The sequence below is a fragment of the Salmo trutta genome, chromosome 23, assembly GCF_901001165.1.
Source record: "Salmo trutta chromosome 23, fSalTru1.1, whole genome shotgun sequence".
In the NCBI taxonomy this organism is placed as follows: domain Eukaryota; kingdom Metazoa; phylum Chordata; class Actinopteri; order Salmoniformes; family Salmonidae; genus Salmo; species Salmo trutta.
The window spans coordinates 11,412,387-11,515,360 of record NC_042979.1 but is presented as its reverse complement, the minus strand read 5'-3'; the positions used below and the strand labels follow the sequence as shown (position 1 = coordinate 11,515,360).

General features: G+C 42.8%; 5 protein-coding genes and 3 non-coding genes across 11 annotated transcripts; all 8 read left to right on the top strand.

Moving 5' to 3' along the window:
- The first annotated feature begins 10,503 nt into the window (after window positions 1–10,503).
- On the top strand, window positions 10,504–14,675 carry LOC115159340 (protein phosphatase 1 regulatory subunit 3B). 3 transcript variants are annotated; one of them, XM_029708934.1, is made up of 2 exons: window positions 10,504–10,612; window positions 13,659–14,675. In XM_029708934.1, exon 2 carries the CDS (start codon window positions 13,690–13,692, stop codon window positions 14,551–14,553), a length of 864 nt encoding a protein of 287 aa, XP_029564794.1. In that variant the 5' UTR covers window positions 10,504–10,612; window positions 13,659–13,689; the 3' UTR covers window positions 14,554–14,675. The 3 variants fall into 3 exon arrangements, with proteins under 3 accessions (XP_029564794.1, XP_029564791.1, XP_029564790.1); XM_029708931.1 differs by lacking the exon at window positions 10,504–10,612 and adding an exon at window positions 11,563–11,709; XM_029708930.1 differs by lacking the exon at window positions 10,504–10,612 and adding an exon at window positions 11,723–11,985.
- Window positions 14,676–19,530: 4,855 nt separating this feature from the next.
- LOC115159339 (3'-5' exoribonuclease 1) lies at window positions 19,531–22,304 on the top strand. The gene is made up of 7 exons (XM_029708929.1): window positions 19,531–19,970; window positions 20,103–20,263; window positions 20,435–20,657; window positions 20,829–20,912; window positions 21,033–21,142; window positions 21,256–21,370; window positions 21,479–22,304. Exons 1-7 carry the CDS (start codon window positions 19,893–19,895, stop codon window positions 21,719–21,721), a joined length of 1,014 nt encoding a protein of 337 aa, XP_029564789.1. The 5' UTR covers window positions 19,531–19,892; the 3' UTR covers window positions 21,722–22,304.
- A 1,536-nt stretch (window positions 22,305–23,840) lies between these two features.
- LOC115159338 (malignant fibrous histiocytoma-amplified sequence 1 homolog) lies at window positions 23,841–56,931 on the top strand. The gene is made up of 3 exons (XM_029708928.1): window positions 23,841–27,379; window positions 55,203–55,543; window positions 55,742–56,931. The coding sequence occupies exons 1-2, from the start codon at window positions 24,424–24,426 to the stop codon at window positions 55,331–55,333; spliced, it is 3,087 nt and encodes a 1,028-aa protein (XP_029564788.1). The 5' UTR covers window positions 23,841–24,423; the 3' UTR covers window positions 55,334–55,543; window positions 55,742–56,931.
- Window positions 56,932–61,650: 4,719 nt separating this feature from the next.
- On the top strand, window positions 61,651–67,366 carry LOC115159336 (60S ribosomal protein L17). The gene is made up of 7 exons (XM_029708927.1): window positions 61,651–61,731; window positions 62,198–62,247; window positions 62,497–62,537; window positions 62,842–62,976; window positions 63,426–63,524; window positions 66,639–66,830; window positions 67,203–67,366. The coding sequence occupies exons 2-7, from the start codon at window positions 62,208–62,210 to the stop codon at window positions 67,248–67,250; spliced, it is 555 nt and encodes a 184-aa protein (XP_029564787.1). The 5' UTR covers window positions 61,651–61,731; window positions 62,198–62,207; the 3' UTR covers window positions 67,251–67,366.
- On the top strand, window positions 62,339–62,408 carry LOC115160316 (small nucleolar RNA SNORD58). Its single transcript, XR_003869071.1, has one exon. It is a non-coding gene; the product is annotated as a small nucleolar RNA SNORD58 (small nucleolar RNA).
- On the top strand, window positions 63,243–63,312 carry LOC115160315 (small nucleolar RNA SNORD58). Its single transcript, XR_003869070.1, has one exon. It is a non-coding gene; the product is annotated as a small nucleolar RNA SNORD58 (small nucleolar RNA).
- Window positions 67,044–67,113, top strand: LOC115160314 (small nucleolar RNA SNORD58). The gene has a single exon (XR_003869069.1). It is a non-coding gene; the product is annotated as a small nucleolar RNA SNORD58 (small nucleolar RNA).
- A 15,304-nt stretch (window positions 67,367–82,670) lies between the features above and the next one.
- nkx6.1 (NK6 homeobox 1) lies at window positions 82,671–85,523 on the top strand. Of its 2 annotated transcripts, none has more exons than XM_029708926.1 (3): window positions 82,671–83,695; window positions 84,054–84,226; window positions 85,023–85,523. In XM_029708926.1, the coding sequence occupies exons 1-3, from the start codon at window positions 83,143–83,145 to the stop codon at window positions 85,266–85,268; spliced, it is 972 nt and encodes a 323-aa protein (XP_029564786.1). In that variant the 5' UTR covers window positions 82,671–83,142; the 3' UTR covers window positions 85,269–85,523. The 2 variants fall into 2 exon arrangements, with proteins under 2 accessions (XP_029564786.1, XP_029564785.1); XM_029708925.1 differs by having other exon boundaries at window positions 84,030–84,226.
- Window positions 85,524–102,974: the final 17,451 nt, after the last annotated feature.

The window sequence follows — 102,974 nt, the reverse complement described above, 5'->3', positions numbered from 1 at the left end:
AACTAGCAAACAAGATGGTTGGGGTAAAGGGGAATGAGGGGACAACAAAAACACTGACCAACAATACCTGCCAAACTTAAGGGACGAGAAAGCTAGCAAGCCTCACCAGCAGGCCAGGCTAGGCTAACCAGCTGGCCGGCCAGCAAAAAGGTCCCTCAGTTGACGACACAAAACAACAAGAAACTGAAACAATGGGCAATTTGGGGGATAAACTAAGGGTACATGATGGGTGGGGTCAAAAGGGGATAACGAAAGACTATCAAACAATGCCTGCCACGCCTAAGGGGCCAGGAGGCTAGCAGGCCAAGCCAAGCTAAAGCTAGCAGGCCGGCATGCCAGAACGCCACCCCAGCTAGCAGACAACACAGAAATGAAGACAGTGGGAGTAGCTAAGGGAAGACTATAGGATACACAGGGGGAGGGGAGATGCAAAACAGGACAAGCAAAAGAAAAAACAAAAATGTAATTAATAAAGAAAAAGGAGGGCCTTAACTCACCCTACAGGTGCTAGGGTGAGTAGTCCACCACCAAAAACACCACCTAACCCAGGACAAAAAAAACAATGGTGAAACAGAACAAGAATAATACATTTAACAAAAATAACTTGGAACACAATTTCCCGGGCGCCCTCCGGCTTATGATCGCCTCTCCGATCAAATGCAGCAACTGTTAAAGAAACTACACTTGATCTTAGCCAAAAGGCTGAGAAGCTAACTTCCTTCATACTGGACACAGACTTCATCATTGGCAGTGTACAATATATCTTTTTTTAAACATTACACAACAGAACACTTAAACTGGAATAATACTCTCAGTAACGGTTGCACAAGAGGGAACTTGTGACCTTAGAACTACACCCATGTATCCCTGTCCTTTACTTTCATCAAGCCCACCAAAGCCAAAGGACATGCTACTGAGGGGCTATTTTAGGCTCACATTCTGACAAGTTCAGAGTCTACCTCGGGTGACTGCCAGTGCAAATGGCTTATCACAAACCTGGGCCTCTTTGAACTTCACCAGGCTGCTGATAAATTACTGGATCAATATTGACATGTGGCCCATCAGTCTGTCAAACACACTCTGCCTATTTCATCATGTTGTGTGACAGTAACCGGTTCAGAGGATGGTGCTAGTTGGTGAGAACCTCACCTGACTGGACCAGTGTAATGCCGAGAGGGAGGTGGCATGTTTGGGAGACAAAGAAATAAAGCAATTTGCTCTGAATAGAGCAATTCCCTACAGAGACATTCAATTATTTGAATCTGCTCTCTTGTGAAATGGGCCTTTGCTCATAGGCTCCACATTGGCCCCAAGGCTTTGGCCCAGTTTTACCCAATGTGGGCAGCCCAAAGGTGCTTCATTCTGTAGCTAGAGGATTCCTGATATCTCCAGGAGTGATTAGTATAATTTTTGTCTTTATCTGTTGTTGTCTAGTACTGTCTTATTGCTAGCTAGGGCCATTTACTTTAGGTGCTGCCTGTCTTCCCAGTAGACTAGTTCGTGTGTGAACTGCTGACTGCTATTAATTTGCAGATGATTGTTGACACATCAACCAGGATTAAGGGGCAGGGCAATTTGCGCTGTTGTTGTTTTGGTAATCAGAGGCTGTATTAGACTGGGGGTGGTGCTCTTCACCTTTGCAAAGCAATTTGCTATTATACTGAACAAAAATATAAAACGTAACATGCAACAATTTCTAAGATTTTACTGATTTAGAGTTCATATAAGGAAATCAGTCAATTGAAATAAATTAATTAGGCCCTAATCTATGGATTTCACGACTGGGAATACAGATATGCATGTGTTGGGCACAGATACACCCCCCCCCCCGCCCCCAATCAACTGACCAGTTGATTGTCGCACACATCGATCCAGAGCATCCCAAACATCCTCAATGAGTGACAGGCCATGGAAGAACTGAGACATTTTCAGCTTCCATGAGTACTGATCCTTGCGACATGGGGCCGTGCATTATCATGCTTTCAACATGAGGTGATGGCGGCGGATGAATGGCACGACAATGGGCCTCAGGATGTCGTCACAGTATCTCTGTGCATTGAAATTGCCATCGATAAAATGCAATCGCGTCCGTTTTCCGTAGCTTATGCCTGCCCATACCAAAACCCCACTGCCACCATGGGGCACTCTGTTCACAACGTTGACATTGGCAACTGCTCACCCACACAACGCCATACTGGTCTGCGGTTCTGAGGCTGGTTGGACATACTGCCAAATTGTCTAAAATGACGTTTGAGGAGGCTTATGGTAGAGAAATTAACATTAAATGATCTGGCAACAGCTCTGGTGGACATTCCTGCAGTCAGCATGTCAATTTCATTCTCCCTCAAAACTTGACACATCTGTGGCATTGTGTTGTGTGACAAAACTGCACATTTTAAAGTCGCCTTTTATTGTCCCCAGCACAAAGTGCAGCTGTGTAATGATTGTGATGTTTCATCAGCTTCTTGATATGCCACACCTGTCAGGTGGATGGATTATCTTGGCAAATGAGAAATGCTCACTAAAAGGGATGTAAACAAATTTGTGCAAAAGCTTTTTGTGCACATGGAAAATTTCAGGGATCTTTTATTTCAGCTCATGAAATATGGGACCAACACTTTACTTGTTGCGTTTATATTTTTGTTCAGTGTAGTATTAGTACTTCAGTCTCCCATTTTCTAAATGGCAGCCGTAAGTGGCGGTCTCAAAGCAAAACGAAGACCGTTGCTGAAACAAAGACGATTGTGCAGAGTTCTTCGAGGAAGGAAAGAGAGTAAGGCTCCACACCACTCTCTCACTTGAGCATCCACTACAAGACCATGGCACCTGCCTACGGAGCAACAAGAGGAACTGCCCATCCCTACCTTCAGGATGTGCTCAAACTCTGCACCCCAACCCAAGCACTCCATTCTGCCATCTCTGGTCTCTTGGCCCCTCCCACCCCTACGGGAAGGCAGCACAACAATGGTGGAATCAGCTTCCCCCTGAAGCTAGGACAGCCGAGTCCCTGCCCATCTTCTGAAAACATCTGAAACCCTACCTCTTCAAAGAGTCTTAAATAATCCCACAGCACCCACCCCCCCACAAAAAAAATACTTTTGTGAACTAACACTCGCACTTGACTTTGTTTTCCACCTTACTAGCTTTGACCTTGCTGATAGCTACTTTGAGGAAAAAATGTACTTACTATGACTGTGATATGTGTTTGTCCCATCTAGCTATTTTAAGATTAATCTACTAACTGTAAGTCACTCTGGATAGGAGCGCCTGCTAAATGTCTAAAATGTAAATGCGGTCCATATCTGGGGAGGGCAGCCCTCACTTTGCCAGAAATTAGCCCATCGTTTCCCACTAAACATACCAATATTGGTATGATGTGGGCTCAATGCGGGTTAAAACATTGGACCATGAAGGCTGCCCACATAGAGAGCAATAGTAATGGTGTCTTTTTGTAGGTACTAACTTCACCATGGGCAAAGCCTATGGGGAAAATGAATAGAGTTTTTCGATAAATGCCAAAAAAAAGGTCTGTGGTAAACACAGGCTTAGGAGATCTTACACGTTTTATTCTAATCAAATCAAATTGTATTGGTCACATACACATATTTAGCATATGTTATTGTGGGTGTAGCGAAATGCATGTGTTCCTAGCTCCAACAGTGCAGTAGTATCTAACAATTCACAACAATACACACAAATCTAAAAGTAAAATAATGGAATTAAGCATTAGGACGAGCAATGTCGGAGTGGCATTGACTAAAATACAGTAGAATAGAATAAGGTGTTTACATATGAGATGAGTAAAGCAGTATGAAAACATTATTAAAGGGACTAGTGTTCCATTATTAGAGTGGCCAGTGATTCCATGTCTATGTATATAGGGCAGGATTGAGTAACCGGGTGGTAGCCGGCGAGTGATAGTTATTTAACAGTCTGATGGCCTTGAGATAGAAGCTGTTTTTCAGTCTCTCGTTCCCAGCTTTGATGCACCTGTACTGACCTCGCCTTCTGGATGATAGCGGGGTGAACAGGCAATGGCTCGGGTGGTTGATGTCCTTGATGATCTTTTTGGCCTTCCTGTGATATCGGGTGCTGTAGGTGTCCTGGAGGGTAGGCGGTGTGCCCCCGGTGATGCGTTGGGCAGACCGCACCACCCTCTGCGGGCGGTGCAGTTGCCATACCAGGCGGTGATATAGCCCGACAGGATGCTCTCAATTGTGCATCTGTAAAAGTTTCTGAGGGTCTTAGGGGCCAAGCCGAATTTCTTCAGCCTCCTGAGGTTGAAGAGGCGCTGTTGCGCCTTCTTCACCGCACTGTGTGGGTGGACCATTTCAAATTGTCAGTGACGTGTACGCCGAGGAACTTGAAACTTTCCACCTTCTCCACTGCGGTCCCGTCCATGTGGATAGGGGCATGCTCCCTCTGCTGTTTCCTGAATTCCACTATCAGCTCCTTCGCTTTGTTGACGTTGAGGGATAGGTTATTTTCCTGGCATCACTCCGCCAGGGCCCTCACCTCCTCCTTGTAGGCTGCCTCGTCATTGTTGGTAATCAGGTCTACTACTGTTGTGCTGTCTGAAAATTTGATGATTGAGTTGGAGGCATGCGTGGCCACGCAGTCATGGGTGAACAGGGAGTACAGGAGGGGGCTGAGCACGCACCCTTGTGGGGCCCTTGTGTTGAGGATCAGCGAAGTGGAGGTATTGTTTCCTACCTTCACCACCTGGGGGTGGCCCGTCAGGAAATCCAGGACACAGTTGCACAGGGCGGGGTTCAGACCCAGGGCCCCGAGCATAATGATGACCTTGGAGGGTACTATGGTGTTGAAGACTGAGCTATAGTCAATGAACAGCATTCTGACGTAGGTATTCTTCTTGTCCAAATGGGACTGGGCAGTGTGCACTGTGATGGCGATTGCATCGTCTGTAGATCTATTGGGGCGGTAAGCAAATTGAAGGGTGTCGGGTAAGGTAGAGGTGAGCCTCTCAAAGCACTTCATGATGACAGAAGTGAGTGCTCCGGGGCGATGGTTCAGTTACCTTTGCTTTCTTGGGTACAGGAACAATGGTGGACATCTTGGAGCAAGTGGGGACAGCAGACTGGGATAGGGAGAGATTGAATATGTCCGTTAACACTTCAATGTGTCCGTAAACACTTAAATGTCTTACTCAAATGTCTTACCTGTGTCGGTGGCACTGTGTTATCCTCAAAACGGGCAAAGAAGGTGTTTAGCTTGAATGGGAACAAGACGTCGGTGTCCGCAACGTGGCTGGTTTTCCCTTAGTAATCCGTGATTGTCTGTGGACCCTGCCACATATGTCTCGTGTTTGAGCCATTGAATTGCGACTCCACTTTGTGTCTGTACTGACTTTTTGCCTGTTTGATTGCCTTACGGAGGGAATAACTACACTGTTTGTACTCGACCATATTCCAAGTCAACTTGTCATGGTTAAATGCAGTGGTTCGTGCTTTCAGTTTTGCGCAAATGCTGCCATCTATCCACAGTTTCTGGTTTGGGTAGGTTATAATAGTCACCGTGGGAACAACATCCCCTATACACTTCCTGATGAACTCAGTACCCATGTCCGTGTAAACGTCAATGTTATTCTCAGAGGCTACCCTGAACATATCGCAGTCCGTGTGATTAAAACAAACAATCTTGAAGCATGGATTCCGATTGGTCAGAGCAGCGTTGAATAGACCTTAGCACAGGTACTTCTTGTTTGAGTTTCTGCCTATAGGAAGTGAGGAGCAAAATTGAGTCGTGATCTGATTTGCTGAAGGGAGGGCGGGGGAGTGCCTTGTAGCAGTGGTCTTGTGTTTTTCCTAAGCCAGTACTACAGTCAATTTGTTGATAGAACTTCGGTAGCATTTTCCTCAAATTTGCTTTGTTAAAATCCCCAGCTACAATAAATGCGGCCTCAGGATATGTGGTTTCCAGTTTGCATAAAGTCCAGTGTAGTTCCTTGAGGGCAGTCGTGGTATCGGCTTGAGGGGGAATATACACGGCTGTAACTATAACCGAAGAGAATTCTCTTGGGAGGTAATACGGTTGGCAATTGATTGTGAGGTATTCTAGGTGGGGTGAACAAAAGGACTTGAGTTTTTGTATGTTATCACAATCACACCATGAGTAGTTAATCATGAAACATACACCCCCCGCCTTTCTTCTTCCCGGAGAGTTCTTAATTCCTGTCTGCACGAATAACTGAGAACCCAGCTGGCTGTATGGACGGGGACAGTATATCCAAAGAGAGCCATGATTCCGTGAAACAGAGTATGCTACAGTCCCTGATGTCTCTCTGGAAGGAGATCCTCGCCCTGAGCTTGTCTACTTTATTGTCCAGAGACTGAGTAATATACTCGGAAGCGGTGGATGGTGTGCCCGCCTCCTGAGTTGGACTAAATGTCCACTCCAAGTACCTCTTCTCCACCGGCGGCGTCTTGGAGCAAGCTCTGGGATAAGTTAACCTCTCTGGGGTATGTGGGACGGTAGCGTCCCACTTGCCAACAGCCAGTGAAATAGCAGAGCGCCAAATTCAAAACAAAAATCTCATAATTCAAATTTCTCACACATACAAGTATTATACACCATTTTAAAGATACACTTCTCGTTAATCCAACCACAGTGTCCGATTTAAAAAAGGCTTTACAGGGAAAGCATAGCATTAGATTATGTTAGGACAGCACCTAGACAACAAAAACCACACAGCCATTTTCAAAGCAAGGAGAGGCGTCACAAAAAAACAGAAATACAGCTGAAATGAATCACTAGCCTTTGATGATCTTCATCAGATGGCACTCATAGGACTTCATGTTACACAATACATGTATATTTTGCTCGATAAAGTTCCTATTTATATCCCAAAAAAACATTTTACATTGGCGTGTAATGTTCAGAAATGTTTTGCCTCCAAAACTGCCGGTGAATGAGCACATCAATTTACAGAAATACTCATCATAAACGTTGATAAAATATACAACTGTTATGCATAGAATTAAAGATATACTTCTCCTTAATGCAACCGCTGTGTCAGATTTCAAAAAAGCTTTACGGCGAAAGCACACTTTGCAATAATCTGAGTACAGCGCTCAGACACCAAAACAAGCCATACAGATACCCACCATGTTGTGGAGTAAACTGAAGTCAGAAATAGCATTATAAATATTCCCTTACCTTTGATCTTCATCAGAATGCACTCCCAGGAATCCCAGTTCCACAATAAATGTTTGTTTTGTTCGATAAAGTTCATCTTTATGCCCAAATACCTCCATTTTGTTCACGCGTTAGGTTCACTATTCCAAATGCAGAAGGCGCGTGCACTAAAGTCCAGACGAAAAGTCAAAAAAGTTGTATTACAGTTTGTAGAAACATGTCAAACGATGTATAGAATCAATCTTTAGGATGTTTTTATCATAAATCTTCAAAAATATTCCAACCGGACAATTCCTTTGTCTTCATAAAGGAAAGAGAACTGAGCTCGTGCTCATGGCCGCGCGTGTAACTAAAATAATGGCCGACTGCCAGACACCTGACTCAATCAGCTCGTATTCTCTCCCCATTCACAGTAGAAGCCTGAAACAATGTTCTAAAGACTGTTGACATCTAGTAGGAGCCTTAGGAAGTGCAATATAACCCCATAGACACTGTATAATGGATAGGCAATCACTTGAAAAACTACAAACCTCAGATTTCCACACTTCCTGGTTGGATTTTTCTCAGATCTTTGCCTGCCATATGAGTTCTGTTATACTCACAGACATCATTCAAACAGTTTTAGAAACTTCAGTGTTTTCTATCCAAATCTACTAATTACAGTGGGGGGGAAAGTATTTGATCCCCTGCTGATTTCGTACGTTTGCCCACTGACAAAGAAAGGATCAGTCTATAATTTTAATGGTAGGTTTATTTGAACAGTGAGAGACAGAATAACAACAAAAATATCCAGAAAAACGCATGTCAGAAATGTTATAAATTGATTTGCATTTTAATGAGGGAAATAAGTATTTGAAGAATGTATTTGGTATGTGAAGAATGTATTTGGGCTGCAATTTCTGAGGCTGGTAACTCTAATGAACTTATTGTCTGCAGCAGAGGTAACTCTGGGTCTTCAATTCCTGTGGCGGTCCTCATGAGAGCCAGTTTCATCATAGCGCTTGATGGTTTTTGCAACTGCACTTGAAGAAACTTTCAAAGTTCTTGAAATGTTCCACATTGACTGACCTTCATGTGTTAAAGTAATGATGGATTGCCGTTTCTCTTTGTTTATTTGAGCTGTTCCTGCCATAATATGGACTTGGTCTTTTACCAAATAGGGCTATCTTCTGAATACACCCCTACCTTGTCACAACACAACTGATTGGCTCAAACGCATTAAGAAGGAAAGAAATTCCACAAATTATCTTTTAAGAAGGCACACCTGTTAATTGAAATGCATTCCAGGTGGCTACCTCATGAAGCTGGTTAAGAGAATGCCAAGAGTGTGCAAAGCTGTCATTAAGGCAAAGGGTGGATATTTGAAGAATCTCAAATATAAAATATATTTTGATTTGTTTAACACTTTTTTGGTTACTACATGATTCCATATGTGTTATTTCATAGTTTTGATGTCTTCACTATTATTCTACAGTGTAGAAAATAGCAAAAATAAAGAAAAACCTTTGAATGAGTAGGTGTTCCAAAACTTTTGACCGGTAGTGTATATATACAGTGCATTTGAAAAGTATTCAGATCCTTTGAATTTTTCCACATTTTGTTACATTATTGTCTTATTCTAAAATGGATTAAAATCACTTTTTTCACATCAATCTACACATATTATCCCATAATGACAAAGCAAAAACAGGTTAAGACATTTTTGCAAATGTATAAAAAAGAAAAAAAAGGAAATTCTATGTTGACATAAGTATTCAGACCCTTTACTCAGCACCTTGTTGAAGCACCTTTGGCAGCGATTACAGCCTTGAGTTTTCTTGGGTATGACACTACAAGCATATAGTGTCATACCCAAGTGTCATATTTAGGGAGTTTCTCCCATTCTTCTCTGCAGATCCTCTCAAGCTCTGTCAGGTTGGATGGGGAGCGTCACTGCACAGCTATTTTCAGGTCTCTCCAGAGATGTTCGATCGGGTTCAAGTCCGGGCTCTGGCTGGGCCACTCAAGGACATTCAGAGAGTTGTCCCGAAGCCACTCCTGTGTTGTCTTGGCTGTGTGCTTAGGGTCGTTGTCCTGTTGGAAGGTGAACCATCACCCCAGTCTGAGGTCCTGAGCGCTCTGGAGCAGGTTTTCAACAAGGATCTCTCTGTACTTTGCAACGTTCATCTTTCCCTCGATCCTGACTAGTCTTCCAGTCCCTGCCGCTGAAAAAGATCCCCACAGCAGGATGCTGCCACTACCATGCTTCACCGAAGGGACGGTGCCAGGTTTCCTCCAGACATGACGGTTGGCATTCAGGCCAAAGAGTTCAACCCTGGTTTAATCAGACCAGAGAATGTTGTTTCCCATTGACTGAGAGTCCTTTAGGTGCCTATTGGAAAAACTCCAAGTGGGCTTTCATGTGCCTTTTACTGAGGAGTGCCATAAAGGCCTGATTGGTGGAGTGGTGGAGTGCTGGAGAGATGGTTGTGTTTCTGGAAGGTTCTCCCAACTCCACAGAGGAACTCTGGAGCTCTGTCAGAGTGACCATCGGGTTCTTGGTCACCTCCTTGCCCAAGGCCCTTCTCCCCCGAATGCACAGTTTGGCTGGGCGGCCAGCTCTAGGAAACTCTTGGTGGTTCCAAACTTCTTCCATTTAAGAATGATGGAGGCCACTGTGTTCTTGGGGACCTTCAATGCTGCAACAATTCCTTAGACCGCATGGCTTGGTTTCTGCTCTGACATGCACTGTCAACTGTGGGACCTTATATTTGTGCCTGTCCAAATCATGTCCAATCAAGTTGTAAAACATCTCAAAGATGATCAATGGAAACAGGATGCACCTGAGCTAAATTTTCGAGTCTCATAACAAATGGTCTGAATACTTATGTAAATAATGTATTTCTGTTTTTCATTTGTAACACATTTGCAAAAACGTTAAAGAACCTGTTTCGCTTTGTCATTTTGGGGTATTGTGTGTATATTTAATCAATTTTAGAATAAGGTTGTAATGTAACAAAATGTGAAAAAAGTCAAGTGGTCTGAATACTTTCCGAATGCACTGTATATACAGGTATCTCTAACCTAGCACTTAATCCCATTACATTACACATAAATCATTGAATAAAAATGTATTCTGTATGGCGATGAGATTTGTTAAGAGCCGTGACGCATGGTCTGAATATTAACACGCATCGCTTGTGGTATGGTTTTGGAAACATAAGGACCTTATCTTTAATACCAGAGAGAAATACTTTTCAAAAAACAAAAGGTTGTTGATACACACCTTTTAATAGGGCTAGGGTTCCCACAAGGCCATATTTCCATGTTACAGCGCTTGTTTACGGAAAACAGACAGAAGACCAAGACCTGTACAAGTTAGCCATCTTTGTCTCAGAACACCTGTGTGTAAACGGAAGACCGACGCCACAAACCTAGTCACTGAAAAATACTGTAGGCTGCAACTGTGTACAGTACAGTATGTGTGTATTTTGCATTTGTGAAATGATTGATGTGATATGAAAGTAGAGGTATTTATGTTGCTAGTACCATTCCGCAATTGAAAATCGATAAACCTTTAGATGGTGAATTTGGCTGTTTTGGCTTCCAGAGCCAATTCACCCTTTAAACAGAACATGTAAGGTCCTTGGACTAAGATGAGTAACGTTAGGCTACTTTATCCAATATTGGGTATACTTCATTGATCCACCATCTTTGATTTAGCTTTAGGACCTAGGCAGAAAGTAAGATGAGAAGCGAGAGGGTTTGCGCAGCCTAAAATCTGTCCACGATAATACGATTTTTTTTATGGAAGTCAATGAGTGTCGAATTTGGTAAACAAAAAATGTAATTCCCAATTTGCTACGTGAGGCTTATTTGATCGAATAGAAGTTGTGTGCATACCTCACAAGACATGCCACAAGAGGTCTCTTCACAGTCCCCAAGTCCAGAACAGACGATGGGAGGCACACAGTACTGCATAGAGCAATGACTACATGGAACCATATTCCACATCAAGTAACTCATGCCAGCAGTACAATTATATTTAAAAAACAGCTTAAAAAGTACCATATGGCACAGCGGGGACTGTGAAGCAACACAAACATTGGCACAGACACATACATACGCACTATACATACACATGGATTTAGTACCGTATATACTGTATATATGTGGTACTGGTGGAGTGCCTGAGGACACACAGTGTGTTGTGAAATCTGTGAATGTATTGTAATGTTTTTTAAATTGTATAAACTGCCTTCATTTAGCTAGACCCCAGGAAGATTAGCTGCTGCCGGGGATCCATAATAAATACAAATGGTTAGGTTGTTAAGACGCACGTGGCATTCCGACAATTTAACAAAAAAAACGACTATACTGGTGTTGTGCCAGTTGTTGACAAGCAAAACTGCCCTCTCATTTGCTAGAATGGTCCCGCCTGATCTTGCCTGCCTTCTATCTTTGAGGACATGTATTTCCATCGTTAGAGCGGTCATTCGACTATCTCTAGATATTCTTTCACCAAGTTGACGATTCACCGAGCGCTCCTTCACGGCCCACTGTGATTGGCTACAGGTAGGCCTACACGTTCACTTGAACCCAGTATGATGTTTGAAACGGTGGCATGACCGAAGCTGGATACAGTTTGTGAAGTTGCTAGTTACATTTTATTTGTAGCAATAGTAGAGTAGCATTACAGCTAAATTGATTATAGCCTACATGTAAACGACAAGGAAGAGGAGCTTTCACCGCTGAGAGGGCAATGGTGATTTCTGACTGGTAGAGTAGACGCAGCCTATCACGTCAATTCTACCTGAATTCATTGCAAATGTTTCAAACCAACTGCACAAGGTAAGCTTGTTTCATGACTAACGTTAGATAAATAAAAGTATCACCTTTGCAGGATTGTAATCTAATTCGCAGTAGTAGTCTATAACATTGAGTTAGTTCATAGCCAAGGAACTCAAACCTCAGCCTCTGAGGTCGAGAATACATAGTCACTGAATATGGACCATAGCAAAGCAGTCATGCAACATTCAACTAACCTTTACTTGCCGGTACTTTCTTCGTTCTTGAGTCGGAAAGCTGCGGTGTATTATACACAGCTGTTTCCAGTTGCAGGTGGAACGCCAAAAAAATTTACTAAAATATGCAGGACAATCTTAAATCCACTTTTTGTATTAAGTGAGATGTGTCTTGCATGTGTGTAGATCTTTGTTTGGGTCGCGTGGCCGCGGCGTTGTCACTTAAAACTGAATAGTTGATGGAAAGAATTTGGAAACGTGAAATCTGCTAACTAAAATGTCTCCTCACTCTGTGCAAAAAGTGCTTTTAATATCTTTCTGATGAATATTACCTCATTATTGGGGTTCTACCTGCAACTAGAACTGGAGTTTATAAGACAATGCGGACTTCCGAATCGAGATTTAATAAAGTATCGCCAAGTAGTCTGAAGGATTGACAAAACATTTGCTGATTAGGCAAATCCTTAAACAGCACCATCATATCAATGGCTATTCGCAAGCTTTAACGTAATGTTGGGTATAGTTTATTGGCTAGTTAGTGTACCATGTTTTTTGTTTCACAATGAACTTTCAGAAAAACTGAAACCAGAAAGAGACACAATTATGGGTCCTTTGTTGCTCAGTTGCAACACCAGGGTTGTGGGTTCGATTCCCACGGGGGACCAGTATGCAAATATATGCGCTCACTACTGTAAGTTGCACTGGATAAAATCGTCTGCTAAATTGCCCTTGTCTGGCATATTAGAAAATAAAGTGCAGCATGTGTGTAACACTGAGTAAGTAATGACCCTATCTGTAGCGTTTCAGTTCTGAAGTTCATGTTAGTAAAGTGGGACAAGTTTAGTGCAGTAAGAATGGGCTTTAAAGTGATACTTTGGGATTTTGACAATGAGGCCCTTTTATTTACTTCCCCAGAGTCAGATGAACTTGTGGGTACTAGAATATTTAAATACTTTCTTAACTCTATTTCTGTCAGATATCAGATGCGTGCCTATGCCTCACCTCTAAACAAGGCTATCCAATTAAATAGGTCAAGTACAAGAAATTTGGATATTATGGAGACCTCAAACTCAGCATTTCAGAAGAAAACTCCCCACAGCGTTTCAGGATAAGGCTATACATGATCACCTTCCCTTTTCCAAATGATTGCAAGATGGATTGTACAAATGCTAAAGCATACCCATGATTATACACATTGGGCAAGTAGGTTAGAGAAGACCTTTTGACAACTTAAACAGTGATATTATACGGAAGTCAACCAAATACATGTGATGGTTGGCTGAACATGAGTAACTTGGGGGTTGATCTATCAGCAGATGAAATTGATGCAATGTTTGCTCTGGCCATGCACTTAGCCTACGGTTGCTTAATGTTTCACATGCAAATTCAGCAATAAAGATACTATATACATTTCACAAGAGAATGTGTATTCTGTCAAACATTGTTTGAAGCAACTGGACGAATGACAACTTTCTGGTATCTTTGTTTTTTTCCCCTCAGTCTATTCAGCCTCTTTCCTCACAAGTCCACCATGCCGATTGAATTGGCCATGCCGCTCTACCTGTCAAACGACGACTTCTGCTACACGAGGTCCCCGAAATCACTGCAACCACTACGACCCTGTCTGAAGCCCTGCATGCAGTTCAAACCCTCTGCCCCTCCTATGCAGACTGAACCAGATTTGCTTCATGAGAAGAATGGGAAACCTAAAAGGCGAGTGTCCTTCGCCGACCACAAGGGCCTGGCCCTCACCAAGGTGAAGTTCTTTTCTCATTTTGACACTATTGACATCCCGCTCAACATCACAGAGCTGTTCAGCTCTTCGCTCAAGTTACCATATGAGGGGGACAGACTGGTAATGGGGTTCACCCAGCCCTCCTCTGATTACCTGCTGTTCCGTCAGCGTCTGGAGACTGAGCTTGTCTGCCTAGAGCACTGCATGCTGAAAGAGAAGGCACTGTCTGGAACCGTGAAGGTCAAAAACCTGTCCTTTGAGAAGTCTGTCAAGGTGCGTGTAACCTTTGACACTTGGAAAAGCTACACAGACTTGGAGTGCCAGTACTTGAAGGACACCTACACAGGCTCGGACTATGACACCTTTGCCTTCGAGGTTTCCCTTCCAGCTGAGCTGAGGCCGCACAAGCACATAGAGTTTGCCATCTGCTATGAAGTCAATGGCCAGACATACTGGGACGGTAACCAGGGCCAGAACTACAGGATCATCTGGTCTGCTCTGAAGATGGACGGCCAGGGCAGCTTCAGCAGTAACCAGCAGAGACACTCGTTTGATCTTGGAATTCAATTCGACTTCTATGGAAGTCCCAGATGCTCCCATGGGATGTTCCCGGAGTGGCCAAGTTATGCAGGATATGAGGATATTAGACCTTACTACTGAAAAGCCGTCATCCTTAGAGTAAAGTGTTTTTTGTTCAGAGAAAGGGCTGTTCCTGAAAATGAGTGATTTTTCAGGCCAGGTCAGTCTAGCCATGCTCGGGGGAACAAAAGCAATAAGAAAAAGAAATATGTTTTTGGATGGGGGTTGTATACTCTGTGGATTATCAGAATTAGAATATTCAGATGTGACATTTACTGATTGTATAGCAGGTTTAATTAACAGGCATATCTCGGTGTAGATGTTGTCTGAACCAAGAGAAAAACATAATTAATATCTAGCTTTTGTACTTAATCTACAGTGGGTTTTGGAATTATTGGATACCTTGATAAAGATTAGTAAAAAACGAAAAATTCTAACTGGTCTCTATTCTATGGTAAAAAAATGTAGAAATTATATTTTATACTAATACAATTGCTCAGGGCAAAGATTTTGTTTAACAAGTAATAAAAGAAAATCTCAAAGATGAGGTCAAAATGATTGGATCACATGTTTTCAATATGCCAGCACCCTTCCTTTGCGAGGATAATGACAATTGAGCCTTTTTCAAAAATGTTTTATTAGATTGGAGAACATGTTGGAAGGGATCTTAGTTATTGTCTTGCTGGAAGATTCACTTGTGGCCAAGTTTCAGCCTCCTGGCAGAGGCAACCAGGTTTTTGGCTAAAATGTCCTGGTCATGGGTAAATTGTATGATGCCATTGACCTTAACAAGGGCCCCAGGACCAAAATAGCCCCATAACATCAAAGATGCACCACTATATTTTACAGTAGGGATTAGGTATTTTCTGCATATGCGTTGTTCTTTTGAAGGCTAAACCCACCATTGGTGTGCGTGGTCAAAGAGCTCTATTTTCATGTCGTATGACCATAGCACCGCCTGAAGTTTGCTAAACGGCAATGGCACATGGATTGGAACCGGTGCTATTGTCATAAGACATGAAAATAGTGGTCTTTGGCCACGCACACCAATGGTGGGTTTAGCCTTCGAAAGAACGATGCGCATGCAGAAAATACCTCCTCCCTACTGTGAATTGTGTCGTTATCCTCAAAAAGGGAGGGTGCTGGACTATTGAAAACAGAGGATCCAATAATTTTGGCCCTTTATCTTTTTGAGATTGTTTAACAAGTTATATATATATATATATATATCTATATCTCTCTCTCTCTGAGCAATTGTATTAGTGTAAAATATACATCTCATGCAATATATCTCAGTATTTATTTTATACAATGTATTTTTCCCATCTTTGTAAAGGGATCCAGTAATTCTGGACCCCACTGTATGTGTTGGGATAAGCCATTGTTGACTCAACAGGAAATTACACTAACTGGTAAAACTATGTACACTGTTATGTGTGATGCAGGTCAAAATAATTGGAAGAGCAATGTTTATGAGGAAACTTTCAAGGATTTTTAACAAATAGATTTGCAATCAAAATGTCTGTATTTTCACATCACATTTCTTGTACTGAGTTCTTTAAGTTGATTTATGTTAAGTGATATGACTTCAGAATAGACATAGGTATTTTTAAGTCACTTCAGGATTTGCACCATGTTTGTACTGAGCTCATTCTGGTATGTGGGTGTTTGAGTTCAAATCCTTCAATTTTTAAAGGGGTGGAAATGGCAGGAATTTACTTGGGACTGGAACCTTAGCAATACACATTTCTGTCTGCTCCTGTTGATGATTTAAAATGTTTTACAGTGTTCACTATGCTGCTCTATGTAAATAAGAGTCATTGGATATGTTTTTAAAGGAACAAGTATGAAGAATGGATTTTTGTATGTCAGAATTAAATATGTTTTGCAAGAATATTAAATTTTTTGTTTATTTAAACTCCTCGTTGAAACCACCAGAGGTGGTATTATTACTGTGGGTGATATGAAACAAGCCTTCTGATGGCAATTTAGTGAATGATAGGAGAGCTAACCAAAGGTTTGTTTGACTTATCAATCCCATGACCTCGTCACTATGAACTATGATACTCAAACAGATGTCTATAGAAGTGACTGATGAAGCCTGTTCAACGCATAGCAACCTGTACAAAGGTCTGCCAGCTGAACTATATTCAGCAAGACCCTTAGACACCATTCACCAAGCCATACGTTAACAGATAAGACTGTTTACTGTAGAGTTCACTACTATATCAAACACACTAAAAACAAAAATGAACGGAGTGGGAGTGGGGGGGGAGAGAATAGTCTGACCTTTCTTGATCACTAAGAACAATTTGCTGCCTTTTATACAGGGTCTTATAAGCAGTGTTGATTTTAGCATGTAAATCTTGGTGGGGCACTTCTACTTTTGATACTTAAGTATATTTTAGCAATTACATTTACTTTTGATACTTAAGTATATTTGAAACCAAATACTTTTAGACTTTTACTCAAGTAGTATTTTGCTGGGTGACTTTTACTTGAGTAACTTTCTATTAAGGCATCTATACTTTTACTCAAGTATGACAGTTGTGTACTTTATCCACCACTGACAAACGGTTCCCACAAACTGTTAGGGCCTACATAAAGCTTTCCCAACTGCAGAGTCCCAACATCAGTCCCAATGCCTTACCACTGCTCCACCTGGCTATCAGCGGAGCCTTGTGTGGCAGCGAAACAGTTCATTCAGCCTCATTTACTGCCTTTAAAAGAAATCATAGCTGACATGGCTGACTTGCTTAAACAAATCTTTTCTACTGACAATTGAGATGTACAAACTATGGCATAAAGGGATGACAAGCGGAAAAGAGGCAAATACGTAATTTTGATTAAGACATTAATGAGCGAGCTAGGTTGGAGGTAGTCAATATAACTATTTGTTCACTACTTTTGAAATGTACAGCGACAAAATTCAGAACATGGGCCGTTCTTAGTGTTCTCCCTGTACACCAAGTCAGAACCGTAGGATAGATAAAGGGGGCATATAAGCAGACAACGAAAGCTCTTACAATATTCAATGATTACATTTCTCTAAAACTTGAACCCGATCGAACATGTCTGGAGAGACCTGAAAATAGTTGTGCTGCTACGCTCCCGATCCAACCTGACGGAGCTTGAGACGATCTGCAGAGAATAATGGGAGAAACTCCCCAAATACAGGTGTGCCAAGCTTGTAGCATCATACCCAAGAAGACTCGAGGCTGTAATCACGGCCAAAGGTGCTTAAACAAAGTACTGGATAAAGGTTCTGAATACTTACACTACCGTTCAAAAGTTTGCGGTCACTTAAAGATGTCCTTGTTTTTGTAAGAAAAGCTTTTTTTGTCCATTAAAATAGCATCAAATTGAACAGAAATACAGGGAAGACATTGTTAATGTACATTTCTATTGTAGCTGGGAATGGCTGATTTTTAATGGAATGTCTACATAGGTGTACAGAGGCCCATTATCAGCAACCATCACTCCTGTGTTCCAATGGCACGTTGTGTTAGCTAATCCAAGTTGATCATTTTAAAAGGCTAATCGATCATTAGAAAACCCTTTTGCAATTATGTTAGCACAGCTGAAAACTGTTGTCCTGATTAAAGAAGCAATAAAACTGTCCTTTAGACTAGTTGAGCATCTGGAACATCAGCATTTGTGGGTTCGATTACAGGCTCAAAATGACCAGAAACAAATACCTTTTTTCTGAAACTCGTCAGTCTATTCTTGTTCTGAGAAATGAAGGCTATTCCATGCGAGAAATTGCCAAGAAACTGAAGATCTCCTACAACGCTGTGTACTACTCCCTTCACAGAACAGAGCAAACTGGCTCTAACCAGAATAGAAAGAGGAGTGGGAGGCCCAGTGCACAACTGAGCAAGAGGACAAGTACATTAGAGTGTCTAGTTTGAGAAACAGACGCCTCACAAGTCCTCAATTAGCAGCTTTATTAAATAGTACCCTTAAAACACCAGTCTCAACGTCAACAGTGAAGAGGCGACTCCGGGATGCTGGCCTTCCAGGCAGAGTTGCAAAGAAAAAGACATATCTCAGACTGGCCAATAAAAAGAAAAGATTAAGATGGGCAAAAGAACCCAGACACTGGACAGAGGAACTCTGCCTAGAAGGCCAGCATTCCGGAGTCGCCTCTTCACTGTTGACGTTGCATTTCAATTAACAGTTGTGCCTTGTTAAAAGTTCATTTTTAATGCGTTTGAGCCAATCAGTTGTGTTGTGACAAGGTTGGGGTTTTCAGCTTCCAGAAAATGTGTACAGAACCTTGCGACATGGGGCCGTGCATTATCATGCTGAAACATGAGTTGATGACAGCAGATGAATGGCACAACAATGGGTCTCAGGATCTCGTCACGGTATCTCAGTACATTCAAATTGCCATCGGTAAAATTAAATTGTGCTCATTGTCTAGTTTATGCCTGCCTATACCATAATCCCACAACCACCATGGGGCACTTTGTTCACAACATTGACGTCTGCGGTTGTGAGGCCGGTTGGACGTACTGCCAAATTCTCAAAAATGATGTTGGGTATGGTATGGTAGAGAAATTAACATTCAATTCTCTGGTAACAGCTCTGGTGGACATTCCTGCAGTCAGGATGCAAATTGCTCATCCCTCAAAACTTGAGACATTGTGTTGTGTGACAAAACTGCACATTTTAGAGCTGCACCCGTGTAATGATCATCCTGTTTAATCAGCTTCTTGATTTGCCACACCTGTCAGGTGGATGGATTATTTTGTCAAAGGGATGTAAACAAATTTGTTTCAAACATTTGAGAGAAATACGTTTTTTGTGCTTGTGGAAAATGTCTAGGATATTTTATTTCAGCTCATTAAACATGGGACTAACACTTTATATTTTGCGTTTATATGTTTGTTTCGTAAATTAGATTGATTGCTTGTTACTTTCTAGTGCCTCCTTGCTTAGATTCAACTAAAAATAGGAGTCTGGTAGTCGATTTACTGGTGTAATGGTCTTCCCTGTCAGCATGTGTCGCTAATGTATTTTAGGCGTCAAGTTTAACCGGAACTGCAACCGGAGATTACGTTTGATTGTTTATATTTTTCCACAATATTACCTTTTAGCTTGCTTGCCAGCTAGCTATCCAAATGTATATATAAAGTGTGTATTGTCTGAATAAGGTTGGAAAGATATAAATAAAGCGAAGTGTCTAATATCATGTAACAGTAACGTTGTTCCGCGACAAACTTCGGATAAATATTTTTTTATTCGCTGACCACTGCCACAGACACGCGCGGGAAGAACGCGCGGAAACAGGACATGACAGGAGGATTGTTTGCTACAAGAGACGTCTACCAATTAGCTAGCAAGTAGCACGCAAACATTTTATTTCCAGTCAACATACTTGGATTAGTTGGTTGAGACAGTCCTATCCCTCAATAATGGAGGAATACAAGGAGAATATTCAAGACAAGGGTGACAATGTGAAATTGTCGTCTAAACCCGAGGGAGATGACAAGGTGAGTAACTTACTGTACAGCTAATGTTAACTCTGCTACAGTAGGAATAACAGCCAGGTGATGTTTTAAACGAGTTACCTACTTGTGAGACTAACGTTATATTTCTTTCTCTATTTCAATTCTTGCAACAAGGTGTGTAGTAACATTGGTGAACCTGTCCCTCAAGTATCTTCTACTCGTGGCGAGTTCAGTGATCCTGTTTACAAAGAGATTGCTCTTGCAAATGGACATATCAACCGCATGAACAAGGATGAACTTCGGTCTAAACTGGCTGAGTGTAAGCTTGACACACGGTATGTAGGAACACTTGTTTCAGCAGGAGATTGCTACAAACGTAATCCATTGGAGATCAGGATTTCTACGTTAGGAAATCTCAGAGCTGCTTGACATGTCACTGGAAAAAGATCTGTATCACTGAACATGATCCCAAGTGTCTCTGTCTCTCTCTCTCACTCTGTGTGTAGAGGTGTGAAGGATGTGATGAAGAAGCGGTTGAAGAACTACTACAAGAAGCAGAAGCTGTCGTTGATGCAGTCTGTGACAGAGGGTGGACCAACTGATGCCTACTACGACTTTATCTGTGTGGTGGACTTTGAGGCAACGTGTGAACAGGACAACCCCCTTGACTTCACGCATGAAATCATTGAGTTCCCAATGGTCCTGTTCAACACCCGCACTTTAGACATTGTGAGTAAGTGAGGAGGGGACGTTGTTAGTACACACAAGCCTTACAAAGTATTGATTCTATCAGATGTATGGCCCTTTTGAGTTCACATTAGTAGTTGATGCAAATAATACAACTTAAACACACACACACACATGTTTTGTTATCATGAATGACACTGGATTTCATTATAGGAGGACAGCTTTCAGGAATATGTCAGGCCAGAAGTCAACACACAGCTGTCAGAGTTCTGCATAAAGTTGACAGGGATAACACAGGTGAGACACCAGACAGATGTTGTCTAAACCAATTTTGAAGGATTAGAATACTATGATCCACAATACTTCACACATTGTAATGTTAATATAAGAGTTTTCTAACTGCTTTTTTTGGGCCAGAAAATGGTGGATGAAGCAGACACCTTCCCCAATGTTCTTAAGCGGGTGGTGCTTTGGCTTCAGGAGAAAGAGCTTGGCACAAAATACAAATACGCCATTCTTACAGATGGGTACGTACGTGTGGGCAGAGGGTACTAACACTGCTTTTGTGTATTAATGATAACTCTAGCGAGATATGATTATGTTCTCATTAGTACAACTATGTGCTTTGTTATTTCCACAGATCTTGGGACATGAGCAAGTTCATGAACACCCAGTGCCGTTTAAGTCGGCTCAGATATCCAAAGTTTGCAAAGAAGTGGATCAACATCAAAAAATTATATGGAAACTTCTATAAGGTTGTGATTATAAAATTATCCGAAATATTTCTCTAAATGTATAGACATGTTAGACACGATCTGTTGAGTAGAACAATAGAACTAGAATCCTCACTTTCTTTTTCACAGGTCCCTCGTACCCAGACCAAGCTGAGCAGCATGCTAGAGAAGCTGGGCCTTCAATACGAGGGCCGCCCTCACTCTGGCCTAGATGACTCGCGCAACATTGCTCGCATTGCGCTGCGCATGTTGCAGGACGGCTGCCAACTGCGCATCAACGAGCGCATGCACGAAGGTCAGCTGCGGACTGTGCCCAGCTCTGCCCCTGTGGAAGGAGCCCCACCCCCACATACTCCTTGCAGCAGAGACTAGCCCCCCCACCTCGACTTCAGCTCCACATCCCCTGGCTCTGTGACTTCCACATTGAGGCCTTCAAGCAGGCATCCCATGTCTGTTTTACTCCCATGACTTGAAAATAATTCATAGCATTTTTCCAACTCAATCTGTGTACTTTTTTGTCCCAAATTGTAGGACTCTGTGGGTAGTTTTTTAATTGTATTAGTAGTGCCACTTACCATAATAAAAATGTTGTTTCTGCCTTTTGACAACTAGTGTAAATTTCCACAGTAGCACTCAGACATTGTTTGCTATGAGTTTCTTTAAAGAATAATTGTTATTTCGCTGGGCTTTTGTCTTTCATATTGTCTGAAAACAAAACAACCTTGCTGACCCTCAAATGTACTTAACTGTGTCTGTTAGAGGCCTGGCTTCAGTATTTTATTTTACAGAGCAAGGCCTTTGTGCTTATTTAACTTGGTGTCCACTCTAAAATAGGTTCAAGAAAATTGAGGATATGTTTGGTGTAAGTAATGCACAAACTTGTGGGCTAAGAATGTATGAGCTATTGTCTTAAACCATTTCTCATTGAATACTAATAAATATTTCCTTAGTTTTAGCCTGCTTTCTTTACTTTCTGGGGGGGCAGTATATTTCAAAGAGCTTTGACATTCCTTAACATTTGTAAGGAAAAATACCCAATTTTCATACTTGAGTAAAAGTAAAGATACCTTTTTAATAGAAAATGACTCAAGTGAAAGTCACCCAGTAAAATACTACTTGAGTAAAAGTATTTCGTTTTAAATATACTTAAGCATCAAAAGTAAATGTAATTGCTAACATATACTTAAGTAGTTAAAGAATAAATCATTTCAAATGTCTTATATTAAGCAAACCAGACGGCACCATTTTATTTGTATTTTTTTATTTACGGAAAGTCGGGCACACCAACACTCAGACATCATTTAAAAACGAGCGTTTGTGTTTAATGAGTCCGCCAGATCAGAGTCAATAGGGATGACCAGGAATGTTATCTTGATAAGTGTGTGAATTGGACCATTTTCTTGTCCTGCCAAGCATTCAAAATGTAACGAATACATTTGGGTGTCAGGGAAAATGTATGGAGTAAAGAGTGCATAATTTTCTTTAGGAATGTAGTGAAGTAAAACTTGTCAAAAATATAAATAGTAAAGTACAGATACCCCAAAAAACTATTCAAGTAGTACTTTAAAGTATTTTTACTTAAGTACTTTACACCAAGGGTCCTTAACATGTATCGTCTATCTCGGTTTTTGTTTGTGCTGCGTTTTTTAATCAGTTTGAACTTCATTGGCTCAGAATGAAAAGTGGGACATTAAACATGACTGTTCAATGTACAGTTCCAATGCCAAAAGAGGGAGAAGGACAATTGCAATACAAACTAGCATTGCATTTGCATAAAATGTAATTTACAAATGGTACAACATCTAACATTCCTAACATTTCTGTGCTTCATGGTATCGGGTTCACGAGAAAAGCATTATGCCCTTTTTATGTTATGTAGAAATCCAATCAAATTTCAACTTTGGGCTCCCGAGTGGCGCAGCGGTCTAAGGCACAATTATGTGTTCTTAACTGACTTGCCTAGTTAAATAAAGGTAAAATAAAAATGTCTCATTTCAACACATAATCCAATGTGATATGGTGACGTAATGGTTTTACCAAACCCTGTGCATTCACATCATATCCGTTAGATGGAGACAAATCACATGTAACTCACGGTACACGCAGTTTCCCATCAAGGAATACCAAGAGAAAGTGGTACAGTATTTTGTATTTGCCCCCAATGAGACATCAAATCAAATGTTATTTATCACATGCGCCGAATACAACTGGTGTAGACTTTAAAGTGAAATGCTTGCTTACGAACCTTTCCTTACGATGCCTAGAACTCTACATCATGCAAGTTTCAATGTCTGCTACTAAAAAATACCTTTGGATAAATATGGTGCTTGATCAAAATAACATTCCAGAAACTTAATTCTGTACTATTTGGTCTGTATTTCTTATAAGCATGTTATATCCCATCTATGACCAGAATAATTATGGGGAAAATGAGCTCAATATAAAATCATTAATTACACTTTTTCAACTCATCAGTTGGTGTGGAATATATATATATAAAATATAATGGAAAACAGTTGTCTTCTCTGGATTAAACATACACATTCCTTTATTTATTATTATCAATTTTCTTGCCAAGCAATAATAATAGCTTTTCCTCATCATGGTCAATAGAATCAATAACTTAACCAAGAAGGTGTGCTCAAAGGCTGACGCAGTGTGTTCTAGGCGTTGTTGCTCTTTCCACACGTCCCTGAGCAGGAAGGACTGCAGTTCACGAGAGCACGGGCGGAGAGAGTAGCAACTAGCGAGACATAAGGAGTGACCGTTCCAGTTGTTTGATTTCATGCATTGTTTGTTTGAATAAGGGACGCGATTGGATGCTACGATACCAGATAATGCGCTGGAGGGGCCAGCCGAAACGCATGGGTTTTAAAATAGACTTGAAATTGCGGTAGGTGTCCCTTTTCATTGTGTGGTTCGCGGCCGTAGATAAAAGAAGATGCGTGAAGCGCTGTTGGCCAGGTCCAATCGTCTTGATAGGATTGAAAAGCATGTTTTCTTGCTCCTACTCGAAATGGAGTTACTGTCGTTTTCCCCGTTGTTTGTATTGTTGATGATAAGAACAATAAACGATGAAACAAGCACCTAGACCACCATGCGACCAGGATAACAAGGAGGGGTCGGTCTGCAAAGCCATGGAGGACAAGGAGAACAATCTCAAAACGGCTACGCTGTGGAGAGATGCTGCTGTCCGCTCTAGGAAGCTGCGAAGCAACCTGCGTCAGCTCACTATCTGCTCCAAAGACAGGGAAAGGATAATTCTACCTGAAAATATAAGCGAGATAGAGGTGCTCAATCTGGGCAATAACTCGCTGCACGAGCTACCAGAAGGATTGGGGGCTACCCTCACAAACCTGCGTATCCTTATCCTCCGCAGGAACAAATTTGTCACAGTGCCCTTTGTGGTGTTTGAACTAGGTCAACTTGTGGAGCTGGACATGAGCCACAACTGCTTGAGCCACTTCTCAGAGGATATAGGCCTGCTGAAGGGGCTGAAAAAGCTCTGCATCAGTCACAACAAGATCCAGTACCTGCCGTCACAGATTGGGGCACTGCAGTGCTTGGAGGAGCTGGACATAAGCTTCAATGACATACGCGATTTCCCCAGGTCCTTCTCACAGCTCAAGAGGCTCCGTACTCTGGATGCCGACCACAACAACCTGGACCTGTGTCCCCCGGAGATTCTTTCCCTCAGTGACCTGGAGGAGCTCGACTGCTCTGGGAATACGTTTGCGTGTCTACCAGGGGACATCATGAAGCTGCAGTTCATCAAGATCCTGTGGCTCAGCAGCATTCACGTCTCCTCGTTACCTGACACCTTCTGTCAGCTGCACAACCTGGAGAGCCTGATGCTGGACAGTAACAACCTCTCAGCTCTGCCTCGTTCCTTTGGCAACCTGCAGAGACTTAAAATGGTCAATCTTTCATCTAATGAGTTTGAGGAGTTTCCCCAGGTTATCCTAAACATCACAGGACTAGATGAGCTTTACCTGAGCAGAAATCAACTGTCTTTTGTCCCAGAAGAGATAGGCCAACTGCATAGGCTGGCAAACCTCTGGTTGGACAATAATAAGATTACTTATCTGCCTGACTCCATTGTGGAGCTAGAGAGATTGGAAGAGCTTGTTTTACAGGGTAATCAAATAGCCATACTTCCAGATAACTTTGGAAAACTCTCCAAGGTAAACATTTGGAAGGTGAAGGATAACCCCCTCATCCAGCCTCCCTATGAGGTCTGTATGAAGGGGATCCCCTACATCGCTGCCTATCAAAAGGAACTCGCACATTCCCAGCTGGCTGTGAAACCCAGGTTAAAACTGGTCCTGATGGGAATGAAAAACGCTGGGAAAACACGGCTCAGGCAGAGTGTAGTGAGTGAGCAGCAGGATGCCAACTCTGCTCAGGGGAACAAAGGGATTGATGTGACTAACTGGGTAGCGGACGCCGATCGCAGTCTTACGTTTTTAGTGTATGACCTGTCAGGGAAGCCAAATTATGACCTCATCAAACCTTTTTTTCTCTCACCCGGTGCTCTGTACATCCTTGTTGTGAATCTGAAAACGTACTCACCCAAGAGCTTTTACGCCCACGTGGGGTACTTCCTCCACCTCCTCAGTGCCAAAGTGCCCCACGCTGTGGTCTGCATGGTGGGCACACATACAGACTTGTGTGAAGACATGGAGGTGGAGGAGAAGAGCCTGGATATTCACAGACAGATTGCCCTGCAGGAGAAGTGGGACAGCCATTGCCTGCGCACCCTCGCCCAACAGGTGGACCAGGCCCTGGAACAGGGCTACAACGTCCGCACCTCCAGCCCTCACATCCTCTTCTACGGCGTCACAGACAAGAACCTGAGGCGGAAGAAAGCCCAGCTGCAGTACATGCTGAACCACAGGCTGCAGCTCCTGTCCCCTGTCCTGTGTGTCAGCTGCACGGAGAGCCAGAGGAACATCCAGAGGCTGAGGGAGAAGCTCATGTCAGTGGCAGACCACAGGGACATCTTCCCCAACCTCCACCGCGTGCTGCCCAAGTCCTGGCAGATGCTGGAGGAGCTGCACTTTAAGCCCCAGGACCTGTGGCTCTCGTGGTGGGACTCGGCCCGCTTGGGCCTCCAGGCAGGACTCACAGAGGACCGCCTGCAGAGTGCCCTGTCCTACCTGCACGAGAGCGGGAAGCTACTCTACTTCGAGGACAGTCTGACACTAAAAGAGTACGTCTTCCACAACCTGCCACGCTTCATCGCCATCCTCAATGTCTTCTTCCAGAGTGATGAGTCCACGCTGCTGGAGAGGCTACTGTCAGATGGGGAGAGGGGGGACAAAAGGAGGGCCAGTGTGGTTATGGAGGGGGAGAAGGAAGAGGACCTCCGGGCTACCCATCTACAGCACCATGTGGAGGGCTTCCTCAGCCACGGCCTCCTGCCTTCCAACGTCATCCGGCTGCTCCTGAGACCTCTCATCCAGACCCAACAGGACCTCCACCTCATCATGGAGCTGCTGGAGAAGATGGGGGTCTGCTACTGCATCAACAAGCCCCGCAGCAAGCCTCTGAACGGGGCCACCGTCTGGTACAAGTTCCCAAGCTATGTCAGCAATGAGGAGCCCCATGCCGAGGCCTGGGTGAACGGGAGCTCAGTGGCTGCTAGTCCGTTCTTCTCTGTGGAGCAGCTGAAAATTGAATACAGCTTCCCCTTTCTCTTCCCACCTGGACTGTTTGCACGCTACAGTGTGCAGATCAACAGCCATGTGGTTCAGAGGTCAGATGGGCGGCACCAGATATTTGCCTATCGTGGTAAAGTGCCTGTGGTAGTCAGCTACCGTCCGGCTCGGGGCAGGCTGCAGTCCGAGACACTGTCCATAGCCAGCCATGCCTCCCTGCCAAATATCTGGACTGCTTGGCAAGCGATAACACCACTGGTTGAGGAGCTGAATGTCCTACTGCAGGAGTGGCCCGGGCTCTATTACACTGTTCATGTTCTGTGTTCAAAGTGCCTCAAAAGAGGGTCACCCAACCCACACACCTTCCCAGGTAAATATGCTTTCCCCTCTCTCTCTGACTTTGATTCTCTGTCCCTCTCTTTCTCTGTCACGTCCCTCTCTTTCTCTATCGAGTCCCTTGTCAAGCCTCCCAGAAGTAGGCACGTTTTCATTGGCACACTTCTAATTTAGCAAAGCTGTGTAAAGGACTTTGTAGTTTACATTGCCCCACCCCAATTTTCATTATTTTAATGACAATATTGAGGGTTATATGTGGTGAGAGAAACTGGAAGTGTAAAATTATACTCAAGTATATCACTTACCAGTGGTTTAGAATCATCATGGCATTATGGAAATATCTCATGGAGGGGACATCTGATACAGGTGTTTTTCATGACATACTCCTCTCCTGGGATTCATTTGAATGGATGAAAGAGAATAACGAACTGCTAATAACAACAGATTTGTGTCAGCATCACGCTGTGGAATTACCCGACAGTGATATGTTCTGACCTATTATGAATGCCTCAAACAATCTTTGGAGGTTTGAGTGAGAAAGTGAAAGCCGTTCTGTACACTCATTCACTGCTCTTGTGCTATAGTCAAACAAAATAGGGGTTTATTGCTGTGTTTGTGTGAGGATGACTCATTAGGTTTAAGTCAGTCAGTGGGGGATGGAGGCTACACAAAGGCTACAGTGCCGCTGTAGGTGACATTAGCTCAGCTAAAAGAGGGAGGGAGGGAGGAAGAGCTCCGTGGGCTCAAGCCCCACCTCTGATACACAAATTGGCCTCGGAGTGGTCTATTCTTGGCCTCTGGCTGAGTTCCTGGACAAGTTCTGACATGGTGTTTGACTGACGGTTGCCGTGGCAACACACTGTGCCTTTATTGTCTTGGAATGTGTCTGTAGTAGATGGATCATACAGCACGAGCAAGCCCAATGTCGACACTCTTGTTACGATGCACAATGCCATCCAGACATCAGTAGACCAGTGTAAGCTCATATGGTGAAATCAGTAAAGGTCTCCCTATTCATGCATTTAGTGGGAAGAAGTGTAGGCCTACAGTACATTGTCTCGTTACTGCTGCTAGTATGAGATTGATTTTGTTGTGATGTCATTGCATTACCTCCTCGAGTGCACTCTTTTGTATGACAATAGAGCACCTACTCATTTTTTGATCCTATGAATGACAGAAAATCTGCAAGACTGATATCGTTCCCTTTTTTTTAAAATAGTGCTTTTAAATGAGCCTTTTCATACTGCAGATCTTGTTTGTGTCTTCTGCTGAAGCAGTCTGTAGTGCTGGAGCTATGCGCCAACCAGGATTGTTGATATCGTAATTTAGGTGTGGTCCTGAATTGAGCAGGCAGCTGGGTCTTGGCTGGATGGGTAGCTACCCCAATCCCTGGCCCTCCTACCCTCATTTTATTTCTCCCTCTTTTCTTCTCTCTGTGTTAGTTCCCCACACTCTTGTTTTCACGCTTCAATCCCCACCTCTCCCTCTCTGGCCCAGGGAGGGCTTTGGCGGTCTTTTGTGGATTAGTTCACGTCTGCGGCGTGGCTGGTTTGAATCATTAGACATGAGACCGTGCTTTTTCAGAGCTGTTTCACTGGCGTGTCGAGGCTTCCGGAGCAACCGTCTGTCTGACTGGCCCGGGAGCTGGGACACAGACCAGCCCCTACTATACTAATAGACTGGAGCTTAGCTAGGCACATAAACTGTCCGGTAGATGGAAGTAAGGCAATTCTCTGGCAGATAGACTAGATGTCATATACTGTAGTAGAGACCTAGGAGGAACATGCGCACGGTTGTCGTTTGCCACACTTCGCAAGGCACAACACGTAGGGATTAAGTTTAGCAAGGTGATTGTCCTGTAGACACCGACAATTTATTTAACTGAGTAGTAACTAGATGGTGACTGCTTCGTGCTTATGTAAATGTGTCATTTCATTGCAAGCGTCATTGTAATTTCTGCTGGATAGGAGTGAGTGAGTTACTCTACCACAAGCTAGTCTTTCTGCTTGGGTATTTATTGAAGCAAGGCTGGATGTGATATCATGCTTGGGAGACTTTGACAAATTGAATGGGGTGAGAGGGAAGGGAGGAGACGGTTTTGTTTGCGTGGGTGGGGGATGTAATGTGTTGCAGGTTAGTGATTTGGAATTCAATTAATGGAACTTTAGCCCTGTGCACTGTAGCCTTCTTCCGACCCACCCCAGCTGTGCGCTTCTTAATTTAGACTGGCAAATAGCTGAATTTGAACAACTCACTCAAGTAGTTACTTTGCAGGTGACTGGCTCTCAGCTGCACCTGCCTGTTTCCATGGGAATGTGCCCTCTTGTTGTGTTCACTGGAGCAACTCAATGGTTGCTATAGGTTTGCTCTCCTGTAAAAACGTTGGTGATTCAACTCCTATAGAATGTCCCTTCACCCCTGCTTTGTCTCTGTAGAAATGAAAATGTTTTACCTTTTCCACAACCTGTGTTCCTCCTCCATTTAGCTGCACAGCTTTTCATATGTCCTAATATGGCCATGTTTTTGGCTGCTGCAGCTTGTTGACTCAGTGTTGGGGCTCCTCTCTTTCCGGCAGACTAAACATGGAGGACTCTTGAATATAATCTTTCTTCTGTGGAATCTAAAGAGAAGACCTCCATCGCAATAATCTTTTCCTTGCATCTGTTTTGGCCTGACATCTCCGAATCGAACAAAGGCATGCACTCCCCCTTTTATTCATGACCTGATCTGCCTTTATATGGCTGGGAAAAACAATCTCAGCCATGCAGACCAATTTCCCCCCTAAACGATGCAACCCCACAAACCTTGTATTGTGTTTGTGTAAGTGAGAGTCTGTTTGTGCTTTTGCTTGTGTTGAATGTATGTGTAAAGTGACAGCGGGTGGTGAGTGAGTAATTAGTAATGTGCAGTTAATTGTCATTTCCTCTTCCACACACATCCAGATTCGTTTGTTGCCTTCTGCTGATCTGACAGATAATGACACTTGTCGTAAGCAGAAAGGATGTGATCCTTCTCGTTCCACAGGGATTAGTCACAAAGGTTATCCTTAAAATGGATGTCCACTCGTTCCTGACCACACAAATTGTGTTTTAAAATACTGTTCAAATAGCCCTCGTTTTGGTGGAACTCTTATTGACCTCTTGAGTTTTTTGCGGGGGTACAGTACATGATCCTGAAAATCGTCTCAAAGTGTGTTTGTGCAGACATCCAAGCTGCCGTCAGTCGACCCTGAGTGGAAGACGTGTGAGAAACCAGAGTATGATCTCTGGCTGGGCGCCCAGGGTCTGTCCTTCTCCTGTACTTTGCTGTACCTCGTGTAGCAACCTTCTCCCCTGCCCAGGGCTTCAGCCTACTCTGTGAATTGCAGTACAGTAACAGCACAACAAATAAACCTGCTGGCCCACTGGCCTATATATCTGGTTATCAACCTGTGAACTTTTAAACGTGCTTGGTGCAATTTACATTCCAATTTGCTAAGTACAGTAGATATATTTCAGGTGCCTACCAAGATGCCTTATCTCACAGATCATTCGTGCCCATCATACAAGTTCAAAGGAAGAGGATAGTATTTTGTCTACATCTGCTCTTTTCAAATCAAATTTGATTGGTCACATCCAAATATTTAGCGGATGTTATTGCGAATGTAGCGAAATGCTTGTCTTCCTAGCTCCAACAGTGCAGTAGTATATAACAATTCCCAACAATACATACATCTCAAGTAAAACAATGGAATTAAGAAATATATAAATATTAGGACGAGCAATGTTGGAGTGGCATTGCCTAGGATACAGTATATACATATGAAATGAGTAAAACAGTATGTAAACATTAAAGTGACCAGTGATTCCATGTCAATGTATGTAGGGCATCAGCCTCTAAGGTGCAGGGTTGAGTAACCGGGTGGTAGCCGGCTAGTGACAGTGACTAAGTTCAGGGCAGGATACTGGGTGGAGGCCGGTTAGTGATGGCTATTTAACAGTCTGATGGCCTTGAGATGGAAGCTGTTTTTCAGTCTCTCTGTCCCAGCTTTGATGCACCTGTACTGACCTCGCCTTCTGGATGCTAGGGGTTTGAACAGGCAGTGGCTCGGGTAATTGATGTCCTTGATGATCTTTTTGGCCTTCCTGTGACATCGGGTGCTGTAGGTGTTTTGGAGGGCAGGCAGTGTGACCCGGTGATGCGTTGGGCAGACCGCACCACCCTCAGGAGAGCCCTACGCTTGCGGGCCGTGCAGTTGCCGTACCAGGCGGTGATACAGCCTGACAGGATGCTCTCGATTGTGCATCTGTAAAAGTTTGTGAGGGTCTTAGGGGCCAAGCTGAATTTCTTCAGCCTCCTAATGTTGAAGAGGTGCTGTTGCGCCTTCACCACACTGTCTGTGTGGGTGGACCATTTTCAGATTGTCAGTGAAGTGTACATGAGGAACTTGAAGCTTTTCACCTTCTCCACTGTGGTCCCGTCCATGTGGATGAGAGCGTGCTCCCTCTGCTGTTTCCTGAAGTCAATGATCAGCTCCTTTGTTTTGTTGACGTTGAGGGAGAGGTTATATTCCTGCCACCACTCCATCAGGGCCCTCACCACCTCCCTGTAGGCTGTCTCGTCATATTTTGGTAATCAGATCTACTACTGTTGTGTCGTCTGCAAACTTGATGATTGAGTTGGAGGCGTGCATGGCCACACAGTCATGGGTGAACGGAGTACAGGAGGGGGCTGAGCACGCATCCTTGTGGGGCCCCTGTGTTGAGGATCAGCGTAGTGGAGGTGTTTCCTACCTTCACCTGGGGGAGGCCCGTCAGAAAGTCCAGGACCCAGTTCCACAGGGCAGAGTTTAAACCCAGGGCCCGAGCTTAGTGATGAGCTTGGAGGGTACTGTGGTTTTGGAAGGCTGAGCTGTAATAAACAAAGTATCTGTTGTTGAAGGGCAGAGATCTAGGGAGTGGTGTCCAAAGCTGGCTTTGATTCTTAGTGTCGAAGGCGAGCCCTCCAGCACTTTCCCTCTCTGTGTGGATCCTCAAGTCCAGTTTGACTCTGTACCACTGGACAAACCCCTCTAATCCAGTTAGGGGATCTGCTAGGATCAGGCTAATAGTGATAATGGTCATGCAGGGGACTGGCCAAAAAGGCAAAGCTGAGTTGGTTAGATTATCACAGTCACACAGATGCATAGACACACGAACAAACACATTCATCATTTCACTTACCATCAAGCTCCTCACAGCCTCATCCACCCATACCTATAGAGGTATAGTAGTTACATTGAACTTTACCCAGTTTTTCCTGTATAATTGCATCGTTCTTTTTTTATTCTAAAAATGAAAGAGATGAGATGACTGAAAGCTCACGACTTTAGGCTGCCTGCCCAGCAACGACGGTGTGAAGACATTTCAGTTCACCGGAACATTTGTTGGGACATGTTCCCACATTATTTTAATTTCATTCTGACTTTTTAGTGAATAATAAAACTGACTTTTCACTGTGGACGAGCTGCTAGCTGCTTGCTGAGGAATTGGATGAGTAGCGGTGAGCCGTAAGTGCCCATAGGGCTCCCTGCTTGCTAGTTATTATAGTCGCACAGGCAGTCTATCCTCTTCCTCCCAGTAAGCCATGGCTATACTGTATCAAGGAGGAGCATAGATCAGTCATACAATCATGTATTGTTTTCTCACCACATGGCGGTCAATTTAATTGGACTCCTTACATGTTATTTAGATCCCCTGGGGAATATCTGGAACATTCTTAGGCCAACTTAAGATAAATTATTGCGCTTTACCCCAAGAGACAGCTGGTGGGTGCTCCAAATATAGCCAAAGGCCTCCAAGGCTAACTTTACGAGAAAGACGAGCCACTACGTTGATACCTGTCACAGGAATCACGGAGAAGATGTCTATGTGGTAGTATCGGCTAAGTTTCATTGTTTAAAAATGTAGCAAACCACCTTTCGAAATCTTGAGCAATATGGAGCAGTCATTACCAGTAATTGAGTACAGGGATTGGCAATGAAGTCTAAATGAGGAAAAAGTTGAAAACCTGTCAGTCTGTCTCTTGCAGCTCTTCAGCTGGAACTTCTCTGTCCGGTTATGACTTTGTGTGTTTTGCCCATTAAAACATTCCGCTGGTGGAAGTGCTGGGAAATGACGCAGCTTAGACGCTTTGGCCAAGGACTGACTGCAGGGTCAAGAGGAAACTCAGAGGCTGGTGATGATTAGTAACTCAGTAACAGCCAAGCACAAGGAACTCTGGAAGAATGAGCCAGAATCTAACAGCCAAAGTAGAGCTGTTTTGAGGAACTGTTCAGAGACTGGAGATCTCAGAGGCACAGACTAAACTACAAATGCAGTGTATTGGTTAATACAAACTTAGTAAGCTGCTGAAGGGCCTGACTTGTTGCTGAGTGGCTGTATCTAGTGAATGTGGGCCAGTCACAACTGTTGATGCAGAGAGATAGTTATCATATTAGTGATTGTGGCAGGAAACCTGTGGCTGGTTCTGTTATAATGAAGAGGTTCAGATGTCTTGCGTTTCCCGGCTCAGGGACAAGGCTGGACGTGAAAGTGATAGAGCTCATATTGCCCCTCTGACTGATGTGCTGCTGTGGCCTTCTGAATTGTATGTCTGTGTTCAGTACAGTTATCCTAAAGTGTTCTTCTCGGTCGTGTATGTTTGTGTATGTCTGTGTTGTTGACGTGAATGAGCTGTTGACCTGAAAGAAGGTTAGCCTAAAGGGTGTTTTTGTTTTGTTTTTAACTCTGTGGACATCACATGGGAAATGGTGTTATGGATATCTCACATTAGATGTGACCTTCTGACGACCTTACATAAAGTTAGGTAGTCCTATGCAGCCCTATTTAAGATTGTCTTCCTGTACAGCTCATGCTGAAATGGTTTTATTTTCTACCTGTGAATTCTAATTCTTGCTGTAGTCTGATGAATTACTCCTGTCCGCACCTACCTGTGTACTCTCAACCACACACTAACTACACTTAGGTGGATAAGACACCAGTGGGCTAAATTCGTTTTCAGAGTTGCTGTGGGTTTTAGATGGTTTGGTCTGCTCTAAATGTTTCTTTTCCATATCACCTACTTGTTTTTTTTATTGTACTGTATGAAATCTGTCCTCAACGCAGCCTAGTAATCTCTAAGAGAGGACGTGAATCCTGTTATGTCACCAGTTGGCTGCCCAACTGGAGTTGTGTGCAGTAAGCCTGTCCACTGTATTATCTCTTAGACATGTGACAGACAGTGGCTGTCGGGTTTGGATGGGTTCATAGCTTCTATCCCGTGGGAACGCAGAGTCAATGGTCACCTAGCCTCTACCGAGTCCCCAACAATCGGCTGTTCAGGTTTTGTTGCTGTATTCATAATGTATGGGTTTTGCAAGCCTGGTTGCCAGCCTTCGTTTTGTGTGATGAATTATATCAAACCCTTTTCAGCATAGCTTTCCCCTTTTGCCCGCTAGCATCAGTCAAAATCCTGAATGTGTTGACCAAAGCCATCAAGGCTCAAACTTGTAGTTTCCTAGAAGGGAGTAGTTTTTTTTTCTTTTTTTTTTCTCCATTTGGCGGGCCATTGTCTGCCTTGAAAGGGAAATGGTGTCTGGAAATAAAATTAGGGCACTCTCATTTATAGTTCTTCACATTCAGGCTTTCAGGCTTTTCTTCCGGTCAGCGCACACTCCTTTGACGTGGTCAGAGGTCTAGAGCTGATAGCAGTGGTGGACATGGGCTGTTTTGGTCACTGTCGGACAGTTCACGTCCTGGATGAAGCATGAGCACAATGTTCCTCTAGGCCAGGGATAGACAACTTTAATGGGGATGGGAGCCATAAAAAATCTGAACTGATCATGAGGGGCCGCAGTTGCTCACGGGTTTGCCTATCCACATCCCCCTCCCCCCACTGCGAGCAAACATTTTTGTGACCCCCCCCCTCTTGACAGCGCAGATATTTTGGGGTTTGTTTTAGAGTAATTTTTTGCAATTACACACATTTTGCCATGGGGTGTAGAGAAATGTTTGGTTTACAGCTAATTTCCTGCAGTTCTACACATTTTGCCTTAGGGTGGATAGAAATGTTTGCAGTTTTTAATATGATATCGGAGTCAGACTAACAAAATCAATAGGGGCCCCCTGGCTGGTAATTCAACCATGCTAACAAGGAGAATGAACCTGTCCTCAGATCAGTTCAGTTCCTGGCAGATTGCCTTGCCAGCTGCCAATTACTCAGCTCCGCCTGAGGAATGATTCATTTATCCACTTTAAACCCAACCAATGAGTGTACGTATTTATAGTATGTGGGTTGTTTTTTGTGTGTGGGGGGGATGTGATGAGCAGGCTGTCTGTTTTAAGGACCATGATAACCTAGCTATTACTGTTAGCTGCTAATTAATACACAGGGCTGTTCAGCAGCATCCTGCCCCAAGGAATGGACAGCTATTTTAGGAGCCCCTCTTTTGTTTGTTCTACTCTGGGTTTATTTTCACCATTGGTGAACATATAGAGTTGAAGTCGGAAGTTTACATACACCTTAGCCAAATACTTTTAAACAAATTTTTTTCACAATTCCTCACACTTAATCCTGGTAAAAATTCCCTGTCTTAGGTCAGTTAGGATCACCACTTTATTTTAAGAATGTGAAATGTCAGAATAATAGTAGAGTGATTTATTTCAGCTTTTATTTCTTTCATCAGATTCCCAGTAGGTCAGAAGTTTGCATACACTCAATTAGTATTTGGTAGCATTGCCTTTAAATTGTTTGACTTGGGTCAAACGTTTTGGGTAGGCTTCCCACAATAAGTTGGGATAATTTTGGCCCATTCCTCCTGACAGAGTTGGTGTAACTGAGTCAGGTTTCTAGGCCTCCTTGCTCGCACACGCTTTTCCAGTTCTGCCCACAAATTTTCTATGGATTTGAGGTCAGGGCTTTGTGATGGCCACTCCAATACCTTGACTTTGTTGTCCTTAAGCCATTTTGCCACAACTTTGGAAGACCGAACGTGTCTCCTTTCTGACCGGTATGACGGCTGCGTGGTCCCATGGTGTTTATACTTGCGTACTATTGTTTGTACAGATGAACGTGGTACCTTCAGGCATTTGGAAATTGCTCCCAAGGATGAACCAGACTTGTGAAGGTCTACAATTCTTTTTTTCTGAGGTCTTGGCTGATTTCTTTTGATTTTCCCATGATGTCAAGCAAAGAGGCACTGCGTTTGAAGGTACGCCTAGAAATACATCCACAGGTACACCTCCCAATTGACTCAAATGATGTCAATTAGCCTATCAAAAGCTTCTAAAGCCATGACATAATTTTCTGGAATTTTCCAAGCTGTTTAAAGGCACAGTCAGCTTAGTGTATGTAAACTTCTGACCAACTGGAATTGTGATGCAGTGAATTATAAGTGAAATAATCTCTGTAAACAATTGTTGGAAAGATTACTTGTGTCATGCGCAAAGTAGATGTCCTAACCGACTTGCCAAAACTATAGTTTGTTAACAAGAAATTTGAGGAGTGGTTGACAAATGAGTTTTAATGACTCCAACCTAAGTGTATGTAAACTTCCCACTTCAACTGTATCTGGTTCTCTCATGCTGTGACATTACTGTGTAATTTAATGTATCCATGCTCAAGATGATTTTTAAGAGGATACTGCACTGTGTCCATTTTCAGTGTTTTGATATGGGCTACATTTGAATGTGACCGATTTCTATGAAAGACATTTACACACAGTAAAAAATGTTATTTTCCTCGAGTGGACAATAATTGCATGAATTTTGCTGTAGGGAATCCTTTTTTATTTTTTTGATATCTCCTGCTCTCTCCCATTTCCCTGGGGCAGACTGAGGCATATTTCCTAGTCACGTCACATGGTGTATTTTCCTGCGTTATACAGTCGCCAGGTGTTACCGTTAAACCCATATTTAGTCATTTTCTTGTTTGCGTATATGACCTTGCTACAACAACCCAATATACAGCACACAGTGTTTTTAAACGGATATCCGTTTAATATGCATTACTCTATATTAGCATTCCTTTAGCTAAGCCCAAGGATTGTCTCATTCAAAATGAACATGATTGTGATGTAGGGCCTTAAGTCATCCGCACCAGCCAGGCCCATCAGTGTGAGTGGGCTGATAATGTGATTGGACAGCTTCAGTGTCAAAGGGAGAGGAGGGCAGTGGGGCTGGAGCTGTTTTTGACTGCTGTGCTGCATAAGGGTGATCATCTCATTATGCACCAGATGTTAACATCTGGCCCTGCAGCACGCACACATGTTCGCTCGGGCATGCACACACCACTGTCCGAACAGATGAGCAGCAGCTCTCTCTGCGCGCACAATATACAGGGGAGAATATAATGGTCTGCTAGTAGTTATTCCATATCCTGCCCTGGTTATGATAGGACCCTGTCTGTGCTATGCTACTGCCCTGGCTATGATGGGAGCCTGTCTGCACTATGCTACTGCCCTGGTTATGATAGGAGCCTGTCTGCACTATGCTACTGCCCTGGCTGTGATAGGAGCCTGTCAGCGCTATGCTACTGCCCTGGCTATGATAGGAGCCTGTCAGCACTATGCTACTGCCCTGGCTGTGATAGGAGCCTGTCAGCGCTATGCTACTGCCCTGGTTATGATGGGAGCCAGTCTGCACTATGCTACTGCCCTGGCTATGATGGGAGCCTGTCTCCACTATGCTGCTACCCTGGCTATGATGGGAGCCAGTCTGCACTATGCTGCTACCCTGGCTATGATGGGAGCCAGTCTGCACTATGCTGCTACCCTGGCTATGATGGGAGCCTGTCTCCACTATGCTGCTACCCTGGCTATGATGGGAGCCAGTCTGCACTATGCTGCTACCCTGGCTATGATAGTGCAGACAGGCTCCTATGTTATTGCCTCCTCTCTCTCTTTAGTGCATATGTGTTCATGTTCAGGATAATGCCGCTGTGATTAAACTCTCTTCTCTGCCTGCCAGGATTAAGCTCCACTTTAACCACAGCCATCTTAAACACACAAGTGCTGCTGGCTGGTTCTCCGTCCTCATCTCTTCATCCTAACGTACCCCAGAAGGCTGCCTTTGACACTGCCAGATTCTCGTCTGGCCTACTTGCTGTTTGCCAGGCAGGCCCAGCTCAGTCTCCAAGGCAACCCACTGTGGAATGGCCAGAATGGGTTGGCCAGAATGGGTTATTTTTGTGCCATCTCCTCTGGCAGAGAAATAGGGCACACATTCCACAGGCTGTGGGCCTGTCCGTGTCAGGAGGCAGGAGCCACTCGCTGTTCAAAAGGGATTAGTCTAATTGAATGTGTTTGAGAGACTGGTCACGATATCTTCCCGTCTCTTTGTTAAGCTGCCTCTGAGATAGTCATGTCTCCAAACGAACTCCCTCTGTCTGTGTAACCCTGGCTCTTATCAGACTAGTCAGAGAAGTGTTTCTTTGTGTCTAGTGTTTGTTTTACCCCACATCTTGTTCTACAGTGGACTGCAGTGCTTTATATAACTGATAGGAGCAACTATTTTATGATTTGGTCAATATTTCCCTCCTTTTGGATTTATGGAGTTTGTTAGAACTAGACTGGAATGCCAAGCAGCAAACTCTGATGTGTAATTATCCTCCCCCCACTTTCTGGCAATGTGTATTGTTCATAAACAGACAGTCAGTTACCTCATCAGACAAATTATGATCTCATCGAGGTGGTGGTCCAAATTGATGCAGCAACTAAAACTGGAACACTTACATTTGCTGGTCAAGGAAAGCCACTCCAACACTCAAAGCCAATCAACTTGCAGGCTTTTTGTTGTCGTTGGGGAGACTGAGTAGGTCTTGGCTGAGGCTACCAAGACCAAAGTTTACGCCCCACACCAGACGTCACAGATGTAGGCTAGTAACAACAGAACGTTAAGTGATTTAAAACCCTTGTTATGCAGTACCTGTAAGGTAATGAACCCTGGTGATCAAAATGTGTGTTACTTAAAGTAGAAAGAATGTGGTTTTCGTTAGGACATTTTAAATGGCGTTCTGTTTGGGCCTCGTCCTGGGCCTTCTCACCTGCACAGCACAGAGTGGGCAGAGCAGACGGCTGCCTGTGTGGAAATCTCATTCGCAACCAGCCCTGACTCAACTGCATCTGACCACCAGACGGCTGCTAAACTCTGTCTTTTTGGGTGTCATGGAAAACCGAAGTGTGTGTGTGTGTGTGTGTGTGTGTGTGTGTGTGTGCGTGCGTGCGTGTGCGTGTTTGGGTATATGTAGCACTGCTATATGTCGGTCTGTGTCAGTGAGACAGAGTGAGTTGTCTCTGGCCATGTTTGTTGATCATGACCGGCTGCTTCATGTGACGTGCTTGGCCTGACTGTTGTTTCAACACACTGTGGTGTTAATCCTCTGACTGAGCTGATGGCCTCTGGATCTGAACTCAGGGCAGAGGCAGCTGCTCTATGTCTACCACTGACTCACTGCTCTCTCTCTGCCTGCCCTGGGCACTACCACATGGTCTGATGCTGCACTGGTGGCAACCTGAGTGCTGTGTCTACTCTACTGTCCAAGATGTCTGATCTGTTTACTAGAAACTCAAATGTCAGAGTATGCCAGTACTCTGGCATCCAAACATCCTGAGTTCCTGACTGTACGAGCCACACTGTCTTTACTCAGGAAGAACCTGACCTGATCGGACTATGTACAGGCAACCTGATCTCTCTTTCCCTGTACTAGTGTAGATTCCGTCACTGTTCTCTGTGAGGGGTCAAATGGTAGGCTGTTGATGAGGGACATATAGTTGAAGTCGGAAGTTTACATACACCTTAGCCAAATACATTTAATCTCAGTTTTTCACAATTCCTGGCATTTAATCCTAGTAAAATTCCCTGTTTTAGGTCAGTTAGGATCACCACTTTATTTTAAGAATGTGAAATGTCAGAACAATAGTAGAGTGATTTATTTCAGCTTTTATATCTTTCATCACATTCCCAGTGGGTCAGAAGTTTACATAAACTCAATTAGTATTTGGTAGCATTGCCTTTAAAGTGTTTAACCTCTCTGGGCTAGGTGGGACGTTAGCGTCCCACTCTATTCAACAGCCAGTGGAATTGCGTGGCGCGAAATACAAATACCTAAAAAATGCTATAACTTCAATTTCTCAAACATATGACTATTTTACACCATTTGAAAGATAAGACTCTCGTTAATCCAACCACGTCGTCCGATTTCAAAAAGGCTTTACAGCGAAAGCAAAACATTAGATTATGTTAGGAGAGTACATAGCCAAAAATAATCACACAGCCATTTTCAAAGCAAGCATATATGTCACAAAAACCCAAACCACAGCTAAATGCAGCACTAACCTTTGATCTTCATCAGATGACACTCCTAGGACATTATGTTATACAATACATGCATGTTTTGTTCAATCAAGTTCATATTTATATCAAAAAACAGCTTTTTACATTAGCATGTGATGTTCAGAACTAGCATACCCACCGAAAACTTCCAGTGAATTTACTAAATTACTCATGATAAACGTTGACAAAATACATAACAATTATTTTAAGAATTATAGATACAGAACTCCTTTATGCAAACGCTATGTCCGATTTTAAAATAGCTTTTCGGCGAAAGCACATTTTGCAATATTCTAAGTACATAGCTCAGCCATCACGGCTAGCTAATTTGACACCCACCAAGTTTGAGGCAACCTAAACTCAGAATTACTATTAGAAAAATTTGATTACCTTTGCTGTTCTTCGTCAGAATGCACTCCCAGGACTTCTACTTCAACAACAAATGTTGTTTTGGTTCCAAATAATCCATAGTTATATCCAAATACCTCCGTTTTGTTTGTGCGTTCAGGTCACTATCCGAAGGGTAACGCGCGAGCGCATTTCGTGACAAAAAAATTCAAAATATTCCTTTACCGTACTTAGAAGCATGTCAAACGCTGTTTAAAATCAATTTTTATGCTATTTTTCTCGTAAAATAGCGATAATATTCCAACCGGACAAAGTTGTATTCATTCAAAGAGTGAAAGAAAAAAATGGTGAGGTCCAGTCTCACTGTCCCCAGTCAGACCACTTACAAACTCTGCTGCTGTACTTTGCCCAGAGACAGGAGACGCGTCATTCCGCTTTCTGAACGCTTTAGAGAGCCAATGGAAGCCTTAGAAAGTGTTACGTAACAGCACAGATGCTGTAATTTCAATAGAGATGCAACAGAAGGACTACAAATTGTCAGACAGGCCACTTCCTGCATGGAATCTTCTCAGGGTTTTGCCTGCCATATGAGTTATGTTATACTCACAGACACCATTCAAACAGTTTTAGAAACTTTTTAGAGTGTTTTCTATCCAAATCTACTAATTATATGCATATTCTCGTTTCTGGGCAAGAGTAGTAACCAGTTTAAATCGGGTACTTTTTTATCCGGCCGTGAAAATACTGCCCCCTAGCCCAGACAGGTTAACTTGGGCCAAATGTTTTGGGTAGCCTTCCACAAGCTTCCCAGAATAAATTGGGTGAATTGTGGCCCATTCCTCCTGACAGAGCTGGTGTAACTGAGTCAGGTTTGTAGGCCTCCTTGCTCGCACACGCCTTTTCAGTTCTGGCCACATATTTTCTATGGGATTAAGGTCAGGGCTTTGTGATGGCCACTCCAATACCTTGACTTTATTGTCCTTAAGCCATTTTGCCACAACTTTGGAAGTATGCTTGGGGTCATTGTCCATTTGGAAGACCCATTTGTAACCAAGCTTTAACTTCCTGACTGATGTCTTGAGATGTTGCTTCAATATATCCACATAATTTCCCTTCCTCATGATGCCATCTATTTTGTGAAGTGCACCAGTCCCTCCTGCAGCAAAGCACCCCCACAACATGATGCTGCCACCCCCTTGCTTCACGGTTGGGATGGTGTTCTTCGGCTTGCAAGCCTCCCCTTTTTCCTCCAAACCTAACGATGGTCATTATGGCCAAACAGTTATATTTTTGTTTCATCAGACCAGAGGACATTTCTCCAAAAAGTATGATCTTTGTCCCCATGTGCAGTTGCAAACTGTAGTCTGGCTTTTTTATGGTGGTTTTGGAGCAGTGGCTTTTTCCTTGCTGAGCAGCCTTTCAGGTTATGTCGATATAGGACCCGTTTTACTGTGGATCTAGATACTTTTGTACCGGTTTCCTCCAGCATCTTCACAAGGTCCTTTGCTGCTGTTCTGGGATTGATTTGCACTTTTCGCACCAAAGTACGTTCATCTCTAGGAGACAGAACGCATCTCCTTCCTGAGCGGTATAACGGCTGCGTGGTCCCATGGTGTTTATACTTGCGTACTACAGTTTGTACAAATGAGCGTACCTTCAGGCGTTCGGAAATTGCTCCCAAGGATGAACCAGACTTGTGGAGTTCTACAAAAAAAAATTCTGAGGTCTTGGCTGATTTCTTTTCATTTTCCAATGATGTCAAGCAAAGAGGCACCGAGTTTGAAGGTAGGCCTTGAAATACATCCACAGGTACACCTCCAATTGACTCAAATGATGTCAATTAGCCTGACAGAAGCTTCTAAAGCCATTACATAATTTTCAGACATTTTCCAAGTTGTTTAAAGGCACAGTATGTCCTAACCGTCTTAACAAAACTATAGTTTATTAACAAGAAATTTGTGGAGTGGTTGAAAAACAAGTTATAATGACTCCAACATAAGTGTATGTAAACTTCTGACTTCAACTGTATGTGGGCCTGTTTAACTGTAGGACAGAGGACACTCCAGCTGAATAAGTGAAAGGAAATCTTCTGAAGTAATTCGAGGTTGTTGAGATACAGGCAAGTCTTCTGTCGTGATAAATCACCCTGAAAATACCACAATTATTTAGGCCTGGTGCTGTTTGCCTCAGAAAATATGTCTCTCTTCATGATCAGTGTTGGCTAACTGTGAGCTGAATTTAGACAGAAAATTGTTTGAGCAATTGTATTCCAGTCATACATACGGTACAGCTGTTTGTTTTGTCCCATGAACACTTAAGGTACATTCCTGGAGAGCTGGAAGTACTTGACCCAAATTTGACAGTAAAAAGTTTGACAGAAGCATGTCTCTGCTTGGATGCGCTGGTGAAAACGTAATGGTATGTCAGGACTGGATAGTTATCATAGGATATTATTACAACACAAACATTACAGTAGTAGCTCTGCCATTATCTCAGCTTTGTGTTTGTGGGTCGTAGTTCAAATTCAGTAGGTTTACAACACATCAGTTATTGCGTTGGGAGGTCTGACTCATTTCTTTCATGAGTCAAATCATATCAAATCAATTACCCTGGTTTGTCAAGGTAATTGAGATAATATGTACATGTAGGTAGATTTATTAAAGTGACTATGTGTAGATAACAGTAGCAGCAGTGTAAAAGGGGGGGGGGGGGGCAATGCAAATAGTCTGGGTAGACATTTTATTAGATGTTCAGGAGTCATGGCTTAGGGGTAGAAGTTAAGTAGCCTTTTGGACCTAGACTGCGGTACCACTTGCCGTGTGGTAGTGGAGAGAACAGTCTATGATTAGGGTGGCTGAAGTCTGACAATTTTTAGGGCCTTCCTCTGACACCGCCTGGTATAGAGATCCTGGATGGCAGGAAGCTTGGCCCCAGTGATGTACTGGGCCGTACGCACTACCTGTAGTCTGTAGTGCCTTGCGGTCGGAGGCCGAGCAGTTGCCTACCAGGCAGTAATGCAACCTGTCAGGATGCTCTCGATGGTGCAGCTGTAGAACTTTTTGAGGATCTGAGGACCAGTCTCTTGAGGGGGAAGAGGTGTTGTCGTGCCCTCTTCACGACTGTGTTGATGTGCTTGGACCATGATAGTTTGTTAGTTATGTGGACACCAAGGAACGTGAAGCTGTCAACCTGCTCCACTACAACCCCGTCGATGAGAATGGTGTTGTGCTCAGTCCTCCTTTTCCTGTAGTCCACAATCATCTCCTTTATGTTGATCACGTTGAGGGAGAGGTTGTCCTGGCACCACACAGCCAGGTCTCTGACCTCCACCCTATAGGCTTTCTCATCGTTGTCGGTGATCAGGCCTAACACGGTTGTATCATTTGCAAACTTAATGATGGTGTTGGAGTCGTGCCTGGCCATGAAGTCATGAGTGAACAGGGAGTACAGGAGGGGACTGAGCACACACCCCTGAGGGGCCCCCATGTTGAGGATCAGCGTGGCGGCTGTGTTACCTACCCTTACCAACTGGGGGTGGGCCATCAGGAAGTCCAGGATCCAGTTGCAGAGGGAGGTGTTTAGTCCCAGGGTCGTTAGCTTCGTGATGAGCTTTGAGGGCACTATGGTGTTGAACGCTGAGCAATGAATAACATTCTCACATAGGTGTTCCTTTTGTCCAGGTGTGAAAGGACAGTGTGGATTGAGATTGCATCATCTGTGGATCTGTTGGAGCGGTATGCAAATTGGAGTCAGTCTAGGGTTTCTGGGATAATGGTGTTGATATGATCTATGACCAGCCTTTCAAAGCACTTCATGGCTACAGATGCGAGTGCTATGGGTCGGTAGTCATTTAGGCAGGTTACCTTAGTCCCTGTGCCCAAGAACACTATGGTGGTCTGCTTGAAACATGTTGGTATTACAGTCTTGGGAGAGGTTGAAAATGTCAGTGAAGATATTTGCATGTAGGTGAGTGCATGCTCGGAGTACACGTCCTGGTAATCCATCTGGCCCTGCGGCCTTGTGAATGTTGACCTGTTTAAAGGTCTTACTCACATCGGCTACGGCGAGCGTGATCACATAGTCGTCTGGAACAGCTAATGCTCTCATGCATGTTTCAGTGTTACTTGCCTTGAAGCGAGCGTAGAAGTAATTTAGCTCGTCTGGTAGGCGCATGTCACTGGGCAGCTCGCGGCTGTGCTTCCCTTTGTAGTCTAATACTTTGCAAGCCCTGCCCCATCCGACGAGCATTTGAGCCGTTGTAGTACAATTCAATCTTAGTCCTGTATTGATGCTTTGCCTGTTAGATGGTTCTTCGGAGGGCATAGCGGGATTTCTTATAAGCTTCCGGGTTAGAGTCCCGCTCCTTGAAAGCGGCAGCTCTACCTTTTAGCTCAGTGTGGATGTTACCTGTAATCCATGGCTTTTGAGGTATGTACGTACAGTCACTGTGGGAACGACGTCATCGATGCTCTTATTGATGAAGCCAATGACTGATATAGTGTACTCCTTAATGCCATCGGGAGAATCCCGGAACATTTTCCAGTCTGTGCTAGCAAAACAGTCCTGTAGCTTAGCATCTGCTTCATCTGGCCACTTTTTTATTGATCTAGTCACTGGTGCTTCCTGCTTTAGTTTTTGCTTGTAAGCAGGAATCGGGAGGATAGAATTATGGTCAGATTTGCCAAATGGAGGGAGAGCTTTGCACGTGTCTCTGTGTGTGGAGTAAAGATGTTTTTCCCTCTGGTTGCACATGTAACATGCTGATAGAAATTAGGTAAAACGGATTTAAGTTACCCTGTATTGAAGTCCCCGGCCTCTAGGATCACCACCTCCTGGATGAGCATTTTCTTGTTTGCTTATGGCTTTATACAGCTCGTTGAGTGCGGTCTTAGTGCCAGCATCGGTTTGTGGTGGTAAATAGACAGCTACGAAGAATATAATGAAAACGTCTTGGCATATAGTGTGGTCTACAGCTTATCATGTGATACTCTACCTCAGGCGAGCAAAACCTTGAGACTTCCTTAAATTTCATGCACCAGCTGTTGTTTACAAATATATATAGACCGTCACCCCTTGTCATACCAGTCACCCCTTGTCATCCCGCCGAAAAAGTGTAAAACCTGCCAGCTGTATGTTATTCATGTCGTCGTTCAGCCACGACTCTGTGAAACATAAGATATTACAGTTTTTAACCTCTCTTGGGTAGGTGGGACGTGACCGTCCCACCTGTGGGACACACTATTCAACAGCCAGTGAAATAGCAGGGCGCCAAATTCAAAACGACAATCTCATAATTCAAATTTCTCAAACATACAACTATTATATCCCATTTTAAAGATAAGATTCTCGTTAATCCAACCACATTGTCCGATTTCAAAAAGGCATTACGTCGAAAGCATAGCATTAGATTATGTTAGCACATCACCTTGACAAGAAAAACCACACAGCCATTTTCCAAACAAGGAGAGGCGTCACAAAAACCAGAAATACAGCTAAAATTAAGCACTAACCTTTGATCTTCATCAGATGGCACTCATAGGACTTCATGTTACACAATACATGTATGTTTTGCTCGATAAAGTTCATATTTATATCACAAAACCCCATTTTACATTGGCCCGTAATGTTCAGAAATGTTTTTCCTTCAAAAACTTCCGGTGAATGAGCACATCAATTTATAGAAATACTCATCATAAACGTTGATAAAATATTAAACTGTTATTCAAAGAATTATAGATAAACATTTCCTTAATGCAACCGCTGTGACAGATTTCAAAAAAGCTTCACGGGGAAAGCACACTTTGCAATAATCTGAGTACGGCGCTCAGAAAACAACATCAGGCAATACAGATACCCGCCATTTTGGAGTCATCTAAAATCATAAATAGCATTATAAATATTCCCTTACCTTTGATCTTCATCAGAATGCACTCCCAGGAATCCCAGGTCCACAATAAATGTTGTTTTGTTTGATAAAGTCCATAATTTATGTCCAAATACCTCCTTTTTGTTAGCGCGTTCAGTAAGCTACTCCAAATGTAGGAAGAGCGCCGGAAATTTCACGACGAAAAGTAAAAAAAGCTATATTTACGTTCGTAGAAACATGTCAAATGATGTATAGCATCAATCTTTAGGGCCTTTTTAACATAAATCTTCAATAATATTCCAACCGGACGATTCCAATGTCTTCAAAAATGTAATGGAACACAGCTACCTCTCACGTGAGTGCCCCGCCACTGAACTCATGTCCTTTTCTGAGTCACCAACTTCCAGGCCTTCTTGTTCGCTCTATATTCACAGTAGAAGCCTGAAACAACGTTCTAAAGACTGTTGACATCTAGTGGAAGCCTTAGGAAGTGCAAAATGAACCCTAAGTCACTGTATACTGTAAAGGCAATCACTTGAAAAAACTACAAGCCTCAGATTTCCCACTTCCTGGTTGGATTTTTCTCAGGTTTTTGCTTGCCATATGAGTTCTGTTATACTCACAGACATCATTCAAACAGTTTTAGAAACTTCAGAGTGTTTTCTACCCAAATCTACTAATAATATGCATATCCTACCTTCTGGGCCCAAGGTAGCAGGCAGTTTAATTTAGGCACGCTTTTCATCCAGAATTCCGAATGCTGCCCCCTATCCTAGTGAAGTAAATGTCCTGTTGGTAGAATATATACTGCTCAAAAAAATAAAGGGAACACTTAAACAACACATCCTAGATCTGAATGAAAGAAATAATCTTATTAAATACTTTTTTCTTTACATAGTTGAATGTGCTGACAACAAAATCACACAAAAATAATCAATGGAAATCCAATTTATCAACCCATGGAGGTCTGGATTTGGAGTAAGACTCAAAATTAAAGTGGAAAACCACACTACAGGCTGATCCAACTTCGATGTAATGTCCTTAACCTCTTACATCTGCTCCAATATCCAATGATGATTATTCTAAGTACATAGCCCAGCCATCACGGGCTAGCTATTTAGACACCCGGCAAGTTTAGCCTTCACCAAAATCAGATTTACTATAAGAAAAATGGTCTTACCTTTCCTGTTCTTCGTCAGAATGCACTCCCAGGACTTCTACTTCAATAACAAATGTTGGTTTGGTCCCAAATAATCCATCGTTATATCCAAACAGCGGCGTTTTGTTCGTGCGTTCTAGACACTATCCGAATGGTAAAGAAGGGTCGTGCGCATGGTGCATTTCTTGACAAAAAATGTCTAAATATTCCATTACCGTACTTCGAAGCATGTCAACCGCTGTTTAAAATCAATTTTTATGCAATTTATCTCGTAACAAAGCGATAATATTCCGACCGGGAATCTGCGTTTCGGTAAAAAGAGGGAAAAACAGAAAGGCGGGGGCGGCCAGTGCACGCGCCTAAGCCTTTTGTCTGCTGATAGACCACTTAGCAAAAGCGCTCGTGTGTTTCAGCCAGGGCTTTGAATTACGTCATTCAGGTTTTTCCCGGGCTCTGAGAGCCCATTGGAGCCGTAGGAAGTGTCACGTAACAGCAGAGATCCTTTGTAATGAATAGAGATGACAAAGAAGGGCAAGAAATGGTCAGACAGGGTACTTCCTATACAGAATCTTCTCACGTTTTGGCCTGCCAAATGAGTTCTGTTATACTCACAGACACCATTCAAACAGTTTTAGAAACTTTGGAGTGTTTTCTATCCAAAGCTAATAATTATATGCATATTCTAGTTTCTGGGCAGGACTAATAATCAGATTAATTCGGGTACGTTTTTTATCCAGCCGTGAAAATACTGCCCCCTAGCCATAAGAGGTTAAAACAAGTCAAAATGAGGCTCAGTAGTGTGTGTGGCCTCCACGTGCCTGTATGACCTCCCTACAATGCCTGGGCATGCTCCTGATGAGGTGGCGGTTGGGCTCCTGAGGGATCTCCTCCCAGACCTGGACTAAAGCATCCGCCAACTCCTGGACAGTCTGTGGTGCAACGTGGCGTTGGTGGATGGAGCGAGACATGATGTCCCAGATGTGCTGAATTGGATTCAGGTCTGGGAAACGGGCGGGCCAGTCCATAGCATCAATGCCTTCCTCTTGCAGGAACTGCTGACACACTCCAGCCAGATGAGGTCTGGCATTATCTTGCATTAGGAGGAACCCAGGGCCAACCGCACCAGCATATGGTCTCACAAGGGGTCTAAGGATCTCATCTCGGTACCTAATGGCAGTCAGGCTACCTCTGGCGAGCACATGGAGGGCTGTGCGGCCCCCCCAAAGAAATGCTACCCCACACCATCACTGACCCACCGCCAAACCGGTCATGCTGGAGGATGTTGCAGGCAGCAGAACGTTCTCCACGGCGTCTCCAGACTCTGTCACGTGCTCAGTGTGAACCTGCTTTCATCTGTGAAGAGCACAGGGCGCCAGTGGCGAATTTGACAATCTTGGTGTGCTCTGGCAAATGCCAAACGTCCTGCACGGTGTTGGGCTGTAAGCACAACCCCCACCTGTGGACGTCGGGCCCTCATACCACCCTCATGAAGTATGTTTCTGACCGTTTGAGCAGACACATGCACATTTGTGGCCTGCTGGAGGTCATTTTGCAGGGCTCTGGCAGTGCTTCTCCTGCTCCTCCTTGCACAAAGGCGGAGGTAGCGGTCCTGCTGCTGGGTTGTTGCCCTCCTACGGCCTCCTCCACGTCTCCTGATGTATTGGCCTGTCTCCTGGTAGCGCCTCCATGCTCTGGACACTACGCTGACAGACACAGCAAACCTTCTTGCCACAGCTCACATTGATGTGCCATCCTGGATGAGCTGCACTACCTGAGCCACTTGTGTGGGTTGTAGACTCCGTCTCATGCTACCACTAGAGTGAAAGCACCGCCAGCATTCAAAAGTGACCAAAACATCAGCCAGGAAGCATAGGAACTGAGAAGTGGTCTGTGGTCCCCACCTGCAGAACCACTCCTTTATTGGGGGTGTCTTGCTAATTGCCTATAATTTCCACCTGTTGTCTATTCCATTTGCACAACAGCATGTGAAATGTATTGTCAATCAGTGTTGCTTCCTAAGTGGACAGTTTGATTTCACAGAAGTGTGATTGACTTGGAGTTACATTGTGTTGTTTAAGTGTTCCCTTCATTTTTTTGAGCAGTGTACTTGCTCGTAGTTCGTCTATTTTATTATCCAGTGATTGTACGTTGACTAATAGGATTGATGGTAAAGGCAGATTACCCTCTCACCGTTGGATCCTTACATGGCACCCAGACCTACGTCTCCGTCTCTTTCTCCTGCGAATGACGGGGATGAGGGCCTTGTCGGGTGTTTGGAGTAAATCCTTCGTGTCAGACTCGTTGAAGGAAAAAATATATTTATCTTCCAGGACAGGGTGAGTAATCGCTGTCTTGATATCTAGAAGCTCTTTTCGGTCATAAGAGACAGTGGCAGAAACATTAGGTACAAAATAAGTTACAAATAACGTTTAAAAACATTTACAATTGGTTAGGGGGCCGTAAAATGGCAGCCATCTCCTCCGGCGCCTTTCTCAGATAAACCATGTGTTTTTTAAGTTACACGTGACGTGGCGTGTTCAGTGTTTAGGTCAATTCCCTGTCTGATTATTCTGTTTCAACAGAAAACTGTAGTCAGTCCCGTGTGACTAATTAGAGCACGGGAGCTGGTGGAAATCCTCCTCTGGTGTGTGTGCATGCTAATGATGGTGAGTGTGGATACAGCGGCGGGGGTTCCAGGATCTCTCACACACAGCCCCTCCCAGTTGTAGTCCCTTTGTGTGCACACAGCCCCCCCCCCCCAACAGGACTCAGGCTGCAGGGGTGTAGCTTGAATACAGCCACTACCCTCCTTTGTCCCCCTGCCTCAGAGAGGCTGGTGCTTCCTCCCTGTTTCAATCCACGTGAGTCCCAGCGGTATCTTTGTGTGCACAACACACACACACTAGTTATACATCTAGAAGGCTAGACCTGTGGGGCATGTTTTGTGAAAGGGGGTGGCAGGCTGTAGGCTGATAGGAGGTTGGTAGTGTTGTTCTGTTACCCTTTGGGTGGATATGCTCCAAGAGCATAACAATGTAATGCTGCAGTAGACGGGTGGGGCTGGGACATGTGTAGATGCTATCACGAGGACCATCATCCATGGGGTTGGGGATTAAACTGTGGAATTGGTTCCTAAAATCCCTTTGCTGTGACCTAAGCTGATTTTTAGTATTGAAACCAAATATGATCTTTTGTGCTTTGTCCAATCCCCCCTCTGCCCTGTTTAGCCCTAAAGGTGATTATGAATATGGCTATGCTCCCTGTGTTTGTCCTCTGTGTGTGTTCTTCTGTTTGGTGTAGTGTATCTATTCCAATGGCGGTTGTGTTAGCTCTGAATAGGCCAATGAAGGAAGAGGAGTTCTCCTCTTTACCCTTCGTTAATATGGAGTAACCTAATGTAGCAGGCGTAAAAGAAATGCCGGGGTCGTCAGAACCCGTACGCATCCGGTTTTCAGGCTTCACCTCTACTCTCATTTCCCCCTGAAAACTGGATGCTTCCGGCTTCTACCAACCCCCCGAGGGTGAGTGTGGATACTGGGCAGAAGGCAGCTAGCTGCCCGCCCTGTTTGCTTTAGGCCTGATCTGGGCACACTGCCAGCTTTGTCACGGCATTGGCTGTTTCTCAGCCCGCGAGGGAAAGTCGCCTCTTCTCGGTGGCATTGCCTTCGTTTCTGTTAGAACAGCTGTGAAGAACTCTGGCTTTTTATCGATCTTCTCAAACCCCAGTGTGAGTTCTCACCTACCAGCGTGGAGCGTGGCAGATGTGGAAAGAGGGAGGGACCCCTCCTTTTTGTTGTATAATGAACGATGTAACCTGAGGATGAGTAAGAGGGAATTAGTGTGTTAGAAGACGATGATTGAAACTTGGGGAAATGTTGATGTTGTGACAGAACGGAGGAGGGACGAGGCCTGTAAAATCAGTCTTGATTGGATGCTGAGGGTCATTCCCTTTTGTGGGGGATGGGGGCTGACTACAAGTGACCCATTTTGATCTTCCTACAGAAACATTGTGTACAGAGAAAGATGTATAAACGAGAAAGTAATTGAGTCCGACACCCTCAGAAACCAGGCCCTTTCATGTGTTCACATGCCCCTCCTCCATCCCTCTGAGTGTGCGTTGTTATCGATCATTGTCAATAGCCTTCTTTGAAATGAACCCCCCCCAACCCCTCTTCGCGCCTCTCCCTCTCTTTCCAATGATGCCTAAAGCCGGGAAAAAAGGGGAAGCGAAGGACTGAGTCCATTGTGGAAAGGCCAGACGTGGACATTCTCAGCTAGACTCCTCCTGTGTTTTTCCAAACACATCCAACATCCTACTGGGACATTCTTGGAAACAGGAAAAAAATATTTATTTTTATTTTTTCTTCTAGCAAGCCTGGAGAAATAGCAGTTTTCCTTTTATGGTGGTAGAGTTCAGTGGAGAGGGAAAAGAGCAGAAATGGACAGCCTGGCAGAAGATCAAGCCCAGCAGGGCAGCAGCACAGGAATGTACATGCTCATTATCCTACCTGCTTTCTGATGCTATTGTGAGGAGGGGGGAGTGGAGGCGAATAGCACATTCCTAGTCCTTGATGTCAGGGCCAACAGAGTCCTCTGTCCATCTGCATACTGTATGACTAGCCTACACCCAGTGAGCAGTGAAGGAGGTGAGACTGGAGTGAGCGTTTTTACTGTCCTCTGTCTGACTCTCTGACCCAGATGAGGGGAGCGGCAGAGATAACTAACTGGCTGTGTGATTCAGCACGTATACTTCCTGTAACAGACTCCCCACTGTTTCCACACAGAGCGATCTGGTGCCAGCAACATTCTCAGGAATGAACCGCTAATACATCACATGTCAGGACGTCCTGTATAGCAAAACTGTGATGTTATACATTCCGACTGTATTGCAGTGAACAGCAGCACTACAAGCACAATACTGTTAAAAATCACACCTTTTTTACCAGGACAAAAAATACCATGACTTCTTAACCTTTATTCCAGTCTGTCTGTTTCCGGTGCTAAACAACTCCAGCATGCTAGTTGGACCCCCTGCTTTGTCCCGATGAGAAGAGAAAATCAATGGGTTAAGTGCTGCTAAGGACAGGCTATTAGATTGGGTGTGTAGAGCAGTAGCCTGAGGGAAGAACAGGCATTGGGATGAATCCTATACATTGTGTTGAGTGTAGGGAAGAAAATCTGTGTGAACTAAGTTTTCAGGACTAAGACACACAGAGAAATGAACAGCGCTTGAAATGATTAGATATACCAAGACCAGAGCAAATATCAACCATGGTAACAAACTAGCCATATCCTTGGTAACAAAAAAAAACCCATTGCCTTTTGGATAGGGTTGCTACGAGGGTTTTAGTTTTACAGCATGGTGACAGTCATGGTCACACAGACACAGCCTAGGAGACGGTACTGGAGATGAACAGTGTTGATCCAGCAGGTCATGACGATATGAGGTACACTTAGTAAAACCAGGGTAATCTTTTGCTGTAGCAGATAAGCCCAGATCAGACCCTGCCGGGGATGGGGCAGTACAATATTAGTGAGCTATCTAGGCAGACTAACAAAGACAAACAAGAGGGGTGCATCATTATTTAACCAAGGAAAAGGATCATCGGGCCTAATCCATTCTTACAGCTAAACCATTCAAATCATGTGAGCTCTGAGCATGGTACAAGCCAGTGAGTATAGATGATTCTGTCAAAGTAGCATGCAACATCTGTCTCCCCCCCTCCTCTAACATATTGATTGGGCTTGCCTTTATATCACACGAGATTTTATAATATAACCATTAATGATAGAGAATGTAGTGACATAGTACTACTGATGGGATTTAACCACTGTTTGTCTCATGGACTTCCAAGCACTATGTGAGTACATTATCCAGTTGGCTATAGTAGCAGTGTGTGGTCAGACTGGCTGTCTGTGTACAGACAGAGCATGTACTAAACCCACTCACTGTCTGATGGGTGTAGTCTTGTGCTGCACTGCATTACTGTCAGAGGCAGGCAGCCAGCCAGCCAGACAGGATGACCGTAATCTTATTCGGTGACGGATGATGTAACAACTCATTGTTTCTGCCTGCCTCAATCGGACCGATACCCCGCCATCATCACAAACAGACCTACGCACAGCATCCCAACATGCCCTGTTAGTTGCGAACTGGCTGACAGCGTTTGGAGGAACCCTGGCTGTGCCACACAGGACTTTTAGAACCACAGCCTCTTTCCATTAAGGATGCAGCGGAGAATGAAGGACAATTGGGATGTTTGTTTTTACCTTTAGCTGTGTTTCTGATTCTGTTCGTGCTGCACCTGCTCTGTTTCCTGCTATTGTTCTGAAAACAGAAAGAAGAGGTCTTTTCAAAGATGTTCTGCATCGATCCCTCCATTTAAACAAACTAATGCTTTAAGGGTAATAATTAAGGTTTAGTTTTCTAGAAGATGATGTGTAAATCTACCAACAGCCTGAAGCCTGTTTTACATATTGCTCGTTAGATATGAAGTGGTCCTGGATAGAGAACGAAGTTCAGGCATGTTTTTCTGTACATTCACGATCACACAACACAGTGGTTAAAGGCCTGCAAGATGGCCTGTTAGTGAGACAAATGGGGCGTTTTTTGTTTTTCCCATAATTAGGACATAACATGTGACGTACAGCCTGTTCTGTGCTGATAGTCAGGAAACGGCCTTGGTTACAGAACATGTGGTGATAAACACCCGTGCACGTTCACATGCACGCGCATATTCAAACACACGCAGGCATACACGCACCAGCTCTTTCTCTCACTAACATACATTCCCCAACACACTGCCAGTACCTTGTGATTTTGCTGACGAGGACACACCCTTTGAATATGAGGGGATCTGCAGCTATTAAACAAAGCCTGTTGGAGCCCTCCACTCCAGAGGTCTCAAGGGAAATGAACATGCAGTTATTTGTCTCTGTAGCAGGCTCTGGCAATCAGTGGTAATGCAGTGAAATTGCCATCTAGTGGACAAATAAAGAATTATTTTGTTTCAGCTCAAATCTTGGCAAAACATTCATTTTGGATGCTGTACAAAATCCACTATATCCTGATATCATTGGATAAATAATCTCTGTCGGTTGGATAATTTGAGTATTATTTTTAAACTAACTCTCCCCCTGTCTTGCTCTTTCTTAGGTGAGCTTCTTAGCCAGCCGCGCCCTGAGGGGCTGACTGAGATAATCTGCCCAAAGAATGGTTTGGAGCGGGTCGACGTGGCGCTGGTTTACCCACCTACGCCCACTGTGGTCAGCCCCTGTCTCAAATGAGCACTGCGGCCTGGCCTCTACTGTCCTGTCTGACTGTACCCTCACGCCCGACTCTCTAGCCAACACCTGCTGCACACCTGAGTCTGAACCCCACACCCCAGCTCTCCCTCTGAATCCCCTCAACCCACCCAGGAAGCAGCCAGACTGGACACAGCCATGCAAGGTCACAGAGATATGCACCGTCAGCTGGATGCAGTAGAGCTTATAACTGTAAGTATCTTCCAGAAAGGGTCATAGGTTGGTACCTAGAGGGTTAGACGCTTAGAAGCTTCTATATACTGTGTAAATGGACATCTAACCTGTAATTGAATATTCCTGATGGCATTGATGATAGTGAAGCTGTACTACATATCGCAAAGTATATAAGTAAGAGTATGTTATATTCTTTGTCTTTTTTTTAATTTGCAGGTTATCCAACTGTTCTTACACTGCCTCACTATGATGACAAATACCATTATTACAGGACCTTCACCTTGGTCGATTTTTAAGACTCATCAACAAGCAGTGTCTTTTCCAACTGTCTTACTCCACGCTGCCCTCCAGATCTATGACAAACCTCTGCCTACAGCCTAACCAAGACGAAACACAGGAAATCCACCATATCAACATCTATCCACGCTATCAATTAAACAATCGAGAGATGAGGGGGCAAAGACTTGGATGGATATCTCTCTTTACTACTTAGTGGCATCATGAAATGTTGGAAACCTCTTGGCTGGACTGCTACCCCATTCTAATTTCCCCTTTTATGCTCATTTTCCTGTCCACGTGTAAAGGCTGTGATTTGAAGAACATAGGAAAGAGAACTGACTGAACCTCCTATATCATGCTATGACCGACAGTTGTGGGGTCTATCCGCCTGTCTGTTTCTGTGTCTGTCAACCAAATACAGTCTTTTGTATAGCCAAACACATGAACACCACCTACTCTTAAAGAACACAACACACGTTACCCATGTACGGACCTTAACCTTTGCTTTAGCTTGCAAAGGGGCAGATGTATCGTATGAAGTAAATGCTGGAATGACATATTATGTGAAGTCAGTGGACTGTTTTATGCCAAGGAAATTCCACTTCAGCTGGACTTGTTTCATTGTAGCATATCCTGACTATGGTGTGATGTATTTGTGATTTTTGCCATTTCAGCTTTAGTAAGAAAAGTACTCAGTTTCACTTTAGACTCGTTCAAAAATGATCATTGTGTGTAAATAAAAGATGATCATGTTCTCTAAAGGAAACAGAAAAAGATGTCTGTAGGTATTGAGTTTGAAGTCTTCATAACACTATCTTTGGTTATGTTGAAATAGAGGAATTTATTTCAAGATGGTTTTCACTGGTATGGGGGAGATGCTGCAATACGTTTAAAACACGCAAGAAAAAAGTTTAACTTTTGTATATAATATCTTTATTTTTGTATATTGACAAGTTGTTACCACCCTCTTTCAACATTATTTGCAGTGCAATGTTGTGCATGGCTCACTTAGCCATTGTGAGAGTATAGGCTACATACAATTTTATAAGTAGCAGGTCAAACTGTCTCACCACAACATGAAAAAAAACACCAAATACAAAATAAACCAACTACTGGTTTAAATATGACCACGTTGTCTTTTTCATTTGTCTTTCTCTACACACTAATACTGATTATACATCTTTATGGGAAAGATACTTTGCCATTGGTCGCTGTGTTTAAATGACTTTACATAGAGGCCAATTAGTCATGACTGACGGCAGCAAACGGTCTCCCAGCACTGTGTATATCACATGTTTGATTGACTAAAGTCAGGAGTGGAGTCTCTGTACGCTCTCTCTTAGTAAAACTGCTCTAGCAGTAGAACATGGGCGCTTTGTTGCAACGCCATGAAGGTGGGTTCAGTTCCCAGGACGACCCAATGTTTTCAAGTGTATGCGCACGACTGTCGTTTCGAATAAAACCGTCTACTAAACGGATTATATTATATTGAATGACCACTCTCACCTCGGCCAACTACACACTCCCAGTTTAATTAGCCGAGGTGACGTTCCTGACCTGGACTCCCAGTTTAATTAGCTGAGGTCACGTTCCTGACCTGGACTCCCAGTCCAGGACAGAACGCAAGGATATTACACCGATTAGATTGACTAGAGTAAAAAAAAAAAAGATGACCTGCCATTTTTGAACCTCCTAATCTATAATCTACATTAGATCTACTTAGAGGGGGCACCTCCACTGCAGACTGATCAGGTCAGAGATCAATACTGTTCTAGCTAGGGCAACAAGAGAAGAGAGGATGAGATACAGGATATTGTGCTGTTAAGGTGAGGTATTCCACACAACAACAACATATGCGCTGAACTCATATAGGTGATCGAGACAGTCTAGAATCAAGGGAAAAAATATAACATGCTGCATAGACCATCTATTTTACAATCTGAATTTCACAGACTAGTTCACTGCACTTTCTGATACAAAGGAGCTCTCTTATATATCAGTTACTTACGTTACAGCTGGTCCAATGTTGACTGTTTGCCAAGGTAGCAGCAGCACAAAATCAGAGACTCCTACAGACATTTGAATGATTAGCCCCTCCAGTGATAAAACAGACCTCAGCAGCACACCTAATCATTTGAGGTGGAGATGAGTGGTCCCAAAAACTCAGTGGTGGAAAAGGTACTCAATTGTCATACTTGAGTAAAAGATTCCTTAATAGAAAATGACGAGTAGAAGTCACCCAGTAAAATACTACTAGTAAAAGTCTAAATCATTTCAAATTCCTTAAATTAACCAGACAGCACAATGTTCATGAAGCATTTGTGTTTAGCAAGTTCACCAGATCAGAGGCATGTTCTCTTGATAAGTGCATGAATTGTACCATTTTCCTGCTAAGCATTTTTATTTTAACCTTTATTTAACTAGGCAAGTCAGTTAAGAACAAATTCTTATTTACAATGACAGCCTACCCCGGCCAAACCCAAACGATGCTGGGCCAATTGTGCACCACCCTATGGGACTCCCAATCACAGCCAGATGTGATACCGCTTGGATTTGAACCAGGAACTGTGGTGGCGCCTCTTGCACTGAGATGCAGTGCCTTAGACCATTGCACCACTCGGGAACCCCAGCATTCAAAATGTAACAAGTACTTTTGAGTGTCAGGGAAAATGTATGGAGTAAAAAGTACATTATTTTCTTTAGGAATGTAGTGGATTAAAAGTAAAAGTTCTCAAAAATATAAATAGTAAAGTAAAGTACAGATACCCCCAAAAAAACTACTAAAATAGTACTTTGAAGTATTTTTACTTAAGTACTTTACACCACTGCAAAAACTCCAGTACAAGAACATGATCTTGTATTAAATACATATAAAGGTAGTTAGAGAAATGTGTGGCTTATGAAAAACAAGGCAACAGGAAGCATGTTGTCCCCCACGAATGATGCAGCCCCCCACCTTGTAGCCCCCGCCTTGTACCAATCAGTGGAATTGAGTAAATGCCAGATCTCTATAGCAAGATGCATCAGTTTCATCAAAATCCACCTGGTGCTGTCTGAGATATCACGTGACTAACGTACAAACGTACTAAAGAACGGAGACAGATGCACAGCTACCTCCCCGATTTCATCGTGGGGGTTAATCATTGAATTACTTACAGTATATGATCCCATCAAAATACTAGACTATTGGTCCTTTATGCTTATATTGCTCTGACTGAAAAACAGAAACCAAAATATATATTTTTAAAGGCAACAGTAAACCTGTCGTCTCCCCACGAATGATGCAGCAGCCCCCTTGGGCCAACCAGTGTAATTGTCTAAGTGATGGAGCCCCTTGGCAAGACGCATCATTCACCCAAGTGTCGTCAAAATCGGGCTAGTGGTGTTTGATATATCACGTGGGATAGCTAGACTCATATCCCTGAGAATGTGTGCCAAATTTCAGCACTCTGAGTCAAACAGATCAAGCGATATAAACATGTGCCCATTATAGCGCCACTGTCTGGTTGATATTAATGTTATTTCGTGTACTGAGTCTTGACAGTGTTTGCAAGATGTGTACCAATTATTTTGACAAAACGAAAATCCTTGACTGATTTATATGCATTTATGTGCCCGACCACACCAACTGGAATGTTTATTGGTCAATTGCGGCCATGTTGTTTTAGGTACTAGTCTGTAAAATATTGTGTTGAGAGACCTTTGTCCATAGATGCCACATAATCAAGTTTAGTGCAGATCGATTATTTGGTGCCAGAAGAGTAGCGTTTAAGTGTTTTTTACAAAATAAAAAATCCATCATGGCGGACCTTATGGCTTACTGAGGCAACTTTGTTCCTTGTGAGGAGAGGGGGCTATGTATTGAACTTCATGACTTTAGGTCAAACGGGGTGAGGGGCGTGACCTTTCAAATCATTTTAAATATCTTGTTATAGTACCACCATCTGGCCAATCAGTGTATTTTAGTAAATGCTGGATCTCTATGGCAAGACCCATCATTCACCCAAGTTTCATCAAAATCTGGCCAGTGCAGTCTGAGATATCACATGTGACTAATGTACAAACGCACTAACAGACGGAGACAGATGCACAGTCCCCTCCCCGATTTAATCGTGGGAGACAATAATATGTCTCTGTTGATGGTGGTACTGTACTTGAAATAGTCAGAGAACATCGTTTTCCTGCTCTTTGAGCCCATCTAGTCAGGGGGCGACTTAGTGATTTGGAGGGCTCAGGCAGAGGATTGAGAGTAAAGACGTAATTTAACTATAATAATGTATTACCTTTTAATGTGCCATGAACAGAACCAGTCATGATGTTTTCATCTGATTGTCAAACAAATCACTTAAAAAGTAAGTTACCCTTGCACGTTCATCCAAAATAATTCAAAATTATTGGCAAGTGCATTGTGCACGTGCCAACTTTCCTTCAATTCGAAAGTGGCGGAAACAATCTCACTGGAGAAAGCATCCAAAGGAAAGTAGCAGCGTCCCTCTGTCTTACTATACAGTATGTAGCCCATGTATCTGACAGCATCAAGTACATGGGCTACACATACATGTTCTCTGCCTCGATGACAATGGCAGTATTATCAGCAGCACCTGTCTTTTTACTAAAGAAATGCGTATTGTATTCCCTTAGAGTCTAAGGGCCTAGCTCTGTGTTTTCTACTATTTTATTTTATTGAACCTTTGTTTAACTAGACAAGTCAGTTTAGAACAAATTCTTATTTACAATGACAGCGTACTAAAAGTCAAAAGGCCTCCTGCGCGGGCGGGGTCTGGGATTAAACATTTAAATAAATTAAATAAAAATATAGGACAAAACACAACAAGAGACAACACAATACTACAAAAAGAAAGACCTAAGACAACAACATAGCATGGCAGCAACACATGATAACAACATGGTAGCAACACAACATGGCATGTAACATATGGAATTGTTTTAAGATTTTCATACCAAGGATATTTTAGCAATACCTGTAAATATAAAAAAATATGTATTTTATGAAACATTTGGCCTTACCCCTTAGTCCATAGAAATTCATTGAATAACAGATTCATACATGGAAAAACAGAAGGAACAAAATGAAGTATGTTTTGAAGTACCTGTCCTATATCTGAGAGATACAATCAGCATAAGAAAGCTCTGAATGTTGTTTTATCGTGGAATTACCCCTATATGTAATAAATGGATGTAGTAAATGGTATCACTAGTGACTTTAAACAATGCCACTTTATATAATGTTTACATACCTTACATTACTCATCTCATATGTATATACTGTACTCTATACCATCTACTGCATCTTGCCTATGCAGTTCGGCCATCACTCATTTATATATTTTTATGTACATATTCTTATTCATTCCTTTACACTTGTGTGTAAAAGGTAGTTGTTGTGAAATTGTTAGATTACTTGTTAGATATTACTGCATGGTCGAAACTAGAAGCACAAGCATTTCGCTACACTTGCCTTAACATCTGATAGCCATGTGTATATGACCAATACATTTTGATTTGATTTGATACATTTTTACGACGAAATTCCCTATTCAATTCCATACATTTTTCAGCCCGGTATCGGTTTACCTTCAGACGAGTCCCGTGACACTTCTTTTTTTTATGCCCAACTCATGAGGCCCCTTGATAACTTGAGGCCTCTTCTGCCTAATGTTAAGTCCGCCAGTGCATCTAGTACATAAACGTTTCACAGTGCTTGTTCAAAACGAGAATGCAATATATTTGTAATACAAAAGGTGGCGGTAAACTCTTTCTATTGGAATAAAAGCCTGTCAGAAATTACACCAAAGAAGAAGACCTAATCCCGTTCAAAGATCTCTGAATATCTCGCGAGACGACATTCAACGATTTCCACTCCCAGAATGCTTCTTCCTACCTCTTCCCTTCCGCGGCCTTAGAAAGTAAGTGAGCCGATATATAACTGCGGCCGAGAATCCATGTAATCGCTTTAATATCTATGGCATCCCGACTCTTAAATGTACAATTTGCATGTATTTAAACCACTACTTAGAAACGTCGGCGTCCAAATGTGTATCGGTGGCTATTTTCACCAAAAGTCATATTTGTGATTTTCTTGTTCCCCAGCCACTTTTAGCATTGCTAACGAAACCATGACCATAATTTCGACCCCGGCCCTACGAATGAGTCTTGATGAAATACATAGTCCCAGTTATGTAGTCGTATGTGATTTGCTCGATGTCTTGTGTTGTAATTACCCTACCGTTGCTGGTTTAACGTTTGCTAGCGATCAACTAACACGTAGCTCATCCTCCAAGATGTCTGACTTGTTTCTCAGTCAAGCAACACACTAACACGTTCTCCGACTAGTTTTAGTTAGCTAGTTAACAACCCGTTTATCTTTTGCAGATCTCTGAAAATGGTCCGCTACTCGCTCGACCCTGAGAACCCGACTAAGTGTGAGTACCGGTGTGATTGTTGCCTTGGCTTTATTCATTACCTCGCTAATGCAGGTTAACTAACTAGCTAGCTTATCAGACTTACCCATGGTTGCAATGATGACTTTCTTAGGACACCTTTAGATTACCCATGAAAATAAATATGAACGAGGCTGAGCAACCACACATTTACACACAAATGGTTTTTCACCATGTAACGTTATTTCTGTCTTGTGACCTCGCTGATCATTGCTGTATTTTCTTCTGAAGCATGCAAGTCGAGGGGCTCTAATCTCCGGGTTCACTTCAAGGTAAGGTGTTCTCTTCTGATTCGCATGAGAAGTTGCTTTCAGATATTTTGTCTACTGTAGTTGTATCAGTGTGGGAGTTAGTTGCTGTTGGTTGATATGTATTGGTAGTCATAAATGTGTGCTTCTGAAAAGTATGATGCTTTGCTATGATGAGAACTTTGGAGACCTTTGGAATCAAATGTGACAATATCTAACAAATAACTGAGCAATTTGCATTCATACCTATCAAGACAGTTATAACAATCTGTTATTGATATAACTAGCTACTACAGTTTATGGATGCTTCTTGTTTGTTTCCCATCAGAACACCCGTGAGACAGCTCAGACCATCAAAGGCATGCACATCCGCAAGGCCACCAAGTACCTGAAGGATGTTACCGTCAAGCACCAGTGTGTTCCCTTCCGTCGCTACAATGGGGGTGTCAGCAGGTGTGCCCAGGTAAACGCCAGTTCAGTTACATTTACCCTAGCCTCAATTTAAATGTGTATAGGGGACTTTGGTTGGTTATCTTCTGACAATGTCTACGCTTTATTATATTTCCCATGTAAAAGTATTGGGATTAGCAGGTATGAAAGGGGTCTTAAAAATAAATAATAATACATTTGTTAAACATGGGCTTTGGAGAGGGGCATAAAATGACTTAAAATTTTTCTGGCTTATCAGACCTTACATTTATGGTTTTAATGCATGTCTGTATGAAATGGTTGCAATGATGACTTTCTTAGGACACCTTTGGATTACCTATGAAAGTAAATATGAACGAGGCTGAGCAACCACACACTTGCGCTTATGTCTACATACATTTTCCCCAATGTTGACCAGAAATGAGGGCACCTATTCTGGCCCAGTCTTGTATGCACACCACTGACCCAATTGTTCCTCTGCAGGCCAAGCAGTTTGACTGGACACAGGGCCGCTGGCCCAAGAAGAGTGCAGAGTTCCTTCTCCACATGCTGAAGAACGCTGAGAGCAACGCTGAGCTTAAGGTAAGGTTGGTATTTTTGTTAGGCCTGTCTCTTATCGTGGCATGAAAAATGACATCAGAGCCACCATGATGCTTGTATGAACAATATTATCTAAAGCTGGAATCCTTCATTGAGAAGATTGTTTTGGTCAAAAGCTGCGGGATGAGCCTGAAATGTTAACCCTCTCAAATTCGAAGCGAGAGCTTTGAATGCATGCACTGACATCTATGATATAAGCGTTGGTTTCAACCATGTTTTGAGGCTATAGTATTTGTTTAATATACTTTTTCAAACATTGGACTATAACAAGCTTATTGTGGGTTCTGATGGGGGTACAACAGTTGAATTTAGCTCATGAGGCATTTAGAAGTTATTTTCTTACCAAATCAATGAGTACATATTATTCATCCTAAAATTGATGTAGCAATTAAGGATTCTAGCTTTGCCATTTTCAACACTTGTATGAGTGTAAAGAATTAGATTTGTGTGCTGATACGCCCCTAAATTGGAACGTAGTGACGTGTGATACATGTCAGAGTTCTGTCTGTACAGTGACGTGGAATACACGTCAGAGTTTTGGCTCTGCGCTTCACAGCGCTGTATGGGTTTTGACTGATGGCCGTTCTGAACTTGAGCACCACGAATGACAAGTTGCTCCATCCCTCCCGCTGTTTGAGGAACTTTTGCAAATTTAGCTTGAACGAAGGAATTGCTGTAAACTAAGATGACTACGTATTTTGACAGATGAGATGTTGAGGATTATAATAAATACCGCTTTGATGTCAGAAGCCAAACAGATGTCCAAATGTGCACTTCACATGTCCAAATCATAAAACGCATGTTATATAGTGTCAACGTTTATGATCACTATTAGCTGTAAAGTTACAAAGATGACGTGTCTTTGAACAGAATGAACAAAATTGGCTGCGGCACACGCACCTGAATGCACGCATGACTCCTTTCTACAGTGCATTCGTGAAGTATTCAGACCCCTTCACTTTTTCCACATTTTGTTACGTTACAGCCTTACTCTAAAATGGATTAGCTTTTTTCCCCCTCATGAATCTACACATAATACCCCATAATGACAAAGCGAAAACAGGTTTTTAGCGCTTGGGTGCATCCTGTTTCCATTGATCATCCTTGATGTTTCTACAACTTGATTGGAGTCCACCTGTGGTAAATTAAGTTGATTGGACATGATTTGGAAAGGCACAGCTGTCTATATAAGGTCCCACAGTTGAGGATTATGTCGAGGCACAGATCTTGGGAAGGGTACCAAAACATTTCTGCAGCATTGAAGGTCCCCAAGAACAGTGGCCTACATCATTCTTAAATGGAAGAAGTTTGTAACCACCAATACTCTTCCTAGAGCTGTCCGCTTGGCCAATCGGGGGAGAAGGGAGCTGACCAAGAACCCGGTGGTCACTGACAGAGCTCCAGAGTTCCTCTGTGGAGATGGGAGGACCTTCCAGAAGGACATCCATTTCTGCAGCACTCCACCAATCAGACCTTTATGGTAGACTGGCCAGACCAAAATTGAACTATTTGACCTAAATGTCAAGCGTCACGTCTGGAGGAAACTAGGCACCACTCATCACCTGGCCAGTACTATCCCTACGGTGAAGCATGGTGGCAGCATCATGCTGTGGGGATATTTTTCAGTGGCAAGGACTGCGAGACTTGTCAGGATTGCGGGGGAAAGATGAACGGAGCAAAGTGCAGAAATCCTTGATGAAAACCTGCTCCAGAGCACTCAGGACCTCAGACTGGGGCAAAGGTTCACCTTCCAACAGGACAATGATCCTAAGCACACAGCCAAGACAATGCAGGAATGGCTTCGGGACAAGTCTCTCAATGTCCTTGATTGGCCCAGCCAGAACCCGGCTTGAACCCGACCGAACATCTCTGGAGAGACCTGAAAATAGCTGTGCAGCAACGCTCTCCATCCAACCTGACAGAGCTTGAGAGAAGAATGGGAGAAACTCCCAAATACATGTGCCAAGCTTGTAGCGTCATACCCAAGAAGACTCGAGGCTGTAATTGCTGCCAAAGGTGCTTCAGCAAAGTACTGAGTGAAGGGTCTGAATGCTAATTTAAATGTGATATTCCAGTTTTATTTTTAATCAACTTGCAAAAATGTCACCTGTTTTTGCTTTGTCATTATGGGGTATTGTGTGTAGATTGGGGGGGGGGCAATTTAATCCATTTTAGAATAAGGCTGTAATGTAACACATTTGGAACTCGTGATGGTCTCAATACTTTCCGAATTCACTGTATGCCCACCAGTTTCTCTGTATTACCTTGTAAAAGGGTAACACTGTAAAATTGTATTTTATTACTTAGCGAGTCATGTTGGCAATGGAACAAGCTTTCAAATCATGCCCACCTGACCCAGATTGGGACTTATAATGGACCGTTGTTGTGTTCCAAAAGAAACCACTACAAGTGTGCCTGCTCTAGTTCAACGGCACAGCTAGGATAGATCAAAGTACTTCATAAGCTAGGTTCCTATCTAATTGGCGCCAGATTTTTATGCAGATATTCTCAAATCTGCATAAAAACAATATCTGCATTTTCCCTCCAGAGATGTTTCCATCAAATTGACCTGTTGCGGATAAAATGCTGTGAGTGATGACCTAGTGTACATAGAAATAAATACAAGTGAAATGGTTTTGTCAAAAACAAGAAAAGTTATATTGTGACTGTGCCCAATCTGGTCTTGGCACGTAGGCTCTAGCCGACAGCTCGCAGATACGTGCGGGTAGGATGGCCTGCGTGAGATTATTATGGACAAGAATGATAAAAAAAATTTGTCAGAAGGCAGCCACGCCTCGAGTATATCTCCAGAAGAGGAACCTCTATTTCCTGGAAAGGAGCATTAATCACTGTGCACTTTCACCACCTTGTGAAGTTCATCGCTTATTTCGTTTGTAGCCTAATAAACTGCATTCTGTCTTGCTACTTTGCATGTACTTTTCATATTTCTTTTGTGAGAAACATTGAAATTTAGCCCTATACGTATAGGCCAATTCCCACAAGTGTCAAGGTTAAGTACTGTATCCCACAGACAACTGGCCATGTATGTGGATTATTTGACTTGCTAACCGGTTTAATCTTTGTCTATTCTGACAGGGTCTAGATGTAGACTCCCTGGTGATCGAGCACATCCAGGTGAACAAGGCCCCCAAGATGCGCAGACGCACATACCGTGCCCACGGTCGCATCAACCCCTACATGAGCTCCCCATGCCACATTGAGATGATCCTCACAGAGAAGGAGCAGATCGTTCCCAAACCAGAGGAGGAAGTCGCCACTAAGAAAAAGGTATGCATGCCAACGCCTTTCGCAGAAGACTGCTTGGTATCTTCCTGAAAATATGCACTTGTCCCCATATTTCCCATGTAAAAGCAGTGTGATTAGAAGGTACAAGCTCTTGTTGAACAAGAGCTCTGTAGACTGGAACGAAATTGTTTACTATCCTTCTGGCATTACTCGTTAAATCTTATCAGACCTTTCACATAAGTGTGTTTGAAATGGTTGCAATGATGACTTTCTTAGGACACCTTTGGATTACCCATGAAAATAAATATGAACGAGGCTGAGCAACCACACATGTGCATTTAAGTCTACATCATTCTGTCCCTATGAGAATTAGTATGGTGTATGTTGGTCTAATACAATTTCTTTGTCCTGCAGGTTTCTCAGAAGAAGCTGAAGAAGCAGAAACTCATGGCACGGGAGTAATGTAAATTAAATGGAACCATTCGTACCAAAATGCAATGTCTCTGTCTTTTCATGCTTCTTCATTAGTATTATGAAATCCCTACTGGTCATATAAAGTTGGCTTTAATCCATCTAAATGCTTCGGATTTGATACGACCCAAATAGATAGGATACATGATTCATTACTAAGGGCAATGCTGTTAAAAAGTTGCAGGTGAGATGGGTTATTTGGTTACTTATTGAAATCTCACACGCCGAACTGATCATATTCTAGCTTTAAGAGATATCTATTATTCACATCAGTATGTACATTGTAAAATCAAGCTCTTGCCACCTGTGACTCCAATGCTGTCTTTCATATGAGGGGCAAAGGGATTTATGTAAAAATGGAAGTGCTAGACCACAATGTGCTTTGAGGATTACATTTCAGATTAGTGCACATGACATTTCAACCTCATTGTCATTATTTCTAGAACATTATCAGTGGGAAGGTGTTTTTATGTTTAATAGAAAAAATGTGTTAAACATTTCTACTCGACGACATCAAAAGTTTAAACATTTTAACCTCTACGTGATCTCCAGCTATGGTGTATTTTCTATAGGGAAGCTAATTATCCATCATTTATGACATTACTGAGAGTGTAAACTTAAATGTATTACCATATATTTGTATGTTCTCTAAAGTTATGTACTTAAATGTATCAATTGACTTATTTAGCACATTTTGGCAGACTTGATACATTTTGAACAGTAATACAATGGTTCATTGGATCAGTCTAAAAACTTTGCATATACAGTGCTGCCGTCTAGTGGCCAAAATCTAAATTGCGCCTGGACTCCTAAGTGATATAATGGCGTACTCTTGCATTTCAAAGATGGAACAACAACAAAAAAGAAAATGCATGTATTTTTTTGTTTTATTTTATACCAGATCCAATGTGTGATATTCTCCTACATTCATTTCACATTTCCACAAACTTAAGTGTTTCCTTTCAAATGGTATCAAGAATATACATATACTTAATTTAGGTCCTGAGCTACAGGCAGTTAGATTTGGGTTTGTAATTTTAGGTGAAAATTTAAAAAAGTCATTTTCAAATACTGATTCAAGGTGATGTGTGGTGTGAGGAAATACCCTCCCTTGGTCTAAAGTTGTTGCAGGTTATGAAAATGTACTTTTAATCCTACCCTGTGATGTCAGACAAGCATTGTTGTAGGACCTAATCCTTTTTAACCACAGATCATAGAAAAGCTCTGTTCACGTGTAGCTACTGGTTTGGTGCTGGAGTTGATGAATGAGGTTAGTGGCAGAATTGGCCATTTAATCCATTGACTTGGAAATGAGTCTACACCAATGATTTATTTACATGAAAAAAATAAAAACAAGACGTAAAGTGTTGGTCACATTTTCGTGAGCTGAAATATAAGATCCCAGGGACGTCCCATATGCACAAAGCTTATTAATGTTATTTGTTAGTGAGTATTTCTCTGCAAGATAAACCATCCACTTGACAGATGTGGCATATAAAGAAGCTGATTAAACAGCATGATCATTACACAGGTGCACCTTGTGCTGGGGACAATAAAAAGCCACTCTAAAATGTGCACAGAATACTGCCACGGATGTCTCAAGTTTTGAGGGGGTGTGCAGTTGTCATGCCGACATCAGGAATGTCCAACGGAGCTGTTGCCAGAGAATGTAATATTAATTTCTTTACCGTAAGCCGTCTCCGATGTCGTTTTAGAGAATTTGGCAGTACATCCAACCGGCTTTGCAACCGCAGACCACTTGTAACCACTTCAGCCCAGGACCTCCACATACAGCTTCACCTGCAGGGTCGTCAGGGGAAGGGGGGTGCTAAGGAGTATTTCTGTCGTAATAGCCTTTTTGTGGGGAAAAACTAATACTGATCAGCTGCCCTGTCATGGGAAATCCATAGATCAGGGCCGAATGAATTTATTTCAACTGACTGATTTCCTTATGAACTGTAACTCAGTTGCAATTCTATTTTTGTTATGTGTGTGTATATATACAGTGCATTCAGACCCCTTGACTTTTTCCTCATTTTGTTAAGTTACAGCCTTATTCTAAAATTGATTATTGTTTTTTCCCTCATCAGTCTACAGTCATGGCCAAAAGTTTTGAGAATTACACAAATTTAAATTTTCACAAAGTTTGCTGCTTCAGTGTCTTTAGATATTTTTGTCAGATGTTACTATGGAATACTGAAGTATAATTACAAGCATTTCATAAGTGTCAAAGGCTTTTATTGACAATTACATGAAGCTGATGCAAGAGTCAATATTTGCAGTGTTGACCCTTCTTTTTCAAGACCTCTGCAATCTGCCCTGGCATGCTGTCAATTAACTTCTGGGCCACATCCTGACTGATGGCAGCCCATTCTTGCATAATCAATGCTTGGAGTTTGTCAGAATTTGTGGGTATTTGTTTGTGCACCCGCCTCTTGAGGATTGACCACAAGTTCTCAATGGGATTAAGGTCTGGGGAGTTTCCTGGCCATGGACCCAAAATATCGATGTTTTGTTCCCCGAGCCACTTAGTTATCACTTTTGCCTTATGGCAAGGTGCTCCATCATGCTGGAAAAGGCATTGTTCGTCACCAAACTGTTCCCGGATGGTTGGGAGAAGTTGCTCTCGGAGGATGTATGGCTGTGTTCTTAGGCAAAATTGTGAGTGAGCCCACTCCCTTGGCTGAGAAGCAACACCACACATGAATGGTCTCAGAATGCTTTACTGTTGGCATGACACAGGACTGATGGTAGCACTCACCTTGTCTTCTCCGGACAAGCTTTTTTCCGGATGCCCCAAACAATCGGAAGGGGATTCATCAGAGAAAATGACTTTACCCCAGTCCTCAACAGTCCAATCCCTGTACCTTTTGCCGAATATCAGTCTCTCCTTGATGTTTTTCCTGGAGAGAAGTGGCTTCTTTGCTGCCCTTCTTGACACCAGGCCATCCTCCAAAAATCTTCGCCTCACTGTGTGCACAGATGCACTCACATCTGCCTGCTGCCATTCCTGAGCAAGCTCTGTACTGCTGGTGCCCTTATCCCGCAGCTGAATCAACTTTAGGAGACAGTCCTGGCGCTTGATGGACTTTCTTGGGCGCCCTGAAGCCTTCTTCACAACAATTGAACTGCTCTCCTTGAAGATCTTGATGATCCGATAAATGGTTGATTTAGGTGCAATCTTACTGGCAGCAATATCCTTGCCTGTGAAGCCCTTTTTGTCCAAAGCAATGATGACGGCATGTGTTTCCTTGCAGGTAACCATGGCTGACAGAGGAAGAACAATGATTCCAAGCACCACTGTCCTTTTGATGCTTCCAATCTGTTATTCGAACTCAATCAGCATGACAGAGTGATCTCCAGCCTTGTCCTCGTCAACACTCACACCTGTGTAACGAGAGAATCACTGACATGATGTCAGCTGGTCCTTTTGTGGCAGGGCTGAAATGGAGTGGAAATGTTTTTGGGGGATTCAGTTCATTTGCATGGCAAAGAGGGACTTTGCAATTCATTTGATCTCTCTTCATAACATTCTGGAGTATATGCAAATTACCATCATACAAACTGAGGCATCAGACTGTGAAAATTAATATTTGTGTCATTCTCAAAACTTTTGGCCACGACTACACACAATATCTTATAATGATAGCAAAACTAGATGTAGAAAATGTTGCAAATTTATTACAAATAAAAATATTACATTTACATAAGTATTCAGACCCTTGACGCAGTACTTTGAAGCCCCTTTGGCAGCGATTACTGCATTAAGTCTTCTTGGGGATGATACTACAAGCTTGGCAGACCTGTATTTGGGGAGTTTCTACCACCATTTGATATGAGACTTGAAAATGAGCTCAGGTGCATCCTGTTTCCATTGATTATCCTTGAGCTGTTTCTACAACTTGATTGGAGTCCACCTGTGGTAAATTCAATTGATTGTACATGATTTGGAAAGGCACACACCTGTCTATATAAGGTCCCACAGTTGACAGTGCATGTCAGAGCAAAAACCAAGCCATGAGGTCGAAGGAATTGTCTGTAGAGCGCTGAGACAGGATTGTGTCGAGGCACAGATCTGGGGAAGGGTACCAAAAAATGTCTGCAGCATCGAAGGTCCCCAAAAACACAGTGCCTCCATCAATCTTAAATGGATTTTGGAAGTTTGGAACCACCAAGACTCTTCTAGAGCTGGCTGCCCGGCCAAACTGGACATCTTAAATAAGCATGCCCCATTCAAAAAATGTAGAACCAGGAACAGATATAGCCTTTGGTTCACTCCAGACCTGACTGCCCTTCCTTGACCAGCACAAAAACATCCTGTGGTGTACTGCATTAGCATCGAATAGCCCCTGCAATATGCAACTTTTCAGGGAAGTTAGGAACCAACAGGCGGTTAGGAAAGCTAAGGCTAGCTTTTCAAACAGAAATTTACATCCTGTAGCACTAACTCCAAAATGTTCTGGGACACTGTAAAGTCCATGGAGAATAAGAGCACCTCCTCCCAGCTGCCCACTGCACTGAGGTTAGGAAACACTTTCACCACCGATAAATCCGCAATAATTGCGAATTTCAGTAAGTATTTTTCTACGGCTGGCCATGCTTTCCACCTGGCTACCCCTACCCTGGTCAACAGCCCTGCACCCCTCACTGCAACTTGCCCAAGCCTCCCCCATTTCTCCTTCGCCCAAATCCAGATAGCTGATGTTCTGAAAGAGCTGCAAAATCTGGACCCCTACAAATCAGCAGGACTAGACAATCTGGACCCTCTCTTCCTAAAATGATCTGCCGAAATTGTTGCAACCCCTACTACTAGCTTGTTCAACCTCTCATATCTTTTGAGATCCCCAAATATTGGAAAGCTGCCGCGGTCATCCCCCTCTTCAAAGGGGGATACACTCTAGACCCAAACTGCTACAGACCTATATCTATCCTACCCTGCCTTTCTAAGATCTTCGAAAGCCAAGTTAACAAACAGATCACCGACCATATCGAATCCCACCATACCTTCTCCGCTATGCAATCTGGTTTCCGAGCTGGTCATGGGTGCACCTCAGCCACGCTCAAGGTTCTAAACAATATCATAACCGCCATCGATAAGAGACAATACTGTGCAGCTGTATTCATCGACCTGGCCAAAGCTTTCGACTCTGTCAATCACCACATTCTTATCGGCAGACTCAACAGCCTTGGTTTCTCAAATGACTGCCTCGCCTGGTTCACCAACTACTTCTCTGACAGAGTTCAATGTGTGAAATCGGAGGTCCTGTTGTCCGGACCTCTGGCAGTCTCTATGGGGGTGCCACAGGGTTCAATATTCGGGCCGACTCTTTTCTCTGTATACATCAATGATGTCGCTCTTGCTGCTGGTGATTCTCTGATCCACCTCTACGCAGACGACACCATTCTGTATACTTCTGGCCCTTCTTTGGACACTGTGTTAACTAACCTCCAGACAAGCTTCAATGTCATACAACTCTCATTCCGTGGCCTCCAACTGCTCTTAAATGCAAGCAAAACTAAATGCATGCTCTTCAACCGATCACTGCCCACACCTACCCACTCGTCCAGCATCACTACTCTGGATGGTTCTGACTTAGAATATGTGGACAACTACAAATACCTAGGTATCTGGTTAGACTGTAAACTCTCCTTCCAGACTCACATTAAGCATCTCCAATCCAAAATTAAATCTCGAATCGGCTTCCTATTTCGCAACAAAGCATCCTTCACTCATGCTGCCAAACATACCCTAGTAAAACTAACTATCCTACCGATCCTTGACTTCGGCGATGTCATTTACAAAATATCCTCCAACACTCTACTCAGCAAACTGGATGTAGTCTATCATAGTGCCATCCATTTTCTCACCAAAGCCCCATATACTACCCACCACTGCGACCTGTTTGCTCTCGTTGGCTGGCCCTCGCTTCATATTTGTCGCCAAACCCACTGGCTCCAGGTCATCTATAAGTCGTTGCTAGGTAAAGCCCCGCCTTATCTCAGCTCACTGGTCACCATAGCAGCACCCACCCACAGCACTCGCTCCAGCGGGTATATTTCACTGGTCATCCCCAAAGCCAATTCCTCCTTCGGCCGCCTTTCCTTACAGTTCTCTGCTGCCAATGACTGGAACAAACTGCAAAAATCACTGAAGCTGGAGACTCATATCTCCCTCTCTAGCTTTAAGTACCAGCTGTCAGAGCAGCTCACAGATCACTGCACTTGTACATAGCCAATCTGTAAATAGCCCATCCAACTACCTCATCCCCATATTGTTATTTATTTTATTTATTTAGCTCCTTTGCACCCCAGCACCGCTACTTGCACACTCATCTTCTGCACATCTATCACCCCAGTGTTTAATTTGCCATACTGTAATAATTTCGCCACTATGGGCTATTTATTGCCTCACCCCCTTATCCTACCTCATTTGCTCACACTATATATAGACTTTCTCTATTGTATTATTGACTGTATGTTTGTTTATTCCATGTGTAACTCTGTGTTGTTGTTTGTGTCGCACTGCTTTGCTTTATCTTGGCCAGGTCGCAGTTGTAAATGAGAACTTGTTCTCAAAAAGCCTACCTGGTTAAATAAAGGTGAAATAAAAATAAAATAAAAAGGTGACCAAGAACCCGATGGTCACTCTGACGGAGCTCCAGTGTTCCTCTGTGCAGATGGGAGAACCTTTCAGAAGGACAACCTTGTCTGCCGCACTCCACCAACCAGGCCTTTATGGTAGAGTGGCCTGACGGAAGCCACTCCTCAGTAAAAGGCACATGACAGCCCGCTTGGAGTTTTCCAAAAGGCACTTAAAGGACTCTGACCATGAGAAACAAGATTCTCTGGTCTGATGAAACCAAGATTGAACTCTGGCCTGAATGCCAAGTGTCACGTCTGGAGGAAACCTGGCACCATCCCTATGGTGAAGCAAGGTCGTGGCAGCATCATGCTGTGGGGATGTTTTTCAGGGACCGGGAGACTAGTCAGGATCGAGGGAAAGATGGAGGGAGCAAAGTACAGAGAGATCCTTGATAAAAAGTTGCTCCAGAGCACTCAGGACCTCAGACTGGGGGTGAAGATTCACCTTCCAACAGGACAACAACCCTAAGCACACAGCCAAGACAACACAGGAGTGGCTTCGGGACAAGTCTCTCAATTTGGAACAAGTCAAGAGGTCAGAAAACTTTCCAAATGCTATATATATTAGATGGCTGACAGGGCGGTGTTCTGAAGCCACCGGCAGCCATGTTGGCACTCCATTGTGAAAAATATTTTGGAAGCTATAGAAATGCATTTTAATGTCACATTTTTTTGCCACTTTTTCTATGAGCTAATCATGAGAAATATACATTTTCCTTAAGCTACAATATGTAACATTTTGGCCAACTGACCAAATTGCCTTAGAAATAGAAGTTATAGATGTCAAGCAAGTCTAAGAAGCTGTATATATGTTCCATGTGCACTATTTCTATGCTTCCCATTTTTTACACCAGCTTCAACAGCTGAAAATAAAATATTTTTGGTTATGGAAAAGATTTCACAATGGTTTAGATGGTACAATGATTATATACACTATATGTGCTTGTTTTGTCACAAACTGAAAATAGGCCAACTATTTGAATTTTTGGACCAGGAAATGGAGTGATTTCTGCACAGTGCAGCTATAATCTCAAGTACTAATGTTACTGTTGTTAGTACAACAAAATACTGAAATGTAATTTTGTCCTTAACTTTAAATTAAATACTATAGAATTACATAAATTCCTGTGGTGCAGTGCCAATAGAGAGAAATATTAATGGCGTCTTTTTGTAGGCACTAACTCCGCCATGGTTCGTTGGACAAAGCGTATGGGAAAATGAATGGCGTTTGATAAATGCCGAAAATGTCTGGCAAACACAGGTTTAGGAGATCTTATTTGTTTTGATCTATGAGAATCTTAATCTGCTAATAACTTTTTTTTGGTGAATTTTGACAAATTTATGTTAAAAAAAGCACAAAGGCTTCATAATTCATAAAGGTTGTAACTGACTGCTATTATCTTATAGAACAATCTTATTTTCTGCATTTATTCCAAACCCTATTCTTTCCCCAATCATTTTTCCCATAGGGATGGATTCACGAACCAGAGGTAACTAATTTCTGGGTTTTAGAACTACAAACTGAAGAGCTCTATAAGGCTGACAGGTGGCTTCAAAGCCTCTTTGGTCAATAGAGCCCCACAGTGGAGGTGTCATAATATCCATAAAACCTAGCGGTCAACAGGGAAATGGTTCCAATTGTTTTTCCACCATTCATTTTTCCCATAGGGAATTTTAGAAACACAAAATAAGGTCTGTGTTTCATGTAGGCTTACCCTGGAGTGGCATTTTCATTACCATGTAGATCTCTCTCGGACAAGGTAACTCAGTATATTCGGCTCTATTTTCTCTGATTCGAAAATGCTAATTAGCATCAAAGTAGACATCATGCGAGACTACAAATCTCTGCAAACTCGCATGTAATCTCTAGCTGACACCTTTGATAACAGGTATTGTGTCAATTTAAAACTTGCACAAGACAGTTCACAGAATTGTCACTTTAAAGAAATGTAGCCAATGTATTCATTACTAAATGTAGCTAACATTAGATAGTTAATCCAGAGATTCTTATCCTTGCCTCGATTTGGCAGTCTGGTCCATATCATCATTACATTTGTAGTTCTTTATGATAGCCACATTAGCAGCTAATTAGCATTTCATTTTTGGGGGGTAAATACAGGCGTTTTGATAGCAGTGTAATTCTCTCTTGGACAAGGTTAGTTTTAACAATATATTTGCCTCCATTTACTCTCAAATTGGAAATGCTAATTAGCAACAGAGAAGACCTCAGCAAGACTATACATTCCTACAGGAAGCTCCTGCACGTCATCTCTAGCCGACACTGTCAGCTACCATTCACCACTTCAATCAGATAGACCTGTGCTCAATCCATGATGAATCCATGTGCTGTATTGAAATTAATTGAATAAAGTGTTGAACTTCTTCCATCCCCTGCTCTCTTATAGCATCAGCAATCCAGGGTTTACATCAGAGATCTATATATAATGACGAGATGCTCATGTCTCTGCCCTAACAATGGGAGTCGTTGTCCCAAAGACGAGAAAAAAGCTCTCGCTTCGCCTCTTCCTCTCCGTTTATATACATCTTTGGTCTACACTGGGATAAAATCTCAACTTGGTTGCGCCCATGTCCAGATTTCTGATCCCTACACTGGATGTAGGCTTCAATGCAGGTTTATCGTGGCAGAATTGTTGCTTTTTTTATTCTGAGAATAAAGGCACTTGAAAGAGTCACATCACATGAGTAATATCTGTGTAAATAGGCCTAAATCATTTCTGCATTTTGTCTACAATTAGTTTTCAACTTCTCATGAATCTGTCAGTTTATCTGTTAACTGGCCTCTGTAAAATGGTATAGAATCAGCTTGATCCCCTCTGTCAAATGTGCTTAGACCTTCTTTTTTTAAATGCTTTCTGTGGTATTGTTAACAAACGCCCCCATAAGGAAAATGAGAATTAAAAACAGGTTCAGCCCCTGGTTCGACAGTGATCTTTCAGAGTTACTCCACCTCAAGAATTGCATTTGGCGAAAGGCTCGGCACACACATACTCAGGCTGACTGGCTATTGTTCAGGAAAATGAGAAATAAGTGCACTCAGGCTATCCGGAAGGCCAAAATTAGTTACTTTAAGGAGCAGTTCTCACTCTGTGGGTCTAACTCGAAGAAGTTCTGGAAAACGGTTAAAGACCTGGAGAATAAACCCTCCTCCTCACAGCTGCTCATGCCCCTTAATGTTGATGATGTGGTTGTTACTGACAAGAAACACATGGCTGAGCTCTTTAATCACTACTTCATTAAGTCAGGATTCCTATTTGACTCAGCCTTGCCTCCTTGCCCATCCAACATTTCCTCATCTCCCACTACTTCTAATGCAACTATCCCAGATGCTTCTCCCTCTTTTTCCCCTGCCCTGCTACAAAGTTTCTACCTGCAGGCAGTTACTGAGTCGAAGGTGCTAAAGGAGCTCCTTAAACTTGACCCCAAAAAAACATCTGGGTCAGATGGTTTAGACCCTTTCTCCTTTAAGTTTGCTGCCCATATCATTGCCAAGCCTATCTCCAACCTTTTTAACCGGTCTCTCCTTTCTGGGGAGGTTCCCATTGCTTGGAAGGCAGCCACAGTTTGTCCTTTATTTAAAGGGGGAGATCAAGCTGATCCTAACTGTTATAGGCCTATTTCTATTTTGCCCTGTTTTTCAAAAGGGTTGGAAAACTTGTCAATAATCAGCTGACTGGCTTTCTTGATGTCTATAGTATTCTCTTGGGTATGCAATTTGGTTTCCGCTCAGGTTATGGATTTGTATTGATTTATTTTATTTCACCTTTATTTAATCAGGTAGGCAAGTTGAGAACAAGTTCTCATTTACAATTACGACCTGGCCAAGATAAAGCAAAGCAATTTGACACACAGAGTTACACATGGAGTAAAACAAACCTACAGTCAATAATATAGTAGAAAAAGAAGTCTATATACAAAGTGAGCAAATGAGGTGAGATAAGGGAGGTAAAGGCAAAAAAGGCCATGGTGGTGAAGTAAATACAATATAGCAAGTAAAACACTGGAATGGTAGATTTGCAGTGGAAGAAAGTGCAAAGTAGAAATAGAAATAATGGGGTGCAAAGGAGCAAAATAAATAAATACAGTAGGGGAAGAAGTAGTTGTTTGGGCTAAATTATAGATGGGCTATGTACAGGTGCAGTAATCTGTGAGCTGCTCTGACAGCTGGTGCTTAAAGCTAGTGAGGGAGATGTGTTTCCAGTTTTAGAGATTTTTGTAGTTTGTTCCAGTCATTGGCAGCAGAGAACTGGAAGGAGAGGCGGCCGAAGGAGGAATTGGCTTTGGGGGTGACCAGAGAAATATACCTGCTGGAGCGCGTGCTACAGGTGGGTGCTGCTATGGTGACCAGCGAGCTGAGATAAGGGGGAACTTTACCTAGCAGGGTCTTGTAGATGACCTGGAGCCAGTGGGTTTGGCGACGAGTATGAAGCGAGGGCCAGCCAACGAGAGCGTACAGGTTGCAGTGGTGGGTAGTATATGGGGCTTTGGTGACAAAACAGATGGCACTGTGATGGACTGCATCCCATTTATTTAGTAGGGTGTTGGAGGCTATTTTGTAAATGACGTCGCCAAAGTCGAGGATCGGTAGGATGGTCAGTTTTACGAGGGTATGTTTGGCATCATGAGTGAAAGATGCTTTGTTGCGAAATAGGAAGCCAATTCTAGATTTAACTTTGGATTGGAGGTGTTTGATGTGAGTCTGGAAGGAGAGTTTACAGTCTAACCAGACACCTAGGTATTTGTAGTTGTCCACATATTCTAAGTCAGAACCGTCCAGAGTAGTGATGCTGGACAGGCGGGCTGGTGCAGGCAGCGATCGGTTGAAGAGCATGCATTTAGTTTTACTTGTATTTAAGAGCAGTTGATGTGTCACTGCAACCTTAAAGGTCCTCAGTGATGTCACCATTGACATTGATTCTAAGCAATATTGTGCTGCTATTTTTATTGACTTGGCCAAAGCTTTTGATACGGTAGACCATTCCATTCTTGTGGGCCGGCTAAGGAGTATCGGTGTCTCTGAGGGGTCTTAGCCCTGGTTTGCTAACTACTTCTCTCAAAGAGTGCAGTGTATAAAGTCAGAAAATCTGATGTCTCAGCCACTACCTGTCACCAAGGGAGTACCCCAAGGCTCAATCCTAGGCCTCACGCTCTTCTCAATTTACATCAACAACATAGCTTAGGTAGTAGGAAGCTCTCTCATCCATTTATATGCAGAGGATAGTCTTATACTCAGCTGGCCCCTCCTCGGATTTTGTGTTAAATGCTCTTCAACAAAGCTTTCTTAGTGTCCAACAAGCCCTCTCTGCCCTTAACCTCGTTCTGAACACCTCCAAAACAAAGGTCATGTGGTTTGCTAAGAACGATGCCCCTTGTCCCACAGGTGTTATTACTATCTCTGAGGGTTTAGAGCTTGAGGTAGTCACCTCATACAAGTACTTGGGAGTATGGCTAGACGTTGCACTGTCCTCCTCTCAGCACATGCCAAAGCTGCAGGCTAAAGCTAAATCTAGACTTGGTTTCCTCTATCATAATCGCTCCTCTTTCACCCCAGCTGCCAAACTAACCCTGATTCAGATGACCATCCTACCCATGCTAGATTACGGAGACATAATTTATAGATCGGCAGTTAAGGGTGCTCTCGAGCGGCTAGGTGTTATTTACATTTACATTTACGTCATTTAGCAGACGCTCTCATCCAGAGCGAATACACATCACTGCACTCTATACTCCTCTGTAAACTGGTCATCTCTGTATACCCGCCGCAAGACCCACTGGTTGATGCTTATTTATAAAACTCTCTTAGGCCTCACTCCCCCCTATCTGAGATATTTACTGCAGCCCTCATCCTCCACATATACCCGTTCTGCCAGTCACATTCTGTTAAAGGTCCCCAAAGCACACACATCCCTGGGTCACTCCTCTTTCAGTTCACTGCAGCTAGCGACTGGAACGAGCTGCAACAAACACTCAAACTGGACAGTTTTATCTCAATCTCTTCATTCAGACTCAATCATGGACACTCTTACTGACAGTTGTGGCTGCTTTGTGTGATGTATTGTTGTCTTTACCTTCTTGCCCTTTGTGCTGTTGTCTGTGCCCAATAATGTTTGTACCATGTTTTGTGCTCCTACCATGTTGTGTTGCTACCATGTTGTTGTTATGTTGTGTTGCTACCATGCTGTGTTGTCATGTGTTGCTACCTTGCTATGTTGTTGTCTTAGGTCTCTCTTTATGTAGTGCTGTGTTGTCTCTCTTGTTGTGATGTGTATTTTGTCCTATATTTATATTTTATTTATTTATTTATTTTAATCCCAGGCCCCCGTCCCTGCAGGAGGCCTTTTGCCTTTTGGTAGGCCGTCATTGTAAATAAGAATTTGTTCTTAACTGACTTTCCTAGTTAAATAAAGGTTAAATAAATAAATAACAAAACGTGTGGGTAATTGAACGCTAGTAACAAACTGTCTAGTCAAGACTGCCAACTAAAAAGAGGCCATGGGGGACTACTGTTCAGTCGTGTGGTCAGGTGACACAAAGAGGGACAGGAAAATTACAATTTGTTCAGAATAGTGCAGCACGGCTGGCCCTTAAATGTACACATAGAGAGCAAACCCTTAATAGTATTGGTAGTTTATTAGGATCCCCACTTTCTGTTGCAAAAGCAGCAGCTACTATTCCTGGGGTCCACACAAAACATGAAACAAAATACAGAATGAAATAATACAGAACATCAATAGACAAGAACAGCTCAAGGACAGAACTACATACATTTATGCATGTCAATCTCTCATTGCTCAAAGTGGAGGAGAGATTGACTTCATCACTACTTGTTTTTGTAGGAAGTGTTGACAAGCTGAATGCACCGAGCTGTCTGTTTAAACTACTAGCACACAGCACGGACACCCCACGCATACCCCTGAAAACATGCGGCCAGAGGTCTCTTCACTGTCCCCAAGTCCAGCACATACTATGGGAGGTGCACAGTACTACATAGAGCCATGGATACATGGAACTCTTCCACATCAGGTAACTGATGCAAGCAGTAGAATCAGATTTTAAAAAACAGATAAAAATACACCTTATGGAACAGCGGGGACTGTGAAGACACACACACACACACACACACACACACACACACACACACACACACACACACACACACACACACACTCTACATACACATACATTGTAATATTGTTGTATGGTGATATTATACATTTTGTATTGTAGATATGTAGTGGTGTAACATTGTTATATGATGTACTGTTTTATCTTTTGTTTTATGTGTGATGTAAGTGCCTTAATGTGTTTGGACCCCAGGAAGAGTAGCTGCTGCCTTGGCTAATCGGGATCCCTAGTAAATACAAATAAATACAAATACAGGGGTAGCCTACTCAAATCTGAGCCTGGAGGTCTGGAGGATCCTAATGCTTTCTTTTCTCCTTGGTAGTTAGTTAGATGAATGTCACTGACTGGCCAGACATCCCACTCACTCATCCCACCCAGCTCTATATTTCTGAATCAGTGTCAGGTTAGAGGGTGGAAAATTACAATCATCAGTAGAGGTCCAGATTTGAGAAAAGGTAATGTAATTGCAAGAAAATATTGGGTAAATGCAGCATTCCATTAACTGCAGTATTATATTCTACCACTGGGGGTCACTGGTGTCTGTCTTGCAATCCTTCAGTCGTTCTTTAGGAACAGCTTGCAATGTGGCATAGGGAGGCCTACTCAAACATTGATCCATATCATCCATATACGAGCCATATAACTTTTTTTCCAATGCGGAATAATATTATTGACATCCATTGTTCAAGATTTTTAAATCGTCAGTAGACAATTTATTTAATGGTTATTGGTGCATTTGATTTTGTCACTCTGAATTGATAGGCTGGAAGACTGGGCATAGGCTATGATTGTTTTCAAGTCAATACCGGATAGTTACCAAAAAAAACATGTGATAATGATATAGCCCGTTAAACAATATCCCAATAGATACCTTTACAATTCTGTTGGCAAAAAGTCCTAGTATGAATTCATATTCGAATAGTGGAAGTGTTGTACTCAATTGATCTAATTAGGCTGACCACAGACACACACGCACACACAAACTAGTACCCTATTTTCTCAAATAGGAAGCAATCAAATAACCTATTGTTTCAAATTAGTTTTGAACCTAAATAAGTGGGCTACAAATTTGGATAAAAACGGCTAGGGTCCTCAAGGCTATATTTATTCCGAATTTTGTTTGGGCTTCATTTTCATGATGGCCCTCCAACATAAACGAAAAACGTTAGGGCTAGCCTACTATTTGTCCTTGTTGAACGGACAATAAATATGCCATGAGTCATATTTAGGTCTATGGCTGAAAGCATCTCTCAACAGCCTAAGCTACAGCTTCTTTAATATGAATGGGTATTGATAGACAAAAGCTACATTTGGATCGAGTAGCCTAGGCTGTCACAAGATGAGCACATGCAGATGTCCCTTTATCGAAAAAGTAGATCTAGAATTGACTGGATTGATTCTGTTCCTTTTGTGTTTCGGCTAATAGTGGGTCGGGTGGCAACTCTTTTAATGTGCAAATCAAAGCTATGATGGAGAGCCAATGAGGACACACTCCTAAATCCTGTTGGCGCTCACGCTTGACACGCCGCCCACGTCACCGCTCCGTTACCCAATCGCAACAGAAACACCCCGTCTACTTTCTGTTTTCTACTCTCAAAGTTTTTACTTTTGCGGTAGACAGCGGAAAGTGATGATAATGTTTTATTATCTCAATGATCGTCTTGAGCATCGGAAAGAAATGGTGGCGTTTTATCAATAGTTTTCAAACATTCAATAATATCATCTCTATAGCAGTCTGTCCAAGTTAGCGAGGACGACGTGGGAAGTGAATCTTATTTGAACGACTTTATTCTCAAGATTTGCAAGGTTGAAGAAGCGGAGTTATCCCTGTAATAATGGGTATTGGATCTCGGCTAAATTAATCTGGGATTTCATCTAGCATGGTTTCGTTTTAAAACACGACATTTTCATTTTAGAGACAATTTTTCAGGCGCTCAGTTTGCAAATGTTGAAGTTGGGCTAATATAGGCCTACCTCCAAGGAAACTTGTATTATTTTGTCTGTTTGATGAGAAAAACTTTGCATTATCACTTGAGAGCGTGAGCATTGCGGGTATTTTTGTTGTTGACAAAACCGTCGCATTTACCTGTTCTCGGTTATGTTAGCCGTGGGGCAGATGGACGGGTCCAGACAGAGCGCTTTCCTCTTAAGCACCCCACCTTTAGCAGCTCTGCATAGCATGGCGGAGATGAAGACCCCACTCTACCCAGCATACCCGTTATCTTCCACCGGGCCGGCCTCTTCTACCTCACCTACTGCCACCTCTCCAAACCCCGGTGGCATCCCGGTGTCCTCACCGGGGATCAAACCATCCTCCGGAATGTCATCTCTCGGATCCCCCCATCAATGCAGCGCGCTAGGAACACCTCATGGAATAAACGACATCCTCAGTCGTCCCTCGGTCCTTTCCCCAGGAGCTGCTGCTGCCGTTGCTGCGTCCTCTTCTGCCGGAATCTTGTCCGGAATGCCCCGCTTCAGTAGCTTGAGCCCCCCGCCACCCCATGGGCTCTACTTCAGCCCCAGCGCTGCAGCAGTGGCAGTGGCTCGCTACCCCAAGCCGTTGACAGACCTTCCAGGCAGGACCCCGATATTCTGGCCAGGAGTCATGCAAAGCCCACACTGGAGAGACGCCAGATTCGCATGTTCACCCCGTAAGTAACTAGTCCACGTTTGTGAGCTATCTGAACTTCAATTTAACTTATGTTTATGCTTGATGTATAGGCTACAGGGGTTATTAATAATTCCCCAGTAGCCTATGGTATTTATTCCAAAAAAACCGAAGCTGATCTGACTTGAATGTCTAGCTGCAATGTGCATTATTATAATGGACCAACAAAAGCTTATATTATAACAACTCAAATTCAATTGATTATGATATCATATGAGAATATGCTAACATTAGGCCTATTCTAATATCATATAAATATTAAATAGCCTACTATTGGCATATTCTATCAATAGGCTACATTTAGTTTAATGGACTAGATGCTTTATGTTTTACATTTTCAGATCAGAATTCTGTACTGCTCGACAAAGATGGAAAAAGAAAACATACTCGTCCCACCTTCTCTGGACAACAAATCTTTGCCCTGGAAAAGACTTTTGAACAAACGAAATACCTCGCTGGGCCAGAGCGAGCACGACTGGCCTACTCGTTGGGAATGACAGAGAGCCAAGTGAAGGTAAGACATATTCTGAAATAGTCTTTATAAAATCCAACAAGATGCATAATAATATTGTTTAATAAGTAGCCTGTAGCTAACCTGCAACTAAAGGTGGAGCACACTAGCCTCTTGTAGCCTCTGCTACTCAATTTGATCATTTCCCACGCTTTCCATTTGAAGTGCCTCGTGTATTTTAGACAATGTTTTGTCTTTCGTTTCAATATTCCTAAATAGAAAGATATAGCCTACACTTTCAGTCGAATAACAGTGGTCAAACGAATCCAAATAGAAATGACTGTCTATTGCATTTCATATGAATGAATCATTAAAGAGAATTCTCAAATAGGCCTAATTGTTGTTATAGTCACAACTATAAATATTTCTAAAATATTAGTATGTATTTTTAATAAATTAATAAGAAAGTAAACTACAATTTAACGAAGGATTTTGTTAATTTATGTCATGCAAATGAGGAAATAATGGTAGCAACGTTTTGCAGTGCAGAGCAGCATGTAGATGTTTGCCAACAACATGGAAGGACGAAAATTAAACCTATATTTTCTCTTTAGAAAAATATTTTGTCCATTTTTCTAAACGAACGATTAGAACGAAATATAACCTACTAATATTTGGACACGTGGTGACTTCACGTGACCTAGGCATATGCCCTTTTCATTTGGCATATTAGCAACGTTTGTAGGCCCAGGCTACATAAATGATATGCAAATTATGTCTGATGGTTGTTAATCAATATCTTTGTCATAGATTAAGAGGCTCTTTGTTTGCATGTAATCAATGAATATCAACTTTTTAGGTGTGGTTTCAAAACCGAAGAACCAAATGGAGAAAACGGCACGCGGCTGAGATGGCTTCGGCAAAGAAGAAGCAGGATTCGGAGACCGAGAGGCTGAAAGGGGCTTCGGAGAACGAAGACGACGATGATGATTATAACAAGCCGTTGGACCCTAACTCAGACGACGAGAAAATAACACAACTACTGAAAAAACACAAACCAAACTCCTCACTCCTTATTCATACGTCAGAAAACGACAGTTCGTAGACAGACACGGGGGGAAAATACTTTTGACGCAACATTTCAAAGTGGAACTGGTGCAGGTTGTCCCTTTTCTCGTCCAAGTTTTGAAATTAATAAGTTTGCACGAGGACGGAGAACGCATGCCAGATCAAAGGAATAGACGCAATTTTGTAGTCTGGATCATTGGCCAAAACATGGACTCTTCAATTTATAGAAGTTTCAGCATTAAGAAGATGGTACTTACATGTAAATAGAAACGTGAGTTGTATTAAATAGAAATTATATTACTGTGAATATTTATGTGTAAAAAAAAAAACGTTTTTTGTATCAAGCACTGCTGAGTCTCTTCCTCTCAGTTCTGACGTCTGACATTGTTATAGCTTTGTCAATTGTTAAAAGCGTAGCCTATATTCTCATCTTCATTTTCGTTTAGTTTTTGAAATTTGAAATTTACATTACATTTCATAGTGAAGTAATAAGATCCACCTGTTATAGGACCCAATTTTCAACCGTTATGGACTCCGAAACAATATCAGAACAAGCTTACCTAAACCTATTGGCTTTGTATACTGAGTATAAGAAAGAAAAAAAAAATGAAATTAGCCACATATTTTACGTGTAAAAAATACTGGTTGTGACACAATTGAAGTACATTTGTAATATACATGCATACTGTTGTCTCCCTAATAGTAAAATGTTTTTCCCCCAACATGTTACTTAATTTATATAATGTTTTAAGTTTGTAACAGTGATTGAATCCTGCATAAATGTGTAGGCCTAACGTTACCGCAGGTTCATATGTAATGCACTTTTATTTAATAAAAGATAAAATGCATGAACGTGGCTTTACTCTGGACATAAAACTATTAAATGTTGTTCTCGGCAGCATTAAGCTAATGGAGAACATAATGGAAAAAGCATAGGGGGAGGGCCAACTAATTTATTTAATTTAGTTTCATTTTATCTACCTATAGGCCTACATTTCTATGTGTGTACATTAACGAAAGACATTTGAAGATATAAACAGGCTTTTGAGACACTGTTACTATTCATCTTAATGTAGGGGTAATCGCTCTTTGCAGGGCAGCGTAAAGTTTTATATTTGTTTATGTAAACAGTGAATATGAATCATTATTATTGTTATTATTATTATTGCTGGTGATGTCATGCCACGTTTCCTTGCTATGATATAGCACCAGCAATATGCACATATTTTGTTGTAGGCCTATAACCACGCTATAATAATAATAATAAAAATAATAATAATAATTTATAGTAAATTAATAACAGTATTCACTTTGCAGTGCTTTCATAAAATTGTTCTGCACTCTTTCCCTAGATTACTGGATCATAGAATAGATTTTTGAAAATCGAATCGAATAAGTAAGCCTAAACCCCAGAGGGTACAACTAGTATGGACTTGCGTTCACAGTATCGTATGACGCCGATATTAATGAATTATAATTGTCTATCTGGCTGAAATTGTTCCTCGTGCGATGGCGTGAAGATATAGTCGATGGGCAGAATATTCCAACAGTCACAGACAGTTAAAACATGGCCTGAAAAGTTCAGAATTAATTTATCTGTCGAAGAATCTAGAAATTCACTCCGCAGTGTCTATGCGTCTTCAGATTCGCATGATTACATCAGCATGTTCTTTTAAAATTGGAAATCACTCAACCGATTCACAGCGCTAGTAAATATTTAATTTATCAGATGTGGATATAAGTAAGATGAGGCATTTGCCAAGTCATTTTGGAGAGACTCACTGTTAGTAAATGCTAGATTTAAGACTTTAGCCTATTGAGAAGGGTATGTGATAGTGTCATCAAAGTTTGGTCTAAGTTAAATAGACTAGGTCTAGAGATAAATGCTATTTAACAAAAAAAATCTAATCGGCAATTGTATTGTACATTTGCAATATGGTAGTCCTAATAGCGACTTACATATATACAATAAACCGTTTGAAATAAAAGTAAGTTCAGGACACTGAAAGAACACAACGATATCTCTCAGTTAGATATGATTTCGAGTGCCGAAATGGTTAGTTACTCCGATGTAAAGCCTATAGGAAATATCTGCTACACAGAAGGACCTGTAGCTCATGGATGCACTATGAGGGCAGTTATGCAGTAAATGGTTTGTAGGCTTGAAAGGTAGGCCAATGCGTGCCAGTAGAGGCTGCTATTTGTATAACCATTTGAGATTCAGGCTATAACCTACTAAGTAACTTTCTCAATTAACGTCATGTTACAAATGTGGTGGCAGTGTATTTTGGTTGACCACTTTTTCTGTCCACTTTCTCTTTGAATAATGTAGCACAACTACAACTGCAGGATTTCAATAAATACATTTTGATCTGCCATTTTGTCTCAAGTCTACACTGCCACCACATTTCTTAACATGAGGTTAATTGATAAAAGTATGCGATGATGAAGAACAACAGCTGACAATGAGGATTTGTATGTCTCACATTATAAATATTATTGTGCCATATTTTCGAACGTCATTAGCAATTTTTTAGCCTACTAATTCAGCCTATAGGCGATATATTTGATGCCATTTATTGACCGCACTAGGGCATGTCGTTCTGCCCCTGAACAAGGCAGTTAACTGTTCCTAGGCCGTCATTGAAAATAAGAATTTGTTCTTAACTGACTTGCCTAGTTAAATAAAGATAAAATAAAAAAATATAATACAAATATACAGGAACGTAATTGTTCCGACCTTCATGTTGCACAGTCCGGTCGCAGTGGCGGAAAAGCCGAATGGAAACTGCGCAGTTAAGCATGTTTTTATGTTTTCACAGAAATTATGTGAGCGTCAAATGACAAGATCACGAACACGTGAAACATCCGGCCCGTTCAAGTTAGATATTTGGGCAATAGGCCCACTGTAGGCTACTGTCGATCCTATACTCCAATACAGAGCATCATGTCTGTAGGCTATGCCAATATGACTGGAATGCATTTTCTATGTGTACTGGAGTAAAATGCTTACCATATTATACTTTTTAGTTTGATGAAAAAGGCAATATTTGACTTGTGTCCTTTTTACTCGGTTCCTCCTATTGCTCCCATGCTGCTTCTGTCCACACTTGCAGTGAACATGAATCTCTCTAGCACAAAACTGTGATTAGTTCGTTAAAGGCATCCATCCCAATAAAGGAAACTAACTCCAATCTAATCCATTCATGGACGCTCACTACCTTTAATGACGATAGTATCTTCTGGCCGGGGGTGTTTTGTTAAGAGCCCCGATACTCGTTCGGGACATTAAAACGCATCGCATGCAATAAGGCTTTGGAAACATAAGGACAGTATATTTTACACCAGCTATAAATAATTTTCAAAAAACAAAAGGTTCAATTATCTCACACCTTTATAGGGTTAGAGTTAGTGTTCCCACACGGTCATATGATGACTACCCACTCCATTATTATTACATTGAGTAGCTAGGTTTTTTTTCCCAGTGGCCACACTCAATGGAAGTATTTCAGATTGGGGGCGGTATGGCGATGTCAAGTCATGGCGTTGGGGATAGCTCCTCCATATAACCGGCATCTCACACTGCCACAGGGGTCAGTGCAGCCACTGCCATTGTGTGCTACTTGTCATTCTTAGCGGCTGCTTTTCAATTTGCTGCCTGTGCTATAATATCAGTCAGCACCAAAAGCACTCAACATGGGCTTTGTCCCGTCCACCTCTTCAAATGGATTTTGAATGAGGAATTAAATACAGACTCACTCTGGGTGAGATCTAAAGACTGCATGTTTGATGACAGAAATGGAGTTATCACTGGACATGGTTTTCATTTTGTCACGATAAGGCCATAATATTCCAACACTGGTGATTTTATTCTTGTGAGGTTTTGATAAGATGTGATTTTTTAGCACAGATTGTTTTATTTGGGGGAAAATACTATTTGTTGATGCACCAGATAACACTGGTTTTGTGGATTCCAGGTGTAGGCCTAGTGAACACTGGTTCATTGGTTTCCATTGTGGGTACCACCAGACCTATACTATTTAGGGTATTTAGGGTATTTCAATTACTTTCAAAGTATTCAGATATGTTTTATTTGAAAAGGCAAGTAGGCCTAGTTGAATATTGGAATGTATTTTTAAAATAATACTTATATAGTCAAGTACACTCGCATACATTTAACCCAGGTATTTGAAAATAGTACTTGAAATAAGTATTTTAAAATACTTTAAAATAGTTGGCTATTTATAGGGAAATATTTGAAAATACTTCAATAGAAGTAGTTGATTCGGGCCACATTATTTGAAGATACTGAAATACACCGAAAATAAGTATATAAATAACAAATAATCAATTTTTTTTAACCCAGATCTGGAGAACACTGGTTCGGTGGTTTCCAGGTGTGGAGAACATTGGTTCTGTGGGTTCCAGGTGTGGAGAAGACTAGTTCTGTGAGTTCCAGGTGTGGAGAAGGTGGGTGGTGTTCCTCGGGGACTGACAGCAGCATCTGTTGACCAACTGCTCTGCCAGACTGCCAGCCAGCATGCTCGCTGACAACGCTCACCTGCACCATTCTGCCAACCACAGCTACCCTGCTACATCTACCCAGATGCTACGGGGTCTCCAGCTTCCCACATCAAACACATCCTGGAGGAGAGGTTAATTAGTAGCTAAATAAATGCCCTGCTTCTAAAAAGGGCATTTGCACTGTCTCACCTGTACAGCCTCACTATGCCTCATCCCTTCATATACATTGTTATATACAATAGTGTTATTCTTATACCACATAGTGAATTTCTGGTATTTTGTCTTCAAAAACATTTAGCTTGGAGCAATGTAATGGCAGGATGACTAACTGCATGGTGTTGAAAATAACATGTTTTTGGGAAAGTGTTGCTGAGGTTCAACAAAACCCCCAAATGGATTCATCATAATACCCCAAATATACAATACAGTTGAAGGTTTTAACTCTGGCTTCATGTCCCTGCCTGTTGAATTCCCAATCGGCCGAAAATAATTAGCTATTTAGTGGTGCGACTAATGTGTTAGCCTTACACGGCTATATTTATAAAGAGCCCATTGATGGGGCTCTCAGTTGACCATGTACTACAAGAGATTACGCACAACGACATGTGTCAAAGGGGACTGTAGATCCCACACTGTGAATTGTGGCTCACATTTGCCTGCAGCCTTATCTCTCCCCTCTCCCGTTTGGAGGCTTGTGATAAGGAGCGCCTTGGGAGCCCCCATTATGAAAACCTATCCGGCCACACAGTAATTGACTGTCAGAGAGGAACAGAACAGGGGCTTTTCACAGTGTTCACATTAGAGACTGATTCCCTTCTTTATGTTGTAACTTCTCCCCTGTTTCTTCCCATTTATGCTTGAATTAAAACTTTGTGTGGTCTAGAGCTCTGATTGCACCTCATTCCATAAGAATGTAACTAATTCATTCTTGCAGTGTTACACTGCTCAGTGAGCGTAGTAATCAGTGGCCCATAGGGCCTGGAAATAAAGTCAATGTTAATTGCTCTGTCTGCTTGAGCAAATAAATTACAACTTATGTTGATGATTAACTCAATCCTACAGTGGATGAGGGTTTATGCAGGTGACAGGTGCTTCTGGAATCTAGAAGAATTTACCTGGTGTTGTGTGAGTGTGTGTGTGTGTATTTGGCCAGTCAGATAAAATCTACAGTCTTTAGGCTTTGTGGTGTTATCACCATGTCCCCCGACTGTCCCCTGACTCTGTTTTTGGGGAAGACACCCTGGGTGGGAGGTTCTCTCAAGTATTTATTCTGAGATAATCTCCCCTAATGATGTCTCTCCTCTCTGCTTCTGTCAATGCCACCGCTTCTTCACAGGCTTATGAGCAGATGTAGATGCTCAAATATAGAGTTTTGTGTAAACATGATTATAACCACACTTCAACCTAATCCTTACACAGAGACACCAGCACAGTGACTGGACGCGCTTAGAAAAAAGGTGATATAGGAGAACCCTCTGAAGAACCCTTTTTGGTTCCAGGTAGAACCCTTTTGGTTTCAGGTAGAACCCCTTTGGGTTTCATGTAGAACCCTTTCCACAGGGGGTTCTACATGGAACCCAAAAGGGTTCTACCTGGAACCAAAAAAGGTTATCTTATGGGGATATTGTGTACGTGTACTAGTAATAACCAATTCTCACTTTGTTCTGTCTGTGCACAGCTTCCCATTGCTGTAATGTTGTTTCTTATTAAAAAAAGGGACACAAACTGCTGTGATTGATGAGGAGGCTAAAGTTTGTTATGGCCTTATTCAAAGGGCTCTGCGCAGACGCTCGCTGCTTGGCGAAAGACTGTGTCATTTCTCCTGCTTTGGAATAGGGGAAGGAGGGCAAGGGTAAGGTTGGGCTAAGTAATGACAAAATGAGCACCTTCAGTAGACTGGCTGTGAAAAAACCTGCCCTCATCACCCAAGTATTTTGTTCGGAATTTTATTAGCACTAGCCGTGCTAAAATAACCTGTTAATACGTATCATAGTGCAGCAATAATAACCTCCTCAATCATATTTTAAAAGTCACGTCAAGCCGGCCCAGTATAATTCATCTCTATGCAAATACATCAGTGTCAGCCCATTAATGTATTGCAAAGGGGTTTTAATAAAATGCATTCTTCCTTTTTTTTTAAACTCAGGAACAATAAAACACGAGCCCCGTTGCTCAAGAATTATAGCAACTATTACAGTAACACATGGACAGCATGCACTCTGAAAATAAAAACCAACAGATAAAGTATCAGGGTCATGGTGGGGTGCAGACACTTAGGAAAATGCCAGTGAAGTAATAGATTGCGCCCTGGCTGTCTGAGGAGGCCTTAGCCTGCCTTGGAAATCAAAGCCTGATTATACATTCATTTGGGTCTGGATCCCCGACGTAGGATGCATAGCCCTCACTCACCAAGGTGGAGTTATTGCCAGCACAAAGTATAGTGAGGGTTATGAATTAAGGAGGCAGTAAAAAGGTGATGAAGTGCATTCAGAATGTGTTATGCCCGTAATGAAATTAAAGCAGCAGTGTGGCGTGGGATATGGAGTGTATAGGCTCTAGGTATAGAGAAGGTAGGAAGGGAGGGAAAGTGTCCACTGGTTGGTGTAAGTTGAATAATGGTCAAAAGCTTACGTGTAGAGTTCCCAGTTTGGCGTTGTTAATGGGAGGTGTTATTTTATAGCAGGAGTTGCTAAGTCGTGTTGGAGGAGTCCAGGTCGGGAACGTTTACCTCCTGTCTGTCTGTTGTAATGCTCACACCATGCTGTCATAAGACTGCCCTTTTCTTGTTTCATATACATAATGATTGATGCTCAGTTAACCTATCAAATGGAATGACCCAGCCCAACTGTTCTCCAATTGGTGATGGAGTTTCAGTGATTTAGCATGTGTTGTTCTAAGAAGATCGTTGTAACCCTAGAATAGCTTCACAGCATGTGTTCTCTGACTTATATAGACAGCAGCAAGTTTCTCGTTCAGAATTTTGACTTTAATAGTGTATTTATCTTAGGGGGTGGTGGGGCGGGATGATGAGACGCCCCACCCCCTGATTATCTGTCATTTAACGGTTTATCAAAGTCCCAAGATCCTGTCATGGCTGTGTGAACGGTGGATTGCTCTTTTTTATGGAGTCATTCATTTCATGTGGATCATTAGCTTCTATACACGTCCTGTGTTTTGACAAATGCAGCCTGGGAATTATGTACATAATGTCCCTCCCACGGCCATGGCGCCGCCATCGTCGTAGGCCCCCCTTCCCATCCGGCAAATGCATCACGTGATAAACAGGGAAGTGCCCCCCCCCCTCCCCCATATTACCCAAATGTGTTTCAACGTGTGTCTCTGCTCAGGCCCATCACTCCATTGCTGTAGACGGCTCATTCAATAGCAACCGCGGTGTCGCTGTGACACATGTGGCCATTGACAGCGTTTTCATTGTGACTATTGGTGCGTTTGGGGGAAACAGCATTAAATATTAGGTCTGTATGATAAATGATGAAAAGGTGAACATCCTCTGTAGCCACAGTAATATTATGATCACATCTGATGTTGCTTCACTGTGACCAGTGATGTTTTGGGAGGAATAAGGGGTTCACGTCTCATTCAAGATGCATTTGGTTGGTTTTAGAGGATTGCTCAGATTAGTAATTTGTCTGTGGTCCCAAGGTTGTCGCTTCTGCATGAATAACTGCAATTGAAAATAGTGATTTTAAAACTTTCCCCCTGAAATTCACTCTGTCCCGAAAGTATTATTGGGCTAATGTCTTTAAAATCCCTTTACTGTGAATAAGTCATTGCAGCAAGTAATGGAATTTTCAGGATGAAAATGGAATTGAAACCATTGCCTCTAAACACCTCCACTATGTTATTGAACCTGGGGTGGAGACGATTGTTGTAATGTTATATTTTTTGGCGACTCATTGTAAATGTGGATGATTCACCCATATGTTCTCAGAGTTTATTGCTCTGGTGAAAGCTTAAGTGAGAGGCAGGAGCATGAACTCCAGACAGCCTCACTTTGTAAAGCGCTAATATCTAAAATGCTTCTTATGACGTACTTATGAAGTCAATCTGGTAGAATCTATTGATCTGAATACCAAATCATAGGATGACTGTCTATGCCAAATCTGGCCGGACCAAGGAGAGGGGGGTACTTAAGTGCACGGTCCTGACCTGGCTCTCCTTCCTGCGACCCTCATGACTACTGCTCCAGACGCTCCCCAGTGTCAAAGGTCAAAGGTCAAACAACCCGCCCCAAGGTCACCCGACATTAACATTGCTGGGCATTTCATTTCATTTTTAAGACAACATAGTATATACACAAAAAATGAAATCCTTTTTAACAGTGGTGATTTTGTGCGGTGAAGGGGAGAGGCTAATTGAATAAAACTCTGATTTAACTGCCAAAGTATTTTCTCTGTTGTATTCAATCAATACTTAAGACTCATAATACCCCAGGTCATCGGGAGAGACATTTCCATAATCAATGATAAGAGGCTCTCAAGTTCAGCAGGTTATTGTGCTCTCCCTCCTTCCTCATCTTTCATATACTTATTTATTGTCAGGCTGCCTGTCAGATAGATAGGGAAAACACTACAGGAGCCCAGGAGGTATCTCAGAGGACTCTCAGCTGTGTCAGTTGCCTGGGTAACCAACCACTCTCACTCTCTCTGTGTGGCCCTCTCACTCAGAGGTCAGGGTGAGATCACTGGTGCTGTGGACCTTGGTTCAGGCCTGACCTGACGTAGCAAAGGCTCTTTCTGTGAGGACTTGTGATGACCTCATCTGACACTGTGCTTCTATGACCCCTCACTCTGGTCAGAGTGGTCATTTTGGTGGGACAGTTTTCTCAGACCAAGTAGCAGAAATGGAAAGGGGTTTGTTGTCAGATGGTTAAATGGTACCCAGGTAAAGCCACTCCTCTGTTAGGCACTTGAAGTGTTCAGTATAGTGTACCTTTTGTAAAAACGGAAGAATGTGTAAAATATGTAACGTTTTGTAAGATGGTAATGGTGGCATGGTAACACAATGTTTTCACACAAAGTGCATATTCAGTTGTTACGCATGTCGTTTAAGGTATGAATTGTAGATACATCAGCATATACAGTATATCAACAGCAGCTATGTATTCCTGTTGTAAATCATCACCTAGTGTAAGCCCCATGTCCTCTGTCTGTTTGTTCTCAGTGGACGTCATGGCATGTCCAGCTCCTGACTGTTGTTCTTTAGATTTTATTTCATTTCGTTTTATTTTTACGAGAGCCAATAAAACACACATTGATGCCCCGAGCTGTTAAACTCGTAAGAGCTTCAACAAAACTCCTCAGTCATTGGCCTGCCAATAAAAAATGAAAACCCATTTAACCCAGTGGAGGTGCTGTGGTCAGTCAATAAACCAAACAAGGCGGAGTGCAGGTTGGACTGGGCTGCGCAGGCCTCTGGTGGAGATGGCAAGGTCAGAGAAGAGAGTGTAGTGAAAGGTTCAACAGACAACAAAGAACAATCCGATTATAATATGGATATGTGCAGACCTAGAAGTGTCTGTCAGGGGAGTGGTGAGAGAAAGTTGGAAAAGTCGTGCTTCTCTTGCAGTTAAAGAAACATTTCCGCATAACCTTTTGGTATATGGTGTGTTGTGTTTGTGTGTCAATGTGTGGGCAGGAAGGACACTAGAGAGATCAGTGAAGTTGATTCGGCTTTGCATTTTCGAAAATCAACTGCAAGCCCAAATGACTTCGTTAATAAAGACCAATAGCAATTGTTCCTCCGTACATACAGAGAGAAAAAAGCACTGGGCTTGGCTGTGGTCTTTAGTATACTCTCTGAGGTATCTAGGCTAATGGGGCCTGCAGCTTTTCCCTCCTCATGTATGAGAGGAATGAGGATAGGGGCATATGATCACATTCATTCACTAGTCTTTACAGTATCTCTGGTATCGTTGACTAGTAAACCTTAACAAATGATCTGTAGCAAGATGTGGTCACGTGTTCTGTACTGTAACTAGAAGCTAAGCCTCCAGGAGGCTGTATGATTTCATTACAGAAGGATGTTCTCGGTTTGAGAGAGAAACAGGGAAATAGTGACAAGTTTCTATCATGTATAGTAACTTTCCCAGGCAGAATCAGGTCCATATACTGTGAGGCCCTGTTCCGGTGTGTGAGGTGATGCATCAGGCTGGCGGGATCTCGCCTCTCTCTCACCTCTCTCTCGCCTCTCTCTCGCCTCTCTCTCGCCTCTCTCTCGCCTCTCTCTCGCCTCTCTCTCGCCTCTCTCTCACCTCTCTCTCGCTTCTCTCTCGCCTCTCTCTCGCCTCTCTCTCGCCTCTCTCTCGCCTCTCTCTCGCCTCTCTCTCGCCTCTCTCGCCTCTCTCTCGCCTCTCTCTCGCCTCTCTCTCGCCTCTCTCTCGCCTCTCTCTCGCCTCTCTCCCAGCACACACAACAAGCAAACAGACACAGCTCCTGTCTTTTCTCAGGGATGCACGGCCCTGCAGGTCTCTCAAGCCTGTGGCAGAAACTAGGCCACCATCTCAATCATGCTCTGTTGACCTACTCACTTACTGACCCCTAGACGGGATAGATTTAATTGATACTTTTTAACTCAATATCTAGATATAAATTCACAGGTGCCTGTTCATTTATCAAATTCATTTATTCTCAAAATATCCAAAGGCCAAAACCTGTCAAAAATGTAAAGGGTAACTTAACAACGTCCTCTAAATCTTTATGGCATCATTGCAATACTTTGACTCCTCAAGTCAATATCATAAGAGTATACCTTAGTAACAGCATCAGCAGCATTAATGTACCACTGCACATCAGGTTGTCAAGGATCAGAGGTTGTCAGTTGTCCTGGGGTGTCGCCGTATGGCCTGGTCTGGCTGCAGGGTAAGGAGGAGACTGACCCTGACAGCAGTTGGCAGCTAATTCCCTGAGCCTCTTTGTTCATTAACAGCCCGTGTCTCCCTCCCTGCTGCTGCTGCTGTCTGCTGGTTCTGGCCCACGGAGACGCCCGTTAGAGGCCCTTTTGTAATCCTATAAAGAGGAAAAATACCAATTTGTCACAATTTGTCTCACAGCTTTGTAGGATGTTAAAGAGGGGGTTGATAACTCCTCTCTCTGCCCACCACCAGCCCCCATCACACAAACTCAACATGGGATCCTAGCTGACTGTCACCTACTACAGATATATACTGGGAAAGTCATTGGAAGGGTTAAAGTGGCGGTTGGTGCCGTTCAAGATTAGGGATGACAAAAAAATGTTTTTATGAGCATGGCCTTTTTTCTATTACAGCATATTGGATGACTGTCATTCATATTCCATTCACCTAGCTCAATGTAACATCGATATGTTTAGGCTACTATATATTAAACTAGAATTTGCTCTATACCCATCATTAGGTTGCTACAACCTAGCCACAGGTCAAGAGACAAATTGGAGAAGTCAAGGTGACAGAGAGTGACACATTCAATATCGCCTTGAACACTCTTGCCTGAATCTGATCACTCGCACATACAGTTCATTTTCATAGCAGCCGTGTATAGCACCATCCCTTTGCTCAAATCTATGCAATCTGCCCCTCCCTTCACTTGTGGACTTCACAGCACAACACACAGCTGTCTGTGACCAGGCGCAATAACCTCTCCAAGCCAAACCTTCATACCATAACCGCTAACCTCTACACAGCCTACAACATAGTTGTCACCATATTAATGTTATAGTCAACAAACTAGAACTAACGTGTTAGTAAACACACAATCCAATCCATGTGTACAATCATGCAGGACTGTGTACAGCAAGCAGTTTAACAGTTACACAGGCAGGCCCCGGTGGCAATACCTTAATAAAACCGAAAGCTTACCTTGACTTGGAAGAGTTTCAGTGTTGGATAGCCTTAGCCAGCTAGCTAACATAAATAGTATTCCTCTCTGTTTGAGTCAGGTTGTTGAGTAGGCTAAATTAACTGTATTACCTAGCTAAGTAAGTGAAAGGTAAACTAAGAAGAAAAAAATATGATGAAATTATAGCTCTCCTTCTCTCTCACTCTCTGCTGCTTCCCCTTAATTTTTTTAGAAATTAATTTGTTCAAAACTGTTAAACTACTGTCTTTCTCTCTTTTTGAGCCAACTACTCACCACACTTTATGCACTGCAGTCGTTGCTAGCTAGCTAGCTGTAGCTTATGCTTTCAGTACTAGATTAATTTTATGATCCTTTGATTGGGTGGACAGCATGTCAGTTCATGCTGCAAGAGCTCTAATAGGTTGGAGGATGTCCTCCAGAAATTGTCATAATTACTATGTAAGTCTATGGAAGGGGGTGAGAACCATGAGCCTCCTAGGTTTTGTATTGAAGTCAATGTACCTAGAGGAGGACAGAAGCTGGCTGTCCTCCGGCTACACCATGGTGCTACCCTACAGAGTGCTGTTAAGGCTACTATAGATGTTCATTCCAAAACAGTGTGTTTTAATCAATTATTTGGTGACGTGAATATATTTATTATCGTTTCATCTAAAAAGGATAACTTTTGTAATGTTTCACTAATTTTATTTTTCGAAAATTCACGAAGGATGATGGTCCTTCCCTTCCTCCTCTGAGGAGCCTCCCTGGTGTGAGGCTACTGTTGACCTTCATTGTAAAACAGTGTGTTTTATTCAGTTATTTGCTGACGTGAATATAAGTTAGTATGGTTTTATCTAAAAAGGATAACTTTTAAAATGTTTCTCTAGTCAAATGTTTATGAAATTCACTGAGTTAGATGGTCCTCCCATTCCTCATCTGAGGAGGCCACTGAAGGGTTATGTATGGCACAACTTTTATTGAGTACTGGCGAAGTAAGTTTAATATGAATGTTACAGTGTCTTATAAACTTTAGATCTTTACAGAATAAGAAAAATATAGAATGTAAATGAAAAAAGAAACAACACAGCGCATTGGTCTCTTGGTCTTGCAAGTGAAAGAGGTCTCTGTGGAATGTTTCTGGATTTAATTACAGCCCGTGTCGTCTTTCAATGGACAGATCATTTTATATTTATTTATGTTTAATGGAGGGCTGCTTCATAGCTTTCTACTTAATTCCTGAATTCAGTAAGAAATAGAGTATACGTCACATGGAATAAGGAGTGCAATGAAAGTATATGAGGCTGGGGCTGTATTTTTAGAATTGGTCATTTGATTTCCATACCAACTTAAGGACAGATGAGGAATTTATAATATAATGATAAACAAATTATAATGATAATGGCATAGGGAGAAGCAGAAGCAGGCCAGCCAGACATTCTTAAAGTAAACCATTATAGAATTACATACTTAAGGATCAATCCATTTTCCTTCCAGAAGACCCAAGACTCAGGGAAAACGCACGCACGCACGTGCACGCGCGCACACACACACACATAATTTAACCTTAAGTTACCTCTATTCTCTATTAAAATACAGTAGGTCCACAATAAAGGCACAGTGGGACACAAAGTAATTAGTACTTCAAGAATGAAATGCAGAATGAGCTTTCCAGAGTTATTGGACTGGTGCTGTTGACTTATTGATCAATAGACAGACCAAAACTCCAAACCGTGTTGCAAACAGCATGGATCTCCTGGAATGATCTGCATCTGTGACACGCTGACTCATGAGAATCAAAGACATTTCATTGGTTTTTGTACCACAGAAATACTCAAAGCTGCCAATCAGCAACATGTAGAACACGGCAGAACATCAGCATAGTTAGGAGCTGTATAGATGGAGAAATCAATCTATCAATTGGTCATTCAGAGCTACCCAGACCAGAGAGGAGGTGTTTAGGCTGGTTCAATACATTGGACCCACAGTGTGATAATTAATGTGACAATGACCTTAAATAATTCAGTTTGCTGTATATGTTTGCGGGGAACGACGACAGGAGTCTTAAAGCAAAGCAATCCACAGTCCCCACAAAGCAATACTTCACACGTTCTAAGCAATTTCTTCACCGGGTCACTCTCAGGCAGATTATAATGGGTCTATAAAGTCTGGTGACCTCACAGTCTCTCTCATTTACAGCCAATGACTTTAAGTGTGTCCAATCCAATCCTCAGGTATTTATTGAGAGGGAAGCACAGACCTGCTCTCTAAGTAAATTGAAATCTTTCCTCCCCCTTGGGATATCTTTTCACCTGAATCCGATGACTTGAAAATAGCCTCAGGACTTGAGGGAGGCGGGGGATCATGTTCTTAAGAGCCCGGAAATCTAAATATATGTATATTTCTACCAATATTTGAATTATTCTATATCATTAAAAAAAGTGAATATTGTCGTTTTAGGAGTTATGTTTGATCGTCTTTTGAACAGTTGAGATAATACTCAATAGCTAATGTGACGCAAATTCAGTTGTTAAACATACATTTAGACCATAGAAGAAAACGCAACTTGATGTATGTGAGCCACTTCTCACATGATGTAAAGTGTGGGTTTGAACCATATAAATCTGTACACAAACTCCCTCAGCCGTTGGGAGTGAGTGTCCTGCTCTGTGGCCCTCCAAGGCACTCTGCTGCAGCTGTATAAATGGGTTATGTGTGAAACGTAAGCTATGCAGGTCAGAATGGGAAAGAGTCCTGCTAGGCAAATAAACAGTGTGATGTAATAACACAAAGAGACTTTCTCAGCCCTTCCAGGCTCAACCCACACTTCATTACCAATGAAACAAGTTTAACCCCATACAAGAACTCTTATGTCCCCATGGCCCCTTTCAATGATGAGGCATCAATCAAATAATGGTAAATATGCTGTTCAAAAGGTGCACTTTAGTGTGGTCTATGGTGGGTTATAATGCAGAAAGATGGATCCTAAAATCAATACAGGATATTCTGTAGAAAGGTGTCAGCGTTTAGTATTATGGATCATTTTGACAGATAAGCGGTGGCTATTTTAAGATGAAAACGTTATGGTTTTGCCAATCGATGAAGGGTCCACTCCTTTTAGCATGGTCCCTTTTCACAGAGCATTCATCTTTTTAAGTATACTTAAACAGGTCACATCCGATTCTCTGGATAGACTAATGGTGATTTCTGAGGCACAATTCTCTGTCCATTCAAGGCTAATTGTGGATATCTAAGTAAATGTAATATTCTTAATGCTTCGTTTTGCATTTTGTCCCCTCAACCCATGAGGTTAACACTCGTCCTGCTTTCACCTAATCTTTTGTCCAGGGCATTACCCTGGAGGGATTGAGAGAGAGCAACAGCGAAAGGGAGAGGAGAGGGTCAGGTGGTCTGGTCCCTATCCAGAGGGTCAGGTGGTCTGGTCCATATCCAGAGGGTCAGGTCGTCTGGTCCCTATCCAGAGGGTCAGGTCGTCTGGTCTCTATCCAGAGGGTCAGGTCGTCTGGTCCATATCCAGAGGGTCAGGTCGTCTGGTCCATATCCAGAGGGTCAGGTCGTCTGGTCCATATCCAGAGGGTCAGGTGGTCTGGTCCCTATCCAGAGGGTCAGGTGGTCTGGTCCCTATCCAGAGGGTCAGGTGGTCTGGTCCCTATCCAGAGGGTCAGGGCGTCTGGTCCCTATCCAGAGGGTCAGGTGGTCTGGTCCCTATCCAGAGGGTCAGGTCATCTGGTCCCTATCCAGAGGGTCAGGTGGTCTGGTCCATATGCAGAGGGTCAGGTCGTCTGGTCCCTATCCAGAGGGTCAGGTCGTCTGGTCCCTATCCAGAGGGTCAGGTGGTCTGGTCCCTATCCAGAGGGTCAGGTCGTCTGGTCCCTATCCAGAGGGTCAGGTGGTCTGGTCCCTATCCAGAGGGTCAGGTGGTCTGGTCCCTATCCAGAGGGTCAGGTCGTCTGGTCTCTATCCAGAGGGTCAGGTGGTCTGGTCCATATCCAGAGGGTCAGGTCGTCTGGTCCCTATCCAGAGGGTCAGGTGGTCTGGTCCCTATCCAGAGGGTCATGTGGTCTGGTCCCTATCCAGAGGGTCAGGTCGTCTGGTCCCTATCCAGAGGGTCAGGTGGTCTGGTCCATATCCAGAGGGTCAGGTCGTCTGGTCCATATCCAGAGGGTCAGGTGGTCTGGTCCATATCCAGAGGGTCAGGTCGTCTGGTCCCTATCCAGAGGGTCAGGTGGTCTGGTCCCTATCCAGAGGGTCATGTGGTCTGGTCCCTATCCAGAGGGTCAGGTCGTCTGGTCCCTATCCAGAGGGTCAGGTGGTCTGGTCCATATCCAGAGGGTCAGGTCGTCTGGTCCATATCCAGAGGGTCAGGTCGTCTGGTCCATATCCACTTCTCTGCTTCCTTCATCCCATTTTATCGATCGCACAGCCTCATGAAACACATTTTTTGTTGTTGGTCCGATTCTTTGAGAATCACTGATTGCTGTGTCTATTTGACATCCTGTTTCACACTGCCAAGGAGAAAAACATCCACCAAAGCCATGGAGGAGGAAGTATTTCAGCACCTGCGAATTTGATTTGACGTTGACTTCTTGTTTGGGTGCTTGTGATAGTGCTTGGCATTTCCACACGTTGACACAGTTCTCTCTGTCTTGTGGTTTGAGGAATGCAGACATGTAGATGAAGACATTAATGGTCCAGCACCTCCTTATTGTTATATAAACCAAGTGTAGAGACAGACAAGCCAATCTCAGATTGATTATGCTGTTCCTCTCCATTGATTGTCCCGCTGATCTCCTCTGAAGTGTGTAAAAAACAAGAGAGAAAGTATTATTCAGGAAGAAAATGACAAAAACACTCATTTCTATTTGTATTTATTATTTTCTACCATGAAGAGAGGCGAGTGATTGAAGAATTGTTTTTTTTTATTAATTTCATGGATTATTTGCTCATTATGCATTAATCATGGTGCCCCATCTGGAGGGTGCAGGCGTGACTGTGTGAGAAACAGCCATTCTGATCTCAATTAGATTATGCCTCTCCTCTCCGTCAAGCCATAAATCACTTCTCCAAAGTGAAATTAACAGTTACTGGAGCGCATTAATAACCCGCGTCAGGCATGAGGGAAGGGCAGCCACTGGAACAACCACCCATCTCTCACAATGTTGAAAACATAATTTTGTTTGTGAAATATCAACATTTCACGCCAAGGTTGCTGCCCCCCCCCTCTCTCTCGCTCTCTCTCGCGGCGCTATGACAGGGAAAAATGACGGTACGTAGAGCACCAAACATCCACTTACCCGGTCACCAGACACGGGCTGCATGTGCAGTGTGTGGTGTGCGCAGCAGCTAAACCAGACCGCGGTCCATAT

Excerpts from the sequence above, each read along its gene's own strand:
- LOC115159336 (XM_029708927.1), top strand. The coding sequence starts at position 62,208 with ATGGTCCGCTACTCGCTCGACCCTGAGAACCCGACTAAGT. Across the intron at positions 62,248-62,496 it reads CCCTGAGAACCCGACTAAGT|CATGCAAGTCGAGGGGCTCT; the intron begins GTGAGTACCGGT and ends TTTCTTCTGAAG. Across the intron at positions 63,525-66,638 it reads AGAGCAACGCTGAGCTTAAG|GGTCTAGATGTAGACTCCCT; the intron begins GTAAGGTTGGTA and ends CTATTCTGACAG.
- LOC115159339 (XM_029708929.1), top strand. The coding sequence starts at position 19,893 with ATGGAGGAATACAAGGAGAATATTCAAGACAAGGGTGACAATGTGAAA. Across the intron at positions 20,264-20,434 it reads GAGTGTAAGCTTGACACACG|AGGTGTGAAGGATGTGATGA; the intron begins GTATGTAGGAAC and ends CTCTGTGTGTAG. Across the intron at positions 21,371-21,478 it reads TATATGGAAACTTCTATAAG|GTCCCTCGTACCCAGACCAA; the intron begins GTTGTGATTATA and ends TCTTTTTCACAG.
- nkx6.1 (XM_029708925.1), top strand. The coding sequence starts at position 83,143 with ATGTTAGCCGTGGGGCAGATGGACGGGTCCAGACAGAGCGCTTTCCTC. Across the intron at positions 83,696-84,029 it reads CAGATTCGCATGTTCACCCC|ATGCTTTATGTTTTACATTT; the intron begins GTAAGTAACTAG and ends TTAATGGACTAG. Across the intron at positions 84,227-85,022 it reads TGACAGAGAGCCAAGTGAAG|GTGTGGTTTCAAAACCGAAG; the intron begins GTAAGACATATT and ends TCAACTTTTTAG.
- LOC115159340 (XM_029708930.1), top strand. The coding sequence starts at position 11,963 with ATGTTTCAAACCAACTGCACAAG. Across the intron at positions 11,986-13,658 it reads TTTCAAACCAACTGCACAAG|TCTATTCAGCCTCTTTCCTC; the intron begins GTAAGCTTGTTT and ends TTTTCCCCTCAG.
- LOC115159338 (XM_029708928.1), top strand. The coding sequence starts at position 24,424 with ATGAAACAAGCACCTAGACCACCATGCGACCAGGATAACAAGGAGGGG. Across the intron at positions 27,380-55,202 it reads CAACCCACACACCTTCCCAG|GTGAGCTTCTTAGCCAGCCG; the intron begins GTAAATATGCTT and ends GCTCTTTCTTAG.